The 144,179-nt window shown below is 40.5% G+C and overlaps 6 protein-coding genes across 38 annotated transcripts; 1 reads left to right on the top strand and 5 right to left on the bottom strand.

Moving 5' to 3' along the window:
* Positions 1-6,973: 6,973 nt before the first annotated feature.
* Positions 6,974-8,106, bottom strand: LOC148867534 (pectinesterase inhibitor 6-like). Its single transcript, XM_088974546.1, has one exon. The coding sequence runs from the start codon at positions 7,890-7,892 to the stop codon at positions 7,302-7,304; it is 591 nt and encodes a 196-aa protein (XP_088830672.1). The 5' UTR covers positions 7,893-8,106; the 3' UTR covers positions 6,974-7,301.
* Positions 8,107-15,789: 7,683 nt separating this feature from the next.
* On the top strand, positions 15,790-32,304 carry PPAN (PETER PAN-like protein). 26 transcript variants are annotated; one of them, XM_088975660.1, is made up of 13 exons: positions 15,790-17,690; positions 17,758-17,876; positions 17,977-18,142; positions 18,277-18,377; positions 19,987-20,142; positions 20,445-20,534; positions 25,917-25,985; positions 26,094-26,270; positions 26,798-27,028; positions 27,744-27,836; positions 27,964-28,151; positions 31,512-31,705; positions 32,043-32,304. In XM_088975660.1, exons 7-13 carry the CDS (start codon positions 25,968-25,970, stop codon positions 32,096-32,098), a joined length of 957 nt encoding a protein of 318 aa, XP_088831786.1. In that variant the 5' UTR covers positions 15,790-17,690; positions 17,758-17,876; positions 17,977-18,142; positions 18,277-18,377; positions 19,987-20,142; positions 20,445-20,534; positions 25,917-25,967; the 3' UTR covers positions 32,099-32,304. The 26 variants fall into 26 exon arrangements, with proteins under 26 accessions (XP_088831786.1, XP_088831806.1, XP_088831788.1 ...); XM_088975670.1 differs by having other exon boundaries at positions 15,902-17,690; positions 17,773-17,876; positions 18,300-18,377; XM_088975669.1 differs by having other exon boundaries at positions 15,902-17,690; positions 17,773-17,876.
* Positions 32,305-32,947: 643 nt separating this feature from the next.
* LOC148867532 (Transducin/WD40 repeat-like superfamily protein) lies at positions 32,948-43,560 on the bottom strand. 4 transcript variants are annotated; one of them, XR_016109383.1, is made up of 17 exons: positions 42,579-43,559; positions 40,732-40,804; positions 40,058-40,330; positions 39,721-39,800; positions 38,457-39,620; positions 37,842-37,983; positions 37,223-37,468; positions 36,822-37,116; positions 36,542-36,663; positions 35,147-35,266; positions 34,731-34,862; positions 34,497-34,619; positions 34,242-34,352; positions 34,017-34,156; positions 33,818-33,943; positions 33,352-33,468; positions 32,948-33,260 (listed from the first exon to the last, which is right to left on the bottom strand). XR_016109383.1 is itself a non-coding variant. In XM_088975658.1 (17 exons), the coding sequence occupies exons 1-17, from the start codon at positions 43,472-43,474 to the stop codon at positions 33,243-33,245; spliced, it is 4,179 nt and encodes a 1,392-aa protein (XP_088831784.1). In that variant the 5' UTR covers positions 43,475-43,556; the 3' UTR covers positions 32,948-33,242. The 4 variants fall into 4 exon arrangements, 2 of the variants coding, with proteins under 2 accessions (XP_088831784.1, XP_088831783.1); XM_088975658.1 differs by having other exon boundaries at positions 33,818-33,937; positions 34,017-34,163; positions 42,579-43,556; XM_088975657.1 differs by having other exon boundaries at positions 34,017-34,163; positions 42,579-43,553.
* A 15,320-nt stretch (positions 43,561-58,880) lies between these two features.
* LOC148867531 (complex 1 family protein / LVR family protein) lies at positions 58,881-66,732 on the bottom strand. Its single transcript, XM_088975654.1, has 3 exons — positions 66,658-66,732; positions 65,505-65,800; positions 58,881-59,172 (listed from the first exon to the last, which is right to left on the bottom strand). The coding sequence occupies exons 2-3, from the start codon at positions 65,749-65,751 to the stop codon at positions 59,096-59,098; spliced, it is 324 nt and encodes a 107-aa protein (XP_088831780.1). The 5' UTR covers positions 65,752-65,800; positions 66,658-66,732; the 3' UTR covers positions 58,881-59,095.
* A 158-nt stretch (positions 66,733-66,890) lies between these two features.
* Positions 66,891-70,767, bottom strand: LOC148867530 (LYR motif protein). Of its 2 annotated transcripts, XR_016109382.1 has the most exons (3): positions 69,762-70,637; positions 67,498-67,900; positions 66,891-67,280 (listed from the first exon to the last, which is right to left on the bottom strand). XR_016109382.1 is itself a non-coding variant. In XM_088975653.1 (2 exons), exons 1-2 carry the CDS (start codon positions 70,483-70,485, stop codon positions 67,201-67,203), a joined length of 804 nt encoding a protein of 267 aa, XP_088831779.1. In that variant the 5' UTR covers positions 70,486-70,767; the 3' UTR covers positions 66,891-67,200. The 2 variants fall into 2 exon arrangements, 1 of the variants encoding a protein (XP_088831779.1); XM_088975653.1 differs by lacking the exon at positions 67,498-67,900 and having other exon boundaries at positions 69,762-70,767.
* An 8,170-nt stretch (positions 70,768-78,937) lies between these two features.
* LOC148867529 (zinc finger (CCCH type) helicase family protein) lies at positions 78,938-127,188 on the bottom strand. Of its 4 annotated transcripts, none has more exons than XR_016109123.1 (14): positions 126,904-127,188; positions 112,688-112,865; positions 109,454-109,627; positions 109,059-109,206; positions 106,385-106,699; positions 93,914-94,060; positions 93,653-93,833; positions 89,148-89,431; positions 88,943-89,065; positions 88,467-88,611; positions 88,119-88,384; positions 87,855-88,049; positions 79,486-80,506; positions 78,938-79,393 (listed from the first exon to the last, which is right to left on the bottom strand). XR_016109123.1 is itself a non-coding variant. In XM_088974939.1 (14 exons), exons 1-14 carry the CDS (start codon positions 127,058-127,060, stop codon positions 79,178-79,180), a joined length of 3,060 nt encoding a protein of 1,019 aa, XP_088831065.1. In that variant the 5' UTR covers positions 127,061-127,188; the 3' UTR covers positions 78,938-79,177. The 4 variants fall into 4 exon arrangements, 3 of the variants coding, with proteins under 3 accessions (XP_088831065.1, XP_088831067.1, XP_088831066.1); XM_088974939.1 differs by having other exon boundaries at positions 79,976-80,506; XM_088974941.1 differs by lacking the exon at positions 79,486-80,506.
* Positions 127,189-144,179: the final 16,991 nt, after the last annotated feature.

The raw sequence follows: 144,179 nt of genomic DNA, 5'->3' as shown, positions 1-144,179 counted from the left end.
GGCATTCGCTCTTATATATATATTGGGGCAGGGCGGGGACTTCACTTCCCATCCCCAACCCCATTGGGTAAGGAGTCTAGGAATTTGGCGAGGATGGGGAAATTGCCATTCTTACCCCAAACTCTAAATATCGTACCTTCTTAAAGTGGTTCTCAACTTAACTGATGTGTGAGATTGATTCAGTACTCACAAGACCATGTTCACACCATTCTCAGAGCCTTTTACAATTGTGTATTGGGGATATCTCCATACTTGTTAATGATGCTCTAGCTGGACCAGCTCCCATTTGCTACTATCCGCGAGCACCATGTGTTCAGCAAGTTTCCTAGGGTTAATGTTTGGAATTGATGTTGTTTTAAGGCAATTCTTAAAAAAAAAGGTGCTACCATGGTATGTTATTTATTCGGAAAACAACATTCTTTTGTTTGGTACTGTTGCTATTGCTGCCATTTAAGTGGTTTTTTAATACCACGACAAATAATTAGTAATACTAAAAATAAGAAAATGCCAAAAAAAAAGAGTTTTCTCAAAATAGTCTTTCTTTTCAGATTTCCAAAATGTGATTTGAAAAATGTTTTTTTTGGAAAGATGCCCAACCAAATAGGCGACATTTCCCTGCATTGAATGTCTAAATCTCTTGGGATGCAAGCGGTTTGGATTGTATTGAATTAGGGTATATTCAAATCCTACCTAATACTATTCATGTCAGATCCGATCTGACTTGAAGATCTGATTGAATCTAATATGACTCGATTTGAATTCGAATCCTATCAGTAGATCAGATCTTGATCTGATCCGACTTGTTTTCTTTAAAAATTAATAAATTATTAAAAGAAAAATAAAATATAGCAATTTAAATAAAATAAAAAATATAAGTATCTTTTAATTATGTTTATCATATATATACATATTTTTATAAAAAAATAAATCATATAATAAATTTATAAATAAATAATATATATTTATATTTATAAGTATATAATATATATTGGATCAGATCTTCTCAAATCGGATAAGAGTGATCCGAATTCAATCCAACTTCTGATCGGATCCTAGTATCCGATCTGATCCATTTGCACCCCTACGAATCTCCCCTATATAGTGCAGACGTGATACCATTTTTTAAGAAAACAAGGCATACACTCCAAACATGGCCTAAGAGTAATCTTCCGTCTTACGTACCAGCTATCCCCAAAGAATGTTTATTTGGTATTGCTATTGAAATTCTATTTGCTCAAAAATGTGGGCGGCACTAAACTACTATTGCAATTTTTTATTCAAAAGTTTGAGAAACCAAGTGCCCAAACTACATTGACCCATGTGAACAAAATAGAATAAACACATGTATAGATGATAGCTATGGATTTTGAGACCTTGGCTGTCCATGCCTGTTTTTTTTTTTTTTTTTTCTTTTTAATTTCTTTTAAAGGGTTACACAATGGGTCAATGAGGGTAGCCCATCCCCAACCCATAAAACCCCTAATCAGGTGCAATCTTTGTTACGAGTTATGACCAATAAAAGACTTTATGAATCAGTTGGTTAGCTCTTTACAACATACTTAGGATCAATAGGGTAGATAAAAATTTTCCTCTTTCTTTGTGTGGAGAGTAGGGGATGCAAATGGGTCGGATTCTAATAAAGGTATATATGAATCCAACCTGACACTATTAATCTGATTTGATCTGAAGATTCAAATGGATCTAATAGATATGGGTTTGAATTTGAACTCGATTGAGAAGTCGGATATTTGGATCTGATTCTATTTGACTTGTTTTCTTTAAAAATTGATAAATTATTAAAAGAAATTTTAAATATATCAATTTAAATAAATAAAAAAATATAAGTATTTTTAATTATTTTTATCATATATATATATTTATAAAAAATAAATAATATAACAGATTTACAAAAATACAATATAATAATATATTTATAAATAAATAAATAACATATATATGTGTGTGTATTATAATATATAACATATATATCGGACTCGATCTTTGCGGGGGGGATCCAAATCTGAAAAAAAAAATCCGAATAGGAGTGATCCGAATTCGACTAAATAAGATTGGATATTGGATCAGATTAGATCATGATCCGATCCATTTGCACTCTTAATGGAGACAAATGAAACATTGGGTAGGATAAAAAAGATTTGATTGACTTAAATTTGATACTCCGGGTCTAGTCCATCAATTCCGAACTGGCACCTACCCCAAATGTACTTTGGACCTATAAATTCTGACCCTGGGCTGAACCGTCATTCTCCCAAAATATTTGGTTGTTTTAAATTTGACACTCTGGTCTGTCAATAGAGCTTTCTTCATGCACGATAGTATGTTTTGTTAGTTTATTACAGACTCCTACTGGTGATGGATTATGGTTGGTGGTGAACTAACGTAACGTAAGCATGCTACATTACATGTGTATCTTGGGTGAGGAGAATTCACATTTGCATCCCGTAAAAAAACTGGGATCTGCTCCTCACACGGGGGCACCTCACATGCACATTGACCGTGCATTGGGAACATCTCCCATGAATAATAACTTATAAGTATGGGAGATGTTCTCAATGCATGGTACGATGTGCGTGTAAGGCGTGAATGAGGCGCCCTGTGTGAGTAGATCTGGTCTTCTCATAAAATGCCCCACAGTATATCCCAACTGTGTATCATGAACATCTTAGATATTTCCAATACACGCTGAGATGTGCATATGGGGCATTTGTGAGGCACCGTAAGCACATATATGATCTTGGGTGAGGATGGGTTGGTAGTTTTTCAAAATTTCAATGGGCTTGAATACTAATCCAAGCCTAATTTCATTGAAATTCAAGTTGGGCAATCCAATTTACAGTTGGGGATGGTAATTTCCCCCATTTCCTTGATCCTTGTTTGGAGCCATTGGGATTATTTCCCCTCCTGGCTTGGGTTGGGGATGGAGAAATTTGGCAATAATATATATTTGTGTTAATATTTTTAAATTTTGTGTTAAAATTTTTAAAAATACAATTGAACATGTTTGAATGTATTTGAATATCTTTGAAAATTTGGATATATTTTAATAGAATCATAAATTGTAATTATTTTATTTAAAAAATTGAAATGAAATAAAAATAAAAAAATAGAATGAATTTCGCATAATAATAAATGATATGGAGTGGGATATGGATCCCATGGAGATGGAGATGAGAAACATTGCCCCCGTTGGTAGGGATTGGAATTTTTGTGGGGATGAGAATGGGTATCAACTCATGCCCCGTTGCCATTCCTACTTATTGTCTTACTCAGTTACATACATAAAGAAAGCTCCATTGACAGGTGACAGCCAAGGTTTTTGAACGTATAGATAGCTAAAGTTTTCTCTATTTAGATAAAGTAGTTAATACTTACCAGTGTTGTATTAGCATGCATCCCTTCGGGAAGATTTGAAGAGAATCAAGATATATATAAGAGTAGCGAGTATTGCATGTAGAGAGACATCTTGTATGCAATCTGGATCAGGTAGCATAGAATTGTAAGCAGGTTCAATGAACACTTAGGTGGCGTTTTAAATCTAAAAATTCAGATTTGAAAAGTTAAAAAATATTAAATGTGTCTGAAATCTGAAAAGAGGTATAGTTGCTTTTTTACTTTTTAGAAGATCTGAATCCATGAGTTTTTTTGTGTTGGATCAGCCTTTTACCATCTAAAATTTATTGATTTTACTATTTTACCCCTAAAATATACAATTTGAAAATGTTGAATTCAATTTACATTATCTCATAAAAAATAAATTTCAACCTCGAAATAATATTGAAATAATATAAATTAATAAATAAAACAATTAAAATTAAAAAAAATAAATAATCATTATAAAAATATTAAAATAATTAATAATGTACACAAATAAAAATTAAAATAATTTTTAAAAATTAATGAAATAATTAAAAATGATTAGTTAATAAAAATAATTAATAAATAAATTTAATAAAAATATTAAAATAATTAATAAAAAATATTTTATAATTAATAATTAATAAAAACATTATTATTATTCATTGGAGTACCGAACCGCCACTGCTACTTGTTACAGCGGCGGTGGCGGTGGTAGGAAGACAGGGGAGAGAGAGAGTGAGAGAGAGAGAGAGGGGGGGAGAGCGAGAGCGAGAGAGGGAAGACAACGGCGGTGACAGTGGTGGGAATACAGGGGAGAGAGAGAGAGAGAGAGAGAGAGAGAGAGAGAGAGAGAGAGAGAGAGAGAGAGAGAGAGAGAGAGAGAGAGAGAGAGAGAGAGAGAGAGACATTAAGAGCCAGCCCAAGGTCTGTGATTTTCAAATCTGAAAATTAGTTTTAGACCTAGTTTAAAAGGTACAACCAAACAAGGGGTGAGGTCTAAAAAGTAGCATTTTTAGATTCAGACCTCTAAAAAGTGCAATCAAATGGCACCTTAAAGAAAAAATTTTGACACCTGCTCCTAAAAACACACCCAACCTATCATTGAAAAATATTAAAAACAACTTTTGACAATTGTTTGAATATTTAATAAGTGCGATCATTGAACATGCTTACTATGAGGGTGTTTGGTTCCATTTACGTTTATTCAGTAAATGTTTTGTACTTGTGTGACTGCAAAACCGAGAAACACATTTAATGAGGGCATTTATGACACATAGGCGCCATTAGGCACCACATCAGCAAAATGCCAATAAATGCCTACCTGTTTCAGGAAGCTCCAAAATGAAGCTTCCTGAAACGGGAGAGGTGCACAGAAATGCAAACTTCGATACACACAAATACAATTAATGAGGCATTTGCTGATGGGGCGCCTATGTAGCACCGTCAATAAATGTAAGCGAAACCAAACATATATTACGTTGTGCCTAGTTGATCTAGTCCCTCTTGTACAATGAGGAGTGAGCTCTAATCTCCTAACCTAAGGGTATATATTCATGCATTAGGTTCCAATGAGAATTAATCAAAATTCATAGAGGTGGGTTTGACTGGTCAGGTTAAAAAAATGTGAATCTTAGTATCAGAAACCCATTAAAACCACCCTTGTAAATTTAATTTGATGATGTTTTATTGGTTAGTGTATAATTCGGATTTATGAGGGATTTGAGGAAGTTAAGATCAGTGCAACACACTAGCTCATTAGGCTTAGTTTGGGAAGAATATAAATACAAAAAATGTAAAATGCAAATACGAGTTTTATACTGTACATATTTGCATTTGCACTCTTTCAAGAGTACCAATTCACGATGACCAAACATGTGATGTTTGGGCTTTGAAAGTCATGGAAGCTTTAAAAAGGTTTTTATGGTTTGGTAGGATGCCTTTAGAAAGCCAGATCTCAATAACTTCTGATCCCAAAAAAAGATCAAAGATAGATATCCTTTTAAAATTGGTGTTTTACTTTGAACTTCCATTATAAAATCAGCTTAAAGTCTTCCTAATTCTTCTAACTACTGTTATTTGCCAGATGATTGTCATGATCAGACCAAAGACAGAGGTTTGAAGATAAAAGCTATTAGACAGGCTTTCCAGAACTCTGCCTTCATTTTTTGAAAATCTAAGTGCTAGTGGAAAGTTCAAATATGCTTTAATTCAGCTGATAAACTGACTTTCTGATCATCAATTTAGTTGTAGTAGCTTCTTTAAGCAGTTCATTCAACGCAGCTTAATCAAAGCTGAAGCCTAAGACTTCTTTTGAGTTTTTGAGTTTAGTAATCCTTTTAGAAAGCTCAATCAAATGCCGCCTTAATCAGTCCTATACCACCCAATCAGAATAACCGAAACCAAACTATATAAACTTACAAGTTACCCACCAGGCACCAAGCTAGGCAACCATCAAGCCCGGCCCATATAAAAATGACGATTTTATAAAAAAAAAAAAAATGGTAGAAAGCTGTGACTTGTCATTGAATTGATGATTTGGGAAATGGCTATTTCTTAGCCTAAAAAATCAAGGCAATTAATTTTGTCTTTAAGTTAAAATTTGGCAACTAGTTTAAGTGGAACTTGATTGGGCTAATGCCAAAAGGTAAGAATATGTCAACAGTTAAGGGTGTCAATAGACCGGTTTTGGATCAGTCCTCGTCCAGCCCAAAATTAATTTGGACGGATTAGACAGACCAACAAGATATATTGGATTGGACCAAATCAGTCCAAAATAATTATTAGATTGGATTGGATCTGGTCCATCCATAATAAATTTATATTGGATTGGATTGGATTGGATTAAGCCAATATCAACAAGATATATTGGATTGGACCAAGTCAGTCCAAAATATTTATTAGATTGGATTGGATCTGGTCCATCCGTAATAAATTTATATTGGATTGGATTGGATTGGATTAAGCCAATATCTGATCCATTGATATAAGATAAGAATGTAGGTGTCAATGGACCAGGTTTAGACTCAAACCAATCTAAAATGAAACGAATTTAAACAGATTGAACAGTCCAAACATTGAATTGGACTGGTCCAAATGGTCCAAATACTCACTGGATTGGATTGGACCTGATCCATTTGTAATGGACTTACATTGGACTGGATCAAATTGGACCTGATCCAGTCCAATTGACACCCCCTATCAACAGTCAACCGAATCCCTCAAGGGTTTTGATAATGGTATCACTGCCATTAAATTAATCTACCAACATTAATACCATATGATACAAAATACCCCTAGAAGAGACTTGCATGAATTGATGTTAAAAGATGCCCATGTTCCATGAGAGAGTGATTGCATTCAATTTGGTTGTGGGTGAGTTTAAATAGCCTCATGTTTGATGATTCTTTATATTTTTAATTCAAAAGAAAACACACACACAAGGTTGGAAACACATCTCACCTATGGCCACATCAATGAAAACATACAAGATATGGCGATATCTGCGGCAGTGTGTCGTGGTGGATAGACAAATCCGGGTGGAGAAGCAAAGTGATCATTTGGGAGAAAATTAGATGACATGGACCAAGAAGCTTCATTTTGTATATAACATAAGAGATATATGTCTTCTTGTGCTTTATCATCATCATTATTTTTTGCTCCATCATGGGGGCTACACAATGGGGGTAGCCCATCCCCTGAACCTATTTACAGATACCTTACTAACCAACCAGTTTGACACCCAAGTATCACATTTAATTAAATAACATATATACGATCTATATCTCTATTTGGCAAGCAATAAATGCCTTATTGGTCCAGACCCATCTGCATCAATATAAGAAGAGTACACATATTATATTAATAATAATCAAGTAGTACGTACTACCTTCTTATTCTGCCACAACCAGAGTACCGGACTCTCTCTATGGATTACTTGTTATGCCAACCGACGCCAGTTTGGTAACAAGAGCCAGAGCATTACTGGACATGTAAGTAACATTCAGAACTCTGTTGGACAGAGACGACCTTATTTGCCTTCCTTCTTGGTCGCTAAACCCCTCCAAGCAAGTGTCCTCGTCGGTCAGGGTAGCGCTCATCCACGTCTCCACGTCTCCCATCTGCCGCTCAAACGTCCTGCTTTGCAGAGTCCTCAGCTCGCCAAGCGATTTGTGAAGGTTGTAGATGGTGTCCTGAAAGCACTCGATGCAGTCCGCCAGGGCCACTCGGCTCCTCCCTCTCAGGTGTCCTCTCTTCTTCAGCTTAGCCAAGTACTGCGCCACACACTTGGCCTCACGCAGCGTGACCGACACAGCGGCCCGCGCCCACCACCGAGGGTTCCTCTTGGCCGCATTGGAGAAGGATGCCAGCGAATGGATGCACACATCAGGGTACCGAGTGACGCTGCAGGCCTCCCTCACGTAGTTGTTTCCGTCGTCGATCGAGCACTCTCCTTGACGTGTCGTACCGCCGGCAAAGAGCAGAAGCAACGCCACATAAACGCCTACGCTTGCCATGAAGAAGACTTATCAGAAACTGGCCGGGGGCCGGAGAAAACAAAGAAGAGTGGGTGGTGGTACTAATTAGCAGTGTCTAGGCATAGAGATAAAAGGAGAAGGATGGGATGGAGAAATACATTTGGATCCATGAAAGCAAGGAGGAAACCAGTCCACCAGTTAGAGAGAGCATGGCTATGATTGAAGAAACCTTTTTCCAGTTATAAAGGGTTGGGGCGGCTCATAAAAGAGAAAACTTTTACAGGTTTCGACCACTGTTATGGCAAGAGAATGGTGATTGCAATAAAGAGAGGTGAAGTGGGAGGCTGAAGTAGGTGATGATCATACATATCATGAACACATGATATGAATTGATGGCCGGGTCGATCGAGGATATATACATATCTCGTGAATTAATTAGGAAGAGGAAACCTGTTTGGTGTTTTCTTCCGGGCAAAATCTGCATCTGTTGTCCACTTGGCGTTAACTGAATGACCCAACTGTCTAATTAGTCAGTGGGGGCTTTCTTTTGTTTTTGTGTGAGAATCATTTAACCGTTGCATGTCTTCTTTACCTTTATTATGTCACCATCTTATGCTATTGGGCCCAAATTTTGGGTATCACCCATCCACACAAGTGCCCCAATTGGATGGCTTCGATTTAGAGAGTAACCCTCGTGAAGACGGCAATGCCAACAGTTTTTTTTTTTAAACAAAAATGGGCTACACAAGACCGAGTAGCACGCCCCTAAACATAAGCAACAGAAGCTAAACTAAAATAAAAGTGCAATGTTGGAGCAGATAGAGCTTCGTGCGCCAGACCTCTTCGAAACTTGTCCTTTAGCTTGATGCACTTCTTGCTGATGTGTCTTATCTTCTAAGGAGTTGGGATTTTCATATCTGGATTCTTAACAATTAATTAAGGGGTATTCTATAGTGTGTATGAGAAATTAGTGGGGTTTATATCACACCACAATCCATAACTTTTATGAACTGTGGATAGATTGTGTTGATTGGAATAGTCCACAGCCATAGTGGGAAATTAGTGGTGTTATGTAGGTGTACATTTTTTGATTCCATGTATCTCACATATATTTTATGGGAGATCTAAAAAGTCAGTCATAAATGTTTATTTTTTGTATTTTATATGATAAATAAATTGAAAAATGCATCAATAAATTAATATGTAGGCAACAATTGCATTTTTTAAAATAATTTAAAAAATGATATTTTAAATATTAAAAAATAATATTTTATTGATAAAAAATAAAAAATAATATTTAAATAATGAAATAAGAGTGGAGAAGGAGAATCGTCCGACTTGTGCTAGAATTAATGAAAACTCCCAGTTAGTACCATGTACTTTGAGCCTATTGTCATTTTGGTCCCCGAACTTTAAAATGTGACAATTCAATACCCAAACTTTTAAAACGTGTCAATCTATTACCTACCGTTAAATAATTGTTAATCAACCATTAAGTGACATTTGAAAAAGACATAAATGCCCTTCGAGTGTCATCTAATTTTCTTTATAAACCATCCAAATGTTGACAAAAAATTAACAGTCTCAAATCCTTATATCTTCTATTCAAGAAAGTTAAGGTCATCAAAATGCCCACCAAGACATGACCCCAACTTTCTTGAATAGAAGAGGCAAGGATTTGGGATTATTAATTTTTTTGTCAGCGTTTGGATGGTTTATAAAGAAAATTAGATGACACTCAAAGGGCATTTGTGTCTTTTTCAAATGCCACTTAACGACTGGTTAACAACTAGTTAATGGTAGGTACTGAATTGACACATTTTGAAAGTTTGGGTGCTGAATTGTCGCATTTTAAAGTTTGAGGACCAAAATGACACTAGACCCATAGTACAAGGTAATAATTGGGAAATTTCCTTATTATTTTATTGACAAAATATTAAAAATTATTAAAAGACTAAATCAAATAAGAGTAATTATACTAATGTAACACAAGTGCGTTACACTAAAACCTTCCCACAAACTGTACACACCATAGTGTGGGCAGGGATCATCCACTCATAACAGAATACCATATCTTATCTTGGACAGGACCAAAACGGTTTTGTCAACAATATTTATACAATACCGAACACCACCTAAATGATAGCAAAGGGTTTGACCAGTAAGGCTCAATTTGGAAGGAGCGCAAATACAAATATGTACACTATAAATACATACAAAATAATACAAAATGTAAGGTTTTGCACTCTACATATTTATATTTGCACTCCTTCCAAACTAAGCCTAAGGGATGCTTTCTTCATAACTTATCTCTTCCTTTCTTTTTTTTTTTATAAATTTTTATTTATGTCATTTACAAAAATCATAACGGATATTTTGTGACATGTTAAATATAGATGTCAACCAAAATCGTCGATACACTAGCAGTAATATTAATATTTTTTTGAAGAAAATAGTAATATATATTATAATATGAATTATTGCTGCATGGCATATCAAACTTGTTGGGAGCATTTATTAGTAACATATGAATTGGGATCTGCTCCTCACACAGGGCGCCTCATAGGCACATCTCACCAGAATATCTCCTAAATAATAACACATAAATACGACAGATGTTCCAAATAATGTATGGTGCCATGAGGGGATGTGCTTGTGAGGCCAGTGTGAGGCGCCACATGTGAAGAGCAGATCCGGTCTCGTAACAGATCCCTAACCAGACGACTCCTTAGAGTAGAATTTTAACAAATATTCTTTTTTTTTTAGGGGCTACGAAGCAAGTCCCAATAAATCAAGACAACTAATATTGGAATTCGATGAAACATTCAAGGCTTTTGGTTCAAGAAAATATTTATTTATTTTATAACTATAAACATCAACCGACCCGCGTGTTGTTAAAATAAATGTTGATGGTGCAACAAATAACTCAAAAACGGTGTCAGTGTGATTATCAAAGACTTCCATGGACATTTCGTTTTTTGGCCATGCCAAACCAATTCATCCAATATCGGAGCCTATCAAAATTGTACAAGCATTGGCATTTTTTTTTTGGAAGGTCTGATTTTGGCTGCTGATTTGGGAATTCACTGTATCCACGTTGAAGGCGACGCAGAGACAATAGTAAAACTCCTGTTGGGATATCATCCTACAACCTCGTGGTGCATTAGAAACATCACGTTTCAGGAGCTTAGGCTCAGTTTGGAAAGAGTATATATGTAAATATGTAGAATGCAAACCTTGCATTTTGTATTATTTTGTAAGTATTTGTAATGTATATATTTGTATTTGTACTATTTCCAAACTGAGCCTTATTGACAGTTACTCAATGTCCTAGGAAAGCAAATAATGTTGCTCGTCATCTTGCGTGATTTGCTCTTACTTGTTCTAAGACCATTACTTGGTCCTTTGTCCCAAATTTCCTGTCCCATCTTATATAGAGGGATTTGTAACTGAGATTTTAGTGCTAATGAATGGAAGTGCCTAGGTGTCACGGGGATAGTTCTACAGCGAAAGAAACTCGTATGGCGTCCATGACAAGCCTTTGTGTACTTGGAGGCTAAAAGTTGCCCGATAAGATGGCTCCACCAAAGTCAGTAGTACTGGATCATGACCTCAAGTCGCATGGCCAGGGCACTCGGCTGGCTCTGGCCGGTCCATGGGAGGCGCCGCTTATGTGCTAAAGGGGGAAGGCCATGATGTGAGGCAACTAGGCACCGATGAGAGGTGATTGGGCGCTGATGTGATGGGTCTCCTATATGCCAGTGATGATGGGCATTGTGTGCCATGTTGATAGGCAACCGCTGGACCGGAACACACCCGTGCGCTATGGGTGAAGGGATAGGAAATCTATCACATGGGCGCCCAAATATTGCGGAATAAGGGGGCGAATTTCAAAAAATTTTCTCTCCCTTCAACTGGGAATCGAATTCCCCATTTAGAAAATCATATTTTCAATGATCATTCTTGAACCATAAACTGAACCAGATCTGAACCAAAAGGAGTAGGGAGGGATAATACATGATACTGAGAATCAGTATCTCCCAATGGAAGTGTTCATGCCTAAGGAAGGATCCAAAATCTGCTCCCACTAAAGATGGCGCAGTGCAGGGTGGAGCAGAATCAGCAATGTTTTTCCAAAAAAACTTGACCCTTCGCAAGAATCAACTGGACGGCTTGTGAATACAACTCCCACCAATCTTTTCTCCGAAAGATTGGTATCAAGATCAAATCTTGATTTCTCCCAAGAACTGGAGATCGAACTGTTGTAGGCGGCGGCTGCAGGAAGGAGGCGGCAAGAGAGTATTTGCAGGGTGCAGAATTCTCTCTTCTGGTAATCTTAGCTCTGAAGACATTGATGTGTGTCTTGCATGTCTAAAGGCTGACGCACCCTTTCTCCTTTTATAATCTTAAAGGGATCAACTCCTAATCCCATTAGGAGTTGCTAACCCAAATCATGTTTGGATTAGAAGTCCCTATAAGATAAGGGAAACCCTTATCTTATCTGCAGATTATATCAGCCATCTCCTAATCTGATTAGAAGGCTTCCAGATCTAAATCTCATTTAGATCTTGGACTCTCTAAGTGGATAGGGTCTGGGCCCAATCCTATCAACTGATCCATCTCAGAATTCGCCCCTTAAGTGACTAATCAAATTAGCCTAGTTCGAAATGGGCTTAAGGCCCATTTAAGGTTATTATTCATTTAGCCTTCCAATCTGCTGCCCAGTTGGGCTTCCTTGTATGGCATGGGACCCAAACATTGATCTATACATCAGCCACATGGGTTCAGCCCAGCCTTTGTTACAAGGCTTGGCCGAATACACCGTTATGGACAGTGCACCCCTTGAAACCCATTACCTTAAGTGGTCCCTGGGCCAAGCCACCTTATAACACCCAGGGACTGTGGGCAGATGCAAGATTAGCCCATCAGGTATTATCCTCAATGGTCTTACACTTAACCTCTTAGCGCATAATGATCATACACTGCCCGACAAGAAAGGACCTCTCCCTCGGCTGCAAGGAACAGTGTTGCACTCTCTGCTTATATGGATCCTGTGAATTAAAACCTTTTGCAAATAATTTCGAAACCATAATTTATATACTTTTATATATCATATAAAATATATTTTGCAAAACAAATCTCAACGATTGAAATCGGTTGCCGACAGTCTTGATTTCCATTAGTGAGAGTGCATCCGATCATTACCTTTGTCCGACAAAGGGGCTGATTCTGTCACTATGATCACCCACTCAGATGAATTTTCATATTGTCCCAACATACCCAGGTTTTGACCCCCGCTAAAGATCTCACTGATTGGTACATCAAAGACAGCCTAATCTGACACCTAGTGCAGTGTCATAATCGAGTCTAGAAGTCGGGTGTAACTTTCCAGTTTTGCCCATCAATCTCCAAGGTCCATGGCAATATTGGAAATCTGGTCCAGTTCAAAGATTCAATTAATCATACATTGTATGTGCCTAGGGTCTCACCCCGGTAGCTGAGACAAGCCACCCCAACCGACTTGGTGGCACCACAGTGTCAGCCTTGTCAGGATAGGCCTCCCCAGACCGACCCACTGGCTGTGAACATTCTAAACTAACACGAGTCTCATTAAGTATCCAGTTTAAGGGTATTACACAGAAACATACCAAGGGAACATGAATCAAATATGCATTTTTATTCATTTACAATAAACTCATAAAGTACATCATTTTGATTGAAGCTAAGGGCATACAAATCTGTCTAACAATGGGCAACGGGGTAGCTCACTCAGTTTGGGCAAGGGGCTGGCGTGGTGAAGGGTCATGCTTGAACCAGGTCTGCATGTCAAGCCTCCCTTGAGTGTCGGCAGCGTAGTGTCGGTCCATGCACTGTCCCTATAAGCATGTGTGCGCCCATGAGGAACCCTGGTAGCCATGCTAGCCATTAACTAGGGCTGCTTCGCAAGGGATGATGGTCTACGAATGCTAAGGTTAGGCGCCCAAGGAGGTCAACCACCCCTCCTCAAAGAGTGCACTAAGCTTTTAGTGATCTGTTGAAAATAACATCAATTCTCCCAAAAATCTTACAGGCAAAAATGACGATGGTGTCCCTTAACGTAAGCCCGCCAAGCATAGACAAGGCTAAGCCTATGTCAAACCATGACAGGCTCCCCCACTCAATCCATTGTCGTCCTCGACAATGGCTCTTCTTGTGAATGGGCGTCTGTGTCCCGCGCCATCCACTTGTGTGTCAATTCCTGGGCTCGCCTGGCCAACCGAGTCTCGCCTATTTTGGTGTCCATTTATGGGGACAGAATCATTTCACCATGCCAGCCTGCTTGGACTTCACCCCCTGTGTTGAGGTTACTCAAACCGCACAATGGCTATGCCGTTGAAATGTGTGAGAAGGGCCCTCGAAGAAATTGGATGTGTGCGCTTTGCGGAGGTCCACCCCATGTATCATCTTTACCTCAAGGCTCGACTGTCTTCTTGGTAGCTTTTTGGTGGTGCTACCGAACACGATGTGATAGGTCTACTCCTGCTGTTGGCGATGTATCATGGGTGTACCCTTTCACCATGCTGGCTTGCAAAATTCACTTTGCCGTGTGCGGGTTATTCAAACCTAGTCATGGCTTATGCTTTGTTTGCTCTCAAAACTACACTTCACCTCGCTGGTTCGAGCTACATCTTCGCTTCGAGGGGCCCCAATGTGCTACTACCTCAAGGAGATCTAACCGCAATGTGCGCGAGTGTGGCAACTTTTACCCATGATGTTGCCGAACATGCACTCGCCTTGTGATGTGTAATTGTTGTTGCAAGTGTTCCGCCTGTTTGTTGAACTGAGCATGTCCTCCGATGCTTTGCCAGTGTAGGGCCGCCATGCTCCAGCGGCCAGTGTACCCACATTCCTATCATTCCCATATTGTGGATTCAACTGAAGACTCATGATGCAAAACTGCCACCTTATTTATATTCCTTGACCAACCGTCGACACCAACCAATTTCAAACTGCTGTCCCCACCTTAGTAGTGCCTCAAACAAAGCTACGGAATAATGACTCATCCGTCATAAAACCAAGATGTAGGCACACCTCCCAACACCTCACCAAAATGAACAACAACCGATGTCTGTGAGGAAGCATGGCAGTGGGGAAACCACCACAATATGCCTTCTATGTAAAGACTCATGCATTTGCCCCCGCAAGGGCTCTGTTCTGGGGTCATTGGAATGGGGACACGATTAAATGGCCTCTTGGCAGGCCTGATATGAAAGCTGCTTGCTTGTACCCAAGTGGAAGTGCCTAGGGACCGCACCCTACAATGTATTGTTTGTTGAGATGACCGCTTCAACTAGCTCTGTGTTGATCTACTTTAATACCAAGTGCGGTAGCAGTTGGCTAGCCTGCTCTGATACCAACTATCACGGGGGTAGTATACAGCGGAAGAAACCCGTGTGGTGTCCAGGCCAAGGCAGTCCAAGACAAGCCTTTGTGTGCTTGGAGGCTAGGAGTTGCCCGATAAGATGGCTTCACCAAGGTCAGTAGCACTGGATCATGACCTCAAATCGCATGGCGGGGCACTCGGCTGGCTCTAGCTGGTCCATGGGAGGCACTGCTTACATGCTAAAGGGGGAAGGCTATGATGTGAGGCGACTGGGCACCGATGTGATGAGTCTCCTGTATGCTAGTGATGATGGACACTTGTATGCCATGTTGATAGGCAACCACTGGGTCGGAACACACCCGTGCGTTATAGGCAATGGAGTAGCTCACTCGGCTTGGGTAAGGGACTGGCATGGTGAAGGGTCATGCTTGAATCAAGCTCGCATGCCAAACCTCCCTTGAGTGTTGACAGCATTGTCGGTCCATGCACTGTCCCCATGAGTATGTGTGCGCCCATGAAAAACCCTAATAGCCATGCTAGTTATTAACCAGGGTTGCCCCCGTAAGGGATGATGGTCTTCGAGTGACAGGTTAGGCACCGAACGAGGTGAACCACCCGTTTTAAAAGAATACGCTAAGATTTTGGTGGTATGCGTGAACATAACCTCAATTCTTCAAAAAATGTTATGGTGTCCCTTAACGTAAGCCCGGTGATGATGCGTACTCTCAATCTCTCGCCACACTGAACCGAACCCACCCTCTTCACTCTCACTCTCTCCCTCTCCAACCGGCGGCGATCAACAGCCACCGACAACTATTGACACCGGCGACCGGAGACTCATCGGACTCTGCGCTCACTAGTCACTCTCACCTCTCCCTCTCCAACCGGCGGCGACCAACAGTCATCACTGGCGACCGCAAGTATGGGCCGCAGAGATCAGGGTTGCCAATGGACATCGAATTGAAGCAACTGAACTGGCCTGTTCCAGGAATCAAACCAGAGAGGTTGTTGTAGGAGAAATCAACAAAAGTCAAGCTCTGCATAGTAGAGATAGACGCATGGATGCTCCCCACAAGATGATTCCTGATAGATTCAGGTAATTCAGGATTCGCATACCCATGATCTCTGGTGGAATCTCACCAAACAACTCGTTCCTGCTGAGATCGACGAAAGTAAGCAGCTTGCATTGGCTGATCTCTGGGGAAATTGAGCCGGAGAATCTGTTATTGCTAAAATCCATATTGGATAGTTGCTGCAACCTTCCTATCTCAGCCATAATGCTACCAGAGAAAAAGTTCCCATAAAGGAGGAGCTTTTTGCACGCCAGAAAAGTTTACAATGGACCGTGGAAGAGATCCCATGAGCTGGTTGTTAGAGAGGCTGATCTGCCCAAGATTCTCGGCGACTGAATCAATTTCCGGAAAACCTCCAACGAGATAATTATCTTGAAGTTCTACTTGAACGAGCATGGGGAGGCCAAAAAGCCCCTTAGGTATGGTACCATTAAGGAAGTTCTCTCCCATCCAAATCCGGCTCAGTGATTCGCATCTTTCCAGCGATTCCGGAATTGGACCGAACAAGAAGTTACCCAAAGCGATCAGCGTCTGCAGCCGATCTCCGAAACACAGATCAGGCAGGAGATTTCAAGTGAGCTTGTTGGACGACAGAACTAGGAACTGAAGCCTCCCATTCTTTTCAAGCCCTTGAGGGATACTTTCGGTGAAATTATTCTCCCAAAGCTGTAAAACCTCTAGATCCGGCAAATCGCCGATGAAGTCGGAAATAGCACCGTGTAACTTGTTCCTGAAAAGATTCAACAGCGTCAAAGTTCTTGAGCTCGGAAAATGTTCCTGGAATCTCGCCGGAAAGCATGTTGTTCGAGAGATCCATTGATTTCAAGCTCTTCAGCCAAGATCTGGAACACTCTCCTGTTCAAGACGAATCACAGCAGCGGATTTTGTTTGTATTAGATGGCTTGCAGGGGTGGCTCGTGATGGCGGTTCTGGGTTCGATGCAGAGCGGCATCCTGGCGATGAGCCATGTGAAGGAGAGAGAAGCTGCTTTACTGGAGAGAAAATAATAATAGAGTAACGAGAGATGCACTTCGCACGTCTTAAGCATGCGCACGTTTCAAGGACGTGTGGCGCGTTCACATGCTGAGCGAATGGTGCCTTGACTGACGCGGCCTGGACTGAAGCCTAACTCCATTGCGTGTACCGAAGTTTGCAAAATTCTAGGAACGTGACGCGTGTCATAACACACATGCATTAAGCGAGACGCGTGCAGAATTTATTTCATGCCGTGAAATGCACCTTCGTTAATTCCTCTCTTGCCCAAAAGCGTTTCTTCTCCCATAATCTTCTATTCTACCTCGAACTAAAATTCTTGGCGCCGGCCCCCTTTCATAACCCACTCCCCGGAGATTAACCCGATCGAGTTCCGCTGGCTGACGTCAACGACCATACTGGCAAGAGGTAAGTACTCTGTAAGTTTTTATCTTTTTTTTTTTTTTTTTTCTCATTTGTTTTCTAACATTCACAGATCTGAAACCGCCAGAGTGGGAGCCTCCTGACGTCATTTCAAACCCTTGACACCCCGGGAATTTGAAAGCCCTCCAAAATTCGAAACTCTCCGGTCATAAGCAATTAAAATTCATAGTGGTAAGTTTTGGAAGGAAACAAACTGCCATGTTAGGAATTGTAGGTGTGTTTCAACACTTTGACTGTAAGAGGATATGGCTGACAATTTGTGTTGATGCAGCATGGAGAAATCTCTGTCATATGAAGTTCGGGAGCAGGATTATAAAGAGAGAAGCCAAAGGTTTGAGTTCTTTCAGCAGTTGGTCCTAGGTAGCTGCTATCTCTGAAAGAGGGGTTTTGATAATAACCAAAGACCAACAGTATTTCTACTGTTGTAGCAAGGCAATGTATATTTTTCTATATATCTGTAGTAGTTGGAGTCATAGTGTTGTGTAGCAAGTACTTAGTAGATATATACTCTCATCAGCACTGATGCTCCTTTAAATCTTTGCTTTCCATTGCTGTAACATGATCTCTGCAGATATCTGCAAATATGGCTTCCAGGTCTAAGGCTGCATTTGGCATTCCTTGTTTTAAGGACTCATTTTTTGCGGTTTAAAATGCCCCCGACGCCAAAAAGAGGTAAGTCCTTGAAATAAGGAAAGGCAAATGAAGCCTAAGACTTAAAAAATTTTTACAATTGCTTAAACCAACTGCCTGAGAGATATAGTGTAGATACTAATAAAGAGAGAAAGAATATTGACAAAGAACCTTTAATATTTCATGAGAGAATACATGACAATCATTACAAATGGAATTATGATCAAATTCATTTGTCGCAACTGGTCTCTCAGCTTCAGCAGCGTCCTCTCCCTCCGCTGCCTCTCCTCCACCACTGGATCAGAAGCCGGTACTGGTGGTGCAGCAGCAGCAATATAATATTGTCTTCTTTTCTTTCTCTTGTGAACGAAGCCGTCATAGTTGCACAACTCCCACTCCTCCTCCCAGGCTGTTCTAGCCATGGCCAAGCGCCTCAAGTCAAAACTCAAATTCCAGAGAGTTTCGAATTTTGGAGGGCTTTCGAATTCCAGGGGTGTCAAGGGTTTGAAACGGCATCAGGAGGCTCCCACTTTGGCGGGTTCAAATATGTGAATTAGGAATGGCAACGGGGCGGGGAGTACATTTCCCATCCCCGACCCTGACCCCCAAATCACCCCTATCCCATCCGCGATCGTTGGGACTTGGGAGAGTTTATGTCGATGATGACTGATGAGAGAAAGTTCGAAGGGTGATAGCGACGACGACAGTCAGCGATGATGATGATGATGAAGGTCGGTGGTCTGCGAATCGGTGATGAAGGTCGGTGGGCGAGTGGGCAGTGGCAACAGTCAACAACAGCGGTTGGCAGTCGGCAAATCAGCGATGAAGACGAAATTAGGGTTTACTGGTTTTGTGGTTTAGTCGCCTCTCTTGAGTCTTCTCTGTCGAAGACTGGTAATTGGTTTAATCCAGGGTAAAGGGTTTTCCAACTTTTTAAGTTTTATTGATTTCTTCGAATTATGTTTTAGACTTTTATTTTTACAAATAAATTAATAATTATTATACTTATATAATATATAATATTAATCGGGGATGGGTCAGCACAGGGATTGTGTTCTCTGTCCCTGTCCCATCCCCAATTGGGGATTCATGGGTAGCCCCATCCCTGACCCCGACCCTGCCAAGGTACCCCCATCCCCGACCCCATCGGGTCGAGGAACCCGGGTATCCACCGGGGACGGGGAAATTGCCACCCCTAATATGAATGTTAGAAAACGAATGAGAAAAAAAAAATAAAAATAAAAAATGAGAAAAATTTATAGAGTACTTACCTCCTACCGCTATGGCCGTTGGCGTTGGTGGAACTCGACCGAATTAATCTCTCATGAGTGGGTTACGAAAGGGGGCCGGCGTTAAGAGTTTCAGTTTGAAGTAGGATGGAGGAGTATGGGAAAAGAAACGCTTTTGGGCAAGAGAGAAGTTAACGGAGATGTATTTCACGTTTCGCACGCGTCTCGTTTAATGCACGTGTATCATAACACGCGTCGCGTTTCGATTTTGTGAAACGTTTTTGGGGGCAGATGCGAACCCATATCGAATATATAGGTTAAACTAATGTATATAAATTAAATTTTAGTTTTAAATTTTGAATTTTGACTTTCTCTTCGATTATCGATACCCTACTTCATACCTTTTTCCCTTTTGGCTTCAGAGAAAACCTCAGCCCTCTCATCACAGCCCTCACCGAACGAGAGTGAGACAACCTCAGCCCTCCCTTCCTCTGAGAACGCCGACGATTTAGTGTTGCCGGCTTGCCGCTGCCGCTGGTTTAGTATCGTCGATCATATCTTCGCCGTCCTGCTTCGTGGTAAATACTCTTTTCTTTCTCTCTCATTCTTGATGATACAACGAAACCCTAACCATTACCGCCGACCCACCATTTTCACCGACTCACCGCCGGCTACTCCACCATTGTCTCTTCTCCCGTCCCGTCTCCCTCTCATCTTGTCATCTCTCTTCCAACCCCAGCAAAACGCCATAACGAAGGAGGCCATGAAGTCCTCTTCCTCTTCAATCTCTTTATCATCTTCCCATCTCCTCTCTAGTCCCTTCTATTATTTGAAAAAGAAAATTCCAAATGGCCTAACCCCTATGTCTTCTCTGATGCAGTGACATATGTTCAAACTGTGAACACCCAGGAGCTGGAACTGGAACTCTAGAAATACAAGAACAAAACTCGAATTTGGGCTTGGGAGACAGGTAAAATATTAAACAATTTTAGAATTTTGGACAAAAACTTTAGGAATTAATTATTTTTTAACTATATGTTTATATATGCATGTTTTTAGCATTAGAATGCAGATGTTTTATATGAAAATGTTTTTATTAATGTTCAGATTTATTTAATTGATTATTTTACATTGTTCTTAAGTTTTTTGGTTTTGTTATGCTTATGCATTGTATATATTTAAATTTTCAACAATAAACTGTTTATTTTTATTGCAATTTTATTAACAGATTTGTATATAAAATATATTCTATTGTTCTTTGTTCAAATGCTCTTATTTTCAAAATTGTTTAGGTCATAATTGTTAATATACTTCATTATTAACAGATTTATGATTTATTAATTAAATATATATGATTTATTAATTAATGAATTCTATAATGGTTTTCATATGTTATTTGTTTTTCATTTAATAATGGATGAATGATTCATTTTGAAGTGACCAAAACACTACCTTTTGGATATGTATTCTCTATGCTTGAGGGTTGGGAGTTCAAAAAAACACTTTCATGTTGTATAATTTTGAATTTGTCAAACTCTATCGTTTATGGTGTTATTCAGTTATTCTCCAATTAATATTGATATCTATGTTATTCTTGTTTTGTTAATTAATTTTTTTTTTCTATACTAGTTTTGTAGTCCAAGTAAAGCATAGAATGGTACAAAGTCCCCAAACTGTATTAGAAACCGCACCAAGCTGTAATAAAACGGTTTGGTTTGGTTTGGTATGAGAATTTCCCAAACCGTAATTTACTGGTTTGGTCTGAGAAATTTTCCAAACCGCACCAAACTGGAGCAGTTTGGAGATGATTTAAATTTAAAAGGTTTAAATTTTGTGATCCAGTTTGGAGAATTTATCAGACCAAACCAGTAAATTACGGTTTGGGAAATTCTTAGACCAAACCAAACCAAACCGTTTATTATAGTGTTCTTTCCTCTTGTCTCATTTTCCGGTTTAGGACCGGCCTTAATTGTGGTTTAGTGAAGGAGTTTTACGTTTTTTGTCGAGGAAAGAAAAAGAAGAAAACAACTAGGGGAGCAGGTTGGGCCGGGTTTTGTCGAGTTAAGGTCAACCCTAGCCCAACCCTAAGTTCTGAATTCCCAACCGAATCCAACCCAACCCGAAATAGTAGAACTTCAAATGGAGTCCTTTAGGCCCTGTTTGGCAATGTTCCCACCTATTCTTGTTCCTGAAGAAACTCCTGTTCTGAAATAGGAATTTCATTTCTTAGTCCTCAGGAATAACAGATGTAATTGGCAAATTATTCCTCGAGAACTGATTTTTGTTCTACAGAAGCAGAAACAGAAACAACATTTGGGTAATAAAACTATTTCTTAACATTAGTTCTGAAACATTTCCAACCTCTCCACATTCAGTTTTCTATATCCAATAGCAAGGACCAAACCTCTCCACATTCAGCTCCCAATAAAACTTTGATGTGGATCCCAGTATAATTGTTCGAATGTAGAATTTTTTCTTTTTCTTTTTTAATCTTGAAATTTTGAAAGTTTCACTGCAAATTACAATTTGTGTGGGATGATAACATTTGGCTCAATTAAGATTTGTATGATAGCTGATTACTGTGTTTTGGGAAGCTATTCATTAGATGGCATGTATTTGTACTTTGTCATTCCTTCAATCTGGAAGGGATGGGGGGAGAGAGGGAGAGAATAGAGGTTCTCTCATATACATGAAATTGGCCAGATTAGCATTGGAGATAAGTTCTTATAGCATGGGCTTGCTTTCTGTTGGAGCTGCAGAAGGACCAGAATTCATGGTGATTCTGGGTGAGGATTATACTGAATTCATGGTGTAAAAAATCAGGGGATTGAATTCTGTTGATCCAGAATTGGATCCCTGAGCCACAAAAGCGTTTAGAAGTGGAAAATTTAGTAAAGTGGTTCAAGATATCACTGGATTTTATGTGATTCTGGAGGAATTCTCTATGGTGGAAAATGTGAGGAAGGCTATAAACATTGACGAGCATCTCGCAGATGGCCTTACAACCTCAATGGTGGATGGTGTGTTCTTTGTTTTGCAAGGTTGCTGCTGAAGGGCAACTTCAACTTCAAATGCCAATTCAGTCCTTGCTATTCTTAGTGGTACCATGAATTTGTTGAGTAATGAATACCAGGAAGCATTGCAACAGAAAATAAAAGAGAGCTAAATCTAGGTGCAAAATTGTTCTTGGGTGGTGCTGGTGTACAGAAGACTGGAACAGAGATTGCAACAGCTCTAAACAACATGGGTGTGACTGGGGAGTATGTTTTGAAACTGAAACATGAGATTGAAGAGCAATGCATCAAGGTCAGTCACTAAATAGGGTTTCCAAAACAGAGTAGAATCTCATGTGGTCGTTCGTTGGAAAAGAAGACATACCTGTATTACAGCTTGAAGAAAAACGGACGCCGGAGAAGACTCGTTGCAGCATTCACCTTGACACTGGTAAGGAGGAAATCGAGTGAGAGACATAACAGGAGGTTCTCTGTATACAGAGAAAAAACGAAAAAAAACAACAACAGTATTTACTTTGGTCACCTGTGGTTCATCGTTGTTCGCCGTTGACAATGAGAAAAACTGGAGTGCTCAACGAAGTTCCTGATCGTTCGCCAAAAATCCAATGCTCATTGCTCTCGGGTTATCTGATGGTAGAGAGAAGTCGAAGTAAGAAAAAGGCCATTAGGTTGGAAAAAATGTCCAAAATGCCCTTGCTCTCACGTGGGAAACAATTCACATGTGTTCCTTAATTTAATGGCACATTATCTAAGAACATGGTCTTTGAGAGTGTTGGTTTTGTCACTCCTAGACAGTAGGGATTTTGGATGCTGTTCTTTGCAGAATAGTCTCTTGCTTTTTCTTTTTGTGCAAATTTCTTAAACTACCCTAATGGTTTTAGCTAATTATCTAACTCTCGTTACTGTTTACATATTATCTTAAAGTACCCCCCAAGTTTTTTGATAATTGTTTAAAACCTCCTTTGCGGTTAACTTTTTGTCACATGTGATATCACATGAGTGATTTCAAAAATTTCTTACCTCTATTCCTAAAATACCCTTTTATCTTTGTTCCTAAAATACCATATCTAAACCCTATATCGAGAAAACTTATAAGGGAAATCAGTAAATTGGGAGTTTCAAGTGCAATTTGTGTTGACTTTAGGAAGATCCGAATATATGCTCTAGCTAAGGGATGGTGTAGTTGTGTAAGAAGGCTTGGATCTGCAAAAATCCATGTCGAAGCATTGGTCGGAGGATGCATAAATGGAGATGAAGTGGGTTTGTTGTGCACTAGAACTACACTATCAGCACTGGCCCCATTTTGATGGTGATACCTCGCATCCTTGGACAGTGCATAGTCGAGGTTGAGATATGGATAAACTTCAGAGAAAAAACAGTCTTCGGTTTTCAGATTCCAGAACCTAGATAAAAAGTGCAAGGCAGAATAATTTCCCAAAGTCGCATGCCCGGTGAAGCTAGTAAGTGGGTACTTCCATTGCATTGCTGTAATGAAGAAAAGGACAAGAATTTGACAAGCAAATTTAGTTGTCTCCCCTGTCACACCTTCCATCTCTTACTTTGCTTTGTGCTTGTGCGTGCTTTACTTGAATAGTTATATTCACTGTAATGCTCCCCAACCAACAACTACTGTCTTCTTTTTAATTCATTCCTTCACTTTTATGTCTATTCTACCTTTTCAAATATTGCATTAAGATCCCTATTCCATTCAAACACAAAAACAAAAATATCCTGTAGTCATAGTCGTAATTGTAAGCTTGTTACTACTTCACGACATCTTATGTTTTAATATCCAACTTTTAATTTGAAAATTGGCCAAAACGACATTTGTTGAGTTCTGATTTCTAACCTTTTTTTTTTCTTTTGGAACAATGGGCGATTTTGCAACCACAATTGCTGGAAATCTTCTACAAGCTTGGTAGTTGTCATAACTCCAGCTTCTGTTATCAGAGGTTCTAGTGGTTGGATGGTTTAGATTAATCCCTATGCGCAGAGTAGAGTTTAGATTTTCTTGTTGGTAAGGTCAGATAAAATAATAGCGGGGCATGGGTATTGGGTAGTTTCTATCTAGAATTGACAATAGAAATGTTATAAAGAGAGATGGAGCCATGACAACCTCTGTCTACTAGTCACTTCTCTACATCTACTTGGCGACTTCCAACTAGTTTTGATGCAACCATGCATATCTAGACTTGCTCATGCTGGGAGGTGGGCTTGTTCGCACCTTGGACCTTTGAGTCTGCTAAGAATAGCTCTGGCTATGGTTATGTGATCAGTTTCCTCATCTTGAAAAATTTCAACAGTTGGGTTTTATTTTGAAAATTTTAGGAATTGTAGGGGCAAATTTGACATTTTGTTTTTTTCTGGTAGTACTTAATGGCGATGTCAATTGTCAAAAAACTTGGGGATACTTTAAGACAATATTTTAATAGTAAGGGTAGAGTTGGGGCTCGTTTGGAAAGTCTTTTTGAGAAGATCTTCTTGTAGCTCTGATAGTCAAAAGACGCATTGAGCTTTTGACATAAGATTTCGACAGCCCGAAGACCGTTTGGCAGACACACATCTTTTCGTGCGTTGTTCCGCGCGAGATTAAAATGCGAAAGATGCGAGAAGCTTCATTTGGAGCTTCCCGAAATCAGCGCAAAATGGGCTTCTTGCGTCTTTTCGGCATCCTGTCTTTTGGCAGCTAGATCTTCCGTGTGCCAAACGAAATAGACCGATTTTCGATCTTTCCAGCTTGTAAACAGCCAAAAGACCGCACCAAAAGATGCGCCGAGCGGGCCCTTAGTCAATTAACTAAACCATAAGGGTAGTTTAAGAAGTCTGTCCTTTCCTTTTTTCCTAAATGCGTTTTTGTTTTGGGGAATGTCAGGAACAAGAGAAACGTTCCCCAAGAATGTTGCCAAACGGGTGGTTATAAGTTGCAAAACTTTATACTTCGTTTGGCTGATAGTTAAAATCGGAATGTTGCTAATCCAGGCCGGTCCTGAACCAGAAAACGAGATAAGAGGAAAGAACACTATAATAAGTCAGGTATCTTTTCCAGTTATCAAATCTCTCTCTCTCACTCGCTTGCTCGCTCTAGGGTAGTGGTTTGTTTCAATTGATTTTTAAGTTGAACAATATATTAGGAGATATTATGATATAACCAACCAATCTAGCTGAAACCATTATCCTAAAACATTACTTCATCGTATTTGGTTTTCCAATTCTGAACATTAAGAATTTATAGGATGTTAGTATTTTCTTGGCTGCATGGTTGTTTGAAATTTAGATGCTCAATTTGATCCGACTACAAGTATTTGGATATTGAGATCAACACTAATTGCTTATTTCAGGGAGCTCTAACTACAGATTGCGGTAGTAAAGTTCTTCATCTGTTCAAATAGATGGCTCGTTTCCATAATGTAAGCAAATATTTGTATTTGTTTGTTGTAGAAATTGATGCTTGGTATCATCAATTTGCACTTCTCCTTCACTGAATACATATTTTTTTGTTTTCTTGTTTATTAAAGAAGAAAAAGAAGGCATTTGTCAAGCCTGTTGTAAAGAAGCAGAGTGTCAATCATGTAACTGGAGATAAAATCCCGAAAAGCTTTGTCTTTTCAAGAGGAAAACTGCCGAGTTCTCTGAGACACTTGGAAATGGACTTGAGGAAGCTGATGCTCCCCTACACGGCACTTAAGCTTAAGGTAGCTTTTGTCTCTATGCTTGCATATCCCGTTCATAAAAATGATTTTCCTAGTCTAAGCGATTTCTTTCTTATCATTGTTAGGTCATTTTATTTGTCATTTGGATGACACATTCATGAAATAAATGTTATTTCAACGATTAAAAAGTCTGTAATTTATGGTATTATCATTTCAGATTTTTTCTTGTTTTTTATCCATATTGTTGTTACTATTATTAATTTGGATTGCCTAACGAGAACTGAAGTTAAAACCGAATGTGGTGTCGAAGCCTTGGAATTCAACTTGGTAGAGCAATTTAACTGCTAGGGTTAGACTACAGAGAATTTTGAACAATTTCCATAACTTTATGAAGGTGAGGTGTTTTTTGTGCCAGTAGTGTACAAAGTGATCGACTAGACTCTAAACTTTTGAGTTAAACGTGCTTGTAGGTATAGTTATTCTGGATTTGCAATGTATCTTCCTGTTCTTTTCCAGGACATCTATGAGATAGTGAATATGATTCTTTCTTCTTTGCTGTGTGACTGCAGGAAAAGAAACGGAATAATTTGAAGGATTTTCTGAATGTTGCAGGGCCAATGGGTGTCACACACTTTCTAATACTATCAAAAACAGAAACTGCACCCTATCTTAGAGTTGCAAGGACTCCTCAAGGTCCAACTCTTACATTTAAAATACATGAGTATTCATTGGCCGTTGACGTTGCGCAGTCCCAATTGCATCCAAGATGCCCTCCGGAACTTTTCAAAAACTCTCCCTTGGTAAGCTTCTGATACTAGGTTTCCTTTCCTGACCTAGCAAATTTCCTTTCTCCACTTGTGTGTATTGTATGAACTTTGATTGAGAAGGCGATTTATGGCTGAGCCTACAGTTGATTGCGTATTAGATGGTCATTGTGTTTTGTCAAATAAAATACAAGGACAGGAACATCCATTCTGAGGATTTGGTTGGTTGCTCCATTCTGCAGGATATCATCACTATCACATTATGTTGATATTAAACCCTTTGAAGGGGTGGACATTGTTGGCTGGAATTATTAAATTGCCTGAGCTAGTAATTTCTAAGATTTTGAGGTCAGCCAACTATGACCTGTTTAGGATGGAATTTAGTATGACTACAATCAACTGTTTCTATAAAGGAACCCACTAACCATCATCAGGTTTATCTGAATTATGCTGTTGTTTAAACATGCACCGAGCTTGGTTGGGAACCTTTGTGATCTGACCTGGCTCATTTCATGTGTAGGTGGGTACATTTTACCCCCTTGCATGCATGACTTACTTCCTCAGGTTCCCTTTATGGATGCTTAATTCATATTTCATACTTGCTACCTCATACTTCTCATAAATCAAAATACTTCTCAACATTTTCATTGTATATATGCCTAATGTGTGGTAGTGCAATGTTTATAAATTTCATTATTTTCATTACCAATATAGGGTATTGTCCTAATTCTGGGAAAAAAAATACTGGCAGATAGTCCTTTCTGGTTTTGGGACTGGAGATCAACATCTAAAGCTTACAACTATTATGTTTCAAAATATATTTCCATCCATTGATATCAACACTGTGAGTAATAGAGCGATTTCTATCATTAACTTGTTGGGGATTCCTTTTAATCATTCTTTTATTTGTTTTTCCTTATTATTAGTTTTAGTTTACATAATTTATTGATACATTTTCTTGTTTGTTGCAGGTGAAACTTTCTTCTTGTCAAAGGATTGTTCTGCTCAATTACAATAAAGAGACAAAGCTTATAGATTTCCGGCATTATTCCATCAGATTACGACCTGTTGATGTTTCCCGCAGAATTAGGAAATTTGTGCAGAACCATCAGACACCTGATTTGAGGAATCTTCAAGATGTCAGCGACTTCATCACAAAGTAATATATGCCTTTTCTTTTTTGTTTTCTTATTGAATTTTCATGACTGAATTTGGCATGCAGAATGGGGGAGAATTAAAAAAACTTCTCTCTCTACATTAGGACTTGATGGAGTGAGTTTTATGCTATTGTCTGTTGCTTCCTTTCTTGCTAGGAGTTTGAGGCAAGGGCATCCTCTTTCCCCCTTCTTATTCACTCTCATAGCAGAAATGTTCAACAGGTTAATTTCAAAAGCTGATGAAATGGGACTGTTAAAGGGGTGGAAGATAGGAAGGGATAGGGTAGTGGTTAACTCACCTACAGTTTGCATACGACATTATCATCTTTTGTGAACATGAAGATGGGTTAGGAGCCAAGAATGTTAGGATGCTGGTGAGTCTTTTTGAGAAAGCAACAATATTAAAGGTCAATTTAAACAAGAGTGTGGTGGCTGGGGTCAATTTGGAGCAGGAGGCTTTAAATCTGTGGGTGGGGGAGTTAGGGAGTCTGTTTAATGAGTTGCCACTGAAGTATTTGGGTCTTCATCTTGGTGCAAACCCGAGAGCTTTGAGTTTTTGGAACCCGCTGGTGGAGAAGTTTGAAAAGAAGTTGGCTGTGTGGAAGAAAAAATACCTTTCTTTGGGGGTAGAATAACACTCATTAATTCTACCTTAGCAAATTTCCCTGTGTACTACTTATCTGTGTTTCACATGCCCCAAACCATTATCAAAAGATTAGAAAAACTAATGAGGGATTTTTTGTGGGAATTGGGGGAGGCAAAGAAAGATCGTTTAATTAGATGGGAGATGGTGTGCAAAAGGAAGGAGTGTTGGGAGGGTTAGGTTTAGGGAGATGGAAGATAAGAACTCAACACTCCTAGGAAAATGACTTTGGAGATTTATGCGGGAAACAAATAAACTGTGGCATAAGGTGGTGGCTAGCATTCATGGGCTCTCAGTGAATGGTTGGGATGTTAGAGTTTCTAGTAGGGCGTCCAGTGCCTCTCCGTGGAAAGCCATTCACAAAGTTCTTCCTCTTTTCCTTCCTCAAATCAGGTTTTAATTAAATTCTGGGAAGATCTATGGGTGGGTGGAGCTCCCCTAAAGGAGTATTTTCCTTCTCTTTTTGCATTGTCTTCACTCAAAGGCAAACCGGTTTCAGATTTTTCGATTCGCTCACTCTCTCCCTCCGGTTTTGGTTGGAATTTGGGTCTGTGGTGTGAGAGATTCAGAGTTGGACCTTGTATCAAATCTTTTGAAAATTCTTAATGGGGTTTTCTTTGACACTGGCAAAGGGGATGATCGTTTCTGGATTTTGAACCCTTCTAGATCCTTTAGTTGTGGCTCCTTTGAGTTTTTGACTTCCTCCCCTCCACCTCCTTTGTCTTTCCCATGTAAAGAAATTTGGTGTCGACCTATCCCCCCCAAGATAGGTGCCTTTTGTTGGGAGGTCTTCAATGGGGCAATTAATACGTGTGACCACTGTTTTCAAAACCGGACCGGACCGGACGGTTGGACTGGAAAAACCGGGAACCTGTCACCTGACCAGTTCCGTTTTCCTCCAAAACCGCTTTTTCCCTCAAAACCGTTGATTTTGGTCAGCAAACCGCTGAATTGGCCGGTTAACCGTTCGAGCTGTTTTGACCGTTTTCGAAATTTTTATTTTTTTTTAAATTTTTTGTCAGAATGGGCTGGCTGTTCGGGTCGAACGGCCGGACCATTCGAACCGGTAACCGGACCCCCTGACCGGTTCGTTTTTAAAAACCATGCTTGTGACTTATTACAGTTAAAAAGACCAGGATGGTGCCTCTCCCTAAACTGGTGCTACATATGTGAATCTAATGGTGAAACTGCTTATCATGTTCTTATCTCTTGCCCTTTTGCTTGCTGTATTTGGGACTGGTTCTTTGGGTACAGGTGGAACATTCCAGGAAGTCTGGACAGGTTGTTTGGCCCTTCTACTTTCAGGTGGCCAAAAAAGAGAAGGAGAGTAATGTGGAGATGTATGAGGGCAGCAATCATATTGACCATTTGGGAGGAAAGAAACCTGAGAATCTTTAAGGAAAAGAAAAGAAGCAAGGAAGCTGTGATAGAAGGGGCTATGGTAAGGGTGGTACATTTGGTTAAGACTTTAAGTCTGTTTTCAGACTTTAGTCATGATGATTTAACCAGGAACTGGCAGGTAATAGCAGCTTCTTCTCATTCAAAGTGGAAACTGATAAAATCATGGGATCCACTGGTGAAGGGCTTCCTTAAACTAAATTTTGATGGAAACAGTTTGGGTAATCCGTGGCTCTCTGGAATAGGAGGGGTGATAAGAGATGACAGTGGAGCAATTTTGGGACTATATTCCTGCCCTCTTAGCCCAGGGGACTCCATAACAGCAGAATAGGATGCTATGGCATTTAGGATACAAAAAGCTGTTGAAATAGGAGTGTGCATAAATTGATAATAGGAGATTCAAAGGTAATCATCAGCTGGATGAAACAGCCTGAAAAAGCCCCATGGTACTTTCAGAATGAGATAAAAACGCTCAGAAGATTGCTAAGTAATAGGCAGGTGGAATTTCAGTGGGTCCCGAGGTCGGCTAATAACATTGCAGATCAACATGCAAAATAAGGGGATAACAGGGCACAGTGCTTTTGGGCTCAATTGTAATGCTTTATTCATTCTTACTGTTGTGTTTTCTTGTTGATTCTCTGTGTAGTGAGGTAGCCAAGGCTGCTCAATTTTTTTCTCTTTTAATTAATAAAATATTTCTTGCTACTGATCAAAAAATTATTTTTAACTGTATTTAAGCTCCTTATTTTATTCCTTCTGTAGCCTAGATTAACCAATTGATATTTAGAAATTTCTGTTGATGATGTTGTTCATCTAATTAGGATGGATACGACACTAAGCAGAATGGAATGGCACAACAGGATTCAGCCTTGTGCTATATAGTTGGGATAACACTTAGATGATGATTATGATGAATTAGGGAATAGGGATAATTGATGAGTTATTATAATCTGTTGTAAATATTGTACTTAAAGGAAAAATGTAATTTTTACATACGGAATGACATATAGTAAACTTTGTGAACAAACTAGACAAATAGAGTTTTGGGACTCGTGCAGTGGTTAAAATCACATTAGATTTATAGTTGTTTTAATGCCATGATATGACAGTACGTGCTCTCTTAGATTTATGCCCATTCCAAAGTTTTCAGGGAAAAATATTTGTTACATGTTTTTGTCATATGCAACTTCCTCTGTCTATATTTGTTTGGCCATCCTGGTTTGTGTTCGCTAAACATTGTTCATGGGAGTTTCATCTTCCAGTCTTCATCTCTCTTCATCTGTTATTGATAAAAACGTTCATTTACTTGTTTCCTTCGAAGGGCGGGTTACGGGTCAGAAAGTGAAGCAGATGATGAAGCAGCAACAGTAAATCTATCAAGTGATATCGGTAGAGTTAATAAGGCTTCAACAAAAAGTGCTGTCAAGCTTCAAGAGATTGGACCTAGGATGACACTTCAACTCATCAAAGTGGAGGAAGGATTATGTACTGGTGGGGTCATCTTCAATGAATATGGTAAGTTCATTTTTCATCTTGGATGTTCGTTAATGTCATATTATAAGCCCCACGGATTGTTTAATGGTTCTTTATTTTTGTTTCTTTATTTTTTTTTCCGAAAAAGCCACTTGGATCATTTAATGGCACTTTCTTTCCGACTCTAATTTCTATTGAAGAACTTGGTTGAATATAATGAAATAATTCGCATTCATTAAGGAGCATAAAGGGAGTTGGGCTAAAGAAACTAATTGCTCTGGCTACGAGGAATTCTTTCTGTAGTTCTTTCTTTATTTTTTCTCCAATTTTAAACTTGTATATATTGAACGAATATGGTCTTTTCTACTATGTTTCTTAGGAAACGAAGGTGGGCTAATAAAGCATAAAGATCAGGCAATGGAGGAGGAAGATTAGAACTGGATAACCATCCTGCTTGGGAGACCGGAGATAAGACTATGCGACATTTGATCCCCAGATGTGGGGACCATCGAGTTTTTTTTGTACTGCAGAATGTTAATGTTTTATTAGTGAAATGGCATTTTACACACAAAAAAAAAAAAAACTAGTGGAATGACATTAAAATATGGAGGTATTTTAGATGGGAATGAAGTTTGATCTCCCCCCTCTCTCTACTATGGTTGTTTACCGAGCTTCTCTAAGCGACCTATAGGGTCCTCTTATCTTCTATAGAAAAGAACATGGTCTTTGATATGCCATCGGATTCCCCCACGGCAGAAATAGCCCATTTGAATGTCAAAATTTTGACTTCAGACCTTTTTTCCATATGTTTGTGTGGGCATGTGGAAACAAGAATTTATGCATGTAATAATTATTTTATTTTACCTTTTCTTTCATTCTAAATTAGCCTATAAACCTTTGGATTTAATTTTAGCATGAAGTAGCCTCTTAAACATTTCTTTCACCGGATTTATTTATTCCACATAAGTCACTCGACCACAGTTCTTCGAGACTCAGGTTCTCTATTTACGAACAAATATCTAGGATGAGCTCCGGATATTCACTAGTGCTGCCATGGAGAAGCTAGTGGTACAGTGGTACTAAGGTCTAGGGCTTTCTGTTTTCTTTGTTCTGTAGTAATTTTTTTATAGAATCTCATGTACAGAGATGTTTTTTTTTAGCAATGCTCATATAGTTACATTTCTCTCAAAAACACTAAGTTTTGTTTGCTTTTTTTTTCCCCGAAAATCCTTGACCGAATCTTTAAACTTAGCTTCATGGAGGCATCGGTAAACGAAACAAAAATGAAAAAAACACTGAACTTTCTCTTTCTTTTCCTTTTCGCTTTAATCTTCAAAAATGCATTTACAGTCGATGTACACAACTAACATTAATCCGAGAGAGTATGTTCATGGTTGATATTGTACTATCGTACACTTCCTTATTCCATGGTAGTCTCCACCACCACTCGCAAGGCTGCTAAATTTCTTCATGGTGACGGAATTGAATCAAACAATCAACTTCCTGTCAATATTCACAAGTATCATATACATATTCTGATATAGATATCCAAGCTTCATCGTTCCACTTAAGTTGCCCATCAGAGAGGGATCCAGCCCTGTCGTTTAGGGAGATACAAGATGTTAAAATGAGAACATTCGTGGAACAAAGCCATATTACAAAATGTTAAATGAGTCAAGTGATTGCACCTTGATCAACCCAGTCTCTGTACCACATAAAACAATGTCATTTGCAGTGAGGAGACTTGTTATCTTGCTGCCTGCTGACAATCCTCCTATTTTCTTTTGGGTACTTCTCAACCATATCTGGTTAAAGAGCCAAAGCAAAAGTTCCATTATAGACGACTGATTCGTGTGCGTTTATAGAAAAAAAAGGTGATGGTACCTATTTTATATGGCACAGGTTGGTTTACAGTGCTATACTGGTAAACGTGGTGCATATGTACAGGATGATCAACTTTGGATAAATTCCACCTAGAACATCTCTACTAGTTGAACAATTCGGATGATTTTGACAATTCCGAGGTGGGTTCAATTTTTATTTTTCTTGTGCATCATGTCTACCAATGTTCTGTTGGTAGGTAATGTTTTCCAAGGTTATCCTCCAGACTTCATATTGCAGAAATGCAAAAGTTGTTTCAAATAATCAAATCACCTGAAGGATGCTTGGAGATGAGCTGCAAGTCAAGTATATGAAGTCCTCTACTACTGCCATTGCTTGCACAACCGCTCCTTTCTCTGTTGTTATTGACATTTGAGGCTTGTTAAGTCTTCTCTGTTCCTGCATAATTCCTCCAATCAGTGGAAGCCGCTTCTGTGCATTTAGAACCTAAGCCTATAATTTTAGAATGTACCTTGAAATTTAAACCTTCAATATTGGAACTTCCACTGTACAGCCAGTCCTTGTAAGCAAGAAGTGCATTGATGGGCTTTTTTTGTAATAGCCAGCTCCTTCCAGGTGCTTTGATCTCTCTCTCCCGATTGCTCATTATATCTACCTCCTAAATTAGAGTTGGATTTCATTTATGGGTTTTACATGCTGTAAAAGTTTTCATTTGATGTATTAAATTCAAACCAACCTGTATGCTTGAATCCAAGCAACCTACATAAAATTTTCCTTGAATTACAGATATGCACTTCACATGTCTATTGTTGCATATAACTTCCATTTTTCTAGATTCATCAAACACCTGAAAATAAGGATTTTCCACTGTTACCGGGATGGTTATCTGAAAATAAGGTGGTAGAATTTTTGGTTTCCCCATCAACATAGTCACTGAAACAAGGTAGTAGAAACTTATTTCAAACTGCAAAACTAAAAAGAGCCTTCTTACCTTTATACCACGGCTTTGAGCTAATACAAAAATTAGTTGTCCACTTGTATCTATTTTACAAACTGGCTCCTTTGTCTCTATCACTTCAACGCATTCCAGTTTCCGTTGGATTATTTGCCAAACCTATAGAAGGAATTTAAATACAGGTTAGATGATAATTAATTATGTTTTTCCTATCATACCCATGGAAAACTAGGTAACTGTTTTGCTATTAGTGATGGTGATATTAGATACCCTGATTGTCTTGTCAGAAGATCCACTCAGAAGACTGTTCCCTGGTTCCAAAAGTGCAAAGCATGTGACTGCCTTCTTGTGCTTCTTGATATCCCATACAAGAGTGGCCCTTTGTCCCTTGATGTCCCATACCTGTTTCAATCCACACCAATTGTTAACTTAATATGAACTCATACCTAAGGAGATTACTCAATGCTGGTCACAACTATGAAATCTTTTGAGGGGTGGACTGGGCCTACTTCTGCCCTATTGTTATAATATATGGCCAGCTGAGTCAGCCAATCATGATTATCAATAGCCAAGTATTGGCTTGGAGATTTTTTTATTTAAAAAGTATTCTTGTTAAGATATTGCACAATATTGATCAGAACCAAATACTTTGAAGGAACTATCCCACACATACTGCAAACATGTACCTTAATTGAGCCATCTGAGTAACCACTGAAAAGCTGTCCTTTGTAGTAGATGAGAGCATTTGCAGCCCCACTGCAGTTCTGACTTGCCTCCAGGATTTGTGTATGTACACAAGAAACACGCTGTTCTTACAATTACCAGTAAATGGATAATAACATTAGTTAGCTTGGCTTTGATTGCTCTGATAGATGGGTTGCAGTGATAAATAATTGATAGATTATAATTGAATTTTTATTATAAAAGACATGCCCGGTAATAGGGGACCCATATTTTGAAAGCATGCTACATCAAATGGTGGACATACATGTTGGCCATGTCTCAATGTGGCTCTTGGGAAAACACTTTCTTCGTTATAACCTTTTGATTTTGTGCTTTAGTTTTATACAACAAATTAATTATAGCTTTACATAGGTATTCTTGTACTTTCTCCCTTTATTTCATTAAATATAAATATCAAGTGAGAGTGTTGATCCACCCTGAATGTTCTTCCTTTAAGCCTCTCCATTGTCTTCTTCTTTAGGTATTTTTTAGTCTTCTCCAGGTTTTTGAAATTCATATTATTATATAATCGTCTAAAAAGTTTGTCAAATATTTTCTTTTATCATGTAATTATAGTGACCATTGCTGGAACCTGGCTCCAATATAGTTAATTGAACTCAACTGGACCTTATCCTAATTTTCTTAGGTCCACTATAAAACTCTGTTCTATCATTGCACTTTATCCACTGATTCTTTCTTATTTCTTTTTTTTTTTTTTTTGCTTTCAATGATAAGCAATCAAGAATCTATTTCCTTCCTTTGTGATGCTGCACTTTTAGTATAGTGTGTAATTGGAAGGATTTTGGAGGAAGAAAGGGTTTCATGAGCTTCATGGGTATATGAAGGCATTACATTTGATACCTGAAATATTAAACATGAAATCATGAAGATAATTGTTGGGCCATTCTGATCAAGCATTCAGGATGATGGCATATTTATTATTTGGTAAAGTCGCTAAATAATAAATGAAAAATGAAGGGGTTTTCTCCATCATGAATTGTTATCTTTGTTGTGATTCAGAAAAACTGGCCCCTATAATTTTGAGGACATATAATTCCTTGCTGTACATGGTACAATTTTCAAAATGGAGAATTTAATACAACATCATACTTTTTTTTCCAAAAAGTAAGATAAAATAAAACAAAGGGGCTTTAGACTTTGGGGATTGCAAGCCAGCTGGTTATTTTTGTACTTGTAAATGCTTAGCTGGCTACTTTTATTTTTGTCTTTGGAAGGTTAACACTTCTATGTCCTCCTAGTCCATATTTAACCCTCTTTCATTAGTAAAATTTTCAGTTTGTCCCCTCCACCTGGAGAAATTTGGTGTTAAAGAATAAAAGAAAGATAACCAGACTCACCGATGTAATGGGTTGGAAATAATCAGTTACTTTCAGTAATTGCTCGGCCATCCAGGTGACACTTGAAAGACGTCTCAGTGATTCTCGAACCCCCTCTGAAAGATGAATTAGTTTCTTCATGCCTACATTTAGAAAATCCAAACCAAGCTAGTTATTGCAATGTTTGATGATGGGGGCTTGGAAAGACATTGCATTTTCAGATGAATTATATTTTCTCTTTATTTATTCCAACTTAGGAAATATAACTATGAAATATTGGGAAAAAAAAGAAACACAATACCTCTACCAGAAGCATAATTATATATGCATAGACATGCTAGAAGTCTCTCCTCCATTTCCAATCCTGGGTGCAGAAACTGTTCTATTCTATTCAATAATATCTCACAGGCAGAAAATTTGAGGTTGGTTGGACCATCAGCAATTTCACATCCTAGCCAAGCAATAGCTGTGAGACAGTCCCGTGATACACTCTTTATTTTACTCTGCAGTCCCTTCTCCAAAGCATGGAAGACAGGATTCCCTATCTTAATCATGCTTCGGGCAACCTTGCTGCACCATGGATCTATGCTGTCATCCTGCAAGATTATAGTTCTATATCATCTATATTACTGGTACCCAGGTGACCTGATATTAGATATTAGTTTTAAATTACATCAATGTACAAGTTTTATCACTACACACCTGTAGACTGTGATCCAACCAATCAACATTTTTAATCATATTCCAGTGACACAATGAAGTTAAACCTGCCCTTTTTAACAGCCATGCCACCGTATATGATTCGCCCGTCCAACCATAAGTTCCACCAACATTTGATAGAATGGATGCAGATAATATCTGTGTAGCAAAACTTTCTTCATATGCAATTGACTCCAGGAGGACCTCCATAGCCTCTTCTCTAAATATACTTTTACCAGATGGTTCTTCCTGCAAAATGTTGACAGTTCAATGATGTCAAGTTGAGTTTCCAGTGGAATTTTGCACTACTAGATCTGCTTATAAATGATAAATACCAAGGAATTGTTGCATCTTGTGTTATCTGCGTACAACAATAATAAAACTTGGTCACAGCATACCCTGGTATACTGAAGCTTCCCGTAGCAGGAAGCAATCATTCCTTAGTTTAAAACTCCGGTGAATTTTACACCTGTATTCTGCGCTCATGGTTGGAATTTTTGCATTGATGAATTTAGTTCCTAATAAATTCTTTCACAAGATTCTTTCCATAAAAGTAAGCTAGGAAGATTATGACATAAATACAACCTATAAATAATGAAATTGGTTGAACAGTAGACTTTACCAGCATGTCTAGTTGGAGCAACAGATTTGCTGCCAAAAGTCGATGTCGTGGTTGTAACTGTTGGATGCCAGACACTAGCACATGCATAATGTTAAGGCTTCCTGTTTGTCGTATTCGATGCAACAGGCTAATGGCTGATGACCTGATACAAATAGGAAAAAGTGAATCCTAGAATTCTTTCTTAGAACCATGGTAAGTTGGTGTGTGCTGTTTAATCTTAGCATTTGGAACATACTGCATAACAATCATATTGCACAATATCCTTCCAGGCCTTAAAGAGTAGGCACAAAGAAATCAGGTGCATGTCAACGAATACCCTCTCAGAAATTATATAACTGCTTCTTCCACCAAATATATATATATAAACTGCTCTTAACTTTCTTTGAGAGAAGGGTATTGAGGGGGAAGACCCTGGTTTATGCATAATTTGAGAAGTAAGATGCATTCCTACATACTTGTGGTATGTAAGAAATTTTTCTTCTTGGCATGTTTTACAAGTAAATGATTGCTTGATATGTTTTCCACTTAACTGTCTTGCTGGTCTCAATTATAGATATGGCAGCATAGTTAAGTATTAATAATCCTAGGTAAAGGATTTTAGATATTTGCACATACCGTGGCATCTGAAGAATTTCTTGAAAAAATTCAAGTGCAGCAAACTTGGCATGCTTTTCCTGACTTCTTAGAAGACTGATAAACTGATCTAACCCATTACATCGTGATAGAAAATTTCTGCAATTTCCATCAAACCGCATGCATTTTACAAGGATGTGAGCCAAAGAAATGAACTCATCCAAACTCTTATATGTTGCAACATCGATGAGTTTAGAAAGAATCTGAGGTGAACTGATTGCGGCCAAATGCATATTGTTAGTAGCGTAGTCGAATGCAGTTACCAATACTTCAATCATCATTAATGATGCTGCAGGAGGTGTCAGCATAAGTGATATAGATCCTTGCTTATATCTATTTGAATTGCACACGATGTCCAACAGTGCTGGTAAAAGTTCTAAATCTTTAATTTCTGTAGGTGATGGATTTATCAAATAGATAAGGATGGCTGCTTCGTGAACATTTCTTTTTAGAGCACTTGCCAAATCACACAAATGTAGGCCCTTTATCTTAATATCTTCTTTTACTGACCTGTTCTCTGAAATCAAAGTTGATAGCATAGACATTGATGCCCTTATTATCCCCTCTTCTTTTGAATTTGAAATAGTATTTATCAATTGATCAAGGATCACATCCTTTAGTTGGCGAAATTCTGTCTCTTTTCTATTGGTCAATATCCCCCATTCAAGTCCACTATCTGCACTATTTTTGCATTTCCCTTCCTCTCCCAATAAGCTTAGTGTTGAAACTGCTTTCTCAAATATTCCAAGAATTTCCATTTGATTATCTTCCTCTTTATGTAAGAATACTTCACTGGAGTGCCTCATATTTGAGTCTGGGCTTCTCCTTGCAGAAGCCTCCTGGTTATCCATCGTGGTGAAGCAACATCTCTGCAGATATGTAGCTGGCATATGGCCACAAAATCCAAAATCATACTGCTTTCTTCGAATTTCCTCCATATGGCAATTGCAAAATGTATGTGGATATATGTCTCTCAGTTCTGAGTCAGAAAGGTTAAGGTCTTCGATGGAACTACAGGATCTGGTGGAAAAGAAATAATTGGTATTAATTTCAGGGATTTCTTCATGCGTCAGACATTCAAAATATTCTGGTGGAGTTATCTCTACGCATTCTGGATTTGACGTCGAGCAAAATGATTGCAGCATCCTGTATTATCCAGTGAATTTAATTTAGAAAAACAAGCAGAAATGGAAAATTAACCACACTAAGCTTAGATAAACTTCTTTTTTGGATAAATCATGAGTACCTATCACCATTTTCTGGTTGTGAATCAACTGTATTTGTTGCCACAATTCTATCTGAAATTTCACTTATATCCATTTTTTCCTGGTAATAAAGAAAAAACAAACGTCAAGGCATCTGAATTCTTGCCTATCCAAGTATCAAATTTATTTGTCGCATTGAAACATAAAATCACTATCCATAGGTCCATGATAATTTGTTTTGCCTACTAGTTATAAGAAATCCTTTCAGGGAGATGCGCTGGGTAAACAATGAAATAATCTTATTCAGAATCCCTGGTTAAACCCACAATTGATGGCAACAGAAACAATGGTGTGTTAGGTTGGCATCTGAATAATTACCTCTGAATCACTTTCTTCATCAGAATCACTTAATGAGTAAACAGAAGTTGGAGTAGCTGATTGAGACTCCTCTAGCATATCCTGAAGGCATTTGACACCTAAGCTCCGTTTGATTTCCCTGTCACCAATTTCTTTTAATTTTTTAAGAAGATTTCTGCTATCATCTTGGAGATGGGTATTCCTTTTCTCTGAACTGAATGTAGATACCATGGCTTTGTCTACCATCTCATCAATTTTATGTTCTTGAAGATCAAGTGGATAGACCTTTCCAAGCTGCATTAATTAGAAATACACCATTCAAATTGATAAAGATTAATCATTGTGTTAATTATTCTTTTTTAAGTCAATGATGCTCATGATAATGATAAACTCTAGAAATGAATTTCCAAAATCCAAGCACATTATGAATGATAAATAGACATAAGTACATATCTATGTATGGCCTGTTTTATGTATGTACATGATAGAATTCTATTTCTGGCCTGGGTATGGTCTGAAGGATCTTTGATCCTTGTCCCTTATCCCCTAAATTTATGGTCACATTAATGATGACCCTGAAACCTTACAACAACTAATCTGCAAAATTTATAAATGGATATTCACTTTCAGTTAACACTGCAGTCAGATTAGAATGTTATTTAGAAATGTAGAAGCAAAGAAAATCTAAGGCTTACGTCTTGATAAATTCTCCTGCTAGTTCCATGTTCGATTGAGTCCATATACCTGGTGCCAGTGCTCTTTCCGTACCTAAAAGCAAACATTAATTATGAGATCCTGCAGGAATTCTATATCCTTTAGGCTGTGCTTGGTTTTAAGGAAAAGTTAGGGAAAGGTAGGGAATCCTATACAAGGTTCTGTATAGGATTCCCTACCTTTCCTTCCTTTCCCTACCTTTTACTTCAAACTAAACATAGCCTTAAGGTTCTGTTGGGAGAGAAATGGATTTCAGTGGGTCTTCAATATACAAAAAAGTTAGAAAGTGAGCATGGTGGGGATTGGTAAAATCTTTCAGTCAGATTTTGTTTTCAAAACTTACATGAAAGGGCTGTTTTTCTTATAGATTACATTATGCAGATTTTGAAGCTGCACATTCAATTCAACTCAACAAAGCCTTATTCCAATTAATGGAATCACATGTCCTAATTAAATAAATATGCTTCATTTGTATGGTTTTCCACCTTAAATGGAAGAAATCCTTCTTCTAGTAGAAGTTCCATGTTGGGGAAGGAGGTGGTTTTAAATTTGCAAATTAACAATGGTCTCTGTTACTTGACTCAGTCTACTAGTTATGCATTGTTCTTTCCTACTCTGCGTTGGCAAACTTTATTTTGGGTTTGTCTGAGTCTGGTAGGCAGGATTGGAAGTTCCAATATCACTTTGATTTCTGTGCATAAAGATCAACGTTTATAAAACCAGAATGATAAATTTAATTAACTGTGCCAATTTGATCAAAATTGGAGCTGTTGTTCATGGAAATATATAAGCTGTCTACACATGAGAAAAGACTCCGGTACATTAAACTCCTACTGATATTGTATGAAACCTCTTGCTATACTCCTCTAGCGGAAGAATTGATCAACTGAGCTGCACTTCAAAATAATGCAGTATGATTCTGAAGAACACTGCTCGCAATTTCACATAGATTTCTATGGAAACAAGCATGACAGTATGAATTGTTGTGATTCAATTCGTTTAAAGTTTTCCCCCTGTTTTCTACTTGTTTTTTAATGTCCTCTGCGCCTCTGTTAAACTCTGGTTTTTAGAGTTTACAAAGCATTTATACTAGTCTTCATTTTTATCTTATATAGCGAAAAGCACTATAGTCCCACATGGACTAGGAAAGGAACTCCACTTGAGCTTATTAGTATTTGCTTCTCGTTAGTGCATATCTTATAGACACGCAGAGAGTATGGGGCTGGCTTAACATGCGCATACTGTGCCCTGTCACGCGCATGGTCCTGTTCTATATTTTATTTCTGTTTTCTATACTCTGTTCTTGAATTTTGCACTCATATGTTTCATTGTCTACAAGTTTTTCATCTTTCATCTTGAGGATCTCGTATCTGTTGATCAGATTTGAATTTTCTATTAATTTGATTGCTTACACTATTGGTTTGCTGTAACTTTCCATTACTAACGAAATATTATCTAACAAATGGTTTATGGTATGCAGCATGTTTAGTTTCATGACTATTTTGGTTGTTTAGGTTGCCTCCGCCTTATCTACTGAAGGTAAAATTAGTGGAGTTCTATGTATGACTAGTGTTGGATGCTCTTTCAACTGACTGTAACATAATAAATTAGTAGCATCTCTTTCGCAGACCCAACTAAATTTGGGCGCATAAGTTGATTCCACTGGTACATACTTCCCATAAACAAAAGCTTCCCCTTTTGGGGGGTCTCACTGAATTTGGCCAAGAGCATTAATAAGTTTAAGATATCCTTTGTTTCTGGTTGGACTGGTTCTAAGTCTAACCTTCTCGAATGTGGTTTGGACTGAATAAACAGAGGGAGAACTTACATGGAATCTCTTGATTCGTTCTCCATAGGAGAAGCAACACTGCAGCCCCAGTGCAGCTTATGTGTCTCGCCATATAATGTCACCTGATAATACATCAACCAGTTCTTGTATCTCCTTGCCAGCTGCCTCGTGGCCTCATCAATCGTATCCTCGCTATAATCAACGAGACGCTCAGAATGCAACCTTCTCCACCCACCCACTCCACTCCTTCTGGACATAATTTGAGAAAGAAAGATGCTTTCCCAGAGGTTGGTTGCAAATTCAAGGCGAACAAGCCTTGGGGAAACCAGCAGAGCTTGGAGGAAGTGCAATGCCACTTGCCACTCGTCTTGCTGGAGCTTCCGAACCAGAGAGAGGTAGAAGTAGGAATAGCAGACCAAGTGACGATTCGGAATTCCACCCGTGGTTCCATGCTCGTCGAGCAATGCCGGAACCTGGAGCATCTGTTCTGAATCTTTCAGCCGTGAGGCTCTCTCTTCCGGCAGCCTAGACTGAATTGCAGCCTCCACGTTCTCGATGCCCCAGAAGAGATTTGACATGACCGACTGCTCAGAGAATTCAAAGAACTCCTGCTTCTGAATCTTAAGCTTGGAGGTGCATCTTAAGCGTAGAGACTTACGGGTATCTGGGTCTGTTAAGAATTGGAGAATATGTTGATTAACAGAGATGACAAGTAGCCGTATGGATTCAACGTCTAATTTCTCGCGGTCATTGCAATTAGGAGGAGGGGAGGACGAAGATGTGGAAGCCATGGAATTACGAGACATGCTTGTATCACGGGAAGAAGCATGGAGGGGATAAGAGAGAAAGAGAGAGGATGAGAGAGATAGAGAGAGAGAAAGAGAGAGAGAAAGAGAGTAATGTAATGTTGTTGCAGAGTGACGAGGATGGAACATTTGCTCGTGAACTTTAGAGCGAAAATCCAAACTTCCATGGGCCCTCCAGAGCTAAGTTGCAGATACCGACAAAAAGCCGGCCGTTGCTTTCCGTCAAGGGGTGGAGAATATTTGGGAATAGAAAAAAACTAGAAAAAGATAGAAGCTTTTACCGTTTTCATGGTAGTACCTCAGTTACCATTGCTATTGCTGCTGTGTTTCTCTGCTCGTTTCCACGTTTTATCCTCTTGCTCTTGCCACTGAGAATTATTGGCCTACTTTCTGTCTGGTCCCATCTGGATGCTTGGGGTGGGGCCCCCGGGGTTTACGGTAGACAACCATATTATAGGCTGGGGCACTGGGCATTTATTTATAGCCGTCAGATGGCAAGTGGAAGTGGGTCATGTGAAGGCACACTCGTGAGCTTTGACTCGGCCCGAGAATGCCAAGACTAGGCCACCCGGCGGCCATCGCCGGAGCAGCAGCGCGAGAATCAGGGCTCCAGGCTCCTACGTTCAACGGCAGAGGGCAGACCACGCCACACACAGCCCACAGGTGTCGAAGGGCTGTGGAGATGGCCCTGAGCGTTGGAATATATTACATATAGGAGTGGGGCAACTGGCGAGAAAGCTCGCTTTTTGGTCGGTGTTTAGTATAAAAACGAGAGGGTACACGGCACACCAAACCATGTCCATACCCCCAGTCACGGTTTTGTCATTTCGTAGAAAACTTTGGAGGCATTCACCAATCACCACCTTCTGCTTTTTGACCTTTTCCTCCATTCTTGTTTACTTGTTGCATCCTCAATGCCGTGTCTCAGAGGCTCTCGCTCCCCCTTTCTGTGGTCTGGTCTTCTGCTTCTGGGTGTGCTTCCTCTGTTTCCTGACCTGCTGTTATTATAACACTTCCTGTAATGTTCCATGCGCTCATCCTTGCAAGTCTTCTTCACTCTTTCTGAGAAAGAGAAACGTTATCATGATCAGATGACTCTCCACCGTCTAATTCATCTTCTCTCTCTCTCTCCCCATCTGTCCACATGAGAGTGGTGAGTTAGACGATCCCTCGTCAGATGGTGTCCATGGCATTAAATGTTCAGTCCCGTTGTCCAAGTCAGCCCTTGGCCCTGTATGCCCCACCTTCTTGGCTTGTTCTGGTTTTGCTCAATTAACAGTGTCTGAGTAAACTTAGGATTTTTGTTACTAAACTTTGGATATGTTTAAGCATAAACGGTGCTCATGGATGAGAAGGGATTAGCTCCCCATTTCTGATTTCTTATCTTGCACCAAAATAAGAATTACTTTTCACACATGGCAAATTTCTCAAGTTACGGTTTATCCCATGACCAAACAATGTTTGGAGATAGTAACACATGGTGTCATGGTCCTTTTGTGCTCCCAACAATTCTTGCCACGTGGAAAATTCTTGGGATGTTTTTACTGCTGTGAATCCCGATTTTTTCCTCATTAATTGAATGGGCCTCACATCCACCTCATACCACTCTTGCACTCTCCCCAAGAATTGAAACATACAAGTATGAAAATGAGGGAGATGTTTATATATCTATTTATCTATATCTATCTATATAGATAGATGTTCTTGATGTGCGGCTGCAACCTGTTTTGAGATGAATGTGAGGACCATTATGTGAGGAGAAAATCCAAACTCTTGTGAAATGACTCTCTGTCTGTGTGTCACTCCATTTTGTCATGACATCAGTGGCCACATCCTCTCTCTTGGGTTTGTCCCAACTCAATGTAATCCAACCAAACCAACCTTTGGATTAAGATAGTTTGACAGGATTGTAGGGTGGCATAGGTAATCTCCTCGATAAGACCCATTCAGAGATGGATCTTAGTCCCCACGTACACTAGGCACGATATGTCAAAATTGAGTGGGGATGATGATATTCATATGTCAACCCTAAACACTAGCAATTCTTTGAAGAAAGATCTAAAGAGACTTGTCTGGATATAACCTGACACAAGAATATGTTGCATTCAAACTAACCTTCTGTAGGGCTGATCTTGCAAGCAGTCAATTTGTAGATTTTGATGGGCCAATATGGTTTGTTAGAAGCGGAGTTTTAGCTATTGACAGCCTGGGACCATTACCCATATGCGAAGTCATGTAAAGGATATGATTCTACTACTGCAGCAATTAGGGGTGTCAATTACACTGGATTTGGTTCAATCTGGTCCAGTCCAATGTGGGTTCATTACAAATGGATCTGGTCCAATCCAATCCAATGACTATTTTGGGTCATTTTAGTTAGACTGATTCAGACACTGTCCAATCTGTTCAAATTCCTGTTAATTTAGATTGGTTTCAACTCAAATCTGGTCCATTGACACTTATGTTCTTACCTTCTATCAATGGACTAGATATTGGCTCAATCTAATATAATTTCATCATGAATGAACCAGGTCCAATCCAATATGTCATATTGGTCCATCCAGTCCGTCCAAATTTAATATATCTTATTGGTCCGTACAATCCATCCAAATAGATTTTGATTTGGACGGAGTCCAACCCAAAACCGGTCCATTAACACCCCTAGCAGCAACTCACTCTCTCTTTATTGGGCTGTAAATGGTATCCGTTTGAATTCAGAATTAAATAATCCAATTAAGCTGATTTATGTTTTAAATCGATGTAGATCCACTCCTATGCAGCCCATACAATAGTATTCTTATATCTACGTAAAATTAATAATTAATATAACAAAATCCATGATGTATTTGTTAAATTAAAAATACATGAAATGTGAAATAATGAAAAGTAACCAACTTTAACATAATTAATTGAGATATGAATTTAAGATATATCCAATTTTAATGAATGCATCGGAGTTGAACTCAATTATTATGTATTTATCAATAAAGTTGATTAGATGCTATATATTTACTAGGGTCATATAGCTCCAAATCTCATAAAAGATATTGTCAGTCATTTTATTAATCAATGAACTATGGAGTCTCATGCCAATAACCAACGACGCATTCAAGACTCAAAATTTCGTCATGTATCGTATTTTTTGATACACCCTTACAGGGATATTTTAGATCGACAAGTGGTTCAGAGGGTAAATGAGCCTTAAATAGCCCCCTGAATCAGTTTAAAAAAAAATAAAAAAATATTTAAAAACAGTATCAATATGCTCTACCGGTGTATCGCCCTATATTAATATTTTAAACCTTATTTGAGTGTTCCTCCATTCTCTGAATATGGAAGCATGGGATCAACCCCACTATAGGCTTTCCAGCTGAAATGGTCACTTGGGTGTCCCTCTGATTCTCTGAATATGGAGGCATGGGATCAACCCCACTATAGGCTTTCCAGCTGAAATGGTCACTTGGGTGTCCCTCTGATTCTCTGAATATGGAGGCATGGGATAAACCCCACTATAGACTTTCCCTGATAAGGTTAACGGACCTTATGTGCGCCTTGCTCTGTCCTCGCTAATCGGTAATGTATAACATGTAATATTCTATCAAGAAAATAATATTATTTTAAGCCAATTGTGGGGCCCTAGATGTTTTCACTCAATGCTCTATTTCTTTTTTTTATTCCTATGAAATTCACCCATGAATGATCGACTGAGATTAGTAATCTTGTTCAAATGAAGCTAATCTTCTATCTCTAGAGGAGAGAAACCGAGTAAGCTAACGAGCTAAGACTCTTGACAACCTCCCTGGCTATAGCCTAGCCTAGCATGTAATTTTGTCCGTTATAGTTGTCAGACCTATTCCCTAAACTCTTCCTGTTTGGCTATTGTACTGATATACAAGTTTAATTAGGTAATAAACTTACCTAATTTGAATCCGATAAAACTCATTATTTTATGTATATATATTATAATTATATAAAATTTATAATTAATAAATGTATATATATATATATATATACATTTATTATATATATAAATTAAAAATAATTAGATCTTTATTTTTTTTTATTTTCTTTAGTCATTTTAAATATTATAAGATGATTGTATATTAAATTTAAATCTAATCTGAAATATAATATAACAATGTGGATTTAGAGATTTGATAATTAGATGTAGATATAAATGCAATTGAATTTGATTCAAATTCGATCCCTTTATAACACTATTTGTTGCCATTGTTTTAATAAAAGCATCCTCAGATATCTGATCCAATTATATCCGGATGTTCAGTTGTTCTCCACATCGAATTTCGGGTTGGATTCATATGATAGTCGGATTGGATTCTGATGTGACTAAACCGACCCAACACCCAACTAAGGTACCAGAATGAAAAATCAAATCAGTTTCATCACCTCAGAGTTTAGTTTTATTTCGTCCATGGCTTAATCAAGTCGATATACTAGCTGTCATTTCCGAACAATATTTGTTGTATTGATTGGATTGAGAGATTGGACGACACTGTTTTAAAACCGATTCAGAATCAGAACTGGTTTGACTACTAGTTTTTCAATCAGCAGTTTCAATCGTTTGATTCCAACAGATTAGCCGAAAACCATTATAATCAACTATTGAACTAACAGGGTCAATGGGCCGCTGATCAATTCAAGGATTTTCTAAAAAAATAATGATTTGGCGTTAAAATAAAAGTAATACTCTGATCGATTTCTGGACCGAACAATCAAATCATCTGGATCAACGATGGTTTTAAAACCTTTCTTTGATGAAGACATTTGTGCAATTATTCCATCTCATCTGCACCCTCTCTATTCCTCTTCTCTTTTCTGTGTATGTATGTGTATAATTCAATCTTAACTCAACCCAGTATCTCATGTTAATTAAGAGCAGGATCGCCAACTTATCTCAAGATCAGATTCCATCAACTAATGCATGACCAATCATCTCACCCCAGAATAAAAAAAGAAAAAGAAAACCAATTACTTCTATGATTCTATCTATCTTTGCTTTTCTAAAACAAAAAATTGGGTATAATCATTTTGAATGTAACTCATTGAGTAGGAATGGAGATTCTGTTATGTGACTTAGGAGAATTTACCTTTAAAAGCTAGTTGTTAGAGGGAGGGAACCCAAACACATATATACCCCACAACAGCATCCTATTTTATCGATATAGGATACCTCACATTAGCATCCCATATTACTAACATGGGACAAATGGATCATAACAGCCTCTCAACAGTGTTCAAAGGATCTAAACTCTTCCAACTGTACTGTGGCTCTAGATCCAAAATATCGCTCAACTTAGAGCAGATGACATTTGGGGACCATCAAATTCATGTCAATAGTTGACGCCACGTTTTCTACTTCTTAGGGATTTGTGGGACAAACAGATCCAAACACATACTGCAAATCGACAATGTATGGCTCCTGTCAAGAAGTTTTACAATTGCCCCAACATTCTCAGGATTTGCACCAACTTTGGGTCTAACGATATTCGATCTGAGTCTGACAATTCATAAGTGGGTTTTGGACAAGGACATGTAGTAATTGAGGCCTCTTTGGGTTCTGACCTTTCAAAAAGAAACAAATTAATCACAGGAGAGCCACTCATATCATTAACAGTAAGAGTCTAAGAGACGAGTCACCTTGAAGAAGAAACAGAATGGTTTCATCAACTATTCTACCTGGGGATTATTTATCAAAAAAAAAAAAAGAATTATTCTAGCTTATAGAGCAAAAGGGGTTCAAAATATACCTTTAATTATATTTTCTCTCTTAATAAGAGTTTTTTTTTTCAAAAAGAAAATTTATTGACGTTTTTAAAATAAAATCATTTAAAAGAATTAAAAATAAATCTTGCACTTTATTCTTTTACACAGAAATATATATATATATATATATATTATGATTTTCTTAGAAAATATTCAACAACATGGTGGCGGGTTTTATTTTTGAAAACAAAGACAACTGACACATCAGCAAAATTATTCTGTTTCTGCTGACGTGACAACTGTCCAACTGATTTTGTTTTGAAAAACAAAACCAACCATATGTTGTTGAACATCCCCTTACGTTACAAGATATATATTTACTTTCTACATTACCTACCGACCTATCTTCATCTTTTACCTTTATTGTTATTATTAAAATGCTTCAGTTGGGGCACGGTGAAATTTTCATTTTCTGCTTTTTCAAAAAAAAAAAAAGAAAGAAAAAAGAAATCTTCATTTTCTCTTCACCTTTTTCACAGTTGCATCTACAAAATCTCTAAATGGAGAAGAAATGAAGTTGTTTGGAGAGAGGGGGGGAGAGAGAGAGAAAGAGAGAGTAGTTAAGTAACATTGAACTCAAAGACTAAAAGAAATAGTGGAGGAAGATCAATATAACTTTAAGGTTGCATTTGGCATTCCTTATTTTAAGGATTTATCTATTTTTTTACAATTAAAATGCTCCTATAAAAACTGAGTTTTGAACAACAAAAAGAAGATAAATTCTTAAAATAAGGAATGCCAAATGCAGCCTAAAGCATGACTTTCAGAGCCGAACCAGACGGATGGTCGGACTAGAAAAACCGGGAATCAATCAAGTGATTAATTCCGTTTTTCATCAAAACCAGATTTTTGCCAAAAAACATTGATTTGGTCAACAAACCACTGATCTGGGTAATTGAACCATTTGAACCGTTCAATGATTCTAACCGTTTTTTATTTTTTTCAATTATTTATTTATTTTTTGTTAAAACGGGTCAACTGTTCGATCTGAAAACCAGACCCCTAACCGATTTGTTATCCGGGTCGATTTTAAAAACCTTGGCCTAAAGGGCATAAATAACCATTGATTTATATTCACTTTACTTTGACTCATATCTCTGTATCAGTGTTCCCTCGTACTGACAAATAAGATGGTTGTATATCAAAGGTGGCAGAAAATACTTGGCTCTTACTATATTGGAGGACAATGTCCTATAATAGTCATTTAGGACATTAATTTTAGGGTTTGATGTTAGAAATTAGAAATTTAGGATTTAAATGATTAGAGAGTAGGTTTTAAGGTTAGGATTTAGGGTTTAAGGGGTTTTAACTTTTAAGATTTAAGGGGTTTAGGGTTTAAGGGTTTAGACCTATATGAGGAAAAATAATCAACCGGTATTCTTTTACTTATTCTTTTCCGCTGGGGAAGAGTGTTCAATGCATATACGAATATGTCTTGTTCATAAAAATACAAAGTTTTTTTTTTTTTTTTTTTTTAGTTTTGTAATAAACTAATGATAGTTTGAGTGCAGAAGTTCGTATCCATTTTTTAAATAAAAACTTTGTTTAACTTGAATGCAAACATATCTTGGAATTCATAATTGCTATCACTTTCAATGCATGAATGCATTTTTTTATCAAACTCCTGCAAAACTGAACCAGAATTTTATATACATCCAACCAGTGTTTGCACTCTTTCTAAACGGAACCTAATTCGCCTCGCTTCAGACTGCAGCTTGGTATTAACAGTGTAGTTTAATGGAATCGGGTGGAGGTTTTGTTTAGATAATTCCAGTTCTGAAATTAATGTATATTCAGTTCTAAGTTCATATCTTATGTCATTTTAAAACGATCAGCTTGATCAATTAATTAATCAAATACACTCAAAAGCACAGACCCCAATAAAGTTTACGAGGAAGTAACGTTTTAAAAACTGATCCGAAACTGAAATCGTTATAGTTATCGATTTCTGAGTTGACAGTTTGGTCATCGGGTTTGAATGAATAACTCGTTTCAATGAAAAAACAAAAAAAACAATAAAAAACCATTAAATAGATCGAATGGATCAACGATTCAATTATGTAAGTTAATGGATTGCTGACCCATTTAACGATCAAATTTAAAATAAAACAGAACTGATTACCTGAATGATTTTTGAGCCGAATGTGCAATTAGAAAGTATATGCAGAGTTTTTAGTTGCAAGTAATCCCATTGCGCCCTTAATCTCCTCTTAAAACACATTAAATGACAATATCCAGATCAGATTTGACCATATGATATGATGCATTGCCAAATTCAGATACTGTACAGTGCCCTAAACATTAAATAACCTAATGGAACTACAACCTAAACAGATTCTCCTTTATAAAGAGAGAGAGAGAGAGACGTATAGATCCAACTTAAATGCGCATCACATGCAATAGCAGACATGAATTATGCAACTCTTGTTGGTATCTAAAAGATTCATGTGCCCTTGGGGAATTAGGTATACAAAAGTCAATTGAGTTTTGAGTGGTCAAGATTGAAATAATAGGCCGTGGGGCTGCAATGCAGCTTCGGGCTCACAGTCCAAACTTTGTTTGTAAACGAAGAAATCAAATTATCTAAAAGCCTACGGATGGATGTTTTGGTTCCACGATAGCTCTAAGCAAAATGAAACAAAATTAAAAGAGGAGAATCAACGACAACCCTACCATAAGAAAAATAAAAGGAAATAGAGACTGTTCCCCACAGTACCTAATCTGAGGTATCCACAGAATTTTAGGTTTTCTTCTTTGCCACCTACCACCCTGAAAAAGGGGCGGTTTAGCTGGTAGAATAACACCTCTACACTCAGAGGCGCAAGAAGAAAGTTGTCTTTTAGGCTTTTAACTGTGTTGTCAAAGGCCCTGCCGTCTCTGATCGGATTGCCATTTGCCAGTCAGCTGAGTTAGGAATGCAATGGGTCGGGTTGGACCCGAGGGATCCGAATCAATTGGGTCAGTGTTCTGGTTGTTGATCTATTGTTTCGATTATTATCGGCTCAAAACTACTTTCACTCAGTCCCCAATTCATTCAGACTTATAACAAATATGGAATCGATGGCAACAACGCAATTTTTAGCATTTGAGGCTGACGGTTAAGTTATTCCAAAGGTGAAGGTTCTGATGGTCAAGTTAGTAGAGGGCTTTGAGGGGTCAGACTAAGTAAGAGATGAGATTTAGAGATTGAATTCCAGTGTGTGTTTACCTTAATGTGGGAGATCCTTTTTATAGTTGTAGTTGCTGGAGAGGAATAGTAGTTGGGAGCAGGTGGCGGTGGTTGGCAGTGGATGGTGATGAATGGTCAGGATGCATTTGGTCGATGTCACGTGTTAGGGTCCACAGGATGGATCGGATGCATCCGGTTGACTTCACATGTCAAGATCTGCACGTCGGCCAGACCCCCTACATCACTTGCCCCCCACTCTTGAGGCCGTAGCAACCAAGGTTGGTTGGTGAATTGCGTTAAGGCCTCAACTTCGGCCAAGTGTATAGTACATTTGTGTGGAGGCATTGGCCTTGGTTGCAAAGCTCTTCTCAGCAGTTGTGTGGCAACTACTCCTCTGTTCACCCTTTGCATTAGTAAAGGACCACCCCAGGCCGAGGGGACATGACTATGGCTCGTGCGAGCATAGGCTATCCCCATCCGTTGTCCGTGCCTCACATGGGAGTTGATGTTACTATATGTCTGTACGTAGGACGAGCATTGGGGTCGACTGAATGAATCTGTGCACGAGACGGTGCGAGGGGGGGTCTGGTTCAACGTATCCTTGGGAGACGATGGGAGAACTGAACCCGTCCCTTGGTGTCATTTCATCTCCCGAGGTCAATTTCACATGGATTCCGTTGATTCAGGTTGTCAGGTCAGCAGGTCCACGTCGGTTGGACCAATTGGGTTTGAACCGTACATTTTTCTTTAAATAGGGAGGTTGGGAGCAACCCTCCACCATTTGCTCAAAACCTTCTGCTTGGGAGTTACTGAGGACACCTCACTTGTCAACAACCAATCCCTTAAACCTTCTTTAACAAACATCTTTAGGTAAAGAATTCCTGTCCTCAACATGTCGGCCTTAAATTCTGGCTGCGAGGCTTATAACCTTCTCGACTGGAGTACTCCTAACAACACTCCCAATAGTGATGGGAGTGACAGTAGTAACTCTGAGGGAGAGGGTTGTGCCTCACAGGGCCAAGTGCGACCAACAGAGTGCAGACTCTACCAATGAGAGTACCGGTTCCACGTGGTCGAGGTATGATGCTCAAAGGGATGTTCTTGGGCACCCTGATGTGGTAGACGTGGAAGAGGCCGAGGGACCCATGTCCAAGGAGCGGGCCGAAGCTGAGTGCTAAGGTTGACGTTGGGGCGTTACCCCCACTCTAACTTAGAGAGCATTCTCGGCAAGGGGCAAGTTAGCACGTTGGCCGAGAAGTACTACATTCCCGGGGACTAAAGGGTTAGAGTCCTTTGTGTGGGTGATAGGTCGTGGATTTCTCCTGAAGGGGAGGTGTGCACGCATGAGCATTACCTTCACTTCGGGTTGTAGTTTACCTTACACCCCCTCATTCTTGAGATTCTAAACCATTATAACCTCACCCTTAGCTAGCTCGCTCCCAATGCCATTAGGACGATAGTGGTCATATTGGTGATGGCCCATCTCCGAGAGGTGTTTGTGACGTTGGGCATATTTTGAATTTTGTTTGTGCTAAGGAAGCATCCTGACGGGGATGACTTGTGATACTTCCAAGGCCGACGGGGAAGGGTGCTGGACAACCTGTTGTCTATCCATAACTAGAAGAAGGAAATTCTTCTTTGTTAATTGCCCCTAAGGTTGGTCCTTTCGGTCAGGTTAGGAGAGCCCAAATACATTGACCGAGAGGATTAAGCCATATAGCAACAATGAGGAGAAGGCCATGATGACTCGACTTCGGTTGGATGGGATGATTCACGCCAGAACCTTGATGAAGGAGGCCTTGGTGATGGCCGGCCTTAGTCCTGCCCCCATTGGTATGGACGCTCTCATTGTATACTAGTTCTGAAATTGCTTGAGTTTTGTTGGCGTTCTTCTGACCCATTTGCATCTTTTGTTTGTAGAGATGGAGGGCAACATGAAGACGAAGTTGCTAGAGGTGGCGTCTAAGAGAGCCGTCGGGAAGGGAGCTATCGAGAGTACATCTCAACATCCGCCAAAGGATGGGATTGTAAGACAATGGGTCGAGGCCGAAGCGGCCCGTAAGAAGACACAGGCGCAGAAGCACCCTATAGAAACAACTTGAGACCCTCAGGCCAAGAGACTTTAGCTGCGTAAGAAGCACCGACCCAAGGGGACCTAGGGTGGGTCACATCAGGTGGAACCTCGATCATATGATCCTTGGAAGAACGAGCTGCTCACTACTCATTGAGCCTTTCGACTGACGTGGAGTGTCTGAGAGGGGGACTCCTTGTCGATTCCTAGTGTTTGTCGGCACCTAGCAGTCGACATGGTCCTTCCTGGGGACCGCCAGTCCTAGACGTAGTATTCGGTGGATTCGGTTTGAGACACACTTGGGCAAGGCTACTGAGGTATGCATACATTTTTTCAAGTCCGTTGTGTCACAGAGGTCTTCTTGGTGGTATGTGACTGACGATTTTCTTTTTTCATGTGCAGATGGTCTTTTGCTCAATTGGCCTTTGCAATAAGGTTGATGTGCTGATCCAGCAGCTTCGGTGGGTGTAAGAGGAGATTGAGTGCCTAAAGTAGCAAGCAACCGAGGGCCGGGCACGTGACAAGCATAAGCGTCGCAAGAAAGTCGAGGCCGATGTGGCAAATAACCAGGAGCTCGTAAAGGAGCTAAAGTCCACCCTGGCATCAATGGAACAACAGTTGGAGGAGTCAGCATCAAAGGCGGTTGAAAAATATAAGACCTCGGAGGAGCACGAGACGGATCTGACCACCTTTGCCTCCTAGGCTTACTTAGAGGGCTTCAACAACTATAAGGCCCAAGTGATGAAGTTCCTTCCGAGCTTCAACATTGGCCAACTAGATCTGTTCTCCACTAAAGCTCAATAGAGAGTAGATATAGTAGGGATGGACGAGAACCCAGCCGTCGATGCTACTGCCGACACCACTGCCTAGGCCACCGCTCAAACTAGAGGGGGCCAATAAACTATTTATTATTTTCTTTTGTTTGGGCCTGCGTGCCCCTAAAACTTGTATATATTTTTTCTTCTTCTTTTTTTGTAAGGGGTTGTCGCCTCCCCTATAAGAGGCATTTTTTTGTAAAGACACTTGAGTAAATGCAACTCAAGTTTTTTTCCAAAAGATGTTCTCCCTTTCTTCTTCTTCTTTGTTTTGTGTAAGGGGCCAATGACCTTTGTTTTGGCTTAGCAGGGTACGGGTGGATCGTCCACTGTTTTGGCCATGGCTTCCGATGGGGTGGTTGCCCTATGGGTGGCTTCCTGCCGAACGCCCTATGTTGTCCAATCGCTGGACCTAGTTGTCCAGCCTATTTGGGACCAACTCGAACTAGTCAATCATGACTAAGATCTACATGTCAGGGACGAGGTCTTGCTTGTCAGCCATTTTAGGGGCACTAGTTGATTAAATTTGGTTTACTTTTTCTTACGGGAAAGTTTTGAAGACATCCCCAGAGACGACGTCAATTGTTACTGCCAAATATGGAGCCGAGGGCAATAACATAATATCTAGCATCCAAGGATGACTTATCCAACCTGCTAAGAAAAAGATGTCAAAGGCCCTAGGAGTTATCCTAGGGGAAAAGGCTTTGATGATCAAGTTAGCAGAGGGCTCTAAGGGGCCAGACCAAGCATGAGAGAAGACTTAGAGTTTTGAGTTCCAGTGTGTGTTTACCTTAATGTGGGAGCCCCTCTTTATAGTTGGAATTGCTTGAGAGGAGTAATTGGGAGCAAGTGGTAGCAGTTGACAATAGTTGGTGATGGGTGGTCAGGATCTGCACGTTAGCCAGACCCCCTACATCATATATATATATATATATAGTAAGTTTATTATAATTGGGTTTATCGGGTTAGACCCAATTGTCACTAGAACTAATCAGTTTGATTCTAGGTCTAAAATTACAAGCCCTATCAGGTCATATTTGGTTCCATGTCTTTAATATTTCCTATTGGGTCTGTTCCAATTTTACCCGAATCCGACCTATTCTGAGGCGATACTTGCTTACTTGGTAAACAGAAAGTTTCTAGCATTCCCAATGGAAGAAAAAACAACTACATGAAGGGTACAAACTGGGGGTATTAATTGAATTGTGGCCTATTTTTTGAAATTGAACCGTTATTATAGGTATGAAAATCTCCAAACGAAAACCAAATTGTATTCAATTACCCATAGGTTAACAAAAATTCAAACCAGTTCCAATTGTTCAGTTAATCAGATTTTTCAGTTTGATTTTTTCTGTTCAGTTCAGTTTTTAGGTTTTTTGTGAATGCCCCCTAGTTAAAACTCATCTAACTGCAAGAGTTTTCGCTGGCAATATCTCCTATGCCACATTCACTCAATGGTGGGTCCTCGAAAACACTCATGGCAAGCTCTAGCCTCCAAGGGTTTGTAAAACATTTCCATGTTGTGTTGACGCCAGACCAAATACCCTTTCCGGGATAAAAGCTTGGTTGTTTGCTTTCTGCACATTACAAATTACCTATGCACTGTTTGGATAGTAGATCTGTTCATAAGCCAGGCTGGGCCAGGCTTTGCCTCTTCATCAACGGAGAATGTTCAGGCCTGAGCCTGGGTCCAGCCCAACCATCAGGCCTAGATCTTGAGCCCAAACCCGACCATTATATAAAACCCGAAGTCCAAGCACATAAAATATCCTACTTTTGGTGTAATTTAATAAACTAATATTATATTAATTTGATTATAATTTAATAAATTAATTCATATTTCATGAATAGTAAATTAATATTTGATAATAATTTAACAAACAAATATATATTGTAATATTTATTATATATAACTAATGTATATTTTTATTATATGTAATGGTATCGGGCCGGGTTTATTTGAAAAATCTTGAGCCCGACCTAAAAAATAATCGGGCCTAGTATTTAAAGCCTGAGCCTGAGCTCATCGACCTGAAATTTTATCCAAGCCCAAAAAATATTGGGCCAAGCTGGGCTAACCCGTCGGACTACCCAGGCCATAAAGTACATAAAATACTTTGGTATTTTTGCTTAAACTGTTTGGGTAAATTTTTTTTGAAAAGTATGCTTTCTAAAACAGAAGTATCACTTTTTGTTGGGGAAAGCGTGTTCTTTTGTAATTCCAATGATGGTCTCCAATGGTTTTACAGTGTAAGACCGGCGACGGCGGTCCAACTCTAGCAACAGCAAGCGGAAGCATAGTTGAGAGTTTTATCAAAGCGAAAATGAGACACTATTTCGCCAAAAGATAGTATAAAAAGCCGATTTGGATAGTTTTAGGTTTTTTGTGCTTTTAAGGTTTTTCGTACATTTGGGTTCCAAACACTATATCATGTTTCTATTCAGTTTCTATTCACAACTCAAATACCATAAGCGGTACCTGGATAGATTCTAGGGAGAATGACGGTTCAGCCCAGGGTAAAGATTTTTAGGCATAAAGTACAGTTAGAGTAGGTGCCAGCTCGGAATTGATGCCAATTCATGGGTGGACACTGGTGTAGAGTGGAAGTTTTTGACATTTTAAATGCTTAGAGGTCAGCAGTTGAATTCAGAAATCTGCATAGGGCCTGTCTGTATTCTATACTAATCAATAATGATGACTTACCGATGAAAGATGAAGGTGCAAAGTAAACTTTTTTCCAACTAATTGGGTTTCAGCTACAAGAATAACGTATTGCTCCTCTTCATCAAGGGTCACATCTTCTTTGGATCCTCAATGCTTCAATGCTTAGGATCTGTATGTGGTGACTTGATGGCTTCCTTTGGATTTCATTTAATTTTGAAAGGAGCTGAACCTAAGCTCCAGCCAACGCGGTTGAAGTTCATGTCTAAAATGTTCATTTGGAACCCAAATATATACTCTCACCAGCCATTGTCAAGAACTCCTTATACAGTGGGTCTTGTATGCACATGGATGAACCATCTAAACTCATAATTTGACCACTCCTTGTTTTAACACCTATTGAATCTACTACTAGCTTCCAATGAATGCACCGATTTTATTCAAAGTCCTTTTACTCATCCAATCTAAACATCTTCACCTTCGCTAGGCTCATTTTATGGACATGAAGGATAGTATTGCAAGTAATAGATTACAATATACCATAGGACCATAGAAACTAATTGATTCAATATACCATGGACATTGACCAGTGACTAACGATCTTGAATTGCTTGTTGAATTGATCAGCAACACAAAAATTGATTCAATAGGCTGTGTTTGGAAACATCGCAAATATGTGTGAATGTAAATATGTAGTGTAAAACAGTTCATATAAATTGCAAAGTTGGGTTAATTTTACATTGACAAATTTGCCTTCTTACCAAAAAGACTTTTAGCTGTAATGGATGCAAACACGAATTCCAATAAAGCATATGCTTTTTTTTTTTTATCAAAGGCCCACTTGAATGCAAATTTACTTTTTTTTTATTGATGTACTTTTACATCTTATTTTCAATGTAAATATGCATTGGTTTGTCATTTGTCAATGCAAAAATGTAATGTTGCCAAACATAGGCAAAAGTGAACCAGAGTGCAAATTTACCCTGAACCGGGATTTACACTCCATTTGCATCGTTTCCAAACGCAACCTTAGATTTAAAAAAATAGAACCTCAAAACTGCTAGGCAAAAACAGTTTTCTAGATGTTTACATTATCACCATAGACCATACACCATAAATTAAAGCTGTAGAATGCTGAAAAAAAAGAGAAAGTTACAACCTTCTAAAACATCCACCAAAATAGTATCGAATAATGCCAAACCTGGAGCATAAATGGCCAAGCACCTGTCATGATTCCCCTCCCTATCTCTCATACAGACCTTGGGAGAGTCTCCTCAGAGGGAATCTCAAGTGTTGCCCCTGCATGCTCTTTGCTAGGCTTAACCTCTGCAGCATCCACAATTTGCATGTGATGGTTAGAAAAGTTATAGGATATGCTTGTAAGCACCAAATCAAAACATCCATACCAGAAGGATTAGAAGATTGTGATCTAGAAGTAATCAAACTCAGAATATTAACATATAACTCAACAATTGGCCACTATAGAAGGGAAAAATCCAGAGACCCCCTTTCATACACCATTGATGTTATGAAAGCCCACTCTGAGCAACTTTTTCCTGCCCTGTTGTGACGGTTCAACCACCAACACCACCATCAAGCATGCCATCAGCACGCTATCTAAGTGTTATCATGTGTCTTGGGTGGGTCATTGTATGCTTTTTGTATAGGGGGGTATGCCAACGGCAATTATGTAAATAGTAGTATGATTATCCAGCATTTTGATGTATCTTTCTATCACTTCCCCAAAAGCTTAACGGACACTTTGAGGGGAGGTAGGTAGTTGAGTGAATCAATAGCATGTAAAGGTTAAGCACGAGATCCCCTCGACACTAAACTGTGTGCTTGTCTACCGGGCTTTTAAAAATGTGTTTAGAGGCTATATATCACACAGAAAGACTTGAAAACTTTCATTTGAAGCTTCTCGAAATTTGGCGATTTCAGTCTTTTTGGGTCTTTCCACACACACGTCTTCTCATCTTTCCAGCTTTTGGTCATCAAACGGAAAAAGACCGAATTCAAGCTTGCCAAAGCCCAAAAGACCACATGGAAAGACATGCCAAATGCTGCCTATGTTTTAGGGTCCCGCCTAAAACATAATTTGCTGGCCTTGGAGCCTGCAAATGTCATAATTTCCAAAGGTTCTCTTATCAGTCTCACATACATCCAATAACAGCCTGGGAACCTCAACCTCATTCTCTCAAAACCCATAGAGGACATCAACCTCAGAAAAACATTATCTCTGCACTGATTGACTTATCTACTACAATGGATCCAGATAAACCATCAGGATCTCTCTCCACTGTCCATTCATGAACCTCATTTGCCAAATGGACATGGGTTTCCAATAAAACATCCATCACAACAAGACTACCTAATCATGGTTACAGCTATCTAGGGTCTTGGAAGGAGTGGACTCAATGCAGACCTATCCTCCAGTTTTTTTTTTTTTTTTGCACAAAATAGCCACTTTTGGATTCTTACATGTTTTCTCATGCTTGTCAGCCCGGGATTTTACCATCAAACCAAGCAATTGAAATAAATAAGATCCCTGCAATCCTGCATTACAAGTTGCCTATTTATCAATTATGGTACTTGGACACCTTTACAATCCCAGAATTATCAGTCTTGGACATGATAATGTAGCCAATCTGACGCTGGATACTGAATGCACACCTTAGAGTACAGTTTGTAGCATTTGCACTTTTAAAATGCCCTAACGAATCTTACTAGAAATTATCTGTGTATATTAGAAGCTTAATCAAATTTGGCAAGATAATAAGTATTAAGAAAATAACAAGTGACTTGAAGAATTAAAAGACTATATATAAAAGCACGATATAAGCATTTTAAATGGGATACTGTACCCACATTTGTGACTGGATGTTAGGAAATGGAGTCATATCCCAATTTCCCATACTTATGTCTGTGTCAGTATCCATATCTGGGCATCAAAGTTGATTGATTGGTAGCATTGTTTTGGCACAGAAAAACTTCTAGCTAGGCAAGGAAATCAAGGAATAGTGGACACATCTCCTTCAGGTAGTTACTTATTAGCCATGTGCAGGGTATTTGTCATCAGATGGGAAGAAGCCAAGTAGGGCATGCTGATGGCCCAGCATTTGGGTTGTTGTACGACCACATTCAGTTAGTCCCTACAACAAAACAGAGGTTGCTCAAATTTGTAATAGCCTCACAAGGATCTTTGGAAGATTCCACTTTTTCTGAAGATTTGGTTAGATTTGGAAAAGCTCATTTAGGAGTATCTTTTTAGTCCATGTTTGGAAGATTCCACTCTCATTGTCACTGCTTGTGTGTGATTCCATACCTTCAATGGTAAGATGCCATTCAGATTTTTGTCCATGATTAGACAAGACTAGAGGTGACACTCCTCAACCTCCCTTCTTTCTCTGTACCTATTTTCTGTTTTCCATGATTCCCTTCTGCCTTCTCTACACCTAAAACCTTCAATTTTCGTTCGTTCATTAATTAGTCCAGCCCGTTTTGCTCATTTTCTTGAAAAATCTACCCTCTACAAACCACTTTGAACCCTTATTCCTCGGTTTTTTATTTGTTCAGCCTCTCTTCAAAATATTGTCCTATAACAGAAGTATTCCAGAAAATATAATCATTTATTCAATATAGAGCAGTGTGTACAGAAGCCATACAAGATTGAGAAAATATAGGCATGCTAAGGAGAACTCAATTATATGGTTCAGAGACCCCTCATGCGGTTTTGGTCATGTCCATAGTTTTTTTTTTTTTTTGGATCAGCAACACAGAATTTTATTAAGGCTTAAAGAAACCTCGAGTCTAAAGTGTTCTCTAGACTGAAAGAGGGCTTGGTAGGGGCTGGTCCAACAAACAAATTCAAGAGGGTTTATAATGAAGTCCAAAGGTGCAATGAAGGAGATAGCTGAGAAAAAAGATTCCGAGACTTAAGTGTTAGATGGTGCTGTGACCCACAGGTTTGTTACATTTGAGAAAAAGGTTGATATAGTTGGAGAGCTGGGGGTTCACAAAAAGGAGAGGGGAGGAGTGGAGGAGATGAACTCCAATGAGTAAATCCATTTTAAATAGCAAGGAAGAAAAGGGTGGACTGGAGGTAGAGGATTTAGCTGCAAGAGATTTAAGAATTGGCTGGAGTTTAGGTCTATTCTTTTGGGGCGACGAAGATTTTGCTAGACGGGCTTTTGAAGCATTTGAAAGGAGCAAGAGGGAGGAGAGTTTAAAGAAAGGTTTATAGAGGAATGAAGAGAGGCATGGAATGAGGAAGGATATAGGCAGGAAGAAGTGTTTGAAGGAGAAGATTAAGGTGTTGGCAAGCTGGCAGAGGGTTTTGTGCATTGGTTTCGTGAAATTGTGGACTCACAGTTTTCTTCCCTTTAGTTTGATGTAATTGTGTCATGTTTGGTTAGTGTTTTTTGGGTGTTGCCTCACCACCCGCTAATGTTTGTATTAAGTTTCTCTTTAATGAAATTTTCATTCTATTCTTCAAATTAAAAAAGAAAAAAACATTGAGCCCAATATAAATGATATCTATGTACTCCTTGCTTAGCTAATCCATCCGCCAAACCATTAGCAAACCTTCTAACCTATCTTACATGAATGTATATCTATTTTGACAACATCTTGAACCGCCTGAACTCATTTCTAAATTGCCAATAAAACCCATTCTCTTCTTTTCAACTAACCAAATGATTATCTTTGACCCCCCTTCTACAATCAGCCTTGTGATTCCCATTTCCTCCATTTTTGCACCCCAACAATAGCAGCCATGAATTCTGCTCCCACTGTTTTTTTATAAGTAAAAAAGAAAATTCATTAATAAAAAAAGTAGTAAATCCATGATGGGTGTTGAAGCAACACCTAATAACAAAAATAGAACAAAAAGAAATATAATTTCAAATCTCCACTTCTCCCAGTAGATGAGATGCCTCAAGCAATATCAATGCCAAAACTATAGTAGATTGGCCTACTGCCAACCTAGTTATCTAGCATCCATTCCTTGTCTTTAGAGATTCCTCAATTCCTTACTAACATCCTTCTTCTACCATTTCAAAAACCCCCTAACAGACCAGGACATCAGCCTCATTTTTGTCCTCCCCTCTTAATTATCCCTTGTAACTTTCCTCCACTCACTGAATCACCCTAATCAGTTGGCCTGAAAACAGACCAAAAATTTTCCCACCCCCATCTCGTATCACTCCTCCAATTCCGGAGGGTCCCAGATTGCCCAAACTACTTCCATCAAAATTAAGTTTCATCCACAATTATCAAAAAAAAAAAAAAACACAAAATTAAGTTTCATCCACCCTCCAATTGGGGGAGACCATAACTCAAGGAGTTTTTGTTTCCTAGAGGAGGAAAGAGCTATCGACCACCCCAATTTCTAAAAAAAGTCTTCCACTGAAAAATCTGAAAACAGTTCCTAAGTCTTAACCCAGTGTGCTACTCTTAGTATAACAGTCTCAATGGCTGCCGCCTTATTTCTTTCTCTATCTTCAAAGATTCTTAAGTTCCTCTCCTCCTAAACTATCGAAACTACTGCTGCCCTTTGCACACTTACACAATATTCTACCTCTTTTCTTTGTGCCTCTCAAAAAAGATGGGCTAAAGAGCATTTCCAAACAAACAGAAAGGATCCACCTGCAACCAAAAAGAGAGCAAAACCATTCCCAAATATAACAAACAAAAGGACCAGAGATTAAGAGGTGGTAAGCAGTCTCACCATTCAACTTGCACAAAATGCACCAGTTGGGAGCATTTGTGGTATGTTTTTGAGACTTACACAAAATGTCCATAGTTTTATTGGTATGCGCCAGTCACACAACACATCAGATCCACACTTCATCCACCCTGTTCTATTTCTATGGGCTTTGGGTGGCAACATCCTCTCTGATTTCTTTCTCATTATGGATGACTCATCCAATGTAACAAAAGTTCAGTTTGGGGTATCCTCTGATCATCAGTCTTACTTGCACCACCTATGCTACTAATTTTTCTACTAAAATTGCAAAGCATGTACAGAAAATTCTCAGACTTGTATTAAAACAATTTTAAAACATTTTCCCATTGCTCTAGCTTTGCATTCGACCAATTCTAGTCTTGTCAATCAATCCACATCATCATCAAATAACATACATCACAGAAATAAGGTGTTCACTCTCCTTCCAGGTAAGGAACAAATTTTCATGAATCAACAACTCTTAGAGTATTTTAAGTATGCTCAAAGAAATGATTCATACATGGTATTGGGTATACCATAGGCGATGGGTCAAGCCCCATGAGGAAAGGCCCACCGAACTTATATGGAGAGAAGTTGGTGAAAGTGAGTAATTTCCCTCTTGCCTCATTATGTTCTTCTTTCAAAAGGAAAGAAGAGGGAAACATATGAGAGGTTTTTGCTATTCTATTGGAGGGTTTTGAAAAAAAAAAAAAAAACTCAAGGGTTTTCTTGGAGAAGCAACGTTTACCGTGAAGGCTCATACCACAGTAAATTGCTTTTGTTATGCTTCTCTAAAGTTTGTTCCGAAAAGGCTATTCTTCCATTTGAGGTGAGAAGTATTGTTGATTCTTTCTTGATTGTATTCTACCTTGTTGGTGAGAGATTTGAATTGTAACCAAGGGGTTTTTCCTTTATTGATGATTTGTTTCTTCTAGATGCTGCTAGACAGCTGTTGTATTCCCATTATTATCATTATAGTGGAATTTTACTGGGTTAGTGCCCCGTAGTTTTTCCTCTTCACATTGAAGAGGTTTTCCATGTTAAAAATCATGGTGGCTTGTTTCTTGTGTTTTTGCAGTATCTTTGACTTGATATTGTCTATTTCTGTTGTTTTACTGCCTTGTTCATGGTTGGTTTGAGAAAGGACTGCTTTTCAGGTAACCTAGAAATCTGTCCAGGAAATATATCGTATTGTTACAATACAGTGCATCCATTGACAGAGCTATAACAGAGTATTTCTGTTATACACTGCAATTCACATACGGAAGGATACAAATATAAATGCCTAGTTCAAAAGAAGTTACCTACAACTAATGACCACACACTTCCATCTCTATACACTGCAATTCACATTCAAATGCTTGACGTTACCCAACTAGTTCAGATATTTAGTATGCCAATCTGATCTTCCTAAGTTGCACCTGGTTTCAGTACTTTCTTCACAAGAGAACCAATACATCAATGTGGATACAGCTTAAAAGTAACAGCAGTTAAAATGATGCAACGGCCACTGATGCTTTTATAACCTTTACTGCTCATTGGCAACGCAGGACAGGAGGCCGTCCTTAGACGTTTTGACAGTCTGTTCAATTTCTCACTTCAAGTTAAAACAAATCAAGGTCTTTCAATACCCGGAAACTAGTTCTCTACAAGTAGAATATAATTTAGGAAATTATCTATTTTAATCGAACTTGTAACAGACTAGTCTTCCTAGATTGCACATGTTTCTCATAAAATTCATAAAGAAAATGGATAGCACCGAACGAGAAGGGAAAGACTGGGAAGGAAGACGAACAAACAGTTGATGGGCATAATATAAATAGTGTAGAAATAGCCTTCATTGCCAAAAGAAAACAAAGAGAATGAAAGTATCCATCAAAGTACAGGATATGAGAAAGAAGCACGAAGTCAGATTTAAGGAGGTTTTATTTACCGAAACCGCCTCTTGAATTGAGTTTGGCCTGGACGATCATGTTGGAGATGAAATCTGAAGCCTCGCGAGCATCGGCAAGGAGTTTCTTTATCTCCTCTTCGGACGTTACGTTACGGTTCTCTTCGAACTTCTTCCTTACTTCTAGAGCCGACTCATTAAGCATCAGTGTGTCACCGGCAAACGATTTTCGAGTGGCTCGAAGCAGGGCTCTGTAAGCACTGAGTGCCTCTGCTGTTCCTCTTCCCATTTTCTGTCGTCTTTCCCTCTCCCTCTTTGTACATTGATCTTCATTTGGTCTGTTAAAAAAACGAAAAAAAAGAAAGAAAGAAAATAAATGACCTAATTAGCTCTTTGATCCATTGGGCCCTTTCCGGGCCAGCCAATTGATAAATAGTTTTGGGCCAATTGGCCTAAAGGCCCTAAACGGGAAAAACTGTTAAAAGTCCATTTTTCGAGTCCCGCCACAGTAGTGATGGTATGGTAGCAGAAAGGTGTTGGCACCTAGCAAATTAATGACTTCTATTAGATAGCCCCCCCATGGATTTGCATTGATCCACGGTAGGATTCATCCCATACTAATGGTGGGGTTAATAATTCTGAGATGGGCTGAACAGTCATTCTTCCTCTTTCCGGTATCATTGATTTTCCCCACTCAAATTCATCTGGGATTTATAATTTATCATTGGTTTTTAGGTACCTCTAGTCTTCCTTGGGTTCGGCCCCAAAATGGAATCCCGACGAGAGACCCAAGTCCAACGAGTCAATAGTAACCTAAAAGCCATGCTAACAGAACCACTCGTTCCATCAGGAGTCAGGATCAATTCGGACACTGGGACAGTGATCGCCAATCTAACACCCAAGTATGACCAAGCTTTCAAATTCTTTTAGGCTGCGTTTGTTTTTGGTCTAAACTGCAATAGATGTAAAAGTACATCAGGTGAATCGATCCTTTTTTTACTTTTTTATTTTTTTTCAAAACCAATTCAGGAGAGGCCAATTTAAAACTCTTCCACCCCTGAAATCGGTCAAACTCCCAATACACCCACTATAGGGGCATATCGGAAAGGTCCCATAACGATCGTATCCGCCGATACTTGAACCTTGCTCCTGAAAACAAACTCGTGAAAATACGGATTAGAGTGAAATTTTATACCAGTCCGTATTTACACCAAAAACGAACGCAGCCTTGGCCGTGGACCTCCATTCATCATTAGCTGGTTCATTAAGAACGTGCTGCATTCAGGATTCAAAGGTCAGTCTTGACTGATCGCCACACAACAGGAAAAAACAGAGAACATTTATAGGCGTGTTAACACATTTCACTCAAATGCTCCTCTCTCTCTCTCTCTCCACAATTATACGCCAGCGAAGAAAAAAGGATGGGAATTGAGAAACAAGTAAGAATCATATAACCCAATCGATTTTTAAAGAATACAATCAGTCCATTATAAGCCAACCAAATCCAGAGAAATGGAACAAACAACAAAGGCAGTACACAAATGATACATTGCTTACTAAAGGCTCACAAATGCTGCATTAAGGCAAGACTTAGAGAGGGCACTGTGAAGATTAATAAATATGTTCAGCACAGTGAAAATTCCAGCAACCACTAGTCCTTGCTGAAGGAGTGGGCACCTGATAATACAGTCGAACCACTTTGACATGTAGATATTTCATCAACTTGAATCAATCATTCTTACTGCTTCTTACGCCTGCACCTGTGATGAGCTTTTTGCTCTGAGAATGTGTTTTCCCCAACCATCTCCATATCATAATCTGCATACAAAGTAGAACCAAAGTCACTATGTTATATCTGGCGTTCTAAGTACTTCCCAAGGTTAGATAAGCATTTTATTAATCAGGTATTCCAACAGCTGCACATAATCATAGTAAAATGGAAAAGACGCTTATAGGCAAACTTGAAAGGACTTGAAAACCAAGGCTCCAACACAAAAGCAAATATGATATGTAGTCAACTTGGAAAATAGTGCACCTTTTTCTAAAGATCATTAGATTGGAATAGAAACTTCATCAAAGCTTTTGGTTCTTATAGTTAGCACTGAAGCGGCCATAGGATTGGTCCACTTCAACATATAGGTGAAGGGGGGATTAGTTTGTTCCTTGCTGCTAAATGCACCCCTCCACCACCTTACTGGAACCTATACTGCATGGCAAGAGCTTGACAAAGGCACAATCAAAGCATTCACTTTCTTCACTTCAATATTTAAATCCATGATGTTTATATGAAACAATTCACCTGGTGTCACCTCAATGATAGCACAATAGAGGAATTCTCTCAACGCATGCCAGTATGTAATTTACTTGATTATACCAGCATGGTTGTCAGGCAACTTGAATGATGTGCCACAAATCATTATCTACCAGATCCTGCTGGGCTGAAATCATATACACAATTACAATCATGGTCATGGCATGCAACAACATTGCTGGAACCATTGAGGCTATAACAGGAATCTGAAAGGATGTGCAGACTGGCACTGGCTAGGCACATTTTAGGGTAAGCACCTCACCCAGGTCCTAGGCGCAGCACTTTCAAAAGGCACACGCCTGGTGCACCTTGCACCTTGGTCCAAGCATGTGCCTATTGAAAATTTTACGCTTTTTTACTTTTTTTGAACCTAGCAGCTCCCGACCACACCCCTCAAGGCAAGCCCAAACAAATCCATGTTTTTTTTTTTTGATGAATAGCCCAAAAATATCCATGTTAGGGTCTTAAATTCTTAATTCTCACACAAAAAATAATGATTTTATAATTTTAATTGCCTTTTAAGAAATCCAAGAATCCCCTATTTGCTAATGTTGTTCATTCTTTCATCCTAATAAAATATCTTCTTAAAAGGCAGTTAAAATTATAAAATCATTATTTTTTTTTTGTGTGTGAGAATTAAGAATTTAAGACCCTAACATGGACTTGTGTGGACTTTCCCCAAGGGGCGTGGCACAAAGGTGACTCATAGAAGCAGGAATGTAATATGTTTCTCGGGCGCAAATTGGCCCTTGCGCCCTTTTTGCACCTTGCGCTTTTAAAACACTGTTGGCACCATAAAAAACCAAGTCTTGCTTAACAAGCCAAAATCTTAGTTCTAGAGAGCACTCTTAGATGGGAATTTAGAATCATGAGGGACTAGGTCAATTCATCGAAGATGATTGGAAAGGGACTAGGGGTGACTTTCTAGATAACCAAGAAAACAGTGCCAGATGGAAAGATCAGGAGGCAAGGGCATACAGTTGACACAGGATAGAGTGCAACTTCTCTTATATACACTTCTCATGGTCTGGAAGGGGATCAACACATCAGCTATCATAATAGCTTCTCTATTCCTCCTGCTCCTCCACAAGTGATCGACCATTCTTCTTCACCACATCCTACTGGCCTCCTCCTCCCTCAATAATGATTTCCAACCATCAGAATCCTGGTCTAAAATGTCCAAAAATCATACTTAAGAGTCCAAATCAATATACAGTAACACCATTTCCATCAACTTCATTTCATCCAACTATTAAGAAACTCCATTAGAGGTATGCCTGCACGCATACCATTATGGTCTACAAATAAGTTCCCCTTGATAATTCCTTCTATTAAAGCAAAAACCAAGGATACTTAAGTGGTCTACAAATGAGTTCCCCTTGATATAATACCATTTCAAAGCCTAAGTGCCCTTTTCCCACGCAATTCCTTGAGTGGTCTACAAATGATACCTTTTATAGAAGAAAGAACGCCATGGGAATTGGCTAAGCTCCAAAATGAGGTTACTACAAAAGAATTAGTAGTCAATCATAACCTAGGGCTTGTAAAAAAAATCCTAACCTGGGTATCATTTTCCCCCTTCAATTACCTTTGTGGTATCATCTTCATGATCAATGAAGGACCAACTTCGTTGATATCATATCAAATTATAAACACCTCAAATAAGCATATGATAAGGTCTCCCAAACAATTCCACTCCCCAAGGACCTAAAAGCATTGAATGAATTTCTATGAATCGTCGCCCAAATCACTAAAAAGACCAAAAAAAGAAAAAGAAGGAAATACCCAGTACAATAATGTTTAAATATCCACAGCAAGATCAGCCCCAATGATCTGAATCTAGTCTAGAAAGACTAGAATCCATCGACAAAAGGGGAGAGCTTATGATTACGCTCAACCAAGATAAATGTAACAAAGCCACGAATAATTCATTGAATATACGCCAAAATCAAGAGATAAGTAGTTAGAAGAGACACTGCATGATGTACCTCCAAATCGATCACCCCAAAACAACAGCCTTCCTTCGTCCTCTTCCTCGTCGAGCTCATCGCCATAGCCGAATTCTGCATCTCCTCTATAACCTGGCTCACTCCCATAGCCAGATTCATTCCCTTGAGCATCAAAGGCCCCAATTTGCCAAGAACTAGAACCCAAATTGTCCCGCTCACCTCCACCAGCATCCCTCCCTTCCCTCCTGGAATTCCTCGCCTCGCTAATGTCCGAATACCAATAGGCATCCCCATTCAGAAACAACTCTCCACTGGAATCCGTCCCCACCGCAACATGGAAATCAGAGCACGTGGCATAAGCTGCCGACGCTCCAACGGAGCAGCATCGGCGGGTACCGCTCTTGTCGCTGCTGCGGCCGGAGACCGATCGGGACCCTCTACGCCTCCTTTTACGGGCGATCCACCGGAAATTATCCCTCTTATGAGGCCGTGCCCCAGGCGTCCTCTCGTCTTCAAATAAACTTAGCTTGGACATGTCGAGACTGTCGATCGAAAAAGCGGTGGCTCGATCGGAGAGGCAGGGCCTCTTGCTATGAGCGCCATTGCCGGTGTTGGAGGCCGAAGAAGAGTAGGGTTTTGAATTGCAGAGATCAGACTCTAGGGTTTTGGTTAGGGTTTGCAGCTGAAAGGGTTTCCAGCTATGGAGCTGAAATGTGCAAGATTCTAGGGCATGGAGTGAATTCAGGGTGGTTTTGTGTGTCATTGTTTTAGAGATTCCGACATCATTTTAGCTTTAATGAAACTAGGGTTTGTAGCAGGGGCGAGAGAAAGAGATGGAGGAATGTCTTCGTCTGGGTTTTTGAGAGGTTTCAGAGAATTCTGGAAGAAGCAGAATGCCAGCCAGACAAACAATATACTCACCGTTTGCTTGTTCAGCTATTTGTTGCCACTAGTTTTGATATGAAATTATCAAATCCCCCCTAACAAATTGTAAAATCCCCGTCGGTTCCTTGATTCCCCGGTTCCGGTTATACGAAAATTGAAGAGAATCCGTGGATCGGGCAGGGATCTGTTAAAGACATCCGGTTCGTCAAAGGAGAAACGGCAATATGAAATGGATGGCCACGATTGGCCGATCTTGTTGAGTTCTGACAGGGAAATTTGGTGTCTGTTTGGTCTGGTCGAACTGCTTTAACAAAAGGGCAAATTTTTTAAATTATCTTTATAGTTTAGCTAATTAAGTGTATTCTTATTATTTTTGGCAATTGATTAACTATACCCTTATTGTTAGCATCCGTAAACATACTGATATATTTACTAAAAATTCTTAAAACACCCTTTTCACTTACCATCCCTAAAACCTTTCTGTCTCATCTTTGGGTCTCCGTCTCAGTCTCTCCTGGAGGCTTTCTTCATTATCCCAACGTTCTGAAACTCAAAGGCTTCCGATGTAGCTAGTGTGCAGAATAAATCTCAGTTCCAACATCCTCAAAGGCTTTCTTCTTCATTACTTTTTTATCTGTTTCAAACGAAAACCCAGCAACAGAGATGTGTATCTCAGTTCCGGTGAAGAGATCTTAAATAGCATGCTGGTTATGTAGTACCACCCTCCCTCGTTTTAAAAGATCTAATGGGTTCCGGTGAATTGTTGAGAGTTACAATCTGTCCAATATTATATCTTTTAATGGGTTTTAAAATACCAGCATCCTTCATTAATTCGGCTGCAAAGGAATCAAATCAAATTCCTTTTACAACCAAATCTTGTCTAACAAGTGCTAGATTTCGATCTCAATTCCAGCGAACAAAACGAGAGTGTACATCCCAATTCCGGCGGGTTCCAAAGAAGAGAACGATGTGGGTTCTAGAGAAGAGAACGAGAGGGAGAGGAGGTTGATCTCAGTTCCGACGAAGAGAAAGAGTGTAAATCTCAGTTTCAATGGGTTCCAAAGAAGAGAACGAGAGGGAGAGGGAGAGATCTACAGTTCTAGCCGTAACTGGAGTCTTATTGTTTCCTAATCTACAATTCCGCCAGTGGTTCTAGAGAAGAGAGCGAGAGGGAGAGATCGAGACCAGCTTGACGACCTTGTCTAGACACTGACTCGCCAACTAACACAGGCACCGACCTGACAACCTGGCCTAGACACTGACCCGCCGACTGACGCAGGCACTCCCCTGACAATCCGGCCCAGGCGCCGACCTGGCCGCCTGACACAAGCGCCAGCCTGACGACCTCGAGGAGTTCACCACCATACCCCGGTTCTGATAGGATGCGACGAGTCTTACCGTTTGGAGGCTTTTCACCCACCTAACCCGCGGGGACTCCGATATACAAAGACCTCACCCCCCAAAGGGAAGGGGGATGAAAAAAGGGAAGTAACCCTACTCTCTAGCTCTCTCATATTATCTTCAAAGCTCTCTATAATAAGAGTGCTAACTTAAGCGTCGGAGAGCCCCCACCGGGAAAATACCCCTGGGACCTCTGATTCAGTTCTCGCAGGTCCTTCAGCTCCCGCCGCCTACAAAGAGGAGGAAAAGATGGAGTTATCGGAGGTCCCTCAGCTCTCGCCACCTACAAAGAGGAGGAAAAGATGGAGTTCTCGCAGGTCCCTCAGCTCCCGCTGCCTACAAAGGAAAGAAGACCACCTCATGCTGAGGGCAGTCGGATTGCGCCGCACCAGGGAGCTCCAGCATTCTCTAAGTCACCGGCCGCCGAGTAGGCAGTTCGCCACCAAGCAGTTCGCCACCAGGCAATTCGCCACCAAGCAGTTCGCCACCAGGCAGTTCGCCACCAAGCAGTTCACCACCAGGCAGTTCACCACCAAGCAGTTCGCCACCAGGCAGTTCGCCACCAGGCAGTTCACCACCAGGGAGATCGCCACCAGGGAGATCGCCCCCAGGCAGTTCTCCACCGAGCAATTCGCCAATAGGCAGTTCACCACCAGGCAGTTCGCCCCCAGGCAGTTCGCCACCAGGCAGTTCGCCACCAAGCAGTTCGCCACCAGGGAGATCGCCACCAGGGAGATCGCCCCCAGGCAGTTCTCCACCGAGCAGTTCGCCAATAGGCAGTTCACCACCAGGTAGTTCGCCCCCAGGCAGTTCTCCACCGAGCAGTTCGCCAATAGGCAGTTCACCACCAAGTAGCTCATCACTAAGGCACGCCACCACCGGGTCAAATAACGGGGTACTTAGCCAAAAAATTTTACATCACAAAACATTGGTACGTGGCCGAAAACGGTTACATCAATTGGCGCCATCTGTGGGAACATGCTACAAAAAGCTAAGTTCTCATCCTACAAAAGCTAAGTTCTCATCTTGCCAAAACTAAGTCCTCACTTTTTAGAAATTGAAGCTATCACTTTATAATTTACACTTTTTATGAACTCAGAGACTATGCAGGGAGCTAACGGACTAAGTAGCTCTACCAACCTTACTTTCAATTCAGATAATGCCACATCAGTCCTCTCCGCAAGGTCCCCCCTACAAAGATGAGCTCTTTGTGGCTTCCACGGGAGTTGGCGGCCAACTGACTACATAGGCGCCCTTACCGGTCGAGCCTTCCAAGGCTCCCGTGTGAGCTGGCAACCTAAAGTTAGTAGTGCTGCTCCCGAAGGTCGAGCCCCTAGTAGCTTCTTGTAGGAGTAGGTGACCGGCATTACGAAGCTGATGCAGGCCAAGCCTACAGGCCACATTACTACTTAAGACCCGGTCGCCTCTTCGGCACGGGCAAGGTCAGAAAAGAGTAAACCACTAGTCACTCCAAAGCCTACGGGCCACATTACTACTTAAGACCCGGCCGCCTCTCCGGCACGGGCAAAGTCAAAAAAGAGTAGACCACTAGTCACTCCAAAGCCTACAGGCCACATTACTACTTAAGACCCGGTCGCCTCTCCGGCACGGGCAAAGTAAAAAAAGAGTAGACCACTAGTCACTCCAAAGCCTACGGGCCACATTACTACCTAAGACCCGGTCGCCTCTCCAGCACGGGCAAAGTCAGAAAAGAGTAGACCACTAGTCACTCCAAAGCCTATGGGCCACATTACTACTTAAGATCCGGTCGCCTCTCCGGCACTGGCAAAGTTAGAAAAGAGTAGACCACTGGTCACTCCCAAAGCCTACGAGCCACATTACTACTAAAGACCCAGTCGCCTCTTCGGCACGGGCAAAAGTCAAAGAAGAGTAGACTACGAGTCGCTCCCAAAGCCTACGGGCCACACTAGTAATTGGATCAGCACTTACTAGCTCATCGACTTACGGGCCAAAAGAAATCTACTCCCTTCGCTGAGTTACTATCAGCTCGGGAGTGGGGGGCTATTGATGAGGGTAGATTTGGCCCTCCAATGAAATTGTGACACGTGGCACCTCGTGACAACTAGGAAAACACCCAGCCAACAAACTTACGAAGTTGGTGACCCACCCGGGCACCAGTCTAGCCAGCCTGGCACGACCTGCGCGCGGCCTGACGCGCGCCTGCACGAACTGTGCGCGGCACGCGCACCTGCGCGGCCCGCGCGTGGCCTAGAGCGCGGCCTGCGCGACCTGGCCGACCTAGACCAGCCTAGCGCATGATCCGGCCAAGCCGCCCATAAGGCGCCCACCGACAAACCTGACCTAGACACTGACCCGCCGACTGACACAAGCGCCAGCTTGACGACCTGGTCTAGACACTGATCCGCCGACTGACACAGGCGCCGACCTGACGACCTGGCCTAGACACTGACCTGCCGACTGACGCAGGCGCCCCCCTGACAACCTGGCCCAGGCGCCGACCTGGCCGCCTAACACAAGCGCCAGCCTGACGATCTCGAGGAGTTCACCACCGTACCCCGATTCTGACAGGATGCGACAAGTCTTACCGTTTGGAGGCTTTTCACCCACCTAACCCGCGAGGACTCCGGTATATAAAGATCTCACCCCCAAAGGGGAGGGGGATGAAAAAAGGGAAGTAACCCTGCTCTCTAACTCTCTCATATTATCTTCAAAGCTCTCTATAATAAGAGTGCTAACTTAAGCGTCGGAGAGCCCCCACCGGGAAAATACCCCCGGGACCTCTGATTCAGTTCTCGTAGGTCCTTCAGCTCCCACCGCCTACAAAGAGGAGGAAAAGATGGAATTCTCGGAGGTCCCTCAGATCCGCCACCTACAAAGAGGAGGAAAAGATGGAGTTCTCGGAGGTCCCTCAGCTCCCGCCACCTACAAAGAGGAGGAAAAGATGAAGTTCTCGCAGGTCCCTCAGCTCCCGCTGCCTACAAAGGAAAGAAGACCACCTCATGCTGAGGGCAGTCGGATTGCGCCGCACCAGGGAGCTCCAACATTCTCTAAGTCACCGGCCGCCTAGTAGGCAGTTCGCCACCAGGCAGTTCGCCACCAAGCAATTCGCCACCAGGCAGTTCACCACTAGGCAGTTCGCCACCAGGCAGTTCGCCACCAAGCAGTTCACCACCAGGCAGTTCGCCACCACGCAGTTCGCCACCAGACAGTTCGCCACTGGGCAGTTCGCCACCAGGCAGTTCACCCCAGGCAGTTCTCCACCGAGCAGTTCGCCAGTAGGCAGTTCACCACCAAGTAGCTCATCACTAAGGCACGCCACCGCCGAGTCAAATAACGAGGTACTTAGCCAAAAAAATTTACATCACAAAACATTGGTACATGGCCGAAAACGGTTACATCAAGTTCGATTTCAGGCTGTCTATCAATGGAATCGATCTGGTCGGGTTGGAAAATTGGCCACATGATCGACTGCTCACCTATTGTAAAAGATTCTTGAATCAGTTTATTTGATTGGTTCAAAAGATAGCTTAAAATTAACTTTTCACTATATTTTCAATAGATAAAAATCCTTATAGAAAAGTTAAAAATCATATATTGAATAATTTAATGTAAAAGTATGATCTATACGATAGTAGACACTGTTTTTTCACTTTTCTATATTAAAAGTTTTAAATTTAAATTAAAATATAAAAAAATTGTCTAAAACTCATGACTTTTTAAGAATTCTCTTAAACTTATTATAACTTTTCAAAACATCCAAAACTCACTGTGTCAATGTCAATAAGATACCATTAACTTGACTAACGGACATTGCTAATTTACTATTTTACTCTCTCTTATGTTTGACCCATTTTACAATATCTCAAAATTAATCCCGTCATTTTTCATCCCAAAACCCTAATAGTTTGAACGGAAGAGAAAACCATTGCCACTGCTTCTTCCACCGTTTGCATTTTGCCACTGCTTCTTCTCCCGTCTGAGAAAAAGAAAACGATTGTTGTTGATTCTTCTGTCGTCTGAGAACGTAAAAACGATTGCTGTTGCTTTTTCCACCACTTGAGAAAGGAAAAATCGTTGCCATTAAGACCTCTGACGACAGTTGTCTGATGGGTGTTTGGGTATGAATGAAGCTAATTAAAGACGGTTTCAATAGAAGTGATTGATTAAAGAGATTTACAGGAACATACCAATCTTAGATCCTTTATTTAATACTGTTAGAGACAGTGATAAAAGAATTATCTAGGAACTTCAAGTTTCTTTTCTATGGAAGGATGATGTGGCCAAACCAATATAGATCATAAGAAGGATGCTCTTTATTTATTTGTTAATTTTAGATCATATTTTTTCAGCATATTAGACCCAACTTCATCTTCAAAGTTTATAGTTAATTTACATTTTAATGTGTGTGTGAGAGAAAGAGAGAGAGAAAGAGAGGAGAACCAGAATATCATTCCAAGTTATCCGAGTGATCCCTTGAACTCTGTGTTTCTTCAGTGTTCAAGAACCCAAACCACAATGCAGTAAAGATGAAGGCTATAAATCATCAGCTATAGATCTCAAGTCAAAGGCTTGAAAAAACAATCCAAGTATTCTTCCTATGGTCATATTTGATTGGCATCATCATACCTTCTCTTGATTCAGTGTAAGGCAATGTAAAATCCACAAACAATGATCGATTTGCTATGATTGCTACATCATCCACCACAACATCAAATTCCTGTTCATTCTGAAAGGAATCCACTCACTCCTTAGTCCTGAAACATGAAAATTTTCCACCACATTTTTTTTTCAAAAGGAAGAAATAACAGAAATATTCTAATGGAGACCCAACCAATTGAGCTGTTTGCTTTAGAATTTAATGGGTGATGGGTGCTCTGGAAATTTTGTTTCTTCTGTGTTCACCAGTCGTTTCTGATAAGGGAACCAACATGGTTTTCAAAATCAGACCGGACCGGACCGGACGGCTGGACTGAAAAGACCAGGAATTGGTCAGGTGACAGGTTCCATTTTCCCCAAAACTGTTGATTTTGGTCAGCGAGCCGCTAAACCAGGCGGCCGAACTGTTCGAACAGTTTTTACCATTTTATATTTTTAATTTTTTTTGTTAGAATGGGCCAAGCGTTCGGTTTGAACGGTTAGACTGTTCGACTTGGTAACTGGACCCTTGACCAATCTGATCTCTGGGTCGGTTTTAAAAACCATGAGAACCAGTTTTGAAACAACAAAACCACCCCCACGCTCAATGAAAAAACAAGTGCCCTAATTAAGCAAAAATGAAAAAAAAAAAATGAAGGTGAAATAACTGGTTAGAGGTTCGTTGGACATTGAGAGTAAGAAGACTCTTTCTTGTATGTTGAGATCAGGACTCATCCTTGGATGTTCAGAGCAAGAAAGAGTCTCATCTCAACAAGCAGAAATCTTATATATGAAAGAAGTTTGGGCGCTGAAGGGCACTTCAGTAAAAAATAATTGTTTAACAAGCTGATTCACTATTTAGGAGTAATTTGGTCATGAAATTTGCATTTAGATTGATGTGGATAATTTGGGTCAATAAACTTTAACAGTGCTCTGAGTTTTGAAAAATAAAAAATGACTGACATGAAAAATTTTGAACATTTTAAAAAGTTATAGTGAATTTAAGAGAATTATTGAAAAGTCATAATGAGTTTTGAACAATATCCCTAAAATATAATATAAATTAAAACCGACCCCACTTGAATTAACATAATGTATGAATCAAAATCGACTGAAAATAATTGAAAACTGACCAACTCACATTGAATTGGATCAGATTGGTCGGATAAATCGAATTCACAAACAGCCTTAATTACAACCAAGCCCGAAAAATTGACTGAACAACAATTTGTTAGGGTTCGGGATATAACAATCGGCCGGGTGGAGGCCGTAATGGGACCGAGGCCAGGGCGTTCAATTACTCGAGGTCTAAGCTTTGTAGTGAGATTCCAGAGTCAAAATGGGCCCCACAAGAAAGAAGAAAAGAATGGATTCTTATCTTCTTAAGATCAAAGTCATAATGTTGCTTGCTGAAACTGAAAGTCTGGCGTCGTCGAGGTTGAGCCCATCACGTCACGCAAGAATATCATCATCAAACAATTTTTTTATACTCTTAGAAAAAGAGTATTTTTATTTCTTATTTCTTAATACTTACCAATAATAGGTTGAGAACCTCTTTGTTTTCTCAGGGCCCAGCCCAGCCCAATGACTGCCGCATATAATTCATACACCTATAGGCTACTGCAGCTCCACTTTTTTTACTACTTTTGCGTTGATTCAAAAAAAAAAAAAAAGGAGAAACCAATTATTGAGGAAAACTCACTTCATTGGTTATCACTATGATGATGCCGGTTGATTAACTGGTTAAGAGTTTTTCCGGTATTATATCTTGTCCGCATCATGTTAATTATGATGCCAGAAACACATGAAAGACTTTCATGAATTTTGATGAAAACCCACCTGATAAATTATCACTATGATGCCAGAAAGACTTTGATCAATACCACTATGATGATGCCTTTTGATTGGTTATAAATCTCTCTGGCATCATAATTAAACCCACCAAGAAAATAGATCATTTGGACCTGAAGAGATAATTCAACCAATGCTTTCTTCAAGATCATAACAAAGCCACAGAGGCTTCTTGGCCGGAGCCCGGATCTTCTCCTCAGTCCTCACCTCGCAACACGTCTCAGCTGCACATCCGGAACATCTCCCATATTTAGTGTTGTTATCCACAGGAGATGTTTCCAATACACGATGTGAGATGCGTTCTGTGAGGAGCAAATCCCAATTTTCTCGGCCAAGACCGTCCAAGTTACAGATGGGCGTGCCACGGGCACTCACAAGTGTCTGTAGAAAAAACCCCCAGCGAGCATTCAAATGAGATCTCTGTTAAGCACTTAAGCTACTCTCTTCTAGCGGCAAGGCAATTATCAAACCACCAAATGAAAGGAACTAATCAACTAAGATAGGCTTCTATTTACATTGATAGTCCTCGTGACTTTTCTATTTAATTAGCAAGAGATTCGGCTTGCCGTTCACATCACTTTGCAGTTTGGATGCTACCGATTTTCCCTGTACAACTTTACAAGTGATCGCAGTACGCTGAACTTTGAAAGTTGGAATGTGTACTGATATATGAACATTTCAGGCCAAAACTTGTCCATCTCTCATTGGCTACCGTGTAGATGCTTGTGAAATGTGGCAGCATAATCTCCAAACTGAATGTCAGTAGGTGGGTGAAGATCAAAGACGTAACAGATGGGCCTCGACACCATCATTGGTTTCTTGGTGGTGAATGTGTCGTAGAACTCCCCGAAACTTGATTCATCAAACGGGAATGACTCAGTTAGGAAGAAGAAACATTCTCTGCCCAACTTTTCCACCTGAAACAACAATGAAAACCCAACACCCATCATCACAGAAAGTTCAATTGATCTACAAGCTCAAGACGTATAAATCCGACGAAGAGTGTTACCTGCGACCAGGGGGGTCTCAGAACAACTCAATGACCCCCAGTGATTAATGAACATGCCAGTGTGTGGTGAAGAAGACAAAATATCACGTCAAACCGGTACCTGATTAACACTAACATGTTCAAAAATCACTGGAGGGTTGTTGAGTTGTTCTGTGACCAGGGTCTCAGGTAATGTTTTCTCTGTAAATCCTATCAAGAGGCAATCTAGCAATCCCCACATCATAGAGATCATGAGACATAACTCCAGGCAGACCTATATTTTACACCATAAAATCGCTACAACACATAGGGCTTCTCGGTCAATACTTCTCAGCCGTTTCCTTCTACTGTTTTACAATTGCTCCATAGTAGGGCCACATCTGAGGATCTAGCTTAGAAGTATCCGCCAGAAAAGCCCAGGTCTCCTTGCAATATGATTGATTACCTCAAATGGCATTAGCAAAGTGGTGGGGCCAAAACTGAACTAAAGCTCACCAACTACTAACTGTACCTGTAAATGTGAAAATCTAATGTTGTTCATGGTTAGGATCACCCGCACCCCATACAAAGTGTCTGCCAAAATTCTGATGGCAAGGTTTTCAAAAAAGTTCTGTACAAGGGCACGCTGCTTTTCCAAATTCAGTCTATCATTACCGTCAGCAAACTTGGCAAACCATAGGACACACTGCACTTCTCTCCACGGGACAGAATTTTCTGATGCTTTCGAAAGAATTGTCTGGTCTGGGTGACTCAGGGCCCACAATATTCTGACATCTGATAGTGAAGCAACAAATATGGAGGTGGATGACAGGCACGTGGTGGAAACCATCCTACTTGCATCATAGTGGACAGAGAGATTGGAGGAGAAATGTAGATCAGTATCATCCAATAAAAGAATGCATCCATCAGGAGCTGTGGGTAACAACCGAAGAAGCGAAGCAGCATTAACATGTTCATCTTCTGGCAGACTTGGCCCGCTAAATGATGAAACGGTTGGGCCAAGATCATGAGAAAAGAAACATGAGCTTCCATTACGACATCCCTGACCATCCACATCCATCACAGATTAGAGAAATATTATTGGCATAAATGAAATGGCAAGCAAATACGTTAAGACTAAAAAGCCATTCTCCTTTGCTTGTAAGTTTCCTTAGGTACTGTACAAACCTCTACACATGGAATGATGGAAATTTGTGTTCCTCATATATACGAGTATATGACATTCTGTGATATCCATTTGGCGGTGTACTCTAGTCAAGTGGAAAAGGGCATCAACCCCTTTTGATGTTTTCCCTTTTCCCTTCTTTTTTTTTTTTTTTTTTTTTTGAAGAAGAAGAAGAAGGCAAGGTAAGATTTTATTAGACAAAGAAACAGCAACAGCACGAGGAAAGATGAGGACCCCATCCATACAGGGAGGAATTGTTTTAATCCCCATGGAAACTACAAAGGATCAAAATTACAATAGTAAAATGAGCATCCCCCTACAGATTCTGCCCAGCACTTTTATTATAAGGACCTCTAATCTATGTTTGTGTGGAATCATGGCATTCCATGGTGTTCATACAAGGTCACACACATGAATGCGCTTTGGTTTAAGGTTCAATTTTTTACTGAGAGAGAGAGAGAGGAAAGAGGAACAATCCCCCAGATCAAAACACATCAGTTTCCATATTAAGGATCACTACTCCAGGATATGAAAAGAATAATGACTAAGTCACTAAGCTAAATTGCAAAATGATTCAACCATAAAGGTTTGCAAATGAAAAGCACAGACAAAAATGTGCTTTCAAGTTTGTAAGAGGAATATGTAATTATGAATGTAGAGTGTTTGTAGACCCGTTAGTTGCCAGTAAATATATACAGAAGCTAGCAGGCAAAGGCACTTTGAACAACAGTAACTTGGATTAAACCCATGAAGATATTGGAGCAAGGAATAAGATAGCTCCCAATAAAATTTTATCCCAACTATGAGGACGCTATAAAATTCCTGTCTCACTCACACTGCACTCTGTCAGTGAACATGAATTCTTAAGCTAGAAAAATAACCATGAAGATACCACACTAGACAAAATAGGGGAAAACTGATTATATAAATTTTAAATGCTTATTTCTGGATACCTAGACTAGAAAAGGATAGTTGATCCAATTCAAGTCCTTGCAGCCACTGTAGTGCAGAACATTGGAATCTTGCATGAAGTATGATTATGAAAACCCAAAGCTGGATCTTTTGGCCCTCTACAGAACCAAAATTTGGAAAAGATGCCAAGCTAATGTTTGTAAAACTTGACACATAGAAGGAATTGCAAGAAACTAGGAGTGCTCTGTTCATGCTTTAATCTAGCAATGCTTGAATTGCATGATCAAAAAATACAGAACACCTACAAGTGCAAGAACAACAAACTTTCCAAGGATTTTTCATCCAAAGAGAATTTCATGAAGCAAAAAGGCATCTGACAATGTGGAAGAAAGAACATCAAACAATATAAAATGTGAACTACTAGAGACAACTGAATTAATGTTTCTCCTTGTATTCTGGTTCATGTTCATTAACTACTAGAAATATGCACCTTTAAAAAGGGGATTGGTTGTTTGTCAAGAAAGATTCACCCACAATACGGTGAACTAGGACAACGTTTCATCAGTCGGGTCAATAAATGCTAACGTGAAGTGTAGGAATAGGTGCATTTAAACCTTCCTGCATACTCCAAAAATAAAAAATAAAAAGTCCAGGAAAAAGTAGGTGGAGGCACTAAGTTCTTATGATCTCATTGTTTCCTTTCCTTTCTTTTTCTTTTTCTTTTTCTTTTATTGGAGGGGAGCACAGTGTTGAAGATTAATCAGTTTTATGATGTTTTTCTGAGTAGATGTTTTATGTTATTTGTTAGATAGGAGGTGGGGACCACAGTAGTTAATGTAAGTCCAAATTTTATTATGTTTTTGAGTGTTGTCTATGCTGTTTTATGTTTTGCCGCCCTATAAGGGCATAGTTGTCTTTGTACTGTTCTATCATTTTTAGTATAAATAATAAGTGAAGGGGGCGGCCAGATTATAGCTCTCTTTTCTTTCCAACTTCTCCTTCTCTCTTCAAGAAACTACTTTTCTTTCATATTTTTTAATTCAGCAGATTTCTACTTAGTATCAGAGCATCAGCTAGGGTTTCTTGAAGCATTCTCATGCAACCCTAGATCAGCCGACTACATGAAGTAGTAAAGGGCTGATCGATCTGCTATAGATTGCCCAGTTCATGGATTTTTGGTGGGATCTAGTCATTAGGAAGGTAATCTACTGTTCGGCATCAAAATCAGGAAGAGCTGGAGTACGACGAAGAGTCCCAAAAAAGCTGGACTCTTTGTTTTTTATCTAATCTTAAGCGCCCAAGTATTGTTAGTTTTCTTTTGATTTTCTGAATAGGGCAGTTTGGTTTATGGAATTTTCTCAGCCTCCCAAAGTGATCGATTCACTCTTCTCTCTGTTGGGAGGTGTGGGAAGGAGAGAGATTTCTCTCCATATAGGGTTTTCTTCTTCCGAAAGGGTTGGTTTTTGTGTGTGTGATATTAAATTATTTTTTGAAAGTCTCCAATCTATTTTTTTCTTACTGTTGAACTGTTTGAAATAAGATGGAGAGTTGGAATACCGAATTGAAATCTACTAGTACTGTGGGACTGGATGTTGGAGGTAGTAGTGTTATTTTTTAGTCTGGGATCATTACTACAGTAAAACTTGATGGTACAAATTATTTGGAGTGGGCACAATCAGCTAAGATGGCTATTGGTGCCCGTGGAAATTTAGGGTATCTCACTGGGGAGGAGAAGAAACCTGATACAGACTCTTCTCGATGGGTGCAGGAGAATTACATGGTAATGTCCTGGCTGTGTAATTCTATATTAATCTCATATTGCAAAAAATTTCCTATGGGCTAATACTACTAAAGAGATTTGGAATGGAGTGACTGAAACCTACTCTCAGAAGCAAAATGAAGCCAAAGCCTATTAGTTGAGAAATCAGGTGATAAGTATGAAACAGAGAGAAAAATCTCTTGCTGTGTATTTCTCCATGCTGAAAACCCTATGGCAAGAAATAGATCACTTAGAAATTATGGTATGGGAAAGTGTAAATGATGCAGCAACCTATCACAGACTGGTAGAGAGGAATAGGGTTTTTGAGTTCTTGGCAGGGCTGAACCCTGAATTTGACATTCCTAAGCAGCATATTCTTTTTAGGGAGGATGTGACACTCTCTCAAGCCTATGCCTTTGTCTCTGGAGAGGAGAGTAGGAGGAATGTAATGTTGAGACAGCCTGGGACTGACCAGTCGGCTATAGTTGGTACAACAAAACCTAAGCCAAATGGAGACATGGGGAGTAGTGAGATTAGAAGGGAAGATAAGGACTTTGTGTATGATTATTGCAAGAAGCCTAAGCATACCAGGGACACTTATTGGAAGCTTCGTCCAAATCTTATGCCTGCTCGGATAAGAAATAAGAAGGGAAATGCAAATGTAGCTACTAATGGAGACTCTTCAGCCCCTCTTTCCCAAACTGATTGGGAATCCATTGTAGTAGCAACAGTGAGAACAGAATTAGAGAGGTTTAGACAGCTTATGAGTAAAAAAGATTCACCTAGCTCTATCCTTCTAGATGGACAGCAGAATGTAGGAGCCAACTACACCACTTCCTTTGCACATACAGGTAGCTCATATGCAACTGCAAATCTTGCATCCACTTCAGGTAAGGAGGGACCCCCCTGGATTATAGACTCAGAAGCATATGAGCACATGACTAATGCCCCTACCCTTATCAGTTCCTATCAGTTGTGCTCTGTTAGAGACAGAGTCTCTATAGCAGATGGTTCACATATGCCCATTGCTGGGAAAGGGATAGTTAGAGTGACCAATGATATAACTATGTCTTCTGTTTCACATGTCCCTAGACTTCATACCAACCTACTGTCTATTAAATCTTTGACAAAAAATTTGAATCGTTCCATGACCTTTCTTCTTGGTAATCGTGTTTTGCAAGATCTGGAGTCAAAGAAGATGATTGGGAGTGGTCGTGAGGTGAATGGAGTCTACCTTCTGGATGAAATTCCAAGACATCAAGGCCATCATGTTAGCAGCAGCAATAGTAGTGGGTCAGAGTCATTGAACCAGATTATGCTTTAGCACAATCGCTTGGGACATCTTTCCTTTAGTTCTTTGAAATGTCTTTTCCCAAAGTTGTTTGAGTCTGTTCAGTTATCTACTTTCGAGTGTGAGAGTTGTCGGTTAATAAAGCATTGTAGACAGTCTTTTAAACCAAGTAATAAAAGTACTTCTACTTTTAATATTGTTCACATTGATGTATGGGGGCCATATCATATCCCTTCCATGGGAGGATTCCGTCACTTTCTCTTGTTTGTAGATGATTATACACGATATTCTTGGATATATTTGATGAGATCATGTTATGAGGTTCCTAACTTAGTATGACAGTTCCACCAAATGGTTCTCGCACAATTTGGAGTGAGAACTAAGGCTTTTAGATCAGATAATGCCAAAGAGTACTTTGAGAATGACCTAACCACGTATCTCTTAGAACATGGTGTAGTTCATCAGAGCAGTTGTGCATATACACCACACCAGAATGGAGTTGCCAAGAGGAAAAACAAACACATTGTGGAGGTGGCAAGGAGTCTTATGGTGTGTGCTTCAGTTCCTCTACAGTTCTGGGGAGATGCAGTTCTTACAGCCGTGCATTTGATTAACCGTGTTCCTTCACAGACTTTGGGGTTTAAGGTGCCATTTAGTCTTCTTTTTCCAAATGGGGAGATATTTCATATACCTCTGAGGGTTTTTGGTTGTATTTCCTTTGTTCACATTCTTGGCCCTCATCGCAAGAAATTGGATCCTAAGGCCAAGAGATGTGTTTTTCTTGGGTATGCTCAGAACCAAAAGGGGTATTATTGCTGTTATGACCTAGTGTCGAGGAGATGATTTGTCACTATGGATGTTACCTTCTTTGAATCCACCTTCTCGAGTGGTTCTCCTCAGGGGGAGAGTTTTGGAGAGGAGAACTCACAATTTGTTCTTCTTCCTGTTTCTTTGGTCCCTCACCTCTATCAGTTCAACCAGCACCTGCACCTCCGGTTTCATTACCTGAGCCACTACGGGCAGCCTCACAGAAATATCAGTGCCAAGAGATGATGGTTGACTCCACACATCCTCAACCCACACCACTCTCTGTCAGTCCTTCTGAAACTCCAGATTCGGCATATACGTTTCCAGGTATTCCTCTTAAGACTGAGCCTGTTATGTTTTCTGATGATAATATTCCTGTCCCGAACCCCATTGTTGCAACTGATCCCACTGACCTTGATCTTCCCATTGCACTTCGTAAGGGGAAGAGAAAGTGTAAAGCCCACTGCATTTCACACCATCTTTCCTTCAGTGCCTTATCACCCTCCTATTGTGCTTTTCTTTCTTCCCTGGATTTTGTGTCTATACCCAGGAATGTAACTGAGGCTCCCTCCAAACCTGAGTGGAAAACAGCCATGCAAGATAAGATGGATGCTTTGGTCAAAAACCAAACTTGGGAAATAGTTGATCTCACCCCAAACAAGGAGACAGTCGGATGTAGATGGGTATTCACAGTGAAGTATAAGGCCGATGGCAAGATAGAGAGATACAAGTTAAGGTTAGTAGCAAAAGGGTATACTCAGACCTATGGTGTTGATTATCTGCAAACCTTTGCACCAATAGCTAAGATGAGTTCAGTTTGTATCATATTATCTCTAGCAACCACCTATTCATGGCCCTTGTTCCAGCTTGATGTCAAAAAAGCCTTCCTCAATGGTGATTGCAGGCTTTTATGAAAATGTTGGTAAAGGAAAAGCGTGCAGACTCAGAAAATCTCTGTATGGACTGAAACAATCACATAGGGCTTGGTTTGATCAGTTCAAAGGGGCACTCATCCATTTTGGATACACAGACACAATCTGATCACACCCTCTTTGTGAAGAGGAGAGATGCTCTAGTGTCAATTCCGATTGTGTATGTGGATGATATAGTGGTCACAGGAAATGATCTGGAGGAGATTGATGATCTCAAAAAATCATTGCAACAAGAATTTGAGATCAAATATCTTGGTGAGCTCAAATACTTCTTGGGGATTGAAGTTGCAAGATCCAAGCATGGGATCTTCATTTCACAGAGAAAGTATGTACTTGACCTACTGTGGGAGACTGGGAAGCTAGGGACCAAACCAGCAGACACTCCTATTGATCCAAATCACATAATTAATGGTATGGATGGTGAATGGGTAAAGGATGTAGGGAGATATCAAAGAATAGTGGGCCGATTGTTGTATTTATGTATGACACGACCAGATGCAGACTGGACAGGATACTTGCATATTGAGAGAATACTTGCATATCTGAAAAAGCACCCTGGCAAAGGCTTTCTTTTCTCAAATCATGAGAATTTGAAGCTAGAATCTAATGCAGATGCAGACTGGACAGGATGATTAAATGACAGGAGGTCTACATCAGGAGTGTGTACCTTTGTAGGTGGAAACTTAATATCCTGGAAGAGTAAGAAGCAAGCGGTTGTGGCAAGGTTAAGTGTAGAGGCTGAGTATAGATCTATGGCTCATGGTGTCTCAGAACTTCTTTGGGTTAGATCTCTTTTGAGTGAAATTGGGGTGAAAGCAGAGGAACCTATGATGTTATACTGTGACAATCAGGCTGTAATCAATATTTCCCACAATCCATTTCAGCATGATAGGGCAAAACACATTGAAGTTGATAGACACTTTATAAGAGAAAGGGTAACAAACGGAGAAGTTTGTTTGCCTTATGTTTCCTTCAGAGTTGCAGCTAGCTGATGTTCTCACTAAAGGGGTGGCAAAGAACAAGCTTGAACATGATCTACGCAAGTTGGGAATATGTGATATTTACTCCCAACTTGAAGGGAAGTGTTGAAGATTAATCAGTTTTATGATGTTTTTCTGAGTAGATGTTTTATGTTAGTTGTTAGATAGGAGGTGGGGACTACAATAGTTATGTGAGTCCAAATTTTATTATGTTTTTGAGTGTTATATATGCTGTTTTATGTTTTGCCGCCCTATAAGGGCATAGTTGTCATTGTATTGTTCTATTATTTTTAGTATAAATAATAAGTGAAGTGGGTAGCCAGATTATTGCTCTCTTTTCTTTTTAACTTCTCTTCTTCTCCTTCTCTCTTCAAGAAACTACTTTTCTTTCATATTTTTTAATTCAGAAAATTTCTACCCACAGGAAGATGCCCAATCTGACTAATCAGTTTAGATATCCAATCTAAACCTAAAAAACAATAAAGGTTTTGTGTTGTTGTTAGAATGAAAAGCAGAAAGAAATTGAAGCCAAGCAAGTAAATACCTGAAAAGAAAAGAAAAACTTGCATACAGGTCTTTTGGCTTGAAGAGAATGGGAGAAGCTACAATTGTTGCCTTTATTGCAAGATCCATTTATGAAGAAAATGCACATAGCAGCCTCATTTGGGATATGAGCACCCATGTCATTTTCACATTTATGTTGATATCCAGATGTTTCTTCTGTATATTGAACTCTTATCTGCCAACAAAACCAGGAGAAGATCATTCTTCATGGTGAAGAAACTACACAAGGCACATGACATAATACCTCTTTGATAATATCGACCAACTTTGCCGCCAGAATATTGGCTCGAAAGTGTTCAGGACCAACATATGGTACAGAAAGACAGTTCCTAAATTCAGTAGTTGGGTCAAGGTCTTCATCATCCGTCACAAGTGCATCTACATTAGTAGCTTGCTGAGATTGAAGGAGACAAGTATGTTCAAATTCGTAAGGATCATAAGAAGGTAGTCCATCTGACATGACCAGAAATTTGGGCCGAAAACGGTGTAGAGCATTTAGTATATCATCATCTGCACAGAAAGACAGGAAGAAGTTATACAAAGAACTTACATCTGAAAAGTTTTCTGTAATACATTGTAAAGGAAGTTATACATATTTCTGAAACATGATGAAGTGCTGATTGCACAAGATTGTGGAAAGAACACCATTTATCTTCAAGCTTTGAGAGAAGTATCCCTTTAGATTTTGGCTCATCAAAATTTACAAGTTGTTTCAGCCTTTCTAGACGATGTTTATCCTTCAAAGAATAAAGATATTTGTTACCAAATTAATTAATTGATCTAATTGATATCAAATTAATTCTTTAGCCTAGCTGACATCTTCAAACCTAGAAGATTGTAAATAAGATTTTTTTTCATGACTAGCAGGCTTGTAGCAGCCATCTAACCTTTTCCTTCTCTTGCATTAGAATTGAAGAATATGAACGAAGAAAAACATTATAGTAGGTGTCCCATGTAAAATTCAAATTTGATTTGGGTGGGGGTATTTCATCCTGTAAATCAATCTCTTCTCAGAAAGAGATTATAAGGTGCATGTTGCTTATATTAAAGTGGATATTAAAAGAATACCTTGAAGACAAGTTGCCAAAACTGAAATGCACAGAAGTTTCCCATGAATAACAATTCCTTTTTGCCAGTAGCAACTGCATTCTCATTATTTCCATCAAAGTAGTTTTCTATGTACTCTGAAAACTGATTAATAGAAACAAGGATTGTATGATTATCCATTTGCATATACAAATTGAAATGTGAAAATACTGAATAGATAATATACCAAAATTTCCTGTCCAAAAGGATGGAGAATGGGCAAAGGCTGTGTATCCATTAAAACACCAATCAAAATGCCTTCACGGAGCAGTCCAATGTCTCCAAACTTGAATATAAGCATAGAAGCATCAAAAGACAAAGAGAGACTGGCAAGCAGTCGTCCATAAAATGTTGGTTCATACCGCCCTCTATGAGTGGCAAGTTTTTCCAATGCACGGATGTGAACAAGCAAACTTAATGCATCTTCAATAACATCAAGATCTGGTGGATCTAGAGCCTTCTGCAACAAGACTAATATCAAAACTTCCCCAATTAGGACCATCATTGTTTCCTTTGGTATAATAGAAAATAAAAAATAGAAATTAAAACTTTATTCATGTATGATATGAACTAGTCTGGGGAAAAAAAGTAAAGACTTTCCAGTTTCTTTTCTTGTCTGTCAATGGCATCCTGACAACCTCAGAAATTTTATTTTTGAAAAATAATAGTCATAATAAAGAATGTAAATCTTCCTATATTTTATGGTACATGGAGACTTTGATAAAGCTAGCTCATTAGTCAAGGCACAAAATTAAATCCCTAGTAAAAAAATAAACTATAGAAGCACCATGAGGGAGATTAAAGCAATGACAAGAAACCTTTTTTTCTTATTGTTAGTACTTAGCAATGACAAGATTTAAACATTACATATTCATGGGTTCACAGATCAGCAAAATCAAATGGCTTTGTTGATACCTTGGCCAAGGAGGGTGACAACAAGAATCAGCTGTCTGGGGAGGCTGTTTGATGGTGTACAAATAGGAGAAGGATACATGGTTAAACTTCCATAAAAAGTAAAAGAAAAAAGGCCTGGTCACAGTAGCCACCTGATAGGAATCGATCAGCACCCTTGAAGACTTATTCTAGAAAGAAGGCCTTACAACAGGTCCTAATATGACATAGTGATGGTAATTGGGATTTGGACTGAATTGAACACCAAGGGTATTTTTGCCATTTTATAATTTTTCTGTAGGATCCAATAAAAGGGTTTGACTGTCTAGTTATAGTTTGCTTGATTTGGACTGAATTGAACACCAAGGGTATTTTTGCCATTTTATAATTTTTCTGTAGGGTCCAATAATAGGGTTTGATTGTCTAGTTATAGTTTGTTTATGTTTAAAATTTCAGAGTCATTGCATAAGATTAGAGTTATTGAGTCTTCTTTTAACTGAAATAGGATATGACAGCTTAGTTGAGTCCTACTAGGATTATTGAGTCTAACAGTTTGACTACTAATACTATTATGAGTCTAGCAGTTTGACTCATAGGATTATTATGAGTTTAGAGTCTATAAATATGTATGGACGTTTTACACAAAGGCAATGAATTATATTGGGTTTTCTTCAGCTTATGCTAGCTATGGTGAGTGATTCCCATGCCCTAGAGTGATTCTAGGCACCCTGTGAGTGATTCCAGGTATTTTCTCTCTTCTTTCTCTCCCTATTTTCTCTCTTATTCCTTCAAGAAGTCATTACAGCCATCAACCACCAACAAACTCTGATCAAGAAGACCATTCAACATTCTCTAAGGACTAGAACTGAGCTGGTCCTACATCACCACCTCTCAGGGCTGCTTGGCAGTTGTACATACTCATGTTTTTCTTAATCAAGGAAGTTTTAAGTTACCAAAAAAAAAAAAAAAAGATAACTTAGCATCAGGTAGTGAGGTTGTGATAAACTAAGGGGGTGTTTGAAGCAGTAGGATCGCATTCCCATTTAGGCTTCCACATTAAGTGCCATGTAGGCACTTTAACTTTTCTGTACTGGAATCATGGTTGGTTGGGTATTGCACCACCCTTTACATTCAGTTATGTGCATGGAAGTGCTGGAGGAAACACCTTTTTGACATTTCCTCCAACATGGGGGCATATCCACTTCAGGTGCCCTATGTGATGCCTAGTGACACTTGTGTGTTTGAAACTACAATAAATAAATGTCCAATGTCCATTTAGTTATGTGCAAAACACCTTACTTTCCTGATTTCCAATGCTATAGATCAAGTCAAACGTTGAGACTTCAATCATTTAAGTTCCAGAAAGGAGAGGGAAACCAAGCATCAGAATTTAACCAACATGAACACTCGTTGGTGAGTAAATTTTCTTGTGTATCGTTTAAAATGTCCCTAATTTCCCTAATATTTCCACGACATATTTCCATTTCCATGTGTAGCGACACGAAATTTTACTGGAATCGACATTTCCCCAATGAACACTACCAGACCTACATGGAGTACAAGAGATAGCATCGACAACATATTTCCATTTTCACTTCCATGGGTAGCAACATGAAATATAACTAGAATTGACATATTCCCTAGTGAACACTACCAGTACTATGTGGAGCACAAGAGATGGTATTATAACATAAGTTGGTGACAATATTGTAGGTATGTGAAGTAACAAGTTATTGTCCACCTAACTTGCATGATTACAGCTTTGAGCTAGCTCAATATTCATTTCAAACATGATGTTAAATAATAGTTTTTGTTTCTGTAGTAGATTATTTGGATGATCTATTACAGCCATTCACATTTTCTATGAGTTTAAATTTTGCTTTAACTAATTCTATCATGAAATTCTAAAGTTTAAGGTTTACAGGGCAACTTCAGAACATATTCTTTTGTCTATAACCTTAGTTTCTTAGTTTTGTTTAATAATTTGGAACAAGATAATAATTTAAAAAAGTGTGCCTAAGCTTCTTTTGTCATTTCATAAAATATCATTCTATGTTTTGCATATTTTACAATGTTTCCACCATGTCTATAATTTTTACAATATTTCTGACATTTCCGACATGTTTCTTATATTTGGATGACCGACATTTCTACCGACATCGACATTTTAAACCTTTTGTGTACATGTCCTCCCTTTTGAATTAAGTTAGGATTCTCTTTGAGAATACTTGTTTTGTGCTGCCCTTCAGCTTGTAAAACACATCCATCCCCATCTAACATCCACAGGTTGGAGAGAAAAAGAACATGAATTAATCAATCTGAAGACAGAAACAACAATGCCATCATCAAGGAGAAAAAAAAAGGATATAAGGATCTGGAGGTATAGACATTAGGATGGGGTGGTGCCACCACTAGACAAGGCATACTTGCATAGATAGTTCTCTTTCCCATTCACACCCCCAAGAAAAAGACGAAAACAAAAGAAAGAAGAAACCGTTTTCACTAAACAGACGACAATGATGGATGGTATAACTTATTGAATGCTTTAGTTACACTAAAATGCATAGTAAATGAAATCCATTGGCACAGCATGCATCCTATGTGGGTCGATTAAACAGTATATCCAAACCATGAATCACCATATCTAACATCACGCTGAGTGCTGGGAGGTTAAATCTTCAGAAGATCCAATTCATGTATCCTAGAATCCATTTTGTTTCAAGTGTCATGTGCTGATTTCTTTCTAATAAAGCCAGAAAAGTGGTCATATTATCCACTTTTAGTTCATAACCCATCCCTCCCAGCTTAAGCAATACATTTACATAGCCACAGTTTAACAAAGAATGTCTTCAAAAAAATTTTTTTTTTCAAAGAATGTCTACTAACTATAAACCAAATTACAGTGCTTGATACATTGAATCCAGACAATCACTGGAAACCCATTGACGCAATGGGAGAAATGAAAAAAGTGCATTATTAAGGTAAAAGTTCTTCATCATAGAGAATTTGTGAAAAGAAATGTATAATAGACCTGCATGAAAAATTGCAAAGGAATTGACATAATAAAGAAATGTATAATAGAATTTGTCAAAAGAAATGTATATGCTTGGCATAATAGAGAAATGACAAGTTTCTACAAGGAAAATTTTGTGGCTCAATACATTCTGATTTGTCTCCCAATCATATAGGGAGAAAGGTCCAAGTCCAATTATAATCACATTTTTCAGTGCCCAGATACCTTCTCTTGAGTGGAAAATAGCTAGGCACCAAAAGTTATCTAGAATAGATCGTCTGTGGGATCTTGGGATCTTATTGAAAAAGAAAAAAAAAACCATAAGACTACAATTGGAAACTTATTAAAAAAAAAAAAAAAACTCTACATAGAGGAAGGGTAATGCACAAGTCAGGATGGAAAATATGCTATCATCCTGCATTCAAGTTATAGGTGGCAGGAAAGTAGGATCTGCAGCTCAATGACTAAATCAAGGATGTTTTATGTAATCAAATAATAGGAAGCACCCAAACGACATGGCTTCTTGGACATCTCTCCAATATTACTTAACACTGTTGATTATAGACCAAATTCTAGGATAATCCAATTGAGCCAAATTCCAGCCAAACAGATAATCGTGTGTTGATAAATTGCATGAGATGAGAACTTTCAAGCATGAGATAACTTGCATGAGATGAGAACTTTCAAGAGAATCAGATTTGCATGAGATGAGAACTTTTGTAATTTAACAAGCATGAGATGAGAACTTTCAAGAGAATCAGATTTGCATTTAAGAAATGATATCAGACCTTTAGGATCACTAATGGCTTTAGATTCAGCACAACAAATCTGAAGGACCTGTTGCCTTAATGGTAATCTTAATATAGCTGGGAGTTCATGCTCATTCAACTTATTGAAAAATGATCGAGTAACCAATCGATAAATCTGGCCATCACAAGTCCTACCTGTTCTCCCCTTGCGCTGCTCAGCCTACAGCCAATATTTGAAAAGAAATTAATTGTGAATTACTAGAAAACTCTGAAATCAAAGCATACGATTATCCTCATCACCTGAGATTTAGACACCCAAACAAGTTCTGCTGATTCCTTTTTCCTGTTATTATCCCAAAAGACTTGTAAAGATCGGCATGAATCAATAACGAATGCTACTCCTGGTATTGTGACTGATGATTCTGCAATATTTGTGGCCAATATAACCTATGCAAATCCAAAATAAACACATTAGAGAGGACTTTAGCTTCAATTAGTGATACGATGACGGAAAGTCAACTAAGATGGCTTGGTCATCTATATAGATGACCAATGACTATAACATTAAGAAAATCGATGCAAGTTAGAAGGCTCATGATGAGAATGCTCATAAAGAACAAGGGGAAGACCCAAAAAAATGTGGTCTAAAGCGATAAATAATCATTTGAAGCTTGTAGTTTGACCAAAAAAAATGTTTCTTAATAGAACATAATGGTGGTACAGGATTTATGAAGCCAACTCCAAGTAGTTGGGATTAAGGTTGGTTTGAATTGAGTTGAATATAATTTATGCAAACCCAAGAATTTATATAACTCTATTATATTATTAAGATTTGCAAAATTTCCCGAGCAATTTACATAATCTGAAACACTCCCAACTATTTATCTGAAAGGGAAAAAGAGCAGTAAAAAGCCACCAATACGAGTAAAACTAGCTTAACAGCCATGTATTGGAGACAGCAACATGAGATGTCAGATATCCAACTAAAAAGCTTTACAAGGAAACAATATCAGATATAATCCAAGCGTCACTTTATCTTTTTGATGAATAATGAGTGAATTTATTAATAGATTAAAAGCATAAAAGATACACAGAGAAAGTTCCCAAGTTGAGGCACAAGATGCAGCCTCAGATTAAAGCAAAAAGAAAATTACAGTTTATCCCAAAATATCCGATTCCTATGCACCCCTTGTTTAGTTAATGAATCTCCTAACCCATTTGCTGATCTTCTTTCCCACTGGAAGTGGACTGACATGTTTGTAGTTAGCCATTTGAATCTTCGTAAAGCCCCTTTATAGGACCAGACTGCTGTCTTTTAACCACTGGATCACCAACTTGGAATCACCTTCAATTAACAACTATTCACAATTCAGTTCCTTGGCAAATTCAGCTCCTTGTAACGCTGCTTTAATTTCTGCATTGACTGAGTCCCCTACTCCTATAGGGCCAGAGTATAAAGCAATGATTAGCCCCTCTATTTCTAAACACTCCCCCAACACCAGAAGGACCCAGATTGCCAAAACTGCTGCCATCAAAGTTGAGCTTAATGATACCCTCTTGAGGAGGTTCCCATTCTGGTGACGGTTTAGGCCTTGTACTAGAGCTTTTGGCAACCGCTTCCCAATTTCTCCATAAATCATCAAAGGAGAATGGAGAGAATAATCCTAGGGTCTTTACCCAATTAATGGCTCTATTAATTAAGCAATCCCATCCAATGATCTCGTTCCTCTCCTCATCAAAGATCCTGACATTTCTTTCTTCCCAAACAGTCCAAACCAATGCAGCCCTAGCACACCTCCACAAGACTTTACCTCTTTTCTTAGGCCACACCTGAAGGTTGTAGGCTCAAATAGATTGCTAACCTGCATTCGCATTGTCCACCTGCATCCAAAGAGATTAAGAAGCTTTTCCTAGAGACCTACAACAAAGGGACAAGATATTAGTAAATGGTAACAACTTTCTCCACTTGTTTTGCAGAGGACACACCAGTTAGTTGGGGGAAATACTGAGACAAGGTCTTCTTTGTAGGTTGTCCAAGGTGTTTAGTTTTTCAAGAGAGGCCTTCCAACAAAGGGCTCCAACTTTAGGGGGAACAGGTTTAGACCAGACCTCTTTACAAGGGAAAGGCTGAGAGCTAGGGACAAAGCATAAGGAAGAGAAAAAGGAGGCGCATGAGAATGTGCCCAAAGGATTAGGAAACCAAATATGAGCATCCGGTTTAGAAGGGTCCAAACAGATAGGATCAAGCAAACAAAGTAACTATGCTGTTTGGCCAAGCTCAGAATCTCTTAAAGCTCTCCTGAAACCCAAATCCCAACTGAAACCAAATGACAAAGAGAATGATACAAATCTTTGAACAGATTCATTTTTAAAGTGAGAGAGGGAATACAAAGGCGAAAAAAGATCCTTGAGGGTTGAATTTCCGATCCATAAGTCCTCCCAAAAAAGAACCCTATCCCTAGTGCATACATCATACCTGATTAAGTTTAAGAATTGTGGAAGAACGCCATAGATTGCCTTCTAAGGAGAGTTCAACGTAGCCCTCTAAGAAATGCCAGCATCCCAACCATTGCCTTCTGCTCCATGAATACTCTCTACAACTTTGTGCCAAAGTCTTTCCTCCAAAGGCCATCTCCAAAGCCACTTACCCAAAAGGGCTGAGTTTTTCTTCCCTAGGTTACCCAATCCTAGACCCCCTTGCTCCTTTTTCTTGCATACTAATTCCCATCTTACCAAATGATCCTTCCTTCCCTCTCCAGGCTCCCACAAAATATCCCTCATCAGCTTCTCTACTTTCATTACCTCCCTTTGCAGCACCCTAATTACGGAAAGTAAGTAAATTGGGAGATTCCCTAAGGTGGATTGAATTAAAGTAATTCAACCCCCCAAGGTCATATAATTTCTTTTCCAGGCCGCCAGTTTCTTAGCACACCTTTCCACCACGGGATTCCAAAAGCTTCCTTCCCCAGGATTGGCTCCTAATGGTAACCCCAGGTATCTCAAAGGCCAACTAGATGTCAAGCAACCTAACGCCTCAGCTACCTCACCCAATTCCTCCTCCTTTAAATTCAGCCCCACTATACAACTCTTTTGGAAGTTGATTTTTAGCTTTGACACAACCTCAAACAACTTTATCACCCATTTCAAATTCTTCGTTATTTGAGGGTCCCTAGTCTCATAAAAGAGGATAGTGTCATTTGCAAACTGTAGGTGTGTAACAATAATGCCCTCTCTTCCAACCCTCCATCCTCTAATCAGATTCAACCTATCCACTCTCAAAATAAGTCTACTAAAAACATTTGCTAACAAGGTAAAGAGGAAGGGAGAGAGGGGATCCCCTTGTCTCAATCCTCTAGTAGCTAGAAAGAAATCTCTAACCACCCCATTAACCAACATAGAATAATGAGCAGTGGTCAAACAGCCTTCAATTCAACCACACCACCTATCTCCAAACCCAAAATTCCTCAAAACTTCCATCAAGAATGACCAATCTACCAGATCGTACGCTTTCTCTAGATCTAATTTACAAACAAATCCTTTCTTCCCCCTTCTCTTGAAGTCTTCCACACATTCATTAGCTATTAGGACTTGATCATTGATTTGTCTACCTTGAATGAAAGCCCCTTGCGATTGACTTATTAAGGAGGGAAAAACTATTTTTAACTTCAAGGAAATTACTTTGGCAACTATCTTGTAGATAATAGTAACCAAACTGATGGGTTTTAAATCTCTTGGCTGAATAGCATCTCCCTTCTTAGGTATCAAGGCTAAGAAGGTGGAGTTAATCCCTAGGCTAATAGATTGCTCCTCAGCAAACTCCTCAAAGACTGCCCATAAATCTGACTTGATGATATCCCAACAGCCTTGATAAATATACATAATAAAACCATCTGGCCCCTTTTTTCTTCCAACTCAAAATCCCTTTCCATCCAGTGTGCCATTTCAAGCTTCAAGCTTGGCCAATCTAATCCTACCAGGCTAAAACTAGTGCCCTCCTGTCTCTTATATACTTCTTTAAAGTGATTTACGAAACAATTGGCAATACCCTCGTAGTCAGACATCAGCACTCCATTGACTTCTAGTTTCTCCACAAAATTCTTTCGCCTTCTACCATTAGCTAGTGCATGAAAAAACATAGTATTGCCATCCCCTTCTTTGATCCATTGATGTCTTGATTTTTGTCTCCAACAAATTTCTTCTCTGAATAGAATTTCTTCCAACTCCTTCTTCAGTGACCATCTTAGACTCCTGTCTCCCTCTAATAATACACCCAGACCTTCCTTGTCATCAAGAAGCTCAATTTGGGATATCACATTTAATTTCCTATCCTCTACTCTCCCAAAATGCTCTCCATTCCACTCCTTGACTTTGATTTTCAGACTTTTTAATTTCCTGTGGAAAGTTACTCCTTTCCCTTGGACTACTTCCATCTCTTCATTCCACCACTCTTTCACCTTAATAGCAAAGTCCAAGTGAGTTAGCCACATATTTTCAAATCTGAAAGGTCTAGGGCCACTTAGAAAGTCTTTAGTCCCAATGCTGATCAACCAATGATCCAAGGTGACTCTTGGTAAAGCTCTAGCTGACAATCCTGTCCAATGCACTTGGAGCAACTTGGAGGATTTTGTAAGTTAGAAAAATGGTATGTTGAAGAGGAAGTTCCATCAATTCACAATCATCAATAAAATCATTGAATTTACTCATGCTTGTCGTGACCAATTGGTTAGGGCTATTTGTCTCATTTCTGAATCTAACCACATTAAAATCACCACCTAAACACCATGGTCCATCCAACAACCCTCTAATGTCATAAAGTTCTTCCCACATTAAACCTCTACCTCTGTATCTACTGGGGCCATAAACATTCGATAGAACCCAAGTAAACCCATCTCCCACACCTTTGAACTTCAGAGAGACTGAGAATCGACCTATTAACTCCTCCAACGGGTCCACCACCTCCTTCCACATTGTAACAATCCCCCCAAAGGCCCCCCATGAGGGCACAAAGGACCAACCTATCCCTCTAGAGCTCCACACACTTCTCACCCACCTTGTATCCGGGATTTCCAATTTTGTTTCTTGTAGCATTACTATATCTGGACACTCTTTTTTGAGAAGATCCTTTATTACACTTCTTTTCCTAGCACTGCCTAAGCCTCTAACATCCAGCCCAATATCTTCATGTCAAAATTCAACTTAATCCCCACTCGAATAATCCCTTGCTTTGGACCCATCCGTCTCTGCCCCCTCGCACTAAATTCAAGATCAGCTGCATCATCAAATTTTAGTTTCTCTCCCTACCTCTATCATTTTTCTCTTCCTTTGATCAGTTGACTCTTTTTTTCCCTTTCTTTTTGGCATAGGCTTTAATATTTTCTACCTCTCTCAACTTTAACCCCATCGCTTGTACAAGATCTATCATTGGTTCCTTTTCCTTTTCATTTGTCCCTTCATCTACCCTCCCTTCCCTCTACAAGACATTCTGTACACCCAAACCCCCTGCATTTTCTTCAGTTATAGCCTCCTTCCTTTGCAGGTTCTCAAAGTATTCACTCACCAGCCCCTAGATTTTTTCACCAAGTTCCTTCCATTCATTCTCCTCACTCCTTACTCCAGCTTCACCCCTCAAGTCATGCACACCCTGCACACTATCCTTTTTTGGCTCCATAAACAATGGCGAAGGCTGAGAAAATTCTGTTACAGGCACAATAGACTCATTAGTGTTCTTAAACTTAAAGACAGGCGTACCTTCTGAGGGGAGCTCTGTAGGAAGGTCCTGATTCTCGAATTAGTATTCAGTCCACAAAAGTCTGTTTCCACTCCTATAGCAAGAGGCCTGGTACTGATCTGGACAAAGGAACTTGGCGGCTAAACTTGGTTCACCCAAATTCCCCAGCGGTGTCCCTCCACTCTACAGAGAAGGTAAGTTATTAGCCATTAACAAAACATCTTGCACTTGCTCAGTCTCTGGGATCACTTTGAAGTATGTTGGATGGTCTTCAATACCTTTGCCGATAGCAATTTCTTCTCTCCTACCTCCTTCCATCGAAGCCTAAAAAAAAAAGGTAAGTCGAGCTCGTTAGGTTCTTTGAACAGTCTTCTTCATCAGACTCCTAAAACAGTTGTTCTGTGTCAAAGCTTTCATCCTTGTGAAACACCATTTATTACTAGGCAAACACTTCCAGTGCTTGAAGTCTCTACATCTTCAGAGTCTGAACCTTCATCGCCCGATGAAAAAATGTCTTCCTCCTCAATAGATTTATCGGCAGAGCATTTTCTACTCCTTGGATTATGGCGTTCTGGAGATTGCACCATTTTCACTGGCGTTCTGGAGATTGCACCATTTTCACTGTAACAAGTCTCCAACTTAAGCTTGTTTGCCGCTACAAGACGTTCGCCTATGCTCTAGGTCGTGGGGAGGATGATGATGGACCAGGGTTAGTTTCCATCGTCGGCCTTACTAAAGCCCCCACGTGACTACTTTAAAGATCACCTAACCATGCCCCATTAATTAAATTAAGGCCATGTTTGGTTCACTGCTTTGGGCCTCATTTTCTTAATTCTTGCTCAATCTAGGCAAGAATGGGCAAGAATGAATAACATTAGAGTGTCTGGTTACAAAATTCTTGCTCAGGGAAGTACTTTTATGAAAGCACTTTTATGGAAGTACATTTACGAAAGCACTTTTATGGAAGTACGTTTACGAAAGAACTTTTATGAAAGTGTATTTATAAAAGCACTTTTACGCATAGTTGTCAAGGCATCGCCTAGGCAACTAGATGCCCTTGGCTGGGCGCCTCGCCCAAACGCCTTGACTTTTAGCAACTAGGCGCCCATCTAGGCGATAAGCGCCTACCTAGGTGACAAAAATGACAAGGTGGGCACCTTTTATAATATCATTTATATTGTTGTATCTTATTAATGTATATGTTAGTACATTTTATTATATGCTATATATATATATCAATTATATTTTGTTTTAATGTTTTACTATTGAAATTTAAAAGATCAAAGGGTTTTGAGAAGAGAAAAAGAAAGAAAGAAAGGGGAAAGTAACAATAGAATAATAAAGTTCTTTTTTTCTATTCTCTCTCTAATTAAATAAAACAGAAACTCAATCCTTCTTTTTTTTTTTTTCTATTTTACTTTCCATCTTGAATATTTATCATATAAAGCTAATAACCTTCTTTAGCTACTAATTATTATGAATTTGCTCTATTAAATACTTATTATAGTAGTATTATTTTTTAAAATAATGAAATTAATATATGTAAAAGATTTTTATCTTTTAGATATGACGATTTGCCACATTTTTAGAGGAAATTTAATGTTCTTAATAATGAGAATTGCTATTTTTCAATTAACATACATGCTGAATGGTATATCAAACTAGGAAACTAGCCAAATTTCAGTTAATCATATTATAAAATTTTTATCGCCTAGGCGACTAGGTGACTAGGCGCCCCAGTGTCGCCCAGAATCGCCTAGACGCCTTGAAAACTATGCTTTTACAAAAGTACTTTTATAAAAGTACATTACTAAAGCACTTTTACTAAAGTACTTTTATAAAAGCACTTTTACGGAAGCACTTTTATAAAAGCACTTTCACAAAAGTATTTTTATAAAAGCAATTTTATGGAAGTACTTTTATGAAAGCACTTTCATAAAAGCACTTTTACAAAAGTACTTTTATGGAAGTACTTTTATGAAAGCACTTTTAGGAAAGTACTTTTATAAAAGCTCTTCTACAAAAGTACTTTTATAAAAGCATTTTTACAAAAGTACTTTTACAAAACATCTATGCCAATTGGTAAACATTGACTATTGGAGACCTAGGCTAGCGGTTTGTGAATACCGACACAATTTTCTTTTTTGTTTGAAGAACGAAAATGAGCAGCATAGGACACTTGTCAGTCTGAAAAGACTTCATTTTTAGGAAAAAAGCTTCATGGCAATATTTTCTCATTCTGTCTATTTTTACCCATTCTTGTCCATTTTAAAATTTCATCTTGGGTAAGAATGAGAGAATGAGAATTGAACCAAACATGGCCTAAGTTCCGGCCCATTTGGCCCACAATGACCAGATACATGAAATCCTTGGCCCAACCAAATTTCTAGCCTATGGGCTTCATCCTCTTCAATTTTGGGCCACTCGAGCTCTCTGACATGTTGACTTGACAATCATCGGCCAATATGGTTTATTTATAAGGCCCAGCAATTCCCCTTCTTTACTCGTTCCTACATGGCCCACTTTACTCACACCCACCTGGCCATCCACTAAAATGTCAAGTTTCTTTTTGCTAAGGTCTTGAGCCACGGCAGGCTTTGTCTTTTGGCGGTTCAGGTTCTTTATTAGTGAAACCTGTAGCCCAAACCCATGCTACCACTTGTCGATACCTTAGCATATGATTTGAATCCCATCTCCCCAATCTTCCCTCCTATTTGTTCCCCTATTTTATCCTCTGACACCTTTCCAACTTCATTCCCTAAACTTTCCTTATTAAAGTTTTGGCCAAATTTGAATCCACCAATCTAGATAGTCTGCGTAGCCAATCTCCCTCAACCTGTTCATCTTCCTCCCTTCTTCCTTCTCTCCACAGAGAAGCTTCAATGGCTGTTACTAGCCATACAGAATAAAAAACACCATCAACCATCACCTTAATCATACGAGGAATATCTTCAGGGGAAACATTACTCAAAGAGACAGCTGCTGAACAGAGGTCTCTGCCGAATACACCATCCAACCGAGATTTGCACAAGACAGCAATGGATTCAAACACCTATTTTGTCCAGAAATGAAACGGAAGTCCCATAATCCGAACTATTACCTTGTCTTGGACATTCAAGTCTTCGAAATTGAATAGAGGGGTCAACTTAGATATAGTCACCATTCCTGCTTCCAGATGTAAGCATGGAGCATGTAGTTCAAATTCCTCCCCTTCTAGCTTTAGCAGGGCTTTGCTTTTCTCAAAGGGAGTTATAATAATAGTGCACTTTAAGTTTAATTTCTTCAGTAACTCATAACCAACCTTCTCCCAATCAGTCAATGGAGCTGTAGAAAATACTATGAATTTTTTCTCCCAATCTGACTTGGTATATGTTTGGTTCTGTGGGCGTTTATTGAAAAAATGCTGCCACATCAGCACCACATAGGCGTTGGTGTTTATTGCATATGAAACCACTGTTTGGTTTCATCGTTTATCAAATAAACACTAGAAAACTGAAACGCTTTGATTTATGTGCATGGGGCATTTGGGGAAACGTCAAATTCATGTTTCCCCCAACGCCTGGGCATTTCTTGAAATGAAATGCTGATGTGGCACACTTTATCTGAGGTGGAAAGCAACTTTATGGGGTGTTACTTGAAATGCCCATAAAATGTCCAACCAAATAGAAAAAGCAAAAAATGTTTAAAGTAGCATTTTTCAGATAAACGTTTATCTAAAAAAATGCCTCTCAGAAAACTCCCACAGAACCAAACATACACGTAGTAGTCCTGAGGATTAACCTACAATCCTTAGCAGTTTGTCCCACAGCAATCATCCCTTCTGCCTCTTTGAAAGGCACCTGCTCCTTCCTCCTTGCAGAGACTATGCTGGGATCAAGTTTCTCTGGTGTCTCAGAAGTTTCTTCTCTAATAAATTGCTGATTTTCTCCCCTGACAGAGAAAGTCTTCAAAACCTCTGATACCTCTTCCGAACCAGTCATTTGTTTTCCTTCTGGGAAACAGACCATTTGCCTGCCTGTGTTCCCAAAAAATTCCACTAGCACCACAAACCTTCCTTCAGCATTCTTCCTCCTTTCTGCTACATATCTCCTACCACAGCCTTCTATTGATCCTTTACATTCCAGCTTTAAACTCAGTTGAGTGGCTTCTTCCAAGAATGTCCTGAACCACACTATCACCTCCTCTCCTACCAGGAATACCATAGCCATTTTCATTTCTCTGATTTTAATGGCCACTTCCCCCCTCACTCTGAAAGTTTCCAAGAGGAACTGTGTTGCTTCAACCTTCAGAACCCTTCTCCATGGTGCTGCCTGTACGAACTTACCTTTCTCCATGGCCTCCAATGTCTTAACATGCAATATTAAAAACAGTCTTTCCACATCATCACCATTACAACATTATGGAGTTTCTTTTCAAACAAAACCAATAACTAGTATCCAAGCATCATTTTATCACAAGTGATTAACAGAATCTTCTACCAAAATTTTTAACCAAATAAACCAAAAACAGAAAAACAAAAAGGGTCAAGATTTTACAGGGCTGTCAGAAAAAAAAATAAAAAATGCAAAAAGGACAAAAGCTTCATTCCGTTGTAGGATCCATTATTATTGAAGTTGGAAATAACCTTGTCCAGTAGAACATCAGAAGGTTAAAATCACACTGAGTTGAAATTTCCCCATTTCCCTAGGGGTGAAGTAAAACATAAACCTCTTGAAATTAAAAATTCCCAATATCTCCCTAATATTTCAAAGAAAAATCGAGCCAGAAAAATTTTTAATTTATTGTGGAAAATGTTCAAAATTTTAATATAATATTGGAGAAATTTTACCAAAATCAATTGGAAACTATCATGAGGCATAAAAATACCCAAACCCACAGTTTTATATATAATTGATTTGTTGATTCTAGAACTTTGAATTAACAACTCTAATTGGCTTTCTACGAATATTAAGCTCTTTTTAAAAAAATAGCTAAATAATTAATTTTTATAATAAGTGCAGTATTAATTATAAAAAGACCATTACCTTATGTTGGTCCCAGCTATCTGGGATCTTGGGAGGGGAAGAATGGACACAGTCCAAACCTCTAGCATTTTTCTGCACAAAGTGGCTGGTCTCAGGCTAAAACCCGCATTCTCATGCTTGCCAGCCCTAGATTTTACTATTACACCAAGCAATGGCCCCTAATTGTAGTGTTAATTAATTTTTAATACTCTGGCTATAAAATTATGTGGTTTTTAAGAAAATTCACTTTTCATTCTTCCCCATTATGTTGTAGCATTTGTACTGTTCAGGTGCCCATTATCTTTATTACCAGCTTCTACAATTTATTCACATATAAGAAAGAAATATGGCAGAGGTTATAGCTTAAACATTAAGGTATGGTTTTCCTGCTATGATAGTGCTGTTTCCTACACTATTCATGTTTGGATATTTATGGTTGTAATGTTGTATAACATGAATTGTATGCATTTTGAATTAAATGTTCATGAAAGGCTATCAATATTACAGTATATTTCCAATTCATCCTTTACACTTTGTGCCAATTATTTGGTGGTGGATCAATCCCATCTTCCGTCGCAATCAAGCAAAGGCCACTATTACCCAAAAAAGGTTACAACGTCCTGTAGTGCATATAGCTTCAGGTAGAGATAATGTTAGAGTACACCTGAGAAACAGGCATTCAGGAACGAGAAAAAGATCGAATGCTTGGATTCTTATTTATAGAATTTTTATTTGCAATACTGAATTCTGTTTCCTCCTTCTATGTAGACAATTTTTTTATATTAAAATTCAAAAAAAGAATCTTGGACCAACAAAACAATATGGCAAACAAATGATTTTTCAGCAAATTAAACAGCAGATCCACCAATCAACTTTGTTTAAGTTCACAAGAAGTATTTGGGGCAAGAATTTTGCATCTACTCAGTTAAAATGCATCAGCGCAAGAACTAAGGTACAGCTTGTTCAACATTAAATGGTCAAGCCATCTGATGCCTCTGGAAGATGCTGTCATACGCATTATGCCAGTTCATTCAGTGGATGGATTATATGCATTTTCAAGGACAAATTTGGTGTGAGAGGTATAGTAGTTGAATAATCTTCCATGAGTCCCCTATTAATCAACAAAGTAATTTCTTCTGTTATCCCTAATACCAGGCAGGATACCATGTTTTTAGTAAAATCTTCCAAAGCAGTTTGTAAAGGTTCCCCTTATGAGAACCAATGCTGCTGCAACCTGTTAATCCTTTTTCTTCCATCAAGTGATCAAGAGTGCTTTCTGATAATATTGTCCATTTATCCTTTTGTCAAAATATAGAAGTCTGTCACTTGCTAGACCTTGCTCGGCATAATATATTAACATATCCAACAGTTTTTTGGAAAGATATTTCAACATGTCTTGTAACATATACCATGCTTCAGTTTTATTTCTAATATACTATATTAACAATAAAAATTCATCCTTCCACATTTTTCAAAACCTGCTTGTGAAGCATATAAGATAAACTATCCAGTTTTCATTTGTTTCTTTTGTTGTTCTGAACCCCAATTCTTATCACAGAACACAGATAAGTGAGAAATCCTTTATACTTCCCAAATGCTTACAAAAATTTACTTTTACTGTAACCTTGCCCAGCCTCACTTGTCATAAGGGAAATTGAACTTTGCATTTCTAATCCTCTACCCTAAGATCCTTTCATAAACTTGCAAAAACACTAGCAGATATGTTTGAAGTTTGAAACTCCTTAGTATTTTAGTACACTTTTTTTCCACTTTTTCTTTCATCTAGACTTGACCTTTTAAAATCATGAAAGATCTCAATTTAACTGTTCTGCTTTCCTATAAAAAGATGCCAATATTAGATCTCCATTAGACATCTATACTCATTTTGCTGGTCCTTTCTCCAGGTTCGTTCTTTTCATTTTCAAAGTTCTAGTTTTGTATGTGGAACAAAAAACTAAGAAAATGCACAAACTTATGGAATACATGGATATTCCAGACAATCAGGGTCTAGATGTAAGAAAAACAGTAAGTAGAGGATACCTTACGGTGCGACTTCCAGACTTTCATGGCCATGAGAGCTTGTTCAGTGTCAATGCTGCGATGTAGAATGTGAACTTTGAAAAATGAACTATGAGGCTTTAGAAGGAACCACTGCTCTTCCAGTGAATGGTATGTTGGAAGGAAAATCAAAATGCTTTTTTCAATATCTGGTTCATTTTTATGAATGTGCAATACCAAATCATGGATAAGTTTTTGTGCTTCAGGCTTGATGTCAGCGTCAGAAGATGAAGGGCTTGGACCAGAACAGTATCGATCTGATAAGTTATCAAAATTCATTCCAAGAACTTCAACAACCTGTTTAGCCATAAGTAGATAACTATCAAATTTTCTAATTCAATAAAGAATACATACCATTACCAAATGTTGGTCCCAGCTAATCTGGGGTTTTGGGAGGGGTGGATTGGATACGGTCTTAACCTTATCATGTATTCCATAAAGAATACATGCATGACATCATTAAAGGAGAACAATATGCAAAGAGAATCTAGAAGCAACAGAGATATAAAATACCAAACAACAACCTTATCTTGTAAAAAAAAGTGTTAAAACGGCAATACAGCATACTAATACAAATACACAGAATTCTTAAAATAAATCAAGAACGCTCTTATTCTAGCAGTCATCAGACACTTTTGCATGTGTGGTTCAGATCAACTTTCAGTATTGAAAAGTTAACTCAAAATGCATGCAATTCATGATATACAACCATAAATATCCAAACATGAATAGCAAAGGAAACAACACTATAGTAGAAAACCATACCTTAATGTGACACAGAACAGCAAGAATTTAAAGAGAAAAAGATCTAGGAATCACTCCTTGAGGGTTTAGGCCTCACACCCAACCAAGCAAACAAATGGTAAAATATAATGGGGAAGAATGATATCAAGTTAGAGGTATTAGCTAAATTTAACTAAATTCCCTATATTATTATACATTTTTGTTAAGCCCTTAATTTTGTTGGACTGAGAGAAGGCTATTAAGCTACTCCCAATCACAGCCTTAAAAGAGAGAGAGAGAGAGAGAGAGAGAGGACTTTCTTTCCAACTTGATCTTTTAAGCCCAATCAGTCCCATGGGTGAGCTGAAACAATTTAGGAAGGAAAGGAGCCTGCAAGTCCAGTTTAGTGAATAGCAGGCCCTAAGTTAATTGGACCTTATTTATAATGCAATAAGCATTTAATGGGCTTACAATAGAACCCATTTAAGGAGACCAGAAGGCCCTAAAAGAATTAAATTTATATTAATTAATAATCTTGTGAGGTGTCCCACTTATTTATAAAGGGGATGTCACTTGTCTTATCCTAACAAAAGGGCTATTTTCCCACCTTTAGCCACTTGAAGTGGGGGGACACATGTCACCCTAGGGGAGAGAGTTATTTTCCCTCCTCTAACCACTTTAAGTGGGGTGACACATGTCACCCTATGAAGAGAAGACTCTTATCCCTCCTCTAGCCACTTTAAGTAGGGTGACACTGACACATATCACCCTAAGAAAAGGGAGTTAGTTTCTTTCTTTTAACCACTTTAAGTGGGGGGACACATGTCACCCTAGGAAGGAAGAGTTTTATTTTCCCTCCTTAACCCATTTTAAGTGGGATGACACTTGGCACCCTAAGAAAAGAGGAGAAAAGGAAGAAAAGGAGAAAGAAGAAGGTAGGATTGAAGTATTCCTCCTCCACCTCTTCACTATGATTATGATACTCTTGCAATTCCCACTATGAGAACTATGTATTTCCTTATATTTCTTTCACACTTTCTTTCTTTATTGTTTTTTTTTTTTTTCTCTCCTTGTCTCACATCTAATCATATGTAAGGGAGACAACCATCTACAGCCTTGTTCATGAAACTTGGTTGATTATGGTTCCTCACACCATATCCACCTATAAAATCATTACTTTATGTGAAGTCCACTTACAGTCTCATTCATGAAATATGACTATTTATGATCCCTATTTGATTGTTATACATAAAAAATTCATGTATTTGTATTTGTTGGTTTTCTCTCAAACAAAGGGAATATATACCAGAATTTTCAAAGGAAAATGCTACTTTAACATATGCATTTGTACTTCTAAATCAGAATAAAGAGGTTTTCTCTGCCCCTAGCAGAGATGTAATTAAGGGAACATCTACATGATTTCTTAAATGGGACTTACCCAAATATCAAAAAACACAGTTATTAATCTAATTGGGTGAATCATGTTATGTGAGAAACTTTACTAAAAAAATTTCCACCAAAAAAATCCAGTCAAGATAAATTTCTAAAAACATATTAGAGAACTACCAATTTCTAAGATCCCACAAGAAAGGCCATTATGATCCAGATCAATAAGCATCTGCAAATGAGATAATAGCTCATCTAGATGCAATCTTTTCATCAATAAAATATCTTTAAAGCAAAGATATTTTATGCCAAGACAATTTTCATGTTTTTTGGTACACAAAAAATAAAAGAAAAGAAAATGCTAGTACCCCATCCATTGGACCATGGAGGCCTTCTATGCCAAGGAAGTCTTCAGTTTGCGAAATCGCATTGTACAAGAGATCCAAGAAATTGATCGTAATAAAACAATACCAGATGCAAATAATAAGCACTCAAGCACGTCATAAAGCTATGCATCACAAAATGAAGAAAATAAATAAGTATTTACCTGTTCAAGATATAGAACTTTTCGTTGAAAAATTGTTTGTTGCGTGGAATTGGGAATCGCAAGCACTTCTACCCTCTCATCCCTACCAAGATCCTTGAAATAATCTTTGTATCTTGCAATATCTGCTGTAGCAGACATTAACACTACCCTAAAACATCATGGAAAATATCAGACCCGCAAACAACAGAATTCAAGATGCACTGGACATAAGCAGCCAGCTAAAATTTTTGTAGTCAAAATGGAATTATAAATAATCCACCTGTTAAGAAGTTCAACTTGACAAAAAACAAACAAGTAAAAATGACAGAAGTCACTTAAACACAATGCTCAAAAACTCAAACAATATAAAATGAAAAAAAAGGTAATTGGAAAGAAAGAAAAAAAGAAACTCTAACCTTAAATCATTGTTTCTCAGCACAAATTGCTTTACACATGTAAGAACAAGATCAGACTCCACGGATCTTTCATGTACTTCATCAAGAATGATAACCTTGTATTTAAGTGCTGTTACCCCCCTATCTCGCATTTCATCCAATAAAACCCCAGCAGTTTTAAAGACAATTCTTGACCTTAAGTATAACCAAAAACAATATCAAGGTGTATACCAACTGTTAGCAATTGGATAGATATAAGGTGCATTAATGCTTAAGAGGAAAAAACTGACATGTCAACAAAAGAGTAGAAGCAACAAAACAAAGTAACAAATGTGACTTTCACAATTTTTGAGCAACAGAGGATGTAAAAACCAAGGATTAGAAAATAACAAATAAAACATTTGAGCCATTTTGTGTCAAATGAATAAAACATTGCTCTTCATTATCCCTTTTGGAAGATACACGCTGAATTACTAATATATATTAAAAGAAGAAATTTTATATTTATCTATTAAACAAAAAAGGTTGACACTGAATCATTTAAGGATATAAAGAAAAACCTACATGTTGTATTGAACTTCTAGACATTCCTCTGAAATACACTAAAAGGAACTTGAACTGATCTGATAGAAAAAACACTAAACCATGGCACAGGTACAATGTGCAATCCTTTGCTAAAAATGTAACAGCTTTACAGAAGTATAGAAGATGAGGGATCATTGGCAGACTTGAGTAGTACTTCTCTGCTTTCCATATAATAAAACAAGATGATTGTTTTAAAAATGTTATCTTGTTGAACCAAACTGTCTAGAGTAATTGCCTGTTGCCTACGTGCCAGAACACTCCTTCCACACACAAACACTGCTGTGGGATGTAAAAATAAAATAAAATGAAATGAAATAAAAGACAAAAAAGACTCGTTTGTAAAGATGTTGATCAGATCTCAATCTGAAGCAGAAGCTATGAGTTTCAAGTCTTCTACTCTACTTGTGTCCGAATTTTACAATTGATTTTGGTATAGTTGGAAGGTTATTTAATAGTCTATCCAACAAGTTCAATTTCGGACATTATCTCAAAGAGTTGTGACCAAAAAAAAATCTACAAATTGGCTTGTTAAAGAATCAATATTTGAATTTTAAAATATAATTCCAATTTGTTCTATGAATTTATTTGTTGAATTAATTTTTTAAGTGACTCTAAAGGAAAATTGCAGCGAACTCCATATAATTGGAACAAGATTTAGTTGAGTTGAGTACTCTAAAGAAAAGTTGCATCTGGTAAACAAGTTTATTAGTCTAACTGTCAACAGGTTTTAGGAGCCAGTGTATGTTTCCAAGTCTTATCGGATTCAGATAAATCAGATTTCTTATCGGATCGGATTGGATATATCTTTTTCCGAATCTGATCCGATTCGTTTGCAGCCCTACTTTTTAAGTCTTTCAAAGTCCTTGTATTTTGTGGTTGTAGAAGACAAATGATCAGGATCCACAATTATAAGAGTTTGACAAAAGTTTCAATGCCTCCTGCCAACCTAATTCAACCCTCTTCCTTCATCTGGGCTTAGGACTGGCAGAGTTGGTAGAAGACAAATCCAAATAAAAAAATAAGGATATCCATTCTTTTGTTATTTTCGTTTAGTGTGATTCCATGGCTCCATGCAACCTAGAAAAGTAATCTTCTGGTTATTCAAGAAAAGATGTTATGGCATCTCCATTGCCCCCCGAGTCCCTGACTATCAAGCGTTATATTGTAATATTTATTTATGTCTCCTTGATATCTTTTTTTATTACTTCATTCATAAATCAGTAATTCTTTGAATGCTTTAATTTGAGGAACCTATACTTTCTAGTTTTCCTGTAATGCACCCAATTTAAGAGAGAAAGATTTTACTGAAATGGTTATGTATTTCAAATGTCTTTCCTAAGATGTGCATCAGTTGTCCAGAGGATATAGAATTAAATGTGCTGCATTTATTAGACTGCAAATTTGCTCAAAAAAGCAGTTGTCCTTATTAGGAGTTATGCAGATGATGCATAGCCAGCTAAGAGGCTATCTGATAAATTATTGCTTTGTCTTTTAGTGGATAAATTATTCAAGAGGTTATAAGCACCTTAAGAGCTGAAGGTAAGGTTAGGTTGATTACTTTACCTTGGAATGTTTTATTACTTAATTACTTTAACCATAAAAGGCAGCTTTTTTTATAATGCCATAAAAGGCAGTTATTAAATTCAGCCATTATCAAACGGCTCCTCAATCTTGTTACCAGGTTGAGGCACGGACATGACATGAGCAACAGAATTTGTATCAGCAGGGGACGGATTCTTCTACCATAGCCCAGAACATCCAAAAGAAAATAAGCCTTGAAAACCCTTGATGGCAAACCTATGGTTCATGACATTATCAATGGTGGTGTACAATTAAAAATTTTTTTTGGTCAATCCTTCAAGAGTTTGGAGACATCTATTTTACTTGGTTTACTGCGGAATGTGAAATCACAGTTGATGAATCTAAATAATCTTCTACAGTGGCCCCAACTCCGTTAGCTTCTCCCTGTGCTTAGGTTGCATAAAACTTTTTCTTCCTTTTTTTGAATCAATAAAACTTCTTCTTGGTTTCTAGCATGTTTTATACAATCTTCACACATGAACAAAAGAGTGAAAAGATGAAAGAGGACCAAGGTTCCAAGCCTTTCTTTAGTTATTACCTACCTTCTTAAAGCCATGCAGATCAACCATCCAAAAGGTCAACCAAAAGAAATGCTACACCAATTTGCTGATCTTATTGCTTTGCAAATAGATTATGCATTCTATATAAAAAGTTATGACTCTCTCAAAGTGGAAAAATGGACCACCATTTCATTCATAAAAACAGCATATACATAATTGTCAAAAGCCCATCTCCATGTAATAGAAGAGCTGCAATACTCCAGTACGGGTAACTAAAAAGCCAGTTCATACTTAAATGTTCTAGCAACCTGATGTCAGCCCTAGCCCTGGACCCTACCAACAAGTACCCTGCTGCTAACTCTGAGCCACCAGGTTTCCTTCAATTAGTATATTGCAGTTAGAGATTGAAACTTTTTAGATGAAAATCCAATCATATTTGTACAGTTACGTCACATAAAATGTTTATTAGCATTTCTCTAATAATAATCTGCAGTAGAGATAAATAATTTTCAGGGTAAGAACTACATAACCAATAAAGGATATTCAGCAGGAAGGGTAAATTCAATCAGGGAAAAGACTAAAAAATTACCTCTCTGACATAACCTTGGAGTGACCAATGTGATATCCAACCTCACCTCCCACCTCACAATTACGAATTTTTGCTACCATTCTTGCAACAGCAACAACAGCAAATCTTCTAGGTTGTGTACATAATATGGGCTCCACACCTTTTTCTAGAAGAAACTGTGGGACTTGTGAGCTCTTCCCTTTGGAAATTAATAAAAGAAAATATAGAAACAGAACACAAATGAGAAGGTTTGAAGTTTAGACAATTAAAGGAAAAAGGAGAAAAATAAATAAACATTTGAATGCATAAAGACCTAATGAAGAGATCACAGAGGACCAAGCAAATTATATCTAATAATGCAAATAATAACCAAATACAAGCTAAGATAGATGAGAACAAAGGGTCCCTATCACTTTTACCAAGATTTGTAAGAACTCTACTCTTTTTTTTATAATTGAAATAATTTTATTAATCAGCAATAGACAATAGTACAAAGTCCCCAAGGAAAGGCACGAGTTGCAACCTCTCCGGGCTAGTTAAGTACAGATTTCCAAATTAATAACAACTTACATAGAAGCACAAAAAAGATCTTCCCTAGAAACCCCCTGTTTGGCTAAAGCATCAGCCAAAGAATTAGCAGACCTACTAACCCATTTTACCTCAACTCTCATATTGCTGGTTAACCACTTTACTTTTTTTATGAGATCTTTGTAGCCCCAAATGGTGGTATCCAAGTTTAGGAGCCACCTTGTTACCACCTGAGAGTCCCCTTCAACTAGGAGATGCTCCACCCCAAGCTGGTTGGCGATCTGAATTCCTTGTACTGCAACAAGGATTTCTACCCTTGTGGAATCCCCCACTCCCACCGATCCTAAGAATAGGGAAATTATGTTGCTGTCCTTATTTCTCATGATACCCCCTATACCTGAAGGCCCGGAGTTGCCTTGGCTGCTTCCATCAAAGTTCAGCTTGATGACACCTTCCAAAGGCAGAATCCATTCTGACAGAATTCTATCCTTCTTTGTTGAAGTGTTAGCTATTACTAGCCAATTCCTCCACAAGTCATCAAAGGAGAAGTCATCAAAGATATCCACAGTTTTCAGCCAATGGATTGCTCTTGTTAGGATACAATCATTCATTTCATCTAACCCTCTTTCCTTCTCTAAGAAAATTCTTGCATTCCTTTCCTCCCAAAGAGTCCACAAGGTGGCTGCCCTGACACATTTCCACATGACCTTACTTCTTCTAGTGTGCCAAACAAAGACAGATGGGTTGAATAACAAGCTTAAATCAGAAGGCATATATCTATAGCAAAGGAACAGAAGATCAGCAAATGGAAACAGTCATCATTCTCGGCCTTACACAAGGAACACCAATTTGGGGAAAGACAAAGCAAGGGTCTCTTTTTCTGTAAGTTTTCCAAAGTATTGATTTTCCCATAGAAGACTTCCCAGCAGAATACAACAATTTTTGGGGGAATAGGTCACACCCAGACTTCTTTGACAAGGAATCCTTGGGAAATGGGGTTAGAACTGAGGGATTTTAGAAAAGAAGAGCAAGTAAAAGTACTTTTTGGAAGAGGAGTCCAAACCCTTTGATCAAAAGAAGTGGGGTCCAAGCAAACGGATTCTAGTAAATGAATTAGCTCAATAACACAACTCGACTCACCATCCCTTAACCCTCTACGAAACCCAAAGTCCCAGTTTAAAGATAAGGGGTTTAACGGGCTCGGGAGAAAAGTTGCAATTGGCTCATGTTTGTGAAGGGAAATGGAATAGAGCATAAGAACTCTACTCCTTTACCATTGTATTACGATATTACCATGATTTGTAAGAACTACACTTTCTTACCTCCATGCTTCCTAGGCTTAGCCATTTAGGATCTTTGTAAGTAACCCTATCTTCTGCATCTTTGTCATAGAGGTGTTTCACAACTATGGTGATTTTCAGTTGTATTCAGATTGTTATCTTATCAGTTGCCATCATGCATCAAGTGTTAAAAATTCAGTTTAGTTCTACCTTTTTTTCAGATCCTCATTTCCTCCAACCTTTCTACTATGATTTCCTTAGCATCACTAACTCTAAATGGTTTTTCTAATGAATTGTAAGAAACTTAACTCATGGAGGAAATTTAACAGAACATAGAAGACTGTAATCATTAATCTTGGAATCAAAAACTCAACTCATGCAGGGTATCATTCTATTTCCATTTTATTTATTCCTTCTATCTATCAAAAAAAATTATTTCTTCTCAAAATAAAAGAAAATTGCAATGGTGGAAAGGTTTGAGAAGAGATTAGCTAGGTGGAAGAGAAATTACATTTCTCTAGGTGAGAGAATAACTTTGATCAAATCTACCTTATCTAATCTTCCTGTCTACTATATGTCAATTTTTAGAATGCCCCAAGTTGTTTTTTTTATGAATGAAGATAATTTTATTAATCTAGAAAATTAAGGCAATACAGGAAACCCATGAAGAGGCACGAACTGCTACCTCTTCTAACAGAGTATTACATCAAGTTAAAAACAGGAATAAACAGAAATAAAATTACAAAGCAGCCCAAAACAAATGTTCCCTTGAAGCCCCTTGCTTAGCTAACCCATCCGCTAAGGTACTTGCTAATCTTCCCACCCAAAGAGAGGTAACAGTCATGCTTCTTATGAGCCAATTGACTTTCCTCAACAAGTCTCTGTGTCGCCACATAGCTGAAGCTGGATCTGTCAGCCATCCCACAACAATTTTGGAGTCTCATTCAACTACCAAATGATGAACTCATAATTGTTCTGCAATCTGAATACCTTGTACAGCCGCTAAAATCTCAGCTCTATTGGAGTCTCCTATTCCCACGGGGCCTGAAAACAAGGCTAAGATGTTGCTTTCCTCATCTCTCAGCACCCCTCCTATCCCCAATGGGCCTGGGTTTCCTTGGATGCTACCATCAAAATTCAGCTTTGCCCAACCTTCAAGCGGAGGCACCCACGCTGCAGATTCCCTGTCCTTCCTCGTATGGCTATTAGCCACCGCTATCTAGTTTCTCCAAATATCATCAAAAGAAAATGTATGAAAGAAGTCCATAGTTCTTAACCAATGAATGGCCCTAGTCAAGATACAATCCTCAACAGACTAAATGCTTCTTTCCTTTTCCTTGAATACCCTTGCATTCCTTTCTTCCCAAATTGTCCACAAGGCAGCTACTCTAATACATCTCCACATCGTTTTTCCTTTTTTTGTAGGCCACACAAAAAAGGACCGAACAACTAACTTAAATCTGTGGTCAGATTCCACCTACACCCAAACAAAGCAAAAATCCAACTCCAAATAGCATTAGAAAAGGAACAAGATACAAGTGGAACCAATCCTCACCACTAACCCTGCAAAGTACACACCAGTTAGAGGACAAACACATGAAAGGCCTTTTTCTTCTGCAAGCAGTCCAAGGTATTAATCTTTCTATAAAACACCTCCCAGCAGAAAATAATAATTTTAGGTGGAACAGGTCTAAACCATATCTCCTTGGTCATAAAACCCAACTGTCCCGAGGAAGAACAAAGGGCCTTAAAAAAATAAGCACAAGTGAAGTAACATTTTGGATGAGGGGACCATAATCTCACATCCAAACTAAGAGGGTCCAGAAAGAAACTACCAAGAAGAGACAACAAATCTGAAACACTGCCAAGAATGCCCCAAGTTGTTGTGAGAAAATTGGAAAAGATTACGAGAGATTTTTTGTGGGAACCTGAGCAAGGGAAGAAAGATCATTTGATGAGTTGGGAGAAGTTGACAAAGTTAAAGGCAAAAGAGGGGTTGGGAATTGGGAATATTAGAATGAAAACTTTGGCTTTTTTGAGCAAATGGCTATGTTGATTTCCATTGGAAAGTGAAAGGCTTTGGCACAAAGTGGTAGCAAGTATTCATGGGCTGTCAAGTAATGGATGGGATGTTGGTTGTCTTCACAAAGCCAATTTGGCTACCCCCTAGAAAGCATCCACGATTATCTTCCTATCTTCCTTAATTGCATCAAGTATGACTTCAGTTATTTAAAAGGCGCACTTGAGGCTAGACTTGTTCACGGGCCGGGCTTTGGGCCCAACTTTACATTGTCTCGGGCTCGAGCTTCGAGTCGGACCCATTAGAATTTTAACAAAAGCCAAGCCCAAGCCTGGCCCATGAACAGACCTTCTTGAGGCGCGCCTAGGTGCACGCATTTTGGGGTATGCGCCTCGCCCAGGTCCTAGGTGCACCCCTTTCAAAGGCGTGCGCCTTTTTAAAATTTTGCGCTTTTTGCTTTTTTTTGCTAATGTTGTTCACTCATTCATTTGAACAAAATATCTTCTTAAAAGGCAATGAAAGTTATAAAATCATTATTTTTTATGTGAAAACTAAGAATTTCAAACCTAACATAGACTTGTTCGGGCTTGCCTCGAGGGGCGTGATACAAAGGCGACTCATAGAATCAAGAATGCAATATGTTTTACATCACACTAACTACTTGAAGCAATGCAATTAAGGAAAAAAAAAGATTGTGGGTTTTACATGATTGAAAATGCTTTATATGTTTGCTTTTATTTTTAAAATTCATTTGAATGCGCTTCACATGTTATGTTTATGTATTTTAATTTCAGATAATAGGTTTTTTAAAACATTTATTTTAAAATTTAAGTTTATATTATTTATTAACATTATGTTTAATATTTTTTAATTTTTGCATTTTTTAATTTTTTGGCATTGTTTTGAATTTTATGACTTTTTTTTTTGTAATCTTGTGCCTTGCTTAAAAAGATGTGTGCCTCGCCTTGCGCCTCAGGCACAAATTGGCCCTTGTGCTTTTAAAACACCGGGTTTCGGGTCAAAATATTAGGTTATGGGAAGATATTTGGATTGGGGAGTCCCCTTCCACTGAGATCTTTCCCTCTCTTTATGCTCTTTCCAATCTCAAGGGTAGATCTATGTCTAAGTTCATTCCCCCCCCCCCTTCTCCTAGGAATCTTAGAGAGTCTGAAATCCATTTTGTGTTTGCTTTGCTTACTTCGCTAAATCCTATGGTTGGACCCTCAATTCGGTTGGGACCTTCACTTAAGTCCTTGTTTAACTCGCTTGTATCTTCCTTACCCTCCCCTTCTCATACTTTCTCTATTAAGGAAATTTGGTGCTCTCCCATCCATTTTAAAGTTGGTGCTTTTTGCTAAGAAGTGTATCATGGATGCATTAATACCTGTAATAAACTTAAAAAGGAAGAGGCCAAATTGGTGCCTGCCCCCAATTGGTGCTGCTTATGCAAGCTTAACGGTGAAACTGCAGTTCACCTCCTACTTCCTTGCCCTTTTGTTGGTTTTATCTGGGACTGATTCACTTTGCTTTTTGGTTGCAGTTGGCTTCCTCCTATTAACTTGGGAGAGTTGTTTAGCCCTTCTATTTGTAGTTGCTCTACTAGGAGGGGCAGATTATTGTGGAAATATACAAGGGCAGCAATGGTTTAGACAGTTTGGGAGGAAAACTCTATAATATTTGGGGAAAAGGAAAGAAATAAGGAGGCATTGATTGAGGTCATAATCCTAAGAGTAGCACAGTGGACCAAGACCTTGGTTCTCTTCTCAGACTTTAAAGTAGATGATTTTTTCAGAACTTGGGGGGCTATACCGCTATAGCTGCCTCATCTTCTAGAAGACAGGTTGCAGTAGTGGACTGGCCACCCCTGCCTTGTAACTGGTTGAAACTAAATTTTGATGGGAGTTGTGTGGGCAATCCAGGCCCCTCTAGAATTGGTGGGGTGGTTAGGGATGAGGAAGGCAACATTTGCGCCTTCTTCTTAGGTCCAGTTAAGCAAAATGATGTGGCTACAGCAGAATTTTTGGCATCTGTTTTTGGTCTTGAGAAAGCCAAGGAGTTGGATTTTGAAAGGATAATCATTGAAGGAGATTCCAAATTAAGGGGAAGGAGTCTCTTAGCATCTAAGGAATGACCTTAGGAGATTCAAATGGCTTTCTAGGGACATGTTTATTCAAGTCCAATGGGTTAGAAGATCTAACGACTGTTTGGCAGATGGTTGGCAGATGGTCTAGGCTAGGGCGTCTAGCTACACAAGGAGTACAAAGACAGTCTATGTTTTGGGCTCAGTTGTAATTCTTGGGGGTTAGACACAGGGTGTCTATTTGTATCCTTCACAACTTCTTGTTGTGCTTTTTTTTTTTTTTTTTTGATAAGTGAAATTAAATTTCATTCATTCTGAAAATATATAATCATTACAAGCATCCCTTAGAGAGGCACGAGATGCTACCTCTTTATAAACAAAACAGAGAAATTACAAGTGAACCAAAACAAAGATTGTCTATTCACCCCTTGCTTGGCTAGAGTATCAGCTAATCTGTTTGCTGATCTCCCCACCCATTGTATCTTCAAATTCATATTCTTGGTGATCCATAAAAACTTTTTTAATACATCCCTGTAGCACCATATCACAAATTCTGGATCCTTTAACCAACCCACCACCAATTTTGAATCCCCTTCACCAAAATTGGTAATGCTCAGCTCATTTGCAATCTGTGCTCCTTGTAAGGCTGCAAGCAATTCTGCCTTGAGAGAATCCCCATACCCTAGCGGACCAGAAAACAAGGCTATTAATTTGCATTCTAGAAGAGCTTCTTGCAACACCTTCCCAGTTCCTCCATAAGTCGTCAGGAGAAATTTGAGAAAACAGGTCCAAAGATTTGATCCAACGAATCACTCTAACCATCACACAATCCCTTATTTTTTCCTTGCTTCTTTCCTTATTAGAGAAGACTCTTGCATTCAACTCTTCCCAAACAGTCCAAACCAAGGCTGCTCTAACACACCTACACATAATTCTTCCCCTCTTTTTTGGCCATGTAAACGTAGAAGGATGAAACAGCATGTTAACCTCCTCTGGTAAGGACCACCTGCACCCAAACAAAGAAATAATCCAATTCCATTCCTTCTTGTTGTGCTTCATTATTTGCTTAACTAATTCATTTTCTAAGTTGCTGATAAAAAATAAATGAAAATTTATGTTTTCCATGGTCTGAGAATCTGGTATGAAAGGGGTTTGGGAGGAGATAATGCTCTCTTCTTCCTAGAGAACAATATGATGGCATGGGGTCTGTCCCCTTTTTAATTCTTTTTCACTTTTTTCATTTTTAACTTCCTTTTGAAGAAAGAAAATTGGTAACCCAAAGAATGGGATAATTCAATATACTTGCTTATCGTTTAGTTTGGTTAAAAAGGTATCATTGCATCATTGGGCTGTTTGCTAGTGATGAGGGCAGATTTGGCCCTCCAATGACATTGTGACACCTAGGCAACAACTTAGTCAAGATGATGGTGTCCCGACCTGGCAACCCGGCACAGGCGCCAACCTGGCGACCTGGCACAGGCACCGACCTGGCGACCCGGCACAGGCACCGAACTGACGACCTGGCACAGGCGTTGAACTGGCGACTTCGACCACAATTCAGGTCGGCTAGAAGCACCTCGTCCAGGACTGACCTGCAACACCTCATCACTAGCCGAAATGACCTCGACGCAAGGAGTAACCTCCCTCGAGGGCGTGCCAACTTGATTGAGGTCCAGATGGCGACCTGCGAGAAGTGCTCACCGACAAATTCGGCATGCATATTCCAACACTCCCAAGATCCTTGGAAGTTATCCCAAGTATCGAACATTCCGGAGGATGGTCAACGTGCATGGCGGTTGCCTCCGGGAATCTCATACCACTTAGGCGACCTCGGAATCCCGATTATGGTGCGTGAAGCCCACGCCAAACAATGCCTATATAAAGGCACCAACCCCAATGACATGGAGGGGCAAGTAAGCACATTCTAGCTCTCATACTTTGTGATTTTTTAGCTTGCAATCTACTATGAGAGTACTAACTTAATCATCGGAGCGACCTCGTCGAGTTAGTCACTCCGGGTCCTCTGACATTGATTCCTTGCAGGTCTCCAAAGAACTGTGAAACTCAACAATCAATCCAACTTGGCCCAATCAACTCGGCACCTGATCTGCCCCCCGGTCAGCTCGACCCAGTCAGTCTGCCCCCAACTCGACACCTAGTCCACTCCCAGCTCAACCTGGTCAGCTCGGCATCCAGGTCCTCACCCAACAAAATTCTCCACTTCGGCCTCTGAGTCATCAGCCACTTGAAAGCAGATCAAATGACGAGGTACTTAGCCCAAAAATTGATTCATCAATTGGCGTCGTCTGTAGGAAACGCTACAAAAAGCTGAGCTCTCATCTTCTGAAAGGCTAAGTCCTCTTCTTCTAGAAAGCCAAGTGCTCACCTTTTAGAAACTAAAGCTCTCACTTTCTAAATTCCATTTTTTATGAACTCAAAGACTAAGCAGGAAGTTGATGGCCAACAGACTAAGCAACTCTGCCGACTTTATTTCAACTCGGATAAAGCCTCATCAGCCCTCTTCACGAGGCACCCTCTACAAGATGAGCTCTTCGTGGCTTCCGTGGGAGTTGGCGGCCAATGGACTGCACTAACGCCCATGTCGGTCGAGCCTTCCAAGGCTCCCGTGCGAGCTGGTGACCTAAAGTCAGTAGTGTTGCCCCCAGCAGCTCGATCTCCCAGTAGCTTCTTGTAGGAATGGATGATCGGCATCACTAACGAGGCTGATGCAACACAACCATAGCTCTAAAGTGCTGAGTTGATAAAAGACCTCAGCACCACATAAGACCCAGTCGCCTCTTCAGCATGGGCAAAATCGAGGATAAGGAGAGTGGACTGCGAGTCGCTCCCAGAGCCCAATGGCTAAAGTACCGAGCTGATAAAAGACCTCAGAGCCACATAAGACCCATTCGCCTCTTCGGCATGGGCAAAATCAAAGGTAAGGAGAGTGGACTGCGAGTCATTACTAGACCCCAAGGCTGCAAACACTTGAACTCTTCCAACTTGAGAAGCAAATTGGATTGACACTTACAAGCTCATCGAATTAGTCATTCCAGGCCAAAAGGAGCAATCTACTCCCTTCGCCGAGTTACTTTCAGCTCGAGAGTGGGGGGGGAATTGATGAGGGCAGATTTGGCCCTCCAATGACACTGTGACACCTAGGCAACAACTTAGTCAAGATGATGGTGTCCCGACCTGGCGACCCGGCACAGGCGCCTAACTGGCGACCCGGCACAGGTGCCTAACTAGCGACCTAGCACAGGTGTCGACCTAGCGACCTGGCATAGGCGCCAAACTGGCGACCCGGCACAGGCACCGACCTGGCGACCCGGCACAGGCGCCAACCTGGCGACCCAGCAAGCGCCGAACTGACGACCTGACACATGCACCGAACTGGCGACCTCGACCACAATTCAAGTCGGCTAGAAGCACCTCGTCCAGGACCAACCTGCAACACCTCATCACTAGCCGATTGAGGTCCAGGTGGCGACCTACGAGATGTGCTCGCTGACAAATTCGGCATGCATATTCCAACACTCCCACGATCCTTGGAAGTTATCCCACATATCGAACGTTCCGGAGGATGGTCAACGTGCATGGCGGTTGCCTCCGGGAATCTCGGACCACTTAGGCGACCTCTCGGAAATCCCGATTATGGTGCATGAAGCCCACGCCAAACAATGCCTATATAAAGGCACCAACCCCAATGACATGGGGGGGGGGGGGCAAGTAAGCACATTCTAGCTCTCATACTTTGTGATTTTTAAGCTCGCAATCTACTATGAGAGTACTAACTTAATCATCGAAGCGACCTCGCTGGGTTAGTCACCCCGGGTCCTCTGACATTGATTCCTTGCAGGTCTCCAAAGAACTGCAAAGCTCAACAATCAATCCAGCTTGGCCCAGTCAACTCGGCACCCGATCTGCCCCCTGGTCAGCTCGACACCCGATCTGCCCCCTGGTCAGCTCGGCACCTGATCTGTCCCCTGGTCATCTCAGCACCTGATCTGCCCCGTGGTCAGCTCGGCACCTGATCTGCCCCCTGGTCAGCTCGGCACCTGATCTTTCCCCTAGTCAACTCGGCACTTGATCTACCCCAGCTTGGTCTGGTCAACTCGGCCCAGTCAGTCTGCCCCCATCTCGGCACCTAGTCCACTCCCAGCTCGGCCTGGTCAGCTCGGCATCCAGGTCCTCACCTAGCAAAATTCTCCACTTCGGCCTTTGAGTCATCGACCACTTGGAAGCAGACCAAATGACGAGGTACTTAGCCCAAAATTTGATTCTGATGAGGGCGGATTTGGCCCTCCAGTGAAATTGTGACACCTGGCACCTCATGCAAGCCAAGTGCAGCCTCTTGACAACTGGGCAGCTCGGGCAGCTCGGCGTAGCTCGCCATAGGCAATTCGGCAGAGCCTACCATAGCTCGCCACAGGCAGCTCGGCAGAGCTTGCCACAAGCAGCTCCGCATAGCTCAAGGAGCTCGGCATAGCTCCCCCCCCCCAGGCAGCTCACCACTTGCAGGGTAGCTCGGTACAGAAGAGCAATTCGGCATATCGCAGGAAGATCACATGCCTGACAACCGTACCTAACAGATTCGGAGACCTACGCCCACGTCTCTCGCCAGGCGGCACCGTGCCTGCCAGCCCTGAGAGTTGTCCCTTGCCTGGCAGAGCCGTACTCTGCAATAGCTGCCTGCACCTGCCACTTCAGCTCTGGCAGTAACGGCTGCGGCAGAGAGATAGAGGCGGTTATGCTTGACTTGACAGAGGTTGTTACGCCTGATTTGACAGGACACCACAATATAAGGACTCCGACCCCCAAAGACAAGGGGGAGAGAATGGAAAAATGGAGGTAATCCCTGCTCTCTAGCTCTCTCATTTCTCTCCAAGCTCCCTACAATCAGAATAATAACTTAGGCATCGGAGAGTCCCCGCCGGGAAAATACCCCTGGGTCCTCTAATTCAGTTCTTGCAGGTCCCTCAGCTCCCGCTGCCTACAAAGAGGAGGAAAAGATGGAGTTCTCGCAAGTCCCTCAACTCCCACTACCTACGAAGGAGAGAAGATCACCTCATGCAGAGAGTAGTCGGGTTGCGCTGCACCAGGGAGCTCCACCATTCTCTAAGTCACATGTCGCCTAGGAGCAGAACAAATGACGAGTCCACCAAGGTAGCTCACCATCAGGGAGCTCGGCATAGCTCTCCCCAGCTCGGCATAGTTCGGGCAGCTTGGCATAGCTCTCCCCCAGGCAGTTCGCTATCAGGGAGCTTGGCATAGCTCGGGCAGCTCGACATAGCTCTCCCCCCAGGGAGCTCCACCATCCTCTCATGGGAGTAGGTCAAATGGCGAGGCACTTAGCCAAAAAAAATTGATACATCAAAAAAAATTGGTACGTGACCAGAAACGGTTACATTAATTGGCGCCGTCCATAGGAACACGCTACAAAAAGCTAAGTTCTCATCCTACAAAAGCTAAGTCCTCTTCTCCCAGAAAGCTAATTCCTCACTTTTTAGAAATTGAAGCTCTCGCTTTATAGTTTACATCTTTTATGAACTCAAAGACTATGTAGGGAGCCAACAGACTAAGCAACTCTACCAACTTTCAGTTCAGATAAAACCTCACCAGTCCTCTCCGCAAGGTCCCCTCTACAAAGATGAGCTCTTCGTGGCTTCCGCAGGAGTTGGCGGCCAACAAACTACATAGGCACCCTTGCTGGTCGAGCCTTCCAAGGCTCCCGTGTGAGTCGGTGACCTAAAGTTAGTAGTGCTGCCCCCGAAGGTCGAGCTCCTAGTAGCTTCTTGTAGGAGTGGGTGACCAGCATTACAAGACTGATGCGGTGCAATCACGGGTAGCTCGGCACCTGGTCAGCTCGGCACCTCACAGGCAAAGCCTACGGGCCACATTACTGCTTAAGACCCAGTCGCCTCTTCGGCACGGGCAAAGTCAAAAAAGAGTGGACTATGAGTCGCTCCCAAAGCCTACGGGCCACATTACTACTTAAGACCCAGTCACCTCTTCGGCATAGGCAAAGTCAAAAAAGAGTGGACTATGAGTCGCTCCCAAAGCCTACGGGCCACATTACTACTTAAGACCCAGTCGTCTCTTCGGCACGGGCAAAGTCAAAAAAGAGTGGACTACGAGTCGCTCCCAAAGCCTACGGGCCACATTATTACTTAAGACCAAGTCGCCTCTTCGGCACGAGCAAAGTCAAAAAGGAGTGGACTATGAGTCACTCCCAAAGCCTACGAGCCACATTACTACTTAAGACCCAGTCGCCTCTTTGGCACGGGCAAAGTCAAAAAGGAGTGGACTACGAGTCACTCCCAAAGCCTACGGGCCACATTACTACTTAAGACCCAATCGCCTCTTCGGCACGGGCAAAGTCAAAAAGGAGTGGACTATGAGTCGCTCTCAAAGCCTACGAGCCACATTACTACTTAAGACTCAGTCGCCTCTTCGGCACGGGCAAAGTCAAAAAGGAGTGGACTACGAGTCGCTCCCAAAGCCTACGGGCCACATTACTGCTTAAGACCCAGTCGCCTCTTCGGCACGGGCAAAGTCAAAGAAGAGTGGACTACGAGTCGCTCCCAAAGCCTGCGGGCCACATTACTACTTAAGACCAAATCGCCTCTTCGGCATGGGCAAAGTCAAGAAGAGTGGACTACGAGTCGCTCCCAAAGCCTACGGGCCACATTACTGCTTAAGACCCAGTCGCCTCTTCGGCACGGGCAAAGTCAAAGAAGAGTGGACTACGAGTCGCTCCCAAAGCCTGCGGGCCACATTACTACTTAAGACCAAATCGCCTCTTCGGCATGGGCAAAGTCAAGAAGAGTGGACTACGAGTCGCTACAGCCACATTATTGCTAAAAACCCAGTCGCTTCCTCAGCATTGGCAAAATCAGCAAAAGTGAACTATAAGTTGCCCCCAGAGCCTAAGGGCTATAGTACTGAACTAGCGGAGACCTCCTCACCTTACGGGCAGCTCGCCACTTGCAGGCAGCTCGCCACATACTCTCATCTCAGGAGTGGGGGGCAAATGATGAGAGCGGATTTGGCCCTCTAGTAAAATTGTGACACCTGGCACCTCATGCAAGACAAGTGCAGCCTCTTGAAAAACTGGGCAGCTCGGGCAGCTCGGGTAGCTCGGCATAGCTCTCCACAGGCAGTTCGGCAAAGCCTGCCATAGCTCGCCACAGGCAGTTCGGCAAAGCCTGCCATAGCTCGCCACAGGCAGCTTGGCAGAGCTTGCCACAAGCAACTCAACATAACTCTCCCCCCAGGCAGTTCGCCATCAGGGAGCTCGGCATAGCTCTCCCCCCAGGCAGTTCGCCATCAAGGAGTTCGGCATAGCTCTCCCCCCAGGCAGTTCACCACTAGGGAGCTCCACCATCCTCTCCTGGGAGCAGGTCAAATGACGAGGCACTTAGCCAAAAAAATTGATACATCACAAAAAATTGGTACGTGACCAGAAACGGTTACATCACCTCATATATTATTCATTCTAATCTAGCCCCCAATCTTAAATGATCATTCAAGATTTAAATGAAACATATGGTACAAGAAATTGAAAGTCAAATATGTTTAATTCAACGCATTAAACAAATTTGCACAACACTAGACACAACTCACAAGATATCCAACCACACATAATTAGCACCGCTTATGCTTCCAACTCAGGCTCTACCCAAGCCTTAATTATCACATAATTTGTCTTCAATTTATATGGTTAAGGCTGGTATAACAAACATTTTGATCACCTATTCCACTTAGAGAAAGTAATACTTTTGACACTTGTTTAGATTATGTGGGGTCCACATTAGTGTTCTCTACAGATTAAAATACAGGGAAAACCTATTTATTAATAGGGGTAAGTGAGTGCAATTGAATAATAGATTTCTAAGAAAATAAACCCACTAAGTTCACAGAAGAGAATGCAGGAACCAACTAGAGCATAAGAATTTTATTGATAAATTAAACAACACAAGGTAGTACATATTGTGGTAAAAAGGTCACAAGAACTTAAGAAAGTTTTCAATTACTCAACGAGGCAGAACATTATATTACTTCTGTGACTACTGACTATTAATGTCAATCAATGAATAAGATAAAACCCCTTCATGCATGAAAGCACTGTATACTCTATAAAGCATATACACTTATAAAGTATTCCACATTGACCACCCCTCTCAGACAATATTTTCAAAAACATTGCCCTGCTTATACTTGCCCCCCAAAAGCTACCCCACTGTGAGATGATCGTCAGATATTATTAGTCCTACACAAAACCAACGTCATGGAGACTGAAAATGCACAAGGTATTAGAGTGGAGTACCGCAACCAGTCTCTCCAACGATCAACGTTACGCGATTATCCATAACCTTCTCAACAATCTTATCTTTGAGAGCCATAATTGGAAGAGATGAGAAAGGAGAGGAAGACAACGGAGAATGATACGAAGAAGAACACGAAGAAGTTGGAGAAGACGCCATTGATGAATACTTCCGATGTCCTTCTCCTTTCCTCTGCTACAACAGGGTGAGGAGAAAGGAAGCAACGGTATAAAGGAGTAAGGACAGAGAGATTTACTTCTGCAAGGGACATCTCCCGCCTTTCTTTCTTTTTTCTTTTTCTGGTCCAATAGGTAAGGAGCACTGTACTATACACTGAAGTCCGCAGTACGCGCGATGCGTCATGCGCACATTCTTTTCCCCCGCTAGCAAGAAATGTGGGTCCCACCCTATATCTCGGTTCCTTCGTCCCAGGCCCAGCCGCCCAGCGTCGTGTCATGGTCTTGTGGGCCTGGGCCTCGACGGCCCAGTATGATATGTCATCAACCGTTCAAAACGTGCCTTTGGATTGCTCCGGCAAGAAGGAATGAAGGATAGAACAACCTGAAATCTGGACCGACATATCCCTACCCACGATGGGCCTATGCTATGCAATGAAGATTCATGGGCTACAAAAGGGCCCACTGGAAGTTGGCCAAATAAACCCACGCAAACCCAGTTTCCCACGAGGCTCGACATTTTTGGAACTTTTATCGAACATGGGTTCGTTAAAACAAAAGGCGAAATTCCTAGTTAGTACCCTGTATTTTGGGCCTATGTCATTTTGGTATAGGAATTTTAAAATGCAACAATTCAGTATCTAAATTTTCAAAATGTGTCAATCCAATACTTAGCATTGATCAACTGTTAATCAGTTGTTAAGTGGTATTTAAAAAAGACACAAATGCCTTTCAAGTGTCATCTAATTTTTTTTATCAACCATCCAAACGCTGACAAGAAATTAACACTCCCAAGTCCCTACTTCTATTCAAAAAAATTGGGGTCATGTTGATGGAGAACGATTTGGCTCAACCCCATGAACCCAGAACACGTGCGCATGACCTGGCTTGGTGAACGGTCCAGCCTAGCAACACGATCCCGACTTGGCGCAGAGGAAACGCCAAGTCAAAGATAGTTAACTTGCCGAGGGCTAATACCTGGTGAGTCAGTCCCCCGCCTAGCTCGAAGAGTCTGGGCTCTCCCCTAAGGGACGCCAAGCTTTTACCCACCTGAGAGGGAGCACCTCGGTGCTTCGAGGCATGGACCCATCTGCCCTGAAGCACCCCAGTTTGTGGCAGCTCGGCGAGCCGCATGAGGGAAGGCAGGAAGATCTTCTGCCCGACCGCCGTACCAGACAAATCTGGTGACAGCAGTTGTGTCCCTCGTCAGGCAGCGTCATGCCTGCCACCCTTAGAAGGTGTCCTACACCTGACAGACACGTACCCAGCGGTGATGGCCCCGCGCGTGCCACCTCAGCCCTGCCAATAATGGTTGTGGCAGGTTGGCAGTGACGGTTATACCCGCCCTGTCAGAGGCCGATGAGGAGAAGTAACAGATTTCTACTATAAGGAGTTTAGCATCAAGGGAGGAGAGAGAATCATCTACGGTATGCGCGCTATCTCCACTCTTAGCCTTCATCTTCCTCCTTGCTTCTCCTACCAAATACTAACTTAATCATCGGAGTGTTCCCACCGGGTAACTCCCTCCGGGAATTTTCTTCTTCTCAGGTATCTTTCAGGAGCCACGTGAGCGCTAGCTAGGAGTGACCGGATCGCGCTACATCATTTGGTGCCATCTGTGGGAAATGCTTCAGAAAGCCTTTCTCTAAACTTTCACATCTTTTTACTCTCCAAAAACTCAATGCTCATGGCGTCCTCAAGCAATATCAGACGAAGCACTGAGATGAATAACTCCAGGGAACAGCCCCAGCTTTCTACTATCTGCATCGGATAGTTCACTGCCCCCCCCTCAGCGGACGTGATCCCTAGTTTGAATGTGCCTCTTGCAAGGGCACCCGTCGTTGCTCCACTCCCTACCACAGTTGGAACAACCTTCACTGAACCCTCGATTGTGCCCCCAGCAGCCAGCCCGAACCAGTTGGAAGATTTGGTGCAGTGCATGCAGACTATGCAGGCTCAAATGCAGCAGTCGCAGCTCCCTCCTCGGCACCTGGCCTTGCAGCAAGCCAGGTCTCGCCACTAGGAGGAGCACCTTTCTCGCCAAGGAGAGGCCCCCTAGAACCCTCCTAGGAGCCAGGCCTCCTCCCGCAGCAGACGCGGAAGAACAACCACTCTAGCTTCACCGCGGGCAGTCAAGTTGGGAGGACCCCAGCTCGCCAGGTCCACGTCTCCTCAGCCCTCGAAGTCCGATACCCCATTCCTAGAGAACCGGTTCGAGATCCTGGCCGTAGGCTCCAAGTAGGATCCCTCTGTCCGCAGCCAGCACCAACGGCCTGAGCTACTTTCTGCACACACCATTCCTAACAGCACAGAGGTGAGCAACACCAACGTCGAGCCCGCCAAGAAGCAGAGACGCCGCCGTCGAGCTCGTTGATCTGCCACCCACGACCTGCCCGAGCTCGGGAGCAAAGAGAAGGTAAGCTCGGGTGAAGCCAAGGCACCCCTCCTTTTAGTTAAGTCTCCCCTATCTCCCGAGCTCCTGGCAGTCCCAATGCCTAAAGACTTCAAGCTCCCCCCTCTTGACAAGTACGATGGGTCGTTCGACCCAAACGATCACGTGGACGCTTTTCAGTCGCAGATGCACCTAGCGAGACCTAGTGAGTCGTGCATGTGTGTGGCCTTCTCCATCACTTTTAGAGGAGCAGCCCGTACATGGTACCGGAACTTGGCACCTGGACCGATAAGAAGTTGGGCGCAGTTCGCGCAAGCCTTCGCGTCCCACTTCGTTACTAACAAGCGGTGTCCGCGAACTGAAGAAAGTCTCCTCAGCATAGTGTAGAGAGAGGGAGAATCCATCTAAAGTTACATCAAGTGGTTCAACGATGCCTGTATGCAGATACCGCGCCTGGACCCCGTCATACACCTTGCAGCAGCTAAGAAGGGCGTGACACACAAAGAGTTTAAATGGCACATGGTCGTCAACCAACTAGTGACCATAACCGAGTTCCTGAAACTTGCGGACAGGTTCATAGCCACCGAAGAGGAGATCAACCAAAAGGGCGAGGGCGTGGCTGAAAAAAGGAAGAGGGAATGAGAGCTTTCCAGCCAAGGGGACAACCGAAAGAAAAAGGACATAGCTCGGGGGGCAAAGCCGGGTCAGTTTCTCCAACCTCCTGTAGCGGACCGAGCTGATTACACCCCATTGAACACGAAGCAGGCTGAAATCCTGATGGCGATCAAGGACGCCCCGTACGTGAAGTGGCCGCCCCGTATGAGGGGGAATCCCAATGAAAAAATAAGAATTTGTATTGCAGTTTTCACAAAGATCACAGTCATAGTACTAAGAGTTGTAAAAACCTCAGCAACGAGATAGAGGAGCTCATCCGTCGCGGATATCTAAGAAACTTTGAACATAACAATAATAATAGTAATAAAACAGGTCGGCAAGGGGAGCACGGTAAGGATGCCCCCGAGTCCAGCAGCAGGCTGGTCGAGCAACCGTAGAGGCTGCCTCCGGAGGAGAGGCCAGTTTAGGGGACCATCCACTATAGGTTCGATCGTCGCGGGTTGCACTTCAGCGGCAGCTCGGACGTCGGTTCGTGAGGCCACCCGGGAGGAGCAGAACCCCCCAAAGCGGCCGAGAACAGAAGAGCCAATTTTCTTCACAGAAGATGATGCGCGATGAGTCCACTACCCCCACGATGACGCACTCATAATAAAGCTAAGAATCAATGACTTCGAGGTCAGGCGCGTACTCATCGACTCAGGTAGCTCAGTCGACATCCTCTTCAAAGCTGCATTAGACCAACTCCAATTGTAGAGAGGCGACCTGAAGCCCATAGACACTCCTTTGGTAGGCTTCAGCGAAGAAGAAGTCTAGCCCCTTGAGAAAATAACAATACCTGTGGAAGTCAGCACGTGGCCTTGTGTTGTCAGATTCAAGTACGACTTCCTCGTGGTCGCAACCCCCTTCCCCTACAATGCCATAATAGGTCGACCGATCATCCATGTCCTACGGGCAATGGTCTCCACTTACCATTTGGCTATGAATTTTCCAACAAACTTCCGTGTGGAGGTAGTGCGGGGCGACCAGCTCGAATCTTGTAAGTGCTACGTTGCCGCCCTGAAGGGAAAAACCAAGGTAGCCGATGACCTCCAGCTGGAGCGGCCTATGGAGCAAGGCGAAGAACGAGCCACGCCCATAGAAGAAACAGCCACAGTTCCGACCTCAGCAGCAGACCCAACTTGGACGCTTCAAATTGGCGCTTCTGCCCAGGAACCTTTACGATCCGAATTGGTAAGTTTCTTACTTCAAAATTTAGATATTTTTGCATGGTCCGCAACAGAGATGCCCGGTATAGACCCCGAACTCATAACTCACAAGCTGAATACTGATCCTGTAGTTAGGCCCGATAGACAAAATAAACGTAACCTAGCCCCGGAGCAGTGGAAAGCGGTCGACAAGGAGGTCAAAAAGCTCCTCGTAACTGACTTCATAAGAGAAGTCCACTACCCGAGCTGGGTAGCCAACCCCGTCCTGGTAAAAAAGGCCAACAGCAAATGGCGCATGTGCGTCGACTACACCGACCTGAACCGGGCTTACCCAAAAGACGGCTTCCCGCTCCACAGAATTGACCACTTGGTGGATGCAACCTCAGGGCACAAGTTGCTAAGTTTCTTGGACGCCTATTCGGGCTATAACCAAATCAAGATGGACCTGACAGACGAAGAAAATACTGCCTTCGTCACGGAATTCGACCTATACTGTTATAAGGTTATGCCCTTCGGTTTGAAAAACGCAGGGGCAACCTTTCCGAGGCTAGTAAATAAGTTGTTTGCGCCATTAATCGACAGAAAATTAGAATGCTATGTAGACGACATGGTCGTCAAAACTCATTTCTCACATGAATTAATACAAGATTTGCATTATGTTTTTGAAATTCTGCGTAAGTTTAATATGAGACTGAACCCAAACAAGTGTGTGTTTGGTGTGACCTCGGGCAAGTTCCTAGGATACATCGTTAACCGGCGCGGCATCAAAGCCAACCCAGATAAGATTAAGGCCATTTTAGATATGAGACCACCCCGGAAGTTGAAAGAGGTTTAGAGGTTGAATGGCCGCATAGCCGCCCTGAGCCGCTTCATGTCTAAATCAGCGGACCGCTGTCTGCCGTTCTTTAAGGCAATTAAGAGCAAAGGGTTCGAATGGACCCAAGACTGCCAGTTCACATTCGACGAGCTCAAGAAATACCTCGCTAGTGTGTCGACCTTAACTCGGCCCGAGGAGGGCGATGTTTTAGAACTATACCTCTCGGCGAGTGAAGAAGTGGTCAGTTCGGTACTAATAAAGGAAGTAGATCAGGTCCAACGATCCATCTATTATGTTAGTAATGTATTGCAAGGAGCAGAAAACGAGATACCCGGAGATAGAAAAGCTAGAATACGCACTGATAATCGCAGCTCGGAAGCTCCGCCCGTACTTTCAAGCTCATACTGTTATCGTCCTCACCGACAAAGCTCTAAGGCAAGTATTGCTTAAGCCCGAGGTCTCTGGTCGGTTGACGAAGTGGGCCGTTGAGCTCAGTGAGTATGACCTCCAGTACAAGCCGCGAACTGCCATTAAGGCCCAAGCCTTAGCAGATTTCATAGCCGAATGCACATTCAGCTCCGAAGTCCCCAGGCCGGTTGAGCACAAGGCTCCCAGCTCGGCTGAGCCCGAAGCTCCCAGGTTGGTCGAGTCTGAACCCTGTGAGGTAGCAGCCAGTGTGGCATCTCTCCTAGCTCGGCCAACCGTGATCTGGGATGAGGAGCCCTGGATCCTTCACGTAGATGGCTCCTTGAACCAACAGGGCAGCGGGGCCGGAATAGTTCTACACGGCCCAAGCAACACGAAACTAGAATACGTGCTACGCTTCGAGTTCGCAGCGTCTAACAATGAAGCAGAGTACGAGGCGTTGATAGTTGAACTAGCCCTAGCCAGAGAAGTAAAAGCAAAGCACATTGTTATCTGCAGCGACTCCCAGCTCGTGGTTAACCAGGTCACCGGTGAGTATGAAGCTCGCGAGCCAACCATGATTGCCTACTTGACCAAAGTTAGAGAGGCCCTGCTCGACTTCCAGTCACACTTCATCAGATAGATCCTTAGGTCGGAGAACGCTGAGGCTGACGCACTGTCCAAGTTAGCCAGCACTAAAGACACCACCATGAGAACCGTGTACATAGAGGACCTGTCTCGGCCTAGCATTCTCAGGGGGGCAGAGGAGGTCGCTCCCATCGTTCAAGCAGAGCCGAGCTGGATTGACACGCTCGCGAGCTTCTTGCTACACGGGACCCTCCCTACAGATCGCAATGCAGCCAGAAGGGTGCAGCGCCAGGCAGCCAAATACGTCATGATAGACGAGCGGCTATAAAGGAGATCCTACACGCTCCCCCATCTGCGTTGCTTGCGCCCTACCGAAGCCGAACTCGTACTCCGTGACACTCATGAGAGGTTGTGCGACGGACACTTGGGGGGCAGGGCCCTTGCCCAGAAAGCGCTTTGACAAGGGTATTATTGGCCAACAATGAAGGCATATGCCATTGAACTCGTTAGGAAGTTCTTAAGGGTATTACAAATGCCAGAGACATGCCAATATTTACCACCAACCTGCTGCCGACCTCAAGTATCTCATCAGCCCGTGGCCCTTTGCACAGTGGGGCATCGATCTACTCGGGCCATTCCCGCCAGCAACGGGTGGAAGGAAGTTCTTAATGCTAGCAGTGGACTATTTTACCAAGTGGGTAGAAGCCGAACTCCTCGTAACGATCACAACCCGAAATGTCTAAAACTTCTTTGGGAAAAACATCATATGCCAGTTCGGATTACCTCGGGTATTGATTTTCGCCAACGACAAACAGTTCAAAGACATCAAATTCCAAGACTGGTGCCAAGACATGGGAATCCAACAGAACTTTACTTCAAGCACACACTCTCAAGAAAACGGTCAGGCATAAGTAACGAACAGAGCCATCCTCCGTGGATTAATGGCACGGTTGGACCAAGCTAAAGAATTGTGGGCAGATGAACTACCCAGTGTTCTACGGGCATATCGGACCACAGAGAAGACCGCCATGGGAGAAACACCCTTCAATCTCACCTACGGCACCGAAGCAGTAATCCCTGCAGAGATCGAAGTGCCTACGCTGCGACTAGAAGCATAAAGTGATCAAACAAACGAAGATGAGCTGCGCACCAACCTCGATCTACTCGACGAAGTAAGGGACCTCGCATACATCAGGACCGCATCCTACCAACAGAGAGTAGCCCGGTACTATAACGCCAGGGTCAAGAGGCAGAACCCCCGCGTTGGCGACCTGGTCCTTCGTAAAGTTATGGTACCTGAGCCCGATGCTGGCAAGCTCGGGTCCAATTGGGAAGGTCCCTACCGAGTGAAGCGAGTGCTCGGGGAAGGAACGTACGAGCTCGAGACCCTCGAAGGGAAACATGTACCTCAGGCATGGAATATTGTCAGCTTAAGACAATACTACTTGTAGCAACCGAGTAGGCCACGAGCCGCTCCCAAAGCCCAAGGGAAAAAATGCCGAGCTAACATGACCTTGGCACAATAAGACCCGGTCGCCTTTGAGGCACGGGCAAACCTCAAAAATAGACTATAAGTCACCCCCAGAGCCTAAGGGCAAAGAATGCCAAGCTGACATGACCTCGGCACAACAGGACCCAGCCGCCTCTATAACATGAGCAGACTCCGAGAGTGGGCCACGAACCACTCCTCCAGCCTAAGGGCTAAAACACTGAGATAATGAAAAGACCTCGGCAACATACAATATCTAGTTGTCTCATCGGCATAGGCTAAGTGCTTGCAATACCTAAGGCACAGGCACTTCGGCCAGGAACCCTGTGACGGATAGCCCGCCTTGGCATGCAACAAGTTAAACCCGTAAGACACAACCAATACCGACTTAACCCGGGTGTAGACAAGTCGGGCATGTACCCTACTATGTCACTCACCTTGGTGTACATAAGGCTACCCCTACTAAGTGTCAGAATACAGTTTGGGACCATGATGGTTGAGGAACCCACACTCTGGGTAATCATCCTAGTAGCCTAACAGTTCAGAGTAAGACAACCACTTTGGCAAGTAAAAGAAAATTGCTCAAGTATTTGGCGAAAAATGTTCTTCATTATATAAGCTCCATTACACTACATAAATACATTCAATACAAAAGAGAGGGAAATCGAGCTCGCACGCCAAGAATACAAGGAGCGCCTGACTACTTGGGAGGCTCATCGGCCTTACTCGAGGTTTCTTCAGGGGTTTCCTTAGAAGAATTAGTCAGATCGGTGGCGTCAGCCTCCCCGTTGCCGCCATCTTCTTCAAAGTTCGGGTCATCCACGGCCTGGCGTGCCATGTCATCTATGATGTTGAAAGAAGTGAAGGCACTTATATCCAGATCGGGGTAGGTATGCCTTATCCAACATCGCCCGAGCTTGAACCCCCTACGATAGGCCTTTGACATTACGTTGTTGAACCTCGAGGACTTGATGTAGTCGATGACGGACTGAACCTTGGTCTGTTTCCAGAGCTTCATGAAAGATTTCCGTCTTCTCCTTGATATCGGCCTTGAGAGACTTCACCTCGCGCTCTAGGGCCTCCTTGGTTCCCTTAAGGGCCTACATCTCGAGCTGCGAAGCCTTCTGGGCCATTTTGAGGATTTCCACCTCGAGCTTTAGGGCTTCCTGACCAACTCGGAGCCCGTTCACATCGGCCTTCAGCCTGTCTCGTTCCCGGGAAAGCTCCTCCCTCTCTAGTTCCAAGGTGTCATTCAGACCTTTCTGGGCGGCGACAACACTCTCCAATTGATGGACCTTGTCCTGTGTTGCCTTCAGCTCGGCATGGGCCACACGGGATGACTCCTCAGTAGCCAAAGCGCGCCTCAGGTGTTTATCAGATTGGAAAGTTAAGGCGTGCACGACAGTGTTCGCCTAACAGAAGGAAACTAGTCAGTCAAAAAAAAGGGGGGGGGGAGAGAGAAGAAGGAGAAAGCAGAGAGGTGAGGTAAAGTGTTTGCTCATGAAAAATGAACTTACCACCATGATGTGGGTTGCCGCGCAATCTCCGAGCTGACCTGGGGAGAGTTCGGCCCAACTCACACTTCTACATTGATGATGCCCCTCTTGCTTCGGTCGAGGCTGACCTCGGGATCCAAGATGGACTCCTCTTCGGTCCCTGAGCTGGATGCTGCCACATCTGCAGCATGCTGAGCCGACCCCTCTGTAGCCTCAGTAGCCGCCCTAGTTGAGCTTGGAGCCTCAGCAGTAACCCCCGCTGGTTCGTTCTCCAACCCCCTCGCAGCCTTAGGTCTTTGGGGTGGAAAGTCACCTCCCAGATCTATCATTGGAGGGGAACTGTTGAGCCTAATCGCAGGGGCATGAGCCCGGGAATGATCGGGTTCGGGAGAGGGAGCCCTCGATGACTCCACATGATCCCTTTTGGCGGCCTTCTTGGCAGTCCGTTTCTTCCTCCTCTTCATTTGGTTAAGGAGCCGGTAGCCATGATTCTCTCTTCTTCGTCCATGGGGCCTACAACAAAGTTGGTGTCAGTAAATCCAAAAACGACAAGCAGATAAAAACAAAGTGCCCTAAGACAGAAATAAACCTACCCGAGCTCAAACCGACCTGAGTGAGCTTCTCTTCGGTGATGTATTCCCGATGATCGAGCTCAACCTGAGCCCACGAGTGGAAGGCCTCCCACTTCTGCTGGTTGAGGGCGATGCTGGTCGCTTGGGTAGCCACCCTCCAGCTGGTAAGGAAGGGCCATCTTGTGCTGGCCCGGACCACAAAGTAGTCCCGCTTCCAAGCCGAGACCTTGCTCGGGAACTTATGCAGTAGTTTAAAAACTGGGCGAAGAGATAAGTAGTAGACCTGCCCGTGCTTAGGGGGAGCGCTAGAGGCGCTCTTTTTTATCAGCAGTATGGAGCAGAGTATGTCTGCGTCCAAAGAGAACCACTTTTCATGACAGAGGAAAATGGTCCCCACTAAATTCCAAATGGAGTTGGGGTGGAACTGATCCAGTGTGATATTGAAATGCCCTAACACCTCGGGGATAAGGGGGTGAAGAGGGAGATGAAGCCCGCCGACGAGTTGTTCCCTATAAATCACGACCTCATCCGAATTGTGCTCCCAGGGAAAATTACCGGTGGGAAGGCTGTAGTTGTACTCAGAAGGAAGGTTGAACTGCTAGATGAGGTCACGAAGCTTCTCCGGTGTCAGAGTAGAGGGACCGAATTGGTCCGGCATCCGACCTCGATGGGAGGTGGACGCCAACTTACCCGAAGCTGCCCATGCTTCACGGGCAGGTCGGGCCGGGGAAGGGTCACCATGACCCAAAGTGCCCACCTCGGGCTCATCCGAAAAGCTACTCTTGCTAGACATAAGGAGGACGGGATAAGAAAAGAAGAAAGAAAAGGAAAGGAAAGACTTAGAGACTCACCTGAAACAGGCGAAAACGAGTTGAAAAGACCCGAGCTGGAGACCTCAGACGCGAGCTCAAGGCGAAAGATACTTAGCAGCGAAGAGAATGCCAGAACCCTGCTATATATAGACACGAGGCCCGGTGACCAACGGTCAGGATTGGATCAATCCAACGGACCTCAAAGAAACCGGCAGTAGGGCTCCCAATGCGAATTTAATTTAGCGTGTTTTTTGGCATCCGCGCAGCATAAAGTGCCTGACGTCCATGCGTGAGTTGCACGATACGTGGGTTTCTTCCCGTAAAGAACCAAATGCCCAGTCGGTCCAGCCATTGAATTGGCTAGCGTGGCAGTGTGAGTAACTGAGCCAAATCCGCTCGGCGAACCATGAACTCCTCGCACTGGGGCCCCCGTCCCCAGCACGGGGAGTGGGGGGCAATTGAAGGAGGACGATTTGGCTCAACCCCATGAACCCAAAACATGTGCACATGACCTGGCTTGATGAACGGTCCAGCCTAGCAGCACGATCCCGACTTGGCGCGGAGGAAACGCCAAGTCAAAGACAATCAACTCGCCGAGGGCTAATACCCTGGTGAGTCAATCCCTTGCCTAGCTCGGAGAGCCCGGGCTCTCCCCTAAGGAACGCCAAGCTTTTACCCACCTAGGAGGGAGCACCTCAGTGCTTTGAGGCAGGGACCCATCTGCCTTGAAGCACCCCAATTTGTGGCAGCTTGGCGAGCCGCATGAGGGAAGGCAGGAAGATCTCCTACCCGACCGTCGTACCAAACAAATCTGGTGACAGCAGCCGTGTCCCTCGTCAGGCAGCGTCGTGCCTTCCACCCTTACAAGGTGTCCTACACCTGACAGACACGTACCCAGCGGTGATGGCCCCGCGTGTGCCACCTCATCCCTGCCAATAACGGCTACGGCAGGTTGGCAGTGACAATTATACCCGCCCTGTCAGAGGCCGACAGGGAGAGGTAACGGATTTCTGCTATAAGGAGTTTAGCATCAAGGGGGGAGAGAGAATCATCTATGGTACGCACGCTATCTCCACTCTTAGCCTTCATCTTCCTCCTTGCTTCTCCTACCAAATACTAACTTAATCATCGGAGTGTTCCCGCCGGGTAACTCCCTTCAAGAATTTTCTTCTTCTCAGGTATCTTCCAAGAGCCACATGAGCGCCAACTAGGAGTGACCGGATCACGCTACATCACGTCTTAATGGACATTTTGGACCCCAACTTTCTTAAATAAAAGAGGCAAGAATTTAGAACAGTTAATTATTTGTCGATGATCGAATGATTGATAAAGAAAATTAGATGACACTTGAAGGGCATTTGTGTCTTTTTCAAATGCCATTTAACAACTGGTTAACAGTAGGTACTAAATTGACACATTTTGTAAGTTCAAGTACTGGATTGTCGCATTTTAAATTTGGGGACCAAAGTAACACTAGGCCCAAAGTATAGGGTACTAATCGGGAATTTTCCCTTAAAAAAGACTCTAGATTAGCTGAATGTGTTAGGAGTTAGGAGTTGTCTAACCAATAATAACGCCCCACGTCACCATGCACACAAAATGTGGAGAATGGTTGTTATGAGTTATGAGCGACGTTAGGCGTCATGGGAAGATATTCCAATGGATCCTTATTGTTGGGAAGAAACTAAGTTTGTGGATAAACTTAGTTTCTTCCCAAAAAATGGTATGAGAGCCAGGTTATTTGATTGTGGATTTGTTGATTGCATGATGGAGCCTAATTATGGTAGAATGATTAGTTTGAATGGCACAAATTATTACAAGTGGAGAGGAAAAATGAAGGACCTACTATTTGTGAAAAAGTTACATTATCAGTTTTTGCTACTCAAAAACCTGAAAATAAATCTGATGAAGAATGGGCTTTTGAGCATGAGATGGTTTGTGACTTTATTTGACAATGGGTAGATGATAATGTTTTGAATCATATTGCTAATGATTCACATGCCAGAACGTTGTGGGATAAGCTTGAGACTTTGTACGCCTCTAAATCTGGGAACAATAAATTATTTATGTTCAAACATGCTATGAATTTGAGGTACAAGGAAGGTACTCCTATTTCTAATCACATAAGTGAATTTCATGGGTGTTTTGATCAACTGTCCGACATGGGTATTAAATTTGAAGGTGAAATTTTGGGACTTTGGTTGCATAATACTCTACCTGACTCTTGGGAAAATTTGCGCATAACTTTGTCCAGTTCTGCTCCTGGTGGTGTAGTGACCTTGGAATATGTAAAAGCTGTTGTTTTGAATGAAGAAGTCAGACAACGAATTCAGCAAGCGTCATCTTCTCAATCAGAGGTTTTGATTACTGAAAACAGGGGGAGAAGCAATGATAGAGACCGATGACAAGGTAGCAGACATAAAAGTAAGGCTAGAAGCAAATCAAGGTCTATGTACAAAAACCTTGAATGCAACTATTGTGGTAAAAAGGGACATATCAAAAGATTTTGTTTTCAACTTAAAAATGACAATAAAGGTAACAAAGGTAAGCAGCAATATAAATATAATGACAATGATGATCGTGTTGCCACCACCACTGCAGATGATCTTGTGATTGTTTGTGATGAGAATTTGATTAATGTTGCTTGTGATGAGGTAAGTTGGGTTGTTGACAGTGGTGCCTGTTTTCATGTTACATCGAGAAAAGATTTTTTCACATCTTAAACTCCAGGTGATTATGGGGTTTTAAAGATGGGTAATAATGGTTTGTCAAAGGTGATTGGCATTGGCACTATTTGTTTAAAAATAAGTAATGGGATTGAATTGATTTTGAAAAATATCAGACATGCACCAGACATTCGTTTGCATTTGATTTCTACTAGTGTTCTTGATAATGATGGTTATGTTAGTACCTTTGGTAATGGACAGTGGAAACTCTCTAAAGGTTCTTTGGTTGTGGCATGTGGAAAGAAGTGTTCTGGTCTGTACTGGACCAACACTTCTGTTTCCATTGATGGAGTGAATGCAGTTGAGTGTGATAACCCATCAGTGTTATGGCACAAGAGACTTAGCCACATCAGTGAGAATGGACTTGATTTTTTGGCGAGAAAGAATCTACTTTTAGGTTTGAAATGTGCAAGGTTAGAAAAGTGTACTCATTGCTTGGCTGGGAAACAAAATAGAGTCTCTTTCAAGAGTCATCCTCCCTCTAGGAAATCAGAGTTGTTTGAGTTGGTGCATTCAGATCTTTGTGGTCCGATGAAGACAAAAGCATTTGGTGGTGCACTTTATTTTGTTACTTTTATTGATGATCATTCAGGGAAACTTTGGGTTCATGTCTTGAAGAGTAAAGACCAGGTACTTGGTGTTTTTAAGCAGTTTCAAGCTTCTGTTGAGAGGGAAACAGGGAAGAAACTGAAATATATTCGCATTGATAATGGTGGTGAATATTGTGAACCATTTGATGAGTACTGCAGGCAGCAGGGCATTAGACACCAAAAGATGCCCCATAAGACTCCTCAGCTTAATGGCCTAGCAGAGAGGATGAACAGGACGTTGATAGAGAGAGTTAGATGTTGCTTTCAGAAGCAAAGTTGCCTTAATCTTTTTGGGGTGAGGCTTTATATACTGCTGCACATGTTATTAATTTATCTCTTGTTGCTTTGCAAACTGATGTTCCTGACAGGGTGTGGCATGGAAAAGATGTATCCTATGATCACTTACGTGTCTTTGGCTGTAAAGCATTTGTGCATATGCCGAAATATAAAATGTCCAAGTTAGATGTCAAGACAAGACAATGTATCTTCATTGGCTATGGTCATGATGAATTTGGCTATAGATTGTACGATCCAGTTGAAAAGAATCTTGTAATAAGTCGTGATGTTATTTTTATGGAGGATCATACCATTGAGGATATTGATAAGGCAGAGAAATCAGTCTTCGAGTACTGATGGGTTGGTTGATCTTAATCCAGTTCCTGAGACACATATGCCTAGTGTAGCTGAGTTTGGTAATCATGATGATGGCCAGAATCATATTCATGATGATTTGGTCGAATATAATGATGATGATGATGTTGCTGATGATATTGATGCTTCTGCCAGTGGTGGTATTGGTGAGTCTGTTGCCCTACTTAGAAGGTCTTCTAGATAGCATATTCCCTCTACTCGTTATTCGTCTAATGAATATGTGCTTCTCACTGATGGGGGAGAACCTGATTGCTACAAAGAGGCTATAGAGTCTGAGCACAAGAAAGAATGGATTGCCGCTATGAAAGATGAGATAAAATTTTTGGTTGACAACCATACTTTTGAGTTGGTCAAGTTGCCTAAGGAGAAGAAAGCTTTGCAAAATCGATGGGTTTACAGGTTAAAGACTGAGGAGAATACTTCTAATTCACGATACAAAGCTAGATTAGTTGTCAAAGGCTATCGTTAGAAAAAAAAGGGAATTGGCTTTGAGGAGATTTTCTCGCCTGTTGTCAAAATGTCTTCTATCCGAGTTGTTCTTGGTTTGGCAGCCAATCTTGATTTAGAGGTTGAGCATATAGATGTAAAAATTGTTTTCTTTCACGGTGATTTGAAGGAGGAAATTTACATGGAGCAATCAGAAGGTTTCGTGGTGAAGGGTAAAGAAGACTATGTCTGCAGATTGAAGAAAAGTCTATATGGGTTGAAACAAGCCCCGAGGCAATGGTACAAGAAGTTTGAGTCTGTTATGATCCAACAGGGATTCAAGAAGACAACCTCAGACCATTGTGTTTGTGTGCAAAAGTTTTCTGATAATGACTTCATCATCTTATTGCTTTATGTTGATGACATGTTGATTGTTGGTCATAACCGTTATAGAATTGACAGGTTGAAAAATGAACTTAGTAAGTCTTTTGCAATGAAAGATTTGGGACCAGCAAGACATATACTTGGCATGCAGATTACTCGTGACAGAGAGGCCAAAAAGTTGTGGTTATCTCAAGAGAAGTATATTGAGAAAATACTTAAGTGGTTTCATAAGGATAAAGCTAAAGTGGTAAGTACACATCTTGTTTTACACTTTAAGCTTAGTACTAGACAAGTTCCTTCTAGTGATAAAGAAAAATGAGAAATGCAACGTAATCCTTATGCATCCGTAGTAGGAAGTTTAATGTATGCAATGGTTTGCACAAGGCCTGATATAGCTCATGCAGTTGGTGTTTTTAGTCGTTTTCTATCCAATTCAGGTAGAGAACATTGGACTGTTGTGAAGTGGATATTGAGATATCTCCGGGGTACTTCTAGTTTAAAACCCTGTTTTGGAATTGGGAAACATATTCTTTACAGTTATACAGATTCAGACATGGCCGGGGATGTTGATTCTAGAAAGTCTATTTCTAGCTATTTGATTACCTTTGCAGGGGGAGTTGTGGCCTGACAGTCTAGGTTGCAGAAGTGTGTTGCATTGTCTACGACTGAGGCTGAGTTCATCGCTATTACTGAAGCATGTAAGGAGTTGATGTGGATGAAAAATTTTGTGCATGAACTTGGTTTCACTCAACAGAGGTATGTCTTATATTGTGATAGTCAAAGTGCTATTCATCTTGGTAAGAATCCAACATTTCATAATAGATCGAAGCATATTGATGTAAGATATCATTGGGCCGGAGGGGGAGAATTATTGGGTCCAGCCCATTATGGGATTTTGACCCATGTTATAGCCCACTCTCCTTCAGCCCACTGTTTTTTGTTTTCAAAAATAAAAACCAAAAAACCAGGGTTAGACCTTTTTGCGCGGGGCGTGTTGAAGAGAGAGAGAAATCGAAATACTGTGTAGATTTCTCAGTGCACAAAGTTCATCAAACGGCCGGAACTTTTCGATCCACCGTCAGATCGAGCTGAAATTTGGAGAGTAAGTGGAAGACTCATTTTTCCTCATTCTTAACGGTTGGATCTTTGATCGGAGTTCTGAATCGCCGCTTATTTGAGGTCTAATAGAAGCAACTCGTAGTTGGTCGAGAAAATAAAATATCTCGTGACAGTCTTAATCAATTACTCTGATCAATGGTCATTTTTTGTCCGATTTGGCTGAAATTTGGTGGGCTTGTTCGAAATCACAGACCTTCAATCTGAACGGTGGAGATCTGATTTGGAGTAGCGGAGGTCTCCATGTTGTATCATGAACAGTAGCCACGTTTGTGAGTTTTTCTGACTGTTCTTTTCACAGCTTTTGGTATTCTCATGTGTATGTTTGAGAATTTGTATTTGCTCCAAGTTTGTGAGCATATTGTGGTGTTTGAGTTGCTATAATTGTTACATCAAGTTATTAGTGAAGATTTTTGGTTGGGTCTCCTTGGTCCCGTGGTTTTTACCATTCACATTAGAGGGGTTTTCCACGTTAAATATCGTTTGTCTCTCTTTGCTTGGCTTGTGATTGTTTTTGTTGATATCTTGTTTGGAATTGTGCTAGTTGAATATCTACAAGTTTTTAATTTTGGGAGAAAAATAGTTTGTGGATAAACTTAGTTTTTTCCCAACACTTATATCCTTATTCGGGTCATACGGGCGGGCATGTTGAGAGAAAATTAGAGAAAATAATTGATGAAAAAAAATTCTCTTTTAAATCTATACTACTTAAAAAAGGCACAAATGTCCTCAGAATTTTTTGAGGACAAAATTTACCCCTGCATGTATACATTTATTAATATAGAATTGAGGGCAAATAAGTAATATATGCTTTCTTT

Source organism: Nelumbo lutea, chromosome 3, assembly GCF_056320005.1.
Source record: "Nelumbo lutea isolate HS-2025 chromosome 3, American lotus-T2T, whole genome shotgun sequence".
In the NCBI taxonomy this organism is placed as follows: domain Eukaryota; kingdom Viridiplantae; phylum Streptophyta; class Magnoliopsida; order Proteales; family Nelumbonaceae; genus Nelumbo; species Nelumbo lutea.
The sequence above is the reverse complement of the archived record's forward strand: the minus strand, read 5'-3'. Positions and strand labels throughout refer to the sequence as shown.

Coding starts and splice junctions, on each gene's coding strand:
- LOC148867534 (XM_088974546.1), bottom strand. CDS start 7,892: ATGGCAAGCGTAGGCGTTTATGTGGCGTTGCTTCTGCTCTTTGCCGGC.
- PPAN (XM_088975673.1), top strand. Junction 27,837..27,963: donor CATCCATTGATATCAACACT/GTGAGTAATAGA, acceptor TGTTTGTTGCAG/GTGAAACTTTCTTCTTGTCA. Junction 28,152..31,511: donor GTCAGCGACTTCATCACAAA/GTAATATATGCC, acceptor TTTCCTTCGAAG/GGCGGGTTACGGGTCAGAAA.
- LOC148867532 (XM_088975657.1), bottom strand. CDS start 43,474: ATGTTCCATCCTCGTCACTCTGCAACAACATTACATTACTCTCTTTCT. Junction 40,331..40,731: donor GCAGGAGAATTTATCAAGAC/GTAAGCCTTAGA, acceptor TAATTAATGCAG/CTTGGAAAGGTCTATCCACT. Junction 34,164..34,241: donor GCTTGGATTCAAGCATACAG/GTTGGTTTGAAT, acceptor ACTCTAATTTAG/GAGGTAGATATAATGAGCAA.
- LOC148867531 (XM_088975654.1), bottom strand. CDS start 65,751: ATGGGAAGAGGAACAGCAGAGGCACTCAGTGCTTACAGAGCCCTGCTT. Junction 59,173..65,504: donor CAATTCAAGAGGCGGTTTCG/GTAAATAAAACC, acceptor TGGATGCTGCAG/AGGTTAAGCCTAGCAAAGAG.
- LOC148867530 (XM_088975653.1), bottom strand. CDS start 70,485: ATGACACACAAAACCACCCTGAATTCACTCCATGCCCTAGAATCTTGC. Junction 67,281..69,761: donor TTGGGGTGATCGATTTGGAG/GTACATCATGCA, acceptor CTTTGTATGCAG/ATTATGATATGGAGATGGTT.
- LOC148867529 (XM_088974939.1), bottom strand. CDS start 127,060: ATGGCGTCTTCTCCAACTTCTTCGTGTTCTTCTTCGTATCATTCTCCG. Junction 109,207..109,453: donor CTGAGAAACAATGATTTAAG/GTTAGAGTTTCT, acceptor ATGATGTTTTAG/GGTAGTGTTAATGTCTGCTA. Junction 93,834..93,913: donor TTTGGGTGTCTAAATCTCAG/GTGATGAGGATA, acceptor TATTGGCTGTAG/GCTGAGCAGCGCAAGGGGAG.